Below are 116475 nucleotides of genomic sequence, written 5' to 3' on the forward strand. Positions count from 1 at the left end.
AGTCAGTTGCAAGAAGGCCCTGGTATCTAAAGCCCCGTTTTTACTTATGGCATTCCAAGAAACCCTGACCTTGTTGAGGGTTCTGCCCATGTAATTATTACTATTATTTTGTTGATTGAGATATAATTCACATACCATCATCACAATTTTAGAACATTTTCTTTGCCCCTCAAAGAAACCCCATACCAATTAGCATTCCTCTCCCCATTCCCTTTTCCATACCCCAACTCTAACCACCACTAACCCTCTTTCTTTCTCTATAGATTTCCCTGTTATGGACACTTTATATAAGTGGAATCATAAAATATGTAGTCTTTTGTTTTTGGCTTCTTTCACTTAGCATATTATTTTCAAGGTTTGTCTTTGTTATCACATATATCAGAACTTCATTTCTTTTTAATAACTGAAAAATATTCCATTGTATGGCTATAATATATTTTGTTTATTCACTCATTAGTGGATGGACATTTGGGTTGTTTCCACTTTGGGCTCTTATGAATAATGCTGCTATGAACATTCATACACAAGTTTTTGTATGGACAAAATGTTTTATTTCTCTTGGGTATATATACCTAGGATTGGAATTGCTGGATCCTATGGTGTACTTGGTGTAACATCCTTTTCATACTTTCTTTTAGTTCTTTAAACATAGTTTGCTTTAGTTACTTCAATACATTTAAAATAGTCTAAAGTCTGTCTAGGAAATCCATTGCCTGGGCTTCCTCAAGGACTGCTTCTATTAACTGCTTTTTACTCTATGTATGAGCCATCCTTTTTTTGTATGCCTCATTTTTTTGTGTGTTGAAAACTAGACATTTTAAATAATATAATGTGGCAACTCCGGAAATTAGATCCCTCCCTCCACAGGATTTGTTATTTGTTTACGACTTTTCTGAGCTAATTCTGTAAAGTCTATATTCTTTGTTATGTGTGGCCACTGGAGTCTCTGCTCAGTTAGCTCAGTGGTCAGGTAGTCATTGGTAGTCAGGTAGTCATCCCAAAATGCCTGGAAGCAATACGTTTCCCAGCCTTTGCCATGAAGCTCTATGTGCATGTTGGGGCATACTTTTGATACCCAGCCAGGGCTTCACTTCCTGCTTATACAGAGCCTCAAGGTCAGCCAGAGGTGAGAACTTATAGCCTTCTCAGGTCTTTCCTTGGGATTGCACAGCCCTGGACATGTACACGGCCCTACACACGTGCATGAATTTTTAGATTCCCAGGAATATAGATATTCTTCAAAGCTCCCTTGTACATCTATTTCTCCAACTTTTCTTTTTTAATTTATTTATTTATTATTTTAATTTATTTTTTGGCTGCATTGGGTCTTTGTTGCTGCACGCAGGCTTTCTCTAGTTGCGGCGAGCGGGGGCTACTCTTCATTATGGTGAGCGGGCTTCTCATTGCAGTGGCTTCTCTTGTTGCAGAGCACAGTATCTAACCAAGCAGGCTCAGTAGCTGTGGCTCGCGGGGTCTAGAGCGCAGGCTCAGTAGCTGTGACGCATGGGCTTAGTTGCTCTGCAGCATGTGGGATCTTCCCGGACCAGGGCTTGAACGCATGTCCCCTGCACTGGCAGACGGATTCTTAACCACTGCGCCACCAGGGAAGCCCTCCAACTTTTCTTTTTTAAGTTTTTGAACAGTTTGCCCCAACTCTTGTTGCTGCCTCAGGCAACTGTTATGTTGAACAATCACCACTGATGGCTTTTGACAAATGCTCCCAGGGAAAAGGCTTTTCATACTGGATGAGATCAGAGTCAGGTCAAGTAGAGAGAAGCCTTTTGAGGGCTTATATAGCACAGGGAACTCTCAGACAGGGCAAATAATGACAGTTATCTGGGCATGCAGCTTTACAGGAGCTTCGACCCCATCTACCTGCTCCAGCTGGCCACTAGGCTGTTGATTTTTTTTTTTTTTTTTTAGTTTCTGCTTTATAACAAAGTGAATCAGTTATACATATACATCTGTTCCCATATCCCTTCCCTCTTATGTCTCCCTCCCTCCCACCCTCCCTATCCCACCCCTCCAGGTGGTCACAAAGCACCGGATAGGCTGCTGATTTTCATTGAGATGGTGAGACTGTTGGTTTTGAAGGCTACCATGGTAATGAGGAAAGAGGGTTGGCAATGGGGCAGGATAAAATGCCACAAACTCATTGTTCTTAATGAAATTCAGCCATTTTTCATGAATAAATGCTCCCTGGATTATTTCAAGCATTTGACTAATTTCCAGAGTTATAAGAAAATTTACCTTGACCATTTTTTATAGCATTCTCATTGGTTTTATGGAGGAGAGAATTTTCAGAGGTCCTAACTCTGCCATTTCTGCTCAGGTCACCATTCGGTTACTTTTATAATTACGACTTAGCAGCAAGCCCACAACTGGTATGGCAGATAGTGCAAGCTGAGCTGCAGCAATTGGTAATTGTTTAAATTTACTACATTTACATTATGTAAGTTGGTAGTTGAAACTATGTATTATAATATAAAGATTGGTTTACAACTAAAATGTATTATAATTTAAATAATTGTTTTTATAAATTGCTTCATATAAAAACTCATGCAGTATTGTAGAATTATATAGAGCTACTATTTCCATTTAAATTTTCTGAGTCATGTTTAGAATGTAATTATTATCTAATACTTTAAAAAATCAACATTAATATTTTGTGTTATGATCCTCAATGTGAATATATTTCTGAATTTAAAAAATGATTTTAAGACTTAATAAAATAGAGAGGTAATAACACCTATATCTGTTTAAATAATTATGAATTGTAGGATGTAATACTAAAGATGCTTGGTGTAAAAAGTTGAAAGAAAAAGAATAAAAAGCCACCATACAAGCCCTGTGTGTATTCTATGTATTTTTGTCTAAATATAAACTACTTCAGCTATTCTAAAGCTCAAAGTGAAATAATTAATAGCTAATGTATTTTGACTATTATCTTGATGTATTTTAATGACAGTAATGCTTTTCAAATTAATTTTTATACTTTAAATAACATTACAATTTAAGTGTTGGATTAACTACATATATTGATAGTATAGTATATTGAAGTTAATAAAATAACATTACATATGAGAGAAAAGGCATAATAAATCAGGAGAAATTGAAAAGATTTCTTAAAAGAATAAGAAAAATACTACTATATTTCCCAATTCTGTTCACTCTTCAATGTCTTTGTTTCTTTCATACCGTTTTCTTCTCAAATCTTCAATACCTCCTCTCTCATCCTCAATCCCAGCTGGTGACCTTGCTTTCTACTTCATTAATAAAACAGAAACATTAAGAAGAGAACTGCTATTTAAAAGAACATTTATGAAGCTATCACCCATATAATGACCACCCTGGGCAAGAAATAGAACCCCTTGGTAACCCCAACTCCCTCGCTTCTCCTGCCTCCCTGCCCCCCACCCCACTGATGCCATTCTTCCACCCATCCTAGAGGTAACTCCTATTCTGACCACTGTGATCATCATTTCTTTGCTTTTTATATATGTTTATCTTACATATAAGCATTTCTAAACAAGACAGTTTTGTTTTACAGATGTTTGAACTTTATATACTTGCAATTGTCTGTATTATTTTGCGACTATCTTTTTTACTTCACATTGTTTGTGAGATTCATCCATGTTGTTGCAGATAGCTGCAGTTGGTACACTTTTATTGTTGTATAGTATATCATCATATGAATATATCACAACTTGTCCATTCTAACTTGATGGACATTCTGGCTCTTTCTAGTTTTTGGCTGTCACAAAACAGTGCTACCATGAATATTCTTATACATGTCTCCTAGTATACATAAGCACTTGAATTCTGTCTGATTGATTACAGGATTGGTAGATCAGTGGTTTCCTGGGGCCAGTGTAACTGTGGGTTTTAGTTTGTATACAGAAGGTGAGATAGTGAATTTACCATCTGACATTAGGGATGGGAGTGGGCAGTGAGGACAACGGTGGGGAGGGGCAAGGTGAGGCTGCTATGATTCTTCCTTTCCCTCCACCCTGACCTACCTTTCACCATAGCACAGTCTTGACACCCTAAGGACCTTCTTAATGAATGAGAAGTAAAATGCATACTGGTTAAGAGTGTGGAATAGCTGAAGTTAGAAAACTTGAATACAATTCTCTCCAACTTTTTCCAGCTGTGTGTGTGACCTCGAGCACAACTTAGTTAACTTAGGTCTCAGTTTTCTCATCTGTAAAATGGGAATAACATTAATTATTTAAAGTGAGTTGTTGTGGGATTTGATGTATTGGGACCAGTAATATGCCCAGCACAGCCCCTGGTTAATGTGCTATTTTTACCTCTAACTTGGACTAAACAGAATATAATGAACTCATCAAAAAGTATTTTTGAGATCTTTGACTTTTAAGAACTTGTCTTTGGGGCCTCCCTGGTGGCGCAGTGGTTGAGAGTCCGCCTGCCGATGCAGGGGATACGGGTTCGTGCCCCGATCTGGGAGGATCCCATATGCCGCGGAGCGGCTGGGCCCGTGAGCCATGGCCGCTGGGCCTGCGCGTCCGGAGCCTGTGCTCCGCAACGGGAGAGGCCACGACAGTGAGAGGCCCGCATACCGCAAAAAGAAAAAAAAAAAAAAGAACTTGTCTTTGATTACTTTGAAGAGTGCAGATTGACTGAAAAGTCATTGTTTGCTGTCTGCACTAATTGAAAATGATTCCTCCTTTTTTCAAGGCTCGTCTGGCTAGGTGTGATAACATGGGTGGACGTGCACCTATGGGCCATAGCTTGTAGGAGTCAGAGTAATGTTCAGTTGGTTGAATATGGATTCTTTGCACTATTGTTTCAGTTATCAATTGCTACATAACAAACAACCCCAAAGGGTAGTGACAGAATGACCATTTATTTGCTCACCATGTTGAGGCTCAGAAATTTAGGCAGGGCTCAGAGGCTGCTTCTACTCCACATGGTGTCAGCTGGGGCAGCTCAACTGAGGCTGGAGGACACAAGATGGCCCCACTCACATGCCTGGGATCTTGGTTCTGATTCTTGGGTGGCATGTCTTGGTTTTCTTTCATGTAGCTTCTCTTTCCAGTAGGATAGCTCCCCAAAGGGCAACAATGGAAATTACTACTGCCTTTTTAGGTCTAGTCTCAGAAATTGTACGTGACTTCTGCCGCATTCTATTTGTCAAATCCAGTCACAGAGCCAGCCTAGATTCAAGGACAAAGAAAATAGACTCTTGTTGGGTGGGAGGAGCAGCAAATTCAGAAATGCGCCTGCAGGACAGGAGGGATTATCATGGTCATCTTTTATTTATTTATTTTTATGTTTTTGCGGTACATGGGCCTCTCACTGTTGTGGCCTCTCCCGTTGTGGAGCACAGGCTCCAGACGTACAGGTTCAATGGCCATGGCTCACAGGCCCAGCCTCTCCACGGCATGTGGGATCCTCCCAGACCGGAGGCCCTGCATCTGTAGGTGGACTCTCAACCACTTCGCCACCAGGGGAGCCCTATCATGGTCATCTTTGAAAACAATGTACCATAGATAGCTTCTGAGCCTTTGGACTCAGAATGCAATGGTCTTCATTAGAGCCGGATATGGCTATGTCTGCATTTACTAGCCCCAAGTTACAAAGAAGCAGAATATCATCGTTTGCTTTGGGCAAGGGTGTGTGGGAAAGAAGAAAGAACCAACAAAAGAGACTGAGAAGGTGCCTCCCAGGAGGAAAGAAGAGAACAAAGGAGGCCTGGAAGCTAAGTGAATAAACATTTTCGGGAGGAGGGGGCGATCAACTCTAAGACAAACGGTGCTAAGGGGTTGAGTAAAATGAGTATTGTTTTTCTGGGAAGAACTATAAGAAACTGATAAAAAGTAGTCATCCTCAGGAAGAGGTGCTTGTGGAAGGGAAGGGAAGGCTTCCAGTTTTCATAACCTACCTGGCTGTGTTTGAACTTTCTAACTGTGTATATGAGTTACTTTTTTTTTCCGATACGAATTATCTGGGAGGTGACATTATGGACATTAAAAAAATCTTTTTATAAAGTCCCCTTATCACCAACAACTTTCCTCACCTTCCAACTAAAGTTAGAACTTAATGTTCCTTGAGTTCTTTGCTACTTTTTCTCTTGGGTGTCATATATAATCTAAAATGAGGCAGGCAGAAATCTCTGACTTGGAAGTTCAATAATGTTTTCAGCTTTTAAATAAGGTTTTCAGGTCTCTGAAATAAAGTGAACACAGTGAAATCATCCACAGATGAATTGAGGGAAAGGGCTAATTGGGCTCTTCGAATGTATAGCTCTTGGAGCTACAGTTATCCTCAGGGTGAAGTTCTTTTGCAGAGAGGGTGACTTTGCACCTCTGCTCAGCATCCCACTGAAGTGAAATGTGGTTTGAGCCCTCAGTGTCATATCCAGTTTCATTAGCATTAGGTTCCAATTCTCAGGGTGCTATTCTGTGAGAGCTCTGTAGACATTGGAAAGTGCTGCAGATGTGACTCTTGACCCCTCTGGGCCCCGGGTACTCTGCTGTTTCTCCCCTTCCCCCCCATGCCCATCAGTGGAAGGTCCCAGGACAAGACCTGTTCCTGCACAAAAGACTCTCACCAGCCTGTGACTTCCCCTTTTTCTATCCGCAGCTCCTGACCTCCAAATGTTCTGCTCCTTGGCTTCTGCCTCCCGTTCAGCACTGCCTCAGCTAGGCCTGCCTGCCACGCTGAGAATCCTCCCCCAGCCTCCACGCCAGTACTTCACCACCCACTCCGCAGCCCCGCTGACAGGGCTGCAGCCTAATCCAGCCCGGGATCCGCAGGCCCTGCAACCCCTCGTCACCCTTCCACTCAGATCAGCCGAGGTGACCAGCTCTGATCAAGATACACATCCATACACAAATTTACACATTGACATACACAAATACACACCATACAAACATATACACAAATACTAGCACACATGCATAGCACATGTATACATAGACACATACAGGCATGCACATACAGGGGCACACACACACAAAAATACACACACAGGCAAACACAGAGACGTGCGCTTCATTTGGCACTGTCCTCAGGCCCAGCACACATACATTCCTAAAAATACACATATATATACAGATAAACACACACAAACATATACACACATACATATATATGCACACCTGGAGGGGCCACTGTCAGGCCCAGTGAGGGCACCAGCTAGCCACAGAGGTTGTGTGAGGGTTTGATGTTATTGAGACATTAGAGGATTCTAAATTGCTCTCCTTAGCATCAGAGAGGTCAAGTGGTCATTTTAAAGGACATCTGGTTCATTTTGCCAGCTCCCATATAGTTCTACCACCCTCACTGCATGGACTTTTTCATCTTCCCTGTTTCCATTTCTGGAAAGGTTACTTTGTCCCAGGTACCTTGCCAAGTATTTTACCTATATCACCTCGTTTTATTCTCACAGTAACCCAATGATAGCAGCCATAAACACCATGCTATACAGCCTCTCTCCTTAACACAACACAGGCGGCCTTCCCTCCTTTTGGTTTCTAAAACACTTTCATATGCACTACTTTAAGTTGACTTTGAGTCTAGCAATAACACTGTGCAGTACAAAAGCTTGACATTGTCATTCCCATTTTGCAGCTGAGACTCATATAGATAGGTTAAGGAACTTTCTGAAGATTGTAAAAACTAATATATATAAGCTAGATCCTAATTCTCCATCTGTTCCGGTCGTTTTGTATATTTATTCCTTTGCTTATTTAGCATACATTTATGATCCCTACCCACTTCCAGAGACTGTACCAGGTACTATGAAAACAAAAACTGAATAAGACACAGTCTTGACTTCGAAATAGCTGGCATTCTAGAGGGGAAGAAAAACCAGTAGAGGGATATATCATGATGTCAGATGCCGGATGCTGGGATAGATACTTGGGCAAACTGGGTAGAATAACTGGTTCAACTAAGGGAGCCAGCATCGAAAGGAGGCCACGTGTCACAGACAACTCAAAGGCCATGCTTTGTCCATGCTTCTGGAACATCTGCTTTGTGTGTTCAGCAGATGATAGTGAGGCTAGTTGGCCTTTGAAAAATGAAGTCAGTCACATTCACCTACCTTTCCCTTCTGCAAGGTGTGAAAGGGAGTAGTAATTAATCAAAGTACACTTTCTAAGCCAATGCAATATAAATTCATCAATTATATAGGGACCAAAAGGATTCCTGTTTATCGAAAATAGCTAAATTATTATAGGTGAGAAACTACATAATCAAAATGTGCCCCCTTCAAACTGCTTATGTCGTTTCCTAGCTATCGAAGAAAGTGAGTTACAGATGAGAAAATTCCAAATTAAACAAGATTAAATGTTACCTTTTGCATAGGGTTCTTATGGTTTTTCTTTTTGGTTTTTACTTTTAATTATTAGATGTCCTTTAATATTCTCTATCTCTCCATTTCTCTCTCGCTGTATCTGTCTGTCTCTCTCTCTCTGTCTTCTCTCCTTTATTACGGAAAATTTCAAACATACCCAAGATTGGAGAGAATGATATAACCCATACCTGTCATCTAGTTTCAAGAATTCTCAACATTTCACTAATCCTGTTTCATCTATTTTTTCACACAGCCAAACTTCTTTTTCTGGAGTATTTTAAAGCAACTATGGTCTTATTTTTGAGAAGAGCTTGAAGAGGTGTGAAATTAGAATGAGAAAATCTATGTCCTTCCAAACCTCATGGGTCTTTAGTCCTAATTAAATTGCCAGCATGATTTTTTAAAAACTGTTTTAGCGAAATCTATTTTATGGCATTAGCTCAGCTAGCAACACACGGCTCAACTGGACAAGGGGTCTTTTGGCCCTCCTCCCTTTGAAAGGGTTCTGCCAGAACAAACAGAATGGAAAAGTTTGTTGTTGTTGTTGTTTTTGACTGAACACTTCAGATAAGAACAAAGCGCAATGCAGAAATAGATACATAGGAGTTGTGGCTGAATACAAAGGATACCACTGTTATCACTGTTAGGGAATTTCAGGATATTTGGGTTTTAAGATAACACATTTGTCCTTTCTGTCATTGGAACTATGATTTCATTTATTTCCTTGTCCCCTATTTTCAGGAGAGCTGCCTCTCAGCTGATGGACTTAAGATATCCTGGAAGTCTCTGTGATGATTACAAGGTGAAAAGTTCTAAGTACCTTACTGGAGTATAGCAGTTAGGCAACATCTTCATCAGCATTAGAAATGGGCAACGGTTTCAAATTCAGACATACCTAAAGGTAAAAGCTTCAATGTTACTTAAGATAGCAAAATAATAAAAACAACTTAAATGTTGAATAAAAGGGGAATAGTAAAGTAGATAAGAGCACATCTATATAAATGGAATCTTGTAAAAGTATGGTTTGTTGGAAATTGCTTATATTATCACATTACATGATAAAAGCAGTATATGAAATTATATGCCCAGGATGGGCTCAAATACATGAAAAATTCACGGAAACAAAATTGGAAGGTAATATGCCAAAAGATTAACAGTGGTTGCCTCTGGGTGGTAGCGTTATGAGTGATTCTTGTTTCTTTTTATACTTTTCTGTCTTTTTCAAATTTTCTACAGTGAGCATGTAATTACTTGTATAATCAGAAAAACATTTTTTTCTGAATAAAAGGGACAAGCAAGTCTCAAAATCTCAGTGCCTAGAAGCAGATCAGCAATCTGTTTTGAATGTTTCCAAGGCAGTGAACCAGGCAAAAGTAAGAAGGATGATTTCAGAGTCCCCAGGGGGGAGACTTGTGTAGTTAGTTCCTTGGAAACCAGAAGTTTTAGCCACTCAAAACACATGTAAGTGTTTTTGGTGTGAATCAAAACCTTCCATTAGACATAATTGCAACAGCAGCTGTTACACAACCTGTATAAACTATTTTTGGTGTGAACCAAAATTTTAACAACATAGAAACTCTGTTAACCATTTCATGGTCACCTAGGTGTAAACCTCATCCACCATTGGCCAGGTTTACCTGCCCTAATAGACGGGAAATTCCTGATATTGTGGTGGAGCGTGCAGAGAACGCTCAGCTAAGAATTAAGACAACTCTTCTGAATGCTTCTTTTTCTTCTTCACAGTATTCTCTCAAAAGATAACAAGGCCATTTGAAATGGCTTTAATATTTACTGGATTTCTTAAAACATTATAATTAGTTAATACCCATTGCAATAAGAATAAAAAAGTATATAAAGACATAATTTCCTTATTTTTTCTAGTTCCTTCCACTTGGAAAAACGACATTAATCTGAGGTGTATCCTTATGCACTTTTCTCTATGCTCATATAGTATGTACACACACACAAACAGAGACTTACTTCTCCCCTTAATTTCTTTACAAACATGGAGTGATATTTTACATCCAAATGAATCTTTAAGGCAGGGAAAGTACTCTGTATGATATACTGCAAAGTTGGTTACGTGTGAGAGTACAGAACCAAGAGTGAACCCTAATGTAAACCATGGATTTTGGGTGATGATGACGTATCAACATAGGTTAATCAACTACAACGAATGCACCACCCCGGTGGGGATGTTGATAATGGGGGAGATTGTGCATATGTGGGAAGAAGGCAGTATATGAAAAAAGTTTTTACCTTCTTCTGAATTTGCTGTGAAGTTAAAACCGCTCTAAAAAATAAAGTCTCAAAATTTTTTTTAAAAAAATGAATCTGATCATAGACTCGCTTTGTTTGTCTTTAAAATACAGATTACTGGGCCCCACCCTAAGCTTATTGAATGTGAGCTTTCAAAGAAGTTTAATGAGTTCTATAATCAGAAGAGTTTGATAAATGCTGCTCTATATATTATTCTGCAACTTGCTTTTATCTCTTAACAATACACTATGGTTACCCTTTCAGGTTAATGGCTATACATCAAAGTCATTATCTTTTGGTAGGTGTAGGGACAGATTAACAGATTCAATTACAAAATGAAACTAAATTATTTGTTTTGCAAAAGACACTGTAAGCAAAGTTAAAAGGCAAAAGACAGACTAGGAGAAAATATCTGCAACACATGTAACAGAGGGTTAATATTCCTAATATATGAAGAGGTCTTACAAACTGAGAAGTAAAGAAGTTTGAAAAGAAGGGCACTGTTGTGGTAGGAAGTGGACTCTGAGATGGTGTTAGTAAGCAGGATGTTAATTAAGTAACCTTTGGATCAACACCTGTGGAAGGGAGGAGAAGGAAGCAGGAGTGAGCAGAGTGAGTAGAGCTGTGTTGCAGGCCCAAAGATAGTCTCAACTAGAATGGCCCTTCAGAAGTATTCCTCGACACCTGCTTTCAAAGCCATCATGAGTGGGGCTGCAGTGTGGCCGTCATTCATTTTCAGCTTACACCCACGTGCCATAGCAATCCATCCATGAACCAAGTTCAGGCTTTTTCCTTTTTTGTCAGCTGGTCACAAGGGATATTCCCATATGCCATAAGTGTGAACGTAGGAAGAGATGCTAGTGAAATAGTGGTGGATGACATGGGAGTCTGGGCCACCTGCTCATATAGCTACTTGACTCCTCTTGTCCTACTTGTGCTGGATTTATCACTTCCTTATAAGAGCTTCCTGTTAGACCCATTTGCCCTCAGGATTTGGTGGGTCAGACAGAACCCAGCTCATGATGAGCAGCTGTGGCTACATACTCTCCTGGTGTCCCATGATCAGCTTGCTCTGTTTCTACCAGGACCCAGCAGCACATTGGGAGTTGTTTTTCAAAGGCATATACTTCTCTGAAGATGGCATGGCCTTTCTCCAAAACTCCAGGAGTCTGCACTGTGATTATCCCATGAGATTTGCCAACAATCCCACATAGCAGCTTTTCCCACCATTCTGACCTTTAATACCGTAGGGTACTCTGGTCACAGGGCCAAGTAAAAGGACTGCTTGCACTGTAGTGTAGACTGCTGCAGAGTACTTCCTGCTTTGACCTCCACTCAAAGTTGCCTGTCTTCACATCATCCAGCATATGTGACAGAGCAGTATTCCCAAGTGAGAAATATACTGCCTGCAGAACCTGAAGAGGCCAAGCAGATAGTGTACTTTTCTTCTTTGTGGTGAGAGGTGCAAAGTGTCATAATTTGTCCTTTACCTTGGATGGGATTACTCAGTGTGCCCCTAACCTTAGTGGACACCTAAGAAGTGTATTGATGTGACAAGCCCCTGAATCCTCATAGCATTTATCTCCCGTGTTGTGACTATCACCAAGGCCACCAATGTGCAAGCCACTTTTTGCTCATCCAGACTGATTAACATGATTTCTTTATGGAACAGTGTGATGTTCTGTGGGGTATCCAGATCCCTTCAGGCTATATTACGACGGAGGGCAAGAGAGTCAACGTAGCCCTGTAACAAAATCACAAATGTACATTGTGGTCTGTCCCATGTGAATCTGAGCATTTTTGATCCTCTTTTCTGAATAGTGTAGAAAAGAACACATTCAGAAAATTAATGGCAGCATACCATGTGACTGAGGCTGTGCTAATCTGCTCTAGCAAATATCCTACATCTAGCACAGTGGCAGAGGTTAGGACCACAACTTGGTTGAATTTACAATAGCCTGTCATTTTCCAAGACCTATCCCTTTTTCCCTAAGGGTCAGATCAGGGAATTAAATATAGATGTGACAGAGTCTAACACCTCCGCATGCTTAGATCTTTAAGAATGACACTAGGGCCTCCCTGGTGGTGCAGTGGTTGAGAGTCCGCCTGCCGATGCAGGGGATACGGGTTCGTGCCCCGGTCTGGGAGGATCCCATATGCCGCGGAGCGGCTGGGCCCGTGAGCCATGGCCGCTGGGCCTGCGCGTCCGGAGCCTGTGCTCCGCAACGGGAGAGGCCACAACAGTGAGAGGCCCGCATACCGCAAAAAGAAAAAAAAAAAAAAAAAAAAGAATGACACTAACTTCCACACTTCCATGCCAAACACAACATTATTTTTCCCACTGTTCCATTATGGAAAATATTTCAAACTTACCAAAAGTTTAAAGTATGATACAGTTAACACTCACGTAGACACCAACTAGATTCTAAATTTTACATTTTATTATATTTGCTTTGTTGCATATTTATCTGTTCTTCTATCCATGTATCAAGCCATTTAATTTTTGGATGCATTTCAAAGTAAGCTGCAAACATCAGGACACATCTGCTGAAAAAATTCAGCATGCATAGCATTAGAAATCACTGTTTACAGTTTCTGTTTTAGGTAACATTTTCATACAGCGAAATGTACAAATCTTAAGTGTGCCATTTGATGACTTTGACAAATGCATATAACCCTGTGTATCATACCATTTAAGTACCTCCCATCCGCAACACATACACACACACCTGGGACTAGCCCCACCTGGGTGAGCTAACAAGCTACTCATCTAGTCCTTTGCCCATAGGTTAGACAACTGCCTTCTGCCCTCTGAACCCCACGTACCCAGGGACCACATCTCCTTGACTCACAGCTGACCACTGGCACGGTGGCCAGCTGGCACCGTGAGCTCTCCAGGGAGAGCCAGCTTCGGGTGCTAACGGCACACTCCTGCCTGGTCTGGAGAGCCGGCCCCCCGCCATAGGTGCCCCCTTCCTGCCCCTCCAGGTAGCTGCAGCTTCCCTCTCCTTTCCCCTGGGATGCTCTGGGATTCTTGTCAGGTCGGAGCCAGGAGGCGTGCGGCCCAGGTTTGTCACGATGGGAAAATGGAAATCATGGAATTCACAATCACAGAGCACACGTGCGCTCTGTGCTGACCGAGGTACCAGTCCTGGGGCAGGTCGGCTCAGGCCTCTGATAAGACCCTGGGAAGAGAAAGGAGGAGAAAGATTTCACTTAAAAGCCAACGAAGCCCAGAAAGGACAGTGCCTTTCTGTAGGAAGGGCTTATGCCTGGCACTGAGCTGGAGGAAAGCGGCCATGCTCCCCATAACTGGGAAAAGGGATGGAGCTGCACAGGCCTGGTGAGGGGGAGTCCTGGGGGCGCTGGGAGGGAGAGCAGGAGGCCCATTTAGCACTTTGCTCCTGCCGCCTCCCTCGGGCTGGCAGGTACAGTGGGGGAGTGCCCATTCCTCTCCCAGCAAGAACTCTGTGGAGCCATCACTGTGGGAAGGGAAGTCCTTTAGTCCTCTGTGCTACTTGCCCGCAGGGCTGAGCCCTTGGCCCTGATTTGCCCTCTGGGCTCCTCCCTCAGAGCCCCTTCCCATCCCTGGTCTCTCCTATCCAGGCCCTCAGTCAACCCTGCTGTCCTCCAGCCCCCTCCTTCCACGGTGAGGACTCCACAGTTTAATTATGCTCCAGCACTGTGTTTCCCTGTTCCCCTGGCTATAAAACTGCCTAATTTAGCTCTCTAGATCTATTTAGATCTCTGATTGATATGACATTTGGAGCGTATATCTCCCCCACCTCTGCCCTTTATTTTCTGAAATCTGTTTGCCTTTCTCAAGTCTTCACAACTGGAACTGAAATTAGAGCTGTAAAGCACATCATGCCAGTGGCTGCAATGAAACTAAATCTCTGTTCAAAAATGCTTATTCATATTGTATTCCAAATGTTCTATTTCACGTGCCAAAGCTTTTACCACTAACAACAAGCCATTGGAGAAATAAGTACTAAATGTAAATCGAGTTAGACCAGCCATGGGTCCTATTTGAAATGACTGGTCAGAACAGATAAATTCAGAGTGAAGTGGAAAGGGAATTCCTTCTAATTAGGAAACAGGGTTTTGTATACCCTCTCTATCAATATGTTTTTGTCTCCCATTTTTATCTTCTGTGTAGTAAGGAAGAAAGAAGTAGAGAGAATGGGGCAGCTGAAAAAGCAAATGAAGTTAAAGTAGTTTGCATTTGCATAGTGTAGGTCAGTGGTTCTCAAACTTGAACCTGAATCAAAATCACCTATGGGTCTGGGGCAGGGCCTGAGAATTTTCATGCTAACATGTCCCCAGGTGGTACTAATGCTGTTGGTCTGGGAACCACACTTTGAGAACCACTGTTTTAGGGGCTGTGCTGAGTAGGCTTGAAGGTCAGGAGTCTCTGGTCCTGGGAAGACTTGCCCAGTGGCAGGGACTGCCCCGTGTGCCCTGGAGGAGGTTCTAGCTCAGCGGGCAGAGCTCAGCAACCCGCTCCTGGGGAGCCTACAGTGGCCAAAGAGCACAGGTTACGCCCGGGACCTCCTGTCAAAGGCCTGGTCTCTTCTGGAGTCGTCTAACTCCTGCCAAGTCATGCCTCCCTCTTTCTGGGTGGCAGATGGATCTGTAGCACTGATAAGCCCGAGGGAACGTGGCCTAAGGTGAGCCCCAGGCTGCAGAGCAGGCGTGGTTCTCAAACTGAGCATGCATCAGAGTCTCCTGGGGCAGGGGTGCTTGGGAAAAGCCAGATTGCGGGGCCCACCCGCAGAGCTTCTGAATGTTAGGTCTAGGGTGGTGGTGGCTGAGAATGTGAGTTTCCAGCAAGTTCCCAGGTGATGCTGACTGGTGCCTCTTGGCCAAGAGAATAAAAAGGCTTCTGTGTTCTTATGACTGAGGCAGAGAGGCTGCTGAGAAAGATGCAGACCAGGAGCAGCCTGAGCAGAGACTGGCTATTTACTTGGCACCAGACTAAAAATTCTGAGTGACTAGATTTTTGTTAAGGATTAGTGAGAAAAGCACCGAATTATATACAGCATTTACTCATTCTAAATATATTTGAAACTAATCATTGGGTAATGTTATTTACGTTCAGTTGTTTCAACAAAGGGAAGAGGCTTTGCAGTAGGTCCTTTATGTATGTTACCTCATTTCCTTCTCACAACAAACAAATGGAAAAAGACATCAAAAAAAAAAAAGTCTTCATTTTTCCAGATGAAGAAACTGAGCCTCAAAGAGCTTGAGTGACCTGCCTAAGGTCACACAGCTGATAAGAGCGGGACCTGAGTTGAGGTTTGGCTCCAAAGCCCTTTCCGCTATACCCTGCTCACGAATGCATCCTTATTGAAAGAGCAGAGGAAGGAGGGAGAGTGTTTTCAGGGAAATCATGATAGAAACAAAATATCTGCCATGGAGAGTAAGTAACGAGGATGGAGGCTGAAGGGATAGATCAGGACTAGATTGTGAAGGGCCTTGAAAGTCACCCAAGGAATTTGTACTTTATCATAGTCAATGAGGAGCTGTTGCAAACATTGTAGCAGGGGTGGGATGCTAAATTGGGTGTAGCCTAAGAGCCCCAGTGAGGGGGAGTCCTGGGGGTAAGAGCAGAGGGCGTGGAATCACAGAGCCCTGGAGCTGGAATGTGACAGATGAGCAAACTGGGGCCCAAAGCAGGGAAGTAGCTTGCTGGAAGGATGCTGTGGGGCACCGCCCAGCTCCACCCCTACCCTTTCGTGCTGGAGCCCTCATTCCCCAGCTGAAGGGCCTGTTGGTGATTGACAGCACACAGCCCAGCCCCTCACCGGGAATGACCCTCAGCTGAAGAGAGCCACCGTGCCCAAGGCTGTGCATCCATCCCAGGTGGCAGCCTGCATCTATTGACTGGTCAACGCAGGGACATAAAGCCCTGGCTCCTTTACCACAACTTAGGACCTCTCTGAGGGGTCATGTTGGCTCCAGAGCTCCCCATGTTGTGTCTGCATCACAGTTCAACTTCCTCCTCTGCCTGCTCCTGCTTTCTTCACTCCCCACAGGTACTGAGCCTGACGTTGCTCCCCAAGAATCCTCCTGCCTGCGAAGCTCTGTGTCACACTCTGTTTCCCTGGGAACACAGCCCGTGATGCTTCCCCAAGGTCACAGGCCAATTCAGTGGATTCGGGACAGGAGCCCATGTCTTCTGACTTTCGACATTTCTACCACACCTGGCTGACCTCCCACACTGATTCCTCTTAGGCTCTCTCTGTATAACATCCATCCAGGGATTTGGGACAAGTGACCTTAGAGACTGGGTCAAAGGGTGCTAGGAGAAATGCCCCTCATGCGCCAGGAGTGCCCTGCACGGTAATGAGTACATGTGTGCGTGGAACAGTTAGAGCTGTTACAGGTTCATCCGCCAGGAGGAAATGCGAGGCACCTTCCTGGCCCCTCCAGGCTCCTCCACTTGCCTGGGACAGTGGCTAGGGGAAGTCAGCCTGGACCAGGCTGAAATAAAAGAGATCACGTCAGTGGCTCAGGGCTTGGAACCCAAGGACCTGGACCAGGTGAGGCTGGCCTTGAGGACTAAAGCTCTGCCCCAAGACACAGAGAGGCGTGCTAGGGGTTTTCAGAGGGCCCACCACACCCTGCTAACGCATTTCCTGCTCTTCATTTTGCAGCAAGACCCAGGGGTTCACAACTGGCACCTATGCTGTGCCCACCGTCAGGATCTGCTCACTGGAGTCCTCCCCCACCATGTGTCGGCTGCCACTGCAGCCTGTTTGGTGGTGGAGTATGTGGAACCTCGCATTATGGCCTGTTTACAGCCCGGTGGAGCCACAGTGATGGAATTTGTATGGATTCCTTTGCTGCTTCTGTTTATCGCTGTACAGTGGCAGCGAGGCCCAAAGGAGACCAAACCCTCGACTTTCAACAGTTCCCTGGGCCCCTCCGGATCACCCCTCTGTCTTGGGGAGCTGGAGAGGGGCTGAGAGGAGGCCTCTGACCCCAGTTAACAATCAGGAGGCCAAGTACTTGGGAAGACACAAAACTTTTGTTTAAACATCAAATCCCCCAAGTAGTAAACAGGCCAATACTTAGTTCAGTGTTCACAATGCCCCACAGCAAATGAGACAGATGGACCACAGACCTTAGAAGAAGGCCAGGAAACGGGCATTTTTAGAAGTTCCAAGACTTGAGCCAAATAAGAGTGAGGGCCAAACAAGGCTTTCACAAGTGTCGTGCTGGGCTGAGAGGGAGAAATGGCAGTGGGTCACCGTGCGAGGAAGATTATGGATGCTTGGTCCATCCATAATCCAACCAGAAGGGTGCTGGTTAAAACCTCACCAGAATGGACATTTATTTATTTATTTTTAACATCATTATTGGAGTATAATTGCTTTACAATTGTGTGTTAGTTTCTGCTGTATAACAAAGTGAATCAGCTATACATATACATATATCCCCATATCTCTTCCCTCTGGTGTCTCCCTCCCACCCTCCCTATCCCAGCCCTCTAGGTGGTCACAAAGCACTGAGCTGATCTCCCTGTGCTATGCGGCTGCTTCCCACTAGCTAGCTATTTTACGTTTGGTAGTGTATATATGTCCATGCCACTCTCTCACTTTGTCCCAGCTTACCCTTCCCCCTCCCTGTGTCCTCAAGTCCATTCTCTAGTAGGTCTGTGTCTTTATTCCCATCTTATCCCTAGGTCCTTCACGACCTTTTTTTTCCCCTTAGATTCCATATATATGTGTTAGCATATGGTATTTGTCTTTCTCTTTCTGACTTACTTCACTCTATGACAGACTCTAGGTCCATCCACCTCCCTACAAATAACTCAATTTTGTTTCTTTTTATGGCTGAGTAATATTCCATTGTATATAGGTGCCACATCTTCTTTATCCATTCATCCGATGATGGACACTTAGGTTGCTTCCATGTCCTGGCTATTGTAAATAGGGCTTCAGTGAACATTGTGATATGTGACTCTTTTTGAATTATGGTTTTCTCAGGGTATATGCCCAGTAGTGGGATTGCTGGGTCATATGGTCGCTCTATTTTTAGTTTCTTAAGGAACGTCCATACTGTTCTCCATAGTGGCTGTACCAATTCACATTCCCACCAGCAGTGCAAGAGGGTTCCCTTTTCTCCACACCCTCTCCAGCATTTACTGTTTGTAGATTTTTTGATGAAGGCCACAGAATGGACATTTATTGTCCCTGGTCATTTATCCTTCCCCTAGGATGCCATGTCCTATTTATGGTTTCCATAACTGCACTTCAGGCTCCTTGGGCTTCTCCACCAACTTCTCCACCAGTCTCTCCACCGACCTTGCACTCATTGTGATAATTGCACCCACGTGACTTTGATGGTTACACTCATCCATAGGGTCTCTGTCTTTTCAGAGCTCTACAGTGTCCACTGACATAGTGAGCCTACTGTCATGGCCTCTCCTCTGGACAGGCCGAACCTACAGAGGAGAACCACCACTGAATTTCTTAGTGGTGCTGGTAGCCCTCTCAGCAGCATGCTTCTCAGAGCCGTGGTAAATGGTGTATCCTGTGCCTTTCTGTTTGTGTTTTGCAGTCTTTTCAGTATGTCCACTCTAATATGCTCACTTCTGAATCTTTTCATCCCTTATTCCACTATTTCCATAGCAATGCTGGCATTTCGACCTCACTTAGCGTGGATCATCATGTTTTCTATACCTCTAGGAGCTGTCCTAGTAGTGCGTTTGCACCAACTCTTGTGGTCCTTGCCAGGGTATTAAATCCTATTTTCCATGGAGTGTTCCTACATTGATAAACTCTCCTCTTCCAACTTTATAGTCTAGCTCCCTTGATGAAGCGATCTCAGAATCCAATTTTATGCGTACTTTTCTAGGTCCTGCCGATCTATGCAGGCTAGGCCATGCAGCTCCTGGGGGCATAGTTACTTTCCTCCCTTCTCAAGCCTAGCATGTTCATGCTGTGCCTTAAACCTTGTTATAGGCCTAGTGGCCAAGAGGGGAAGTGAAGGTACATTTTGTCTTGTGGTGGAGAAGCTCTGCATCATCTCCAAGTAAGGGGCAGGGAGACTATTAGTAGGGAAGTCAGGCCAATTCTACAGGCTCAGAGGGTTCAGCGAAATCTGGGGATTCAAGATTTTGGTGGCATCCATCTAGATATCCCCAAACTGTATGTCAGGGTCCTATTCTTTCCCAGGAAGCATCCTGACTTTGACACAGCAAACCTGTCTCCGTTGAGAATTTAATCTTCTTTGGCGCTCAATAACCACCAAATTCTATTGGTCTTATAGCTACTCTTTCACCCTGTTTCTCAAATACTTGATATATCACACCAGATCATATGCTCCCCTTCTACCAGTATACCATCCCAATTCACCACCTGGTGAAAGTCTTAACAATAATAGGACTGCCACATTGTGGCAGGGGGCTATCTGTGATCCACCTACCCCTCTGTGATGTGGTCCTCCTTGTCAACTGGGCAGTGAGTGATCTAGCTCCCAAATCCCATCTACGTGTTGACTTTCCTGGATAACACTCAGTTTCGTGTGTCGTAATTTGAGTTCCCCAGGAAGCCAACTCTATGACAGAATGTAGCATGCAAGATGCCTATTAAGTGATGTCTTTTGGAATAACACCTGTGGAAGGAGCAGTCCTGGGCAGAGGGGAAAGTTGAGATGCACTGTAAGCCTAACAGCAGCCTCTGCCAACCCCACAGAGAGATCTGGAGTTACAATGACCCTTCCAAATTATCCCAAGTTGAGCTGAGATGGTCAAGCCTCTATAGCCTTTCTTTGGTCAGTCACTGTGTGCTGCCCCAGAAAACTTTGTGACCTTGAGTGAGGCAACTCTCTGTACCTGTGGCAATCCCTGAAGGGGCTAACAGAGGCAGCTTTCCAACAGTGCTCTCTGCACCTCAGGCAAAAAGCCCTTTATTGAAATGGGAGATGGGCTGGCACATCATGGCATCCAACACAGGCACCAACTCTTTAAGAATTGTCAATTAAAAGTAAAGAATTAAGCATTTATCCTGCCCTTCCTATGTGAATTGTATTTCAGAGTAACCAAATAGCCATGGTTGATGAGGAGAAATTCTGTACAAAGGGATTCAGTTAATAAATTACACGAAATGATGAGATTAGTTTATCATTGTTTTGCAGCCCTAATAAAATATTTTTTTTTCAGGCAATGAGCATCAATTGATGAAACTACAAAGTAAAAGATCAATGGGAAACTTTACAATGGAACGTTCAAGCTGCCTCTGCTTGAACCCACTGATCAATCTGAACACCACTGACTGTTAGACAGTCTGTACTTTCTGATGTGTTGCAATAGGAAGTACACAGCACCATCTCTGAGCATTCCTGTTTTAAAAAACTTTGTACTGGAATCTACTGAAGGCTTTAGAGCCAACTTCTGGTTTATAGTTATGTCAACTTTATTCCTCTAATGAGAGGAGCAACCTAAGTAACAACAAAAATAAGTAAACAGACAAATGATTATGTAGGACATTCAACAGTACAAGGGACTTGGTTTCTTCAACAACTCAATAGAATGAAGGAAAAAAAAGAGGGGAGACTGTTTTAGATTAAAGTAGATTTAAGACACATAACCAAGTACAATGTGTGTCTCTTGTTTGGATCTAGATTTAAACAAACCAAATGTAAAAAGACATTTTTTTAGATAATTGAGGAAATCAGACTATGGCTGGGTATTAGAGAACATCAAAGAACTGTTATGAATTTTGTTTAGTGCAAAAGTGGCATTGTGGCTGTATATCTTAGAAATGTCCATATCTTTAGAGGACAATGAAGTATATAGGATAAAATGACATGCTGTTTGAAATTTGCTCTAAAATACAGAAATAAAAAAATACAAGAATATATAAAGCAGATACAGAAAAGCCCTGATAGTTTTTTTTTTAATTTTTTTAATTGAAATATAGTTGATTTACAATGTTGTGTTAGTTTCAGGTGTACAGCAAAGTGATTCAGTTTTTGAATTTGAGTAATAAGTACCTGGGAATTCATTTTATCATTCTTTGTACTTTTGGGTATTTAAAAAATTTTTAAGATGCCAAAAAAAAAGACAAATTCAAAGGACCCAATGGGGGAAATAATGCTCAAAGGATATAAATATACAATAAACATTTGAGAAGATATTCAACTACACTGAAAGAGAAAAGCAAATTAGAACAATAAGGAGATAAATTTTTTTTTTTTTTTTTTTTTTTTTTTTTTTTTTGCGGTACGCGGGCCTCTCACTGCTGTGGCCTCTCCCCTTGCGGGGCACAGGCTCCGGACGCGCAGGCTCAGCGGCCATGGCTCACGGGCCTAGCTGCTCCACGGCATGTGGGATCTTCCCGGACCGGGGCACGAACCCGTGTCCCCTGCATGGGCAGGCGGACTCTCAACCACTGTGCCACTAGGGAAGTGCCACTACATGGCTTTGATCTTTCAACTTTCTGTCAATCTTTTGAATAAAAAATACTATTTCGGGCTCCCCTGGTGGCGCAGTGGTTGAGAGTCCGCCTGCCCATGCAGGGGACACGGGTTCGTGCCCCGGTCCGGGAAGATCCCACATGCCGTGGAGCAGCTAGGCCCGTGAGCCATGGCCGCTGAGCCTGCGCGTCCGGAGCCTGTGCCCCGCAAGGGGAGAGGCCACAGCAGTGAGAGGCCCGCGTACCGCAAAAAAAAAAAAAAGGCCATGTAGTGCTATGAAAGTGGCAAAATCGCTAACTGCTTCTGGGAGGGCAAGTTGCCTCCATCTTACAGTATTCGTTAAGAGTAAATCACACACATGCTATTAGACACAACAATATTCTGTAGAAATAATTGCACCAGAAATTCATGATCTGTACATGAGGATGTCTGAGGCAGCACTTTTTTCTTTGGCCAAAAATAAATAAATGGAAAACAACATGAACTATCACAGAGGAATGGTCAAATAATGGTTCACCTGTACCAGGGAACATTATTTTTTTTAAAAAAATAAAAATCTCTTCTCTGTAATCAAAGTGTATGTTTAATAGTACAAAAACTAGAAAATACAAACAAGAAAAAAAAGGGAAAAAATTCATAATTCCAGACCTGGAGATATCATCTTGAAATATATCATTTCAGGTGTTTCTCATTGTAGGGTGTGTGTGTGTGTGTGTGTGTGTGTGTGTGTGTGTGTGTATGCATATGTATGTATAAATGTACTTGTTTTTCCAATAAAAGAAGGTATCACGTTACACAATATGTGGTGACCTCCTGTTTCCTTAACTCCCTCATGAATATTTTCCACATGAATAAATTTTCATCTACAAATACGGCCTTTAAGAACTGCATAGTATTCCATTTTATGGATACTGCATAACCTAACCCATTCCCTACTTTGGGGTATTTAAGTGCATTCCAATTTCTCCTTTTATAAACAGCCTCCCTGCGCGCTTGCAAAGCTTTGAAGTTGATTTGCCAATTGCCTTCTGGAAAGTTCTGGCTGTTTCTGGAGGCATTTGAGGCAAAATAGTCCGAATGCTTTCCCATCACGCGAGCCTGCTATCTCCCCAGATAGCAAAACTATAGTCTTTAGAACTTGTAAGACTTGTCTTATCCTGCCCGTTAGTCATACCGCCTAACTGGGACTCTGTTCCAGAAATCCCTGCACCCTCTCCCTCCCCTCGCCTCATTCCCGCCCCTCCCCACGCGTCCGCCCCCTCCCCCCGCGCTTTCCCGCTCGGCGGCCTGGCCTATGGCAAACGCCAAGAATTAATTAGGGGCGGGGATCAAGGAGCGGCTGTCAGGAGGTCGCCATATTTCTGTACGGCCCCGCGGCCGGCCCAGCAGTCGGCGGGTCGGGAGAGGTGCTGACAGGGCGGGGCCACCGCGCGGCGCTGCCGGCCTCACCCCTCCCGTCCCGGACAGGTGGCTGGAGCGCGCCCCGCCTCCGCCAGCTGCGGGTGGGAGCAAGCGAGGGCCAGTCCCGGACGGCCGCCGCCAGCTGCGAGCGGGAGCTAGCGAGGGCCAGTCCGGGACGGCCGGGCAAGGAGTCCGGCGGCGGCAAACGAGTATCGTGGCGGCCAAAAAAATGCTTCTGTACCGAGGGGCCCCCGCGGGCCCTGGCGCGCCGGGCAGCGCGCTGGCCCGGCCGGGCGGCGGCCCGCAGGCCTTTGGGATCCGCCTGAGCACGGTAGGTCGGGGGCCCGAGGGGGCGGACGCGCGCGCGGGTCCCGGGGCTGCGGGGGGCGCGCGGGGAGGGCCCGGCGGGCCGAGGCCTCACGCGGGACGGGACCTTCTCTCGCCCCCAGATGAGCCCCCGCTACCTGCAGAGCAACTCCAGCAGCCACACGCGACCCTTCAGTGCCATCGCGGAGCTGCTAGGTGAGTGGTGAGGGCGGGCCTGGCCGCGACCGCCCGAGGCAGCGGTGCCAACGTGGTGCCGCGGACGCGAGAGGAATGTGCGGAGCCGCGCGGGGCGGGCCGGGGCTGGGGTGGGGGCGTCGGGACCGGCCCCGGCTCCGCAGGCGGAGGAGGGGGTCGGCTCTGTCGCCAGGGACGAGGTTCCGCGGATTAAGCTGAAGAAACAAGGTGTGTCCTAAGAGTTAGGACTCCCGTGTGGTTTTTCTCTCTGGCTCGTGATGTTCCGGGCACTTTAGGATAACTTAGTTAATAATCAAAAGGAGATGCATAAAAATATCGGGCCCTGAGGCAGCTGGGCTCCACGGGGGCCGGCGACAGACGGAGGACGCCAAGCTAGCAAAGGGGCATGAAGAAAGGTCTGGAAGACGGAGTTATTTAACTTTTGGGACCAGAGAGTCTGGGAATGATGGGACATCTCTTAAGAGATGACACGAGTGCATTTGGCTCCCTGCGACTGCGGAGGGCTGGGTCCGCGGTCCACGAGCGCCCTCACACCGCTGGAATGAATACTGAGCACTTAACCTCTCGCTCCACCGATGTTTGCTTTTAAAGCGTTTTCAGTTGATCCCTTGAAGCCAAGTACACCAGCTTTTGCAGCAGTGTGCTAAATACTGTGTGGAAAGCAAAGAAGAAAAACATTCCTGGACAAAATGCAGCACATTGCAAATGTTACAAAAGCTGGAATTAGGGAGAGATGTTTATGGGGCAAGGTAGCACAGAACAAAATCTTGAAAATGGTTTCAAAGCTCCCCAGATGAGCCCCAGTTACAACTTAAGCAATCGCTGTGGCCATGCAGTGTGGATTGCCTTGGGCGAGAAGTCAGTGGGCAGCAGGAGGAGATGGTCAGGAGAGTTATTTGGAAGGGTGATGGGGAGCTTTGATGATTAGTTTGACCATAACACAGAATGCTCACAATATGTATGTTCATTAGAAGGTGAAGGGGGGAAAGTGACATTGGCACGTTTTGAATCCTAGAGAACAGGGACTATATTTTTAAGGTTTTGCACCATGCCTTGAGGGAAACTCATAGTGGAATGAGATCTAAGTGCATGTAACTTACAAAAAAGAAAAAAAGAGAGGAAAAAGTAACAATTTGCTTAGTGGGAAATGAGAGACAGAAATGTGTTGTTCCCTCACAGTGGCACTGTGCAAAACCACATGCACTTATGCTGTACTGTGTACTGAACTTTATGGGTGATTTAAAAAGTTCCATTTGTAATTTTGAATATGTATGATTTTTGCCTTAAGTATTAACTTAACCTAATTCTAGCCTAAGCTGACCCGTATAAGTGCAAGTATACATGTGTATTATATATCAATACATACGCACACATCCCTGCACACATACATACAAACACACAGATTTTAAAACCAAATCACAGCTATTTGTGGTCATATAGGGAAAAGGGAGAGCAAAGTGTTAGCAGGTAATCCAAAGCTTTCATTTTAGGTTTTCCTTCATGGTTTTCTCCTCCACTTATGCATTAATTTTCTGGTGAACCATTCATTCGATAAATATTTATTGAGCACTCACTGTGGGCAAGGCCACTGTGGTGGGTACAAAAATGAATACAACATAGGTTCATCTTCTAGTAGGGGAGACAAAACATGTACAGAAGGTTTATTATTTGTATAACTGCAAGATAGAAAGTGATATATCAGCAAAGATAGACACATTGGGTGCTGTGGGAGTTCAGAGGAAGGAGGGATGACTTCCAGCTTACCAGGAAGAGGAGGTTTAGGAAAGGTTTTGGAGAAGAGGTGACATTTGAGCTGAGATTTGAAGGATTGGGACATGTGGATATGGGTGTGGGGAGGGGAGGGCATTCCAGGCAAAAGGAACAACTGCATGAACAAAGGCATGAAGAATACTGAGTAGTTGAGTTTAATTGGAGCATGGAGTTCATGAATAGTCAAAGCTATAGGTCCTTAGAGAGTTTACATAGAGCTTTCATAAATACATTTTTAACTATACCTTTTGGGGTAGACGGCATCATCATCATCATTATTATTATCAGCCTGCAGATAAAAATACAGAGGCTCAGAGAATTTAATTGACTTTTCCAAGATTATGTGTTTAGTAAGTGGCAGATCCAGGACTCAAACACAGACATTTTTACTCCAAGTACCAAGCGGGGAATAAAGTTAGGAAGGTGGGCTGGGACCGAAATGTGACTGGGAGGCTTGGGTATTTGAGCTTTTAATCTGAAGTTTTCTGAGCAAGGGAATGTCATGATCAAAGCTGTGCTTCAGGAAAGTTAATCTTGCAGCGTTGTATAAGATGAATTGGAGAAAAGAGAGACGTGGCTTTGAAAGACGAGGTAGGAGGTTATCAAAATAATCCAGATGAGAGGGAATAAACTCTGTAAACTAAGAAAGTGTCGATGGCAATAGTAATATTCAATAGCAAGGTGTAAGAGAGCCTAAGGATGTATAGGGTAAGAGAGAGGGAGGACAAAAAATGACTGAAATTTCAAACTTGTGGTCATTTGAATGCTGACACTGTGTGTGTGTGTGTGTGTGTGAGAGAGAGAGAGAGAGAGAGACAGAGACAGAGACAGAGACAGAGAGAGACAGAGAAAACAGAGGAAGAAGAATAGCCTTGTATCAGAAGTTGATGACCTTAATTATAGACAAGAACAGTTTTTGATACTTGCAGGATGTCGGTAGGGCTGCAGCTTGGCCCTGACAACCTTACAGGATCCTCAAAGGCCATTCCCCTGCAACAGGAGGACATGGGAGGAAGCGCTGCGTCAAAGCCATCTCCCACTCGCCATCCTGTCTCTCCAAGGATTCTGTCATGGGACACTTTCTCATTGCTTCCCGGGTTATGATGAGCTATGAAGCTTCAGTTACAATGCTCTTTTAGAAGATCAGGGGTCAGATGGTTAGGGGATAAGATAGAGTCCCTGGGGTCTGGTTTCTCATGTTCTTGCCTAAGTGGTGGGTGAGGGAAGTTAGAGGTAGAGTCCTCCCACTGAGGGTAGCATGGGCCAGGTTACGAGAGATAAGACTACTGGGATCTGGTAGCACATGAGGTTGTGTGGGCCAGCTTAGGGAATAAAGACATCCCAGGATCTGGTAGTGTAGCTCTTGTTACCAAGTCCAAGCTCAGACTGCTCGCCGCACAACAGGCCAGTGAATCAGGAGACGAGGTGTTGAGACAAGGAATATGACTTTATTCGGAAAGCCGGCAGATGGAGAAGATGGTGGACTAGGGTGTCAAAAGAACCATCTTATTGGGGTTTGGATGCCAATATCTTTTATAGAACAGAAGGGGGAGGAGATGAGGAGGTAAAGTAAAAAGACCATAGGTTTTGCAAATATCCTCTGGAATGGCCAGTCTCAGGCAAGGGATGTGTTCATTTCTTCTTTCTTGCAGCCATCCACAGGTGGACTGGGTCAGGATGCTTCCCTGAACAAAGGCACTTTGGTTTAACATTCAGGCAGAGAGGCAGGATTCCCCAGGCAGGCCATTGTGTATAGACAGTATCCTTTTAGTGAACAAAAGCAGAGGAAAGCAAAGGTTAAAGTAAAAGAAACAGATCCAACATGTAGTCAGATTTGGGTCTTCCCTGTTACCCTCTCACCTAAGTGGTGGGCCAAGTGAGAGGAATAGGGGTTCTCTCACTGCCCTACCTGTTCACGGGCTAGATGGGCTGGGCCATGGGAGAAGACCGATTCCCTAGGATTTGATAGCATGGGCTACGTGTTGATAAATTTTTGGAAGGTTAAGCAGCAAGAGGTAAGATTAAAGCCAGCCACCAGATTGGTGCCTTATTATTATAAGTTCATTTATTGAGGCCAATCTGTTATTATTATAATTTCATTTGTTGAGGCCAAGTGAAAGGCCACTTAAAACTGAAAGTAAGTGCAAAGCTGTGCTTACTGTGTTGCTGGCCTGTCTGCTGATCTCTCCTTCCCTGCTGCTTCAGCTGACCCTGGCCTCTGGCATGCCACCCCCGTACTCCACCCATTTCCAGCCAAGGAGATAAAAGGTCTAGTTTCTCCTGGCCATTACCTTGTAACTCCTGAAATGCCTGTATTAAAACTCTTTGGTATGTTTCTGTAAAAAAGTACCTGGTGAAATTTACAGTAAAAAGGGAAAAAATAAAAGTGATTTTTTGGTGAGAGGCCTGCAGGCTGGTTCATTGAATGTAGTTTTATAAATGCAGGATTGGAATTGATATGTATTATATGTTTGAATTGTGAATGTTCATAAAGTGTTAGAAAAAAATTCCTCTATGTCCCAAGTTTTCAAAGTAGAAATGATGTCCTGTTGGTTGACAAGTTAAAGGTATCAGTCTCAATGGCCTTGGCTTTCTTCCAGTAGGAGTGATTGATAGGTTCTAAAACAATTCAGGGCCTGCTTGCCAAGTAGTTTCTTGGAACAATGTAGGCAGCTTCACAATGCTGAATCCTTCTGTCAGTTAAAGAAAAAAACCTGCTGCCTCTTATTACAAAGTAAAGCACTGTATTTCTGATAAAGCCACTATCGCATGTCAGACTTAAAATTCCTGCCAAAAGTTGACCCACTCGATTTACCACGTGCCACAAGGCTTGGCACCACCTAGTCCTTAAAGATTGACTATATCAGACCTTTTAACCCCCTTCTGGGGCTATCGGTGATGCCTTTCTGCTGTTAAGACTTTTTGGGTTACAATCAGTGACAGCTTTATCAGTGACTCTGGCAACACCATTGTGGCCCTTGAAATTAATCTGTCTTGTTTTATTTGATGGACATTCCACACATTTAAGTGGTTGTAACTGATACTGTTAATCGTGTTATAAAAACTGATATTTTGAATATGTGTGATACTTCTCTTGCTTGTAAGGGAGGTTCCCAGTAGAGAAATGCCATGATCTGAACATTGGTAGTGGGACGAGTATACAACCAGAACCCTACCTGGATCTCTCAGCCCAGCCACATCAGTATCAGTATCAGTAAATCAGTGTAGGATCCCAGGGAAAGGGAAACAGGTGGAAGGGAAGGTCTTTGTCTTGATTAAACAGCTAGTAAAGACAGGAGTGCTTAAGGAACCTATCCAACAGATTGCACAAACTGCCCTCCCACTTGGGCCAGTGAGCCCTAATGAGACTTTTGTACCACATGTGTTAGTGACTGACAATTACGTAAACTGGCACCTGTGGCAAAAAGATGTGGCTATTAGACAATGGCACCCCCTGGGGTTGTAGACATGGCACATATGTTAGAATATGGCTATATTGGATGTCTTTGGAGTCTTAAATAATTAACCCATTGTGAAGACCTAACTCAGAAAGAATCGTGAAACTTTCTGTATTTATATTTCCTACTTTAATTCTATGTTCTCCATTTAATGAGGGTTAAACAGCCTCACCTTCAAGACTATTACAGAGTGCCTAAGCAGAATCACTCCTCTAAGCATGCTTACTACGATCATTGGGATTTAGGCAGACAGTTAGTGTTTTGGTTTTGAACCTGTAACTCTTTCAGTGCCTCTTAGGCTATAAACAAGGATGATGATAATATCTGTGTTCTTCAGTGGAGGAGGTGATGTAAAAAAGAAGTAAAAAATAAAATCTTCACAATAAACTCTAACGCGTGTGGTATGTACCTATTTGTACCAAAGTTGCAGATTCAACTCTTCTCCATAATCACCCTTTACTGTATACCTTTGTGAGCAGTAAAGTGGCTAAAAAGACAAGAAGTGATAAGATGAAAATGGAGCAAAATGCTTGAAGTATATGGAGGAGTTATTTTTCCCACAGTCTCTGAAGTTTGAAGAGAGAAAGCAGATTGCACATCAGTCATCATATGAAATCTAGAAATCAGCTTCATAAACCCATCTGCCATCATACCTATCTTTCCCTATACCATTAATGCTCCCTGCTCCCTTCTGGGACATTCACATGAAGGGAATAAAGGACAGTTTCTATGCCTTAGGGGCACTGAACTAGAGATTTTAATAGAATATTAGAAAAAGAGATCTAATATCACAGATTTCTACCTTTTGCAGATAATGCTGTAGATCCAGATGTATCCGCCAGGACGGTCTTTATAGATGTTGAGGAGGTCAAGAATAAATCTTGTTTGACCTTTACTGATGATGGATGTGGGATGACACCTCATAAACTACACCGAATGCTCAGGTAAAGATGTCTTCATTCTTTTTCTCTTGTCTTGAGTTCATGAACTCTATTTAAGGCTTAACAATTTTCCTTTCCCTTTATTCATTCAACAAATATTTATTGAGCAGCTGTTATGTGCTAGGACACAGGTTATGAAATAGTCACTCTTCTTGCCCTCACAGAACTTAGAGTCTAGCTGGCAATTCAGACAGTCAAGCAATAATCATAACAAAAAATGATAGGTATAATGATAGAAAAGTATAGGATACAATGAGATGACTCATCAGGGGAGCCCAATCTGATCCAGGAGGTCAGGCAAAGCCTCTTAGATGAAGTGATATTTAAGCTGAGATCTAAGGGGTGAGTAGTAGAATTCAATGAGGTAAAGAAGCAGGGGGGCAAGGGATGAGAGTCCAGGCAAAAAGAACAGCATGGGTAAAAACCTGGAGGTCTTCACTGGTCTAAGACCTTTGCAAACTTATATTAACTTAAATTCACTCTTAGGTCAGGAGTATTGGCGTTGGAACAATTTATGGATTGAACCATGAACATGCCTGGGTATAATCAAGGCCCACGAAAGATAAATAGAGGACATCATACACATAATCTTTGAAAGTTTTGCAGTAGAATTACAGGGTTAGGAAATTCTCTTTTCTAACTGCTGAAGCTGGTGATAACAGATTTCTCTTGCCACTGTCAGTTCATTTAATTACTTTAAAAGGTTTGTAGTTAAGAATGTAAGTTTGTACTTTATCATCGTCACATATCACTCAGTAAAAGATGAGTGTTTCCTCAACTCCTTCCTTCTCTCTTCCTTTTTTTAGCAGATGAGGTTGATTACTCTCCATGAGGCTTCCTGAACTAGCATGTGAAGCATGAGTACCAGTGGAGGGGTTCTGTGGAGGAGGGAATGGGCTCTGAACTATAAAAATGGAAAAAATTCATTTGGTTGTAGTTCTCTTTGAAGGTATTCTAATTGTATAACCCTGTTTGTAGGGAAATCCCTTTGATCCATCAAAGAAAAGAAGTGAAATTTGGACATAACCAATTATAAATTTGGTTATGTTTTACCACTCAGCAATCTGTGGACCTTATGTCTCAGATCCTTATAATTTGAAGAATATCTGAGGAAAACTTCTAGAAGTGAGATAAGAATGCGGTCAATATGTTGATGAAGGTATGGAGTTGGCCCTATTTTTAAACTTATAGCCTCACTTTTATCTCCTAAAATTAATATTTTATATAAAGAAAAAGAGGATTTGGGGACCAAAATATTTATGTGTCTAATTCTGTATGTACTAGTTTTTTTTCTAAAATCACTTATTCTCTTATTGGTTCCTTCCCCCCACACCTTATCCCGGTGACATGGGTGTCAAATAGTGGGCCTGACAAATCTTACTACCTTCTATTTTGTCTGTGGAACTACATCTGTGAGACTTGGTGCTTACAATTACAAGGCAAGAGGAAGGAGGAGGATGGTTTCGAAATAATTGCAGCAACTTTTGTTCCAGATTCTTTCAACAAATTTTTACTGAGCACTTTTGTGAGAGTCACTGGAGATAAAGTGGTGAACCAGACAGACATGATCCTTATTGCCAAGGGGCTGGCAGTTTAATGAGAAAGATATAAAATAATTGACTAGTAATACAACTACATAGGTTATTCCACTAGTGGTAAGTGCTATGAAGGAAGAGTATAGTTTCTATGAGGGTATATAGTGGAGGGATCTAATCTAGTCTGTGGAATCAAAAAAGGCTACCATGCAGCTCGGTGCTTTGTGACCACCTAGCGGGGTGGGATAGGGAGGGTGGGAGGGAGACACAAGAGGGAGGAGATATGGGGATATAGATATATGTATAGCTGATCCACTTCATTATAAAGCAGAAACTAACACACCACTGTAAAGCAATTATACTCCAATAAAGATGTTTAAAAAAAAAAAGGCTATCATGAACAAATGACATTTGAGTTCAGATATGAAGGATGTTTTGTTCCCAAAAATCAGGCAGGAACTACAGTAGCCATAGGATTTTTTGGCATTATCATGCCAAATATGTTTCCCATTAATTTAAGCTGGCAGTTGTTCCTCATATTTGAAAATTAATTTCAGAGAGTTTTTTAAATTTTTGTTGAAGTATAGTTGATTTATAATGTGTTAATTTCTGCTGTACAGCAAAGTGACTCAGTTATACATATATATATATATATATATATATATATATATATTCTTTTTCATATTCTTTTCCATGATGGTTTATCACAGGGTATTGATATAGTTCCCTGTGCTATACAGTAGGACCTTGTTGTCCATCCATTCTATATATAATAGTTGGCATCTGCTAATCCCAAACTCCCAATACTTCCCTACCCCTCTCCCCCTTGGCAGCCACAAGTCTGTTCAATTTTAGAGAATTTTTTAAGTGAGTCCTGGATTATGTATATTTATATGTGTTGGATTTTATTTCTGATCATATCTTAAAATAAACTTGAATCTGTTAGAAGGTCCCATTTATTTAAAAAAGATTATTTAGTCCAATTCTAACTTCCCCAGGGATTCCACTTACCACAATTTGTTTTAAAATAGTTGAACTTTAGAGGAAACTTTGAAAATTATTATTAAGTATATTAATTTTTCTGTTTGTGGTTTGGAGGCATATTATTTTTGTATTTGGAAAAAAATAAGAGGTAACTATGCACAATTATTAAGCCTACAGAAATTCTATTTGACCTGTAACATTTGTTATAATCTTATTCACATTTTCCAACTTTTTATGCTACTCTTATATTTTCAGGCTAATAAGATAGTTATGTAACTGAAACAACAGTTTCTCCCATAAATGCAGAATCCCATGAAAATCAAGTTAAAAAGAAAAAGCCTATCATTAAATTCCTTTAAGGTCCACAATTAATTCTCTTTAGCTTATGGGGATAGTGTGTGAACCAACTAGTCTATATATTCAGCTGCCTTTTTCAGCAAGTTGGAAAACCTCTCTTAAAGGTCAAGGATTAAAAGCAGCCACAGATCCATGGATTGAAGGTATTTGCTACCTCTGATCAGAACTGCATTTCCTAGTAGATCTGTTCTTCTAAAACAACAGCCAGAGAATAACAGTGTGCTTAGCATTCTTTCATTATTTTATACAACATACTACATCACCAGTGTATTTAGGGAACAGCAGTACCTGCCCTTGTATGTCCATGAATTTGCTAAGGTTTTTTTTTCATTGATCAGAGTCCCAATTTAAATTTACCCCTCTAGATTCTAGAATCTTGACATTTTAAGGAACTTGGGAGCAAGCTGCTATTTTCCTGGATTCCACTCAAAGAGCCCCCTTGGTGTGTAAACACCGTTGTCTATTACACGAGAGGATAGAATAGGACTTAATGAAGAGAAACCACCTGTCTAACCAAACTATATAAGATACATTCCTACAATTCTGTTATTTATTGTTAAGGGTTTTATATTAGGTAGTTATTTGATTGGTATCTGGCATCTATTCTGCGATTTTCAGTTAAATAGAATACCTAATATGGGAATGCAAGTGGAATAAAAGAACACACGGGAAGAGTTAAGGGTAACATAACAACACCAACATACTGAGCTTCCAGCTCCTCTCATCTCATTATTCTCATCCTTTTCCATTTCTGGTTCTGGCCCTGCCCCACTACTTATCTTCTCAACCTTATATAGTCATTTAGTCTCCCCAAACCATAACACAATGAAAGTTTATACTTACAAAGGAAGAAAGACATGCTAGATGGCAGAACAGGCAGGAAAGGTGAGGAAATTAAGGGAGTAATATAGTCTCCCTATTTTCACCACTTCCCCTTGAGCACCTAATTGAAGCTTTGGTGGCATTAGAGTAGGTTTAAGTCCAAATAACCTTATAGATCCATTTCACATGGTAGGTAACATTACTGTTTATGAAGAGCCCTGAGTTTTAGATATGATATTAGATCTCAAGTAGAGGTAGAGGATAGCACATGACAATTCTCAGAATGACTTCTAGAGTTAGTTTAAAATTAAAATTTGAATACTACTTTATAAGTTATAATATATTGTACATACAGTGTATCATTTAACCCTCCTAACGACCCTATCATTTTTAGGTAATTCTTCCACAGGAGGAAAAGGAATGCCTGAATCTTACCAACTTCTTTAAGTTTACTTCCTGGAATGCTAAGACCCATAGACTGCAGAAGCTCAATGCTCTTTTGGTATCTTCAAAGGACCTAGTGTCCTAGAAATTACCTTTTTATGTGGTTGGATTTATCTGTTGGATACACAAAGCTCCTATAAAGTGTCTACTCTAGAGGGACACAATGATGTTATCGTTTAACACTTTGAAATAGAAAATTAAAAGGTGGTACCCCTTCCTCAGGAAGTGAACACAAACCCCGGCCTCCAGGAAGTAGAAATCAGGCACCTCAACCCAATTAAAAGAATAAGAGCCAAGGCCAAGCTGCTCAGCCATGGCAGGTAGAACATCTATTTTATTGATGTTGGAGAAGCATCTAATCTGTAATATACGAAATCCTTCCTTAGACTGTAAACCATGAGGGCAAGAACCATGTCTCTTTTACTAACAGTTGTGTCTCCAGTGCTTAGCATGATGCACAGCACATAGTAGGTACTCAGTAAATATTTATTGAATGAATGGTAGTGTACAACATTGTAAACTTAGTCCATCTAGAGAGAACTAATCCTTAAAAAATTAGTTGCATTTGTAATGAGAGAAGATACATGAAGATAATAATCATTTTCTAGATTTCATATCTTTAATTTTTTTTGGTTCGGTCATTTTGTTATGTGTTTGAACGGAAAATATAAGAAAGAGAAAGGATCTGGCTCCCAGATTAAGCTGATCATAAGGGGCTACAGAGATTGTTGAGGTAGCTCGGTGAAAGGCCCTTAATAAAACAAGGGAGACTTTATACTGCAGCTGTTTGCTGATATTCACAGGCAGAACTACCTATTTTTATCCCTTGGCTACATTCCAATGAACTGTCCCAGCAGATGGAGCAGAGGGTAAGAACTGGAAGTGTTATCCTTTGAGTGAATAGTTGAAATTGTCAAGATATATAACCTCTGACTTACAGATCTCTAGAGAGTGATATGACCAGGTTAGGGATGCCTAGCCTAGTACCTCTGACTAGTGCTAGTGCCAGTTATCTGGTACTCCTGTTACCCTCTCTAGGGTGTACTCTGAGATAACCACCCTTTTCATCTTCCCCTAACTTTACTATTAGCAATCACAGCTATTTTATCTAGACAAGAAAGGCAGCTGCCCCATGGCCTTCTCCAGCTCTCTCTGTGAGTGAAAAGAGGCCGCCTTTACATTTATAAAGTGTGACTCTAATGTAGCAGAAGCGTTTATGTACACACAGACCACACAGGAAAATCAGTCCCATTACCCTGTAGTTATTTCCTATGTTTTTAACTTAATAATTTTGCCCAGAAATACCAAAAGGAAGAAAAAAGGAAGGACTTTCTCACTGTTGTGGCCTCTCCCATTGCGGAGCACAGGCTCCGGCTGCGCAGGCTCAGCGGCCATGGCTCACGGGCCCAGCCGCTCCGCGGCATGTGGGATCTTCCCAGACCGGGGCACGAACCCATGTCCCCTGCATCGGCAGGCGGACTCTCAACCACTGCGCCACCAGGGAAGCCCGGAAGGACTTTTTATAAGTGTCTTCATTTGAAAGCCAGACATTCTGCCTACCTGTCTTAGGATGCTTTTTACCTTTCTGATTTCTTTTTTCTTGTGTAATTACAGCTTTGGCTTTACAGACAAAGTAATAAAGAAGAGCCAGTGTCCCATCGGGGTCTTTGGTAATGGTTTCAAGTCAGGCTCCATGCGACTAGGAAAGGATGCTCTTGTCTTCACCAAGAATGGGGGTACTCTCACTGTTGGACTCCTATCACAGACCTATCTGGAATGTGTCCAGGCCCAAGCAGTTATTGTACCAATTGTTCCATTCAACCAGCAAAACAATATCCTTTCTGGAAATGGAAAATGTTAGTTAAAAATTAGTCTAATCTGACTATTCTGATAGAAACCTCTTTCTACAGGTCGAATCCAGCTATCAAAAGTTTTCATATTTAAAGAGGTATTCAGGTGTCTTAAATTTAACTGGAATTTCACCCTATTAAATATTTTTTAAATAAATGGATCATTGACAGAATCTTAGAATTATATTGCGGTTTTCACTGTTAGGCGATTTGATCTATATACTATCTCCCCACTCCCACCACTCCTGTGGTAAAGTTCCCTAGGGCCTTCTCTTTTTTTTTTCCCCCTAAGGGTAGTTACATTTGCGTCACTCTCCTAGAAACATACCATTTATCAGCTTATCTGACAGCTGAATAGCTCACTTTTCTATACCTGGACAAGCTATTATTTCTGTTAGACACCAGGTGTCTTTACGCAGGCAGTATAGCAATAAAGTTTGAACTCACTGCTTCCAAAGAGTTGAAAAATTCAGCCTTTGAACTATTTCTTAAGTATAGGACTGTCTTAATTTACATTATATCTTTGAAGCTATATTCTTCAGGCATAACTGATTTTGGCTTTTGTCTCTACAACCTTTCTGCGTTTCCCCCCTTTCCTTTCTTCTGTAGCAGTAATGCCCATGCTTTATATCTATATGTCTATATTTTGTCTAAACGGGCAACCCAAAAGGCCGATCTTCCTGACTGATAGCATCCTCTTAAGATATTAATTTTTCTTTGACTATACTTGGTTTTACAAAAAATGATTATAACGGAGGATTCCTTGCCCAGCCTAGAAGCCATCTTGAACTATTCAATTTTCAACAGTGAAAATGACCTGCTGTCCCAGTTTGATGCCATCCCAGGCAAAAAAGGCACTCGTGTTCTCATTTGGAACATCCGCAGGTATAGTATTCCAAGAGTGATAGATTCTAATAAGCAAAAGCACTATGATGAAGCATATTTTAATAAATCGCTCTAGAAGCAGAGTAGATAAATTTTGATACATGTTTGTATATCATTGCACACCTATCCTTAACCTTCTTAGAAGCACAGCTCTGTTTGAGACAGTGCTTCTTATTGGTAAAACGTGGAGCTTGATAAGATGGAGACCTACATACATATCCTGAAGCTATTACTGTCAAGACAGTTCAACATTATTCTAAAATCTTCAGAATCCATTATAAATATCTATTTTATATTCACGGACACTGTTTTGAGATAGGTCAATGATAGTTATTTTACCTATTTGCAGTGAAAATGAAGTAAGAGAAAGAGAAATTAGGGTAACAAAGCACAATACAATCTTTAAATAATAAGGACCTCTGTATTACTGTTTTCAGAGTAGCTGGATTAGAAGTGGAAAAATCTTCAAAGCAGATATATTTGAACTATAATGAAGCTGGCTTCAGGTCATGTATTTAGAGCTAATAAAATAACCTAGAAATACTTTGGGATATGTCATTTGTTTAACTTTTTCATGTTAAATGGAGCACAGTGTCCACTGAAACCTAAAAACCTTTAATATAAAATAGAGGTGTTACTCTTATGTTTAATAGAACAGAGTATCAGATATATTCATTCTTCTTTTTTCTCCATAGGTCAAGTATTTTGCCTCATTTCTTAGTTGGGTAAAACTTAGATAAAAACCATGCTGCTTTATATAGAAAGTACTTTGCATTAAAAAGAAAAAAAGTAAGGTAATTTACATCTTCCTGTGTCCTACTGCGAAAACCTCAAGTAATATAATTTATATTATAAAGGATCATTTTCATGAGCCATTTCCAGTGATTTAAACACAATAAGCAGACTTTTTCTTTGTATATTGTTTCTCAGTTATATGGTACTAGGTGTTATATAAATAAAGGATTCTGTGGTCCAATAACTTTGGAAAAAGCTGGCTTAAACAAAGATTACCATGTTGCTTTATTGTAGGACTTCTCGGAGGCTTTAATATGCTAATGTTATTTCAAAATACATTGAAAACGTTTAAGAGAGCAATGTAGAATGCAGTGTTTCCCAATTTCAAAAAAAATGTTTCTCCAGACCTCCTTTCCTTGGATGGTGAATGGTGAGCACCAGAGAGGACAGGGAATCTCCTCAGAGTACTTGCGTTAGAGTGGGGTGGGGTAGCAAGAGTCAGGATTATCCTGCAAAATACAGGATATACTATTATAGTGACATGAGCTTTATACAGGATACGTATCATAGTGGCTCTGGTTCAGCCCTGAAGAAGGAGCTACATTTTCAACACAGCAGCTCTGAGCTTCTGAAACCTCCAGTATGAGGGAGGTGTCCCTAGAGCTTGAGGTGGCTCTGGGAGCGAGGAATTGTTTCTCAATTTTATTTGATTATACAGGCTTTATTTATCTCTTTATTTCTTATTTAAGAGTATCTTGGGGGACTGCTGTCCCACAGAACAAATTTGGGGGACCATTGTTCGGATACGTATTTTTTCTCTGTAACCCATCATTTGTTTTGCATTTTTTCCAGTAACAAAGATAGGTCTTGCCTTTTTTCCCTGGCCGTTGTTAGTGATGTAGCCCAGGGTCTTGGAATGGACCATATTTAGGTGACCCAAAGGGACTTTGAGAAGAAATGGTCCTAAGGAAAACAGTATGAGTACTATTATATTTAAATGGTAATTCTAGAAGACTAACAAGTGTATGCTGTTTCTGTCACAACCTTTTTTTTTTTTCCTTCTAAGAAATAGAATTAGATCTGGGGAAATCTTAGTAGTCCTTATACTACTGCTAAAGTTAGAAAGAGTAGGTTTTGATTCATCTATCTATTCATTTGGGGGAAATGATGTTGAATGACCTACCCAACAATACCCAGAAAGTTGGGATCTGTTTCCAGATCCTGCCTCGAGGATAGCTGGCATCCATTTGATTTATCAGATCACAGACATTCCCACCTTCCTTTTTTTTTTTCTTTCCTTCTGTGCTTTGTATCACATCTCTATGAAACTTAGTAGATTTGTTTAGGCTGGAAAGGCCCTTAAATATTGTGTGATCTTCAAAGCAAGTAATGTGTAGTTCCTTTGAATTGGTACTCAGGGAAAGAAATAGGTATCTGAGTTTTGGCTCATGTTGTTTCTTTTCTCTTGGGTTCCTAGTGCATTTTTGTCCTTGGAGCCAGTTTTTGTTAGATTGGTACTTGTCTCTTTTACCCAGAAATAAAGATGGAAAGTCTGAGTTGGACTTTGATACAGATCAGTATGATATCCTGGTATCAGACTTTGGCACAGAAGAAAAAGAGACTGGTGGCACTACCTCTGAGCTGCCAGAAACAGAGTATTCTTTACGGGTGAGTAAGAGTGGTTTTTCTTCAACAATGAGAGGTAAGATACCCTGTAACATGAAAATATTATAAAACAAGATCTCACTTTAGTTATATAAAGATGACAACCTTTTGACCCTATGCTAGGATTCCTTTTCACTGTCTCCACTGAAACAATGTAGCTAATATAGTCAGTAGCACTTAGTGTGGTAGTTGATTTAGAATAACGAGGTATAGAAACTGAGTCAAATATTTGCCCAGATTAGATCTCAGTTGCTAGCAGAGTCAGTAGATGGTAGCAACAGGGATGTCAGTAGAATTGGCAATATTGTGTAATAATTTTCCCTTCACTGTTCCATAGGCATTTTGTGGCATTCTATATATGAAGCCACGAATGAAAATTTTTCTGCGTCAAAAGAAGGTGACTACCCAGATGATTGCCAAGAGCCTGGCCAATGTAGGATATGATATATATAAACCTACCTTCACAGTATCCTTACAACTACATGAAGCTGACCTCTTTGTTTCAGGATTAGATTTCCAAGTGGGCACAGAAAAACAGAAACCTTTCCTTTTCCAATTCAAAAATGTGTGTTATAGTACAAACCCTATTTTAGGTGTCTAAGGAGGTATTTGTTGAATGCCAATCTGTGTGCCAATTTTATCAGAAATCAACTGGAAATTATTAAAATAATACAGCATCCTGAGACTTTAGAGATTCTGGTTCAGTAGATTCTGAAATCTCTTTTTTTAATAAGAAATATTTATTTATTTAAATGAATAGCCAGGTTTTAGAATCTCTGCTATAAGGACTGATCCACACCGTTTGGTTTGTACTGGAATTTTGTTATATATATATATATATATATATATATATATATATATATATATATATATATATATATATATATATATATTACATTGATTGAAATAAGCAAAATGTTGACTACAACTTGTTCATCTTTTGGACATACTATGATTTTTGCTGTAACAAGTCCAGACTTACGTTGATAAAAGTTAGGAGATTGGACATCAAAAGTTGATTTTCTAGGGTGAGATAAATCTTCAACAGATTTGACATGGATTTCTTGGTACTTCTCATATTGGCAGCCACTCAGAGAAGTACTTACTCATTTTCACTTCTACCCTCCACCCCACCCCATTGCCCTGGGAATGGATTTCAGACACTTGAGGAAATCTTAAGATGAGCTTTGGAAATTAGGTCCATCTTTGTTGATGGATTTTGGGGTTAAAAAAGTCTTTGAAAGGGTGAGAGTTCATAAGCAGTTATGAAGAATTGCTCTTGTAATTTATTTTCTAGTAATAAGCTCAGCTCTTTGCCCAAGAAACATGTTCACACTCTGTTTGCTTTATCAAAGTCAGTATCTAGCTTACTTTGTCTTTATTCCCCTGACCAAAAATTAGAAAATGCCGTTCCCTTTTTTAAATAGCCATATGGTTGTTACTCATAAGCAGATTGATTTTCTCCTTTTGAAGAACACAACCCTTGTCTACTGTGAAAGGTTTTTTTAAAGCCCTAAACAAACCCAGCTTAACAAAGCCAGAGCTAACGTTGTTAGCATCTGTAGGTAAATTAGTTATAATATCACTATGTAGCTAGGATCTTTGTGCCATAGGTTTAACAGAGCCAGTCTAAAGAAGTGACTTTCAACTACTGTCTCAGGATATACCACATTTCTACCTCCAGCTTCTTTCTTCTGTGGGTTTCTATCAGGGTACCTCCTATGCATGCATTCTGTATGTACCTGAGCTCTTCTCAACCTCCCTTCCCATTAAACTGGTTACCTTTCCCTATTAGAATTTGGGCTAAACGAATTCAGTATAGGCATGAGTAAAATGAAACTTCTAATAAAATTTCCCCTAAAGTCACTGAGGGAAAAGACTACTGATGCTGACTTATTTATTCCTCAGTTCAGTTAGCAAAGGCTCCTTCTCTCCTCTTGTCCTTTCTCCTTATTCTAATTTGGGGAATCTCCTACCCCAGTGTACTTCCACCCCATAATTTAGAATTTAAAAGTACACAACAGAAAGAATTTTACTGTCTTTATCTTTAAAATGTTAATTTTATGGTGTAGAATTTTGGTTTTTTGTTTGGGGCAGTTTTGCCCTGTTTTGTTTTTTCATTGGAATAGGGTCTTATTTGAGATTTGATTTGAGCTTCTGGAGTCCAGAACAGTATATGTTCTGAACCAAACATTACTGTTAATGTACCCACTCATATCATGTCTTCATATCATACCTGACCCACTTGTCACATGGATTTGATGCAAGTAGCTTGTTACTTAGAGGGGGTAATGGAGATCAGTTTTTGAAAAAGTAACAAAAATAAGTTTTCATTTAACTCATTTGGACATGAAGATTTCTTAGTATTTGTTTTAATGAAAATCTCAGTTTCTCTATCTCCTTTATCTTTCTCACTCTATTACCTTGGTTTTTAAATCAAATAGGAGCTGCTAAAAACTCATAAATTATTCATGTTTTATGTATAATCCTTAGTTCTCTTTATTTCATTTATCCAAGCTTGTTAACTTCTTCCCATGAAATATATTACAACAGGGCTATTTATTGCCCTTTACCTTTAAAAGTGGTTTGGTTCTTCATGGTTTTGCTTTCATTGTGTTTTGTATGATTAGCCGGACTTACCTTATTGCATGTAACTGTGTGAATTTGTGTTGTACCATGTATCTTACCTAGCAGCAAATTAAGCAATTAGCAAGGGTTAAGAAACATTCTGTGATTTATGAATTTTTAGATCACTGATGGTATTTTGATATATTTTCTTATAGTCTTTTCAATGTATACATTTATAGTATATATTTTTAGATGATACTTGTTTTTCTGAACATTTCCTAATGTTCCCAAATACTTTTCAAAGACATAATTTTAAGAGCTGCATAACAGACCATGTGGATACACCAACATTTATTTAGTCATTCCCTTATTGTCAAACATCTAAATTATTTATGTTTTTTTTAGCCATTATAAATCACTGATAAATTTCTGTAACTCATAAACCTTTATGGTCTTCTCTGACTGTTTCTGTAGGATAAATTCTTGAAAGAGAATTACTTGTTCAAAGGTTAAGAATATTTTTAAAGCTCTTGCTACTGATTTTTTAAATGCCTTCTAGAAAGGTTATACCAGTTTACATACAATGGTGTTTGATGTTTTTTGCTGTAATATAGTGCAAAATTTTGTGTGCTAAAGTTCCTGGTGTTTGTCTCCTTAATGATTTTTTTCTCAGAATAAGCAGGTGAAAATAACTTTTGGGTTCTCTTGCAAGAATAATAACCAGTTTGGAGTAATGATGTATCATAACAACCGCCTCATAAAGTCTTTTGAGAAGGTGGGATGCCAGGTGAAGGTGAGTAGTTAATGCTTCTCTGTCATAGAAGGCTGAAAAGAGTAGGAAGAGGATTTAAATTTTGCAAAAGGGATAGACTAATGAATGGCTTTTTACTCATCTTGAGATAGTTGTTAAATCTGATCCTGGAATTCTGTGTTACCAGTGAGCTGTCTTGTGTTCAAAAGCTCTTTCTACTTCTCATTCTTCATAGATGTCAATCAACCCAGGAGTTTTACTGAATGCATTTTCTAGGTAGCTGTTAATAAGAGGTAGAATTAGAGCACCAGCAACTCTGCCATGCATATAACTTGATTAATGTTTGAGGTAGCTCTTTCCATTTTCTTGGGGAGACAGTAAGGCATCGTGGAAGATGTATAAAATGTAGTGGTTTATGACCAGGATTTGAGGCCTGGCTTTTCCACCTAAAAGCCATGTAATCTTGGCTACATTGTTTAATTTCTCTGAGGCTCAATTTCCTTACCTGTAAAATGGAAACAACAATAGTAATTTTACTTGCTCTGCCTACCTTACAATTTGCAGGGTTGAGAGATTTAAATGGGATAAATTATGCAAAAGTACTCTATAACTGAACTATACAAATATTACCATCATCTTAAAATTTTGATGACAACTTAAAGTAGTAATATCCACAAGTATCCCATTCATTCCTATTTTACAGATAAGATTGCTAAAGCACAAAGAATGATAAACTGCTTTATATTACACAGTAGGACAAAGTTACATATGACCCAGGAGAGCTAGTTTTCAGCCCATATTGCTTTTCATTGTTATATCATCTTTATACAACTTGTTTGTTTGCCAGTCTAATTACACTTCGACTCAGTTCCTTCCATTAAAGTATACAAAAATGATTTTAAATCCAAAAATCTCTTGTATCAACTTGTAATTAATAATACTGCAAGTCTGACTCTCTTTAGCAGTTGTTTGGTGGCATACATATATAAAAATGGTTTATTTTAATGGAGTGTGATTTATATAGCATCCTTAAATTTTTGGAGTTTGGTTTTAGTTCCTTAGAACAGAAGTATATAACCTGGACTTTTTTTTTTAGCATTGTCATTCTTTGTTCAAGTGAAATCTTCTGGCAGTCCCATAATATAAAACAGATGAAAGTGTAGGTAGTGTGGGTGAAGTAGAGATGGCTATTAATCTCTGGAAAATCCTAGGAAATCTATGGATCACAGTTTGAAAAATCTCTGCCCTGTAATTTGCCAGAGGTTCCAGTTCATTGTAATACTTGCAGTCTATTGGAGTACATTCTCAGTGTTTCTCTAGATATTCCTGGCCTCTCCTTGCCCGTGAACGTTATGTAACCTTTCTATTATTGTTTAGAATCAAAAGGAAGTGCCTCCAGGCAGTCAACAGTAATGTAAGTGTTGAAATTAATATTTTTCTTGTAAGCCAACTCATGGAGAAGGTGTGGGAGTAATTGGAGTCATTGAGTGCAATTTCTTAAAACCTGCCTACAACAAACAAGACTTTGAGTACACCAAGGAGTACCGGTGAGTCACTCCCAACTTGAGGTGTTTCTGATGGTTTGTTCAGATATGATTCTATTCTCTGAAACCTCTAAAATCATCTCTAAAAACCAGCCACATAAGTTAACTGAGAATCCTTTTAAATCTATTTTCCAAGATTCGAGATAAAAGGATTTGATTTTTAAATTAAAAGCTTACTGATACCTGATGTATGGAGCCCAATTGAAATAAACCTTAACTTTAAAAATTAGGGAAAGAGCATAGGGGTTATTTAGTAAAATACTTTGGTGAAACAAAGAGCTTTGGAATTGATCTTAATGAAAAGAGATGAGTGGATCTGAAGTTATTGAATATGTTGTGGGGAAAGCAGCAGTTTGAAGTTTGTTCCGAAAGATTTCCTTGAAGCCAGTGAACAGATTGAGAGGAAAGTATTGGAGCAGCAGGAAAAACATGTGTTTTCCCGGAAGCATCTAGATTTAATAGGTAAGACCAATAAAGAATCAGAAAGGAACTTGACATTGAGGCTGAACCAGCAAGGATATTTTTAGGAGACAAAGAAGGGAGTTGCTAAAGCCAGGATATAATAGTTTGTTTTAAAACTTGTGGGGAGGGGTGGATCATACATTCCTTCTTTCATCAAGTATTGTGAGATATCTCCTATGTGCCAGGTATTAGGGACATAAGAATGAAAGTTAAGAATCCTTGATGCCTATGAACAAATAGGACGAGATATATGTAAATAAGAAACTTAAATACCTATAGAATAGTTGCTTTAATAGGGGATGTATGCCAAATGGGAAGAAGCTTTAAATATGCCTAAAGGGATTCACAGAGCAGAATATGTTTGAGCTTAAACTTCAAGGAAAAATTGGAGTTTGCTAGGTGGATGAAGAGGGGGAGGAAATTCTAAGCACAGGGAAGTATTTGAAAGGGCAAAGGGTGTTCTGGGAGGATGGAGAAAGAAGGCATGAGGACATTTGGTGTCATTTTTCTAGAAATCTAAGTAGCAAATCTTTTCTTAGAGTGGGGGAAAAGTATTTCCCCAAATCTCTTTTGTTTTGTGTCCAAAACTGTAATAAAATTAGTTAAATGTTGTGCCTTAGTTTATATGAAACCATAAGAATTTTAGGTTTAGTATTTGACAGAGAACTATTTGGATGACAACCCCAGATTAATTTCAAGGTAATTGGTTCTTGGTCACTCGGGCTACTCAATGATTATAATAACTACCTGCCCTTAGTTTAAGTAAAATGCTCTTTTAAATATGAGTCTGGCACATAATGGAGATCTTTGACTAGGACTTGACTCACAAGAGTGAAAGTGTAGAAATGACATCAGTTTGACAAAAGTCTCAGAGCCAAGTCATTCTGTTTCTCTTGAGTGAAAGGAATAGAGAATTTCTGGTAATTAACCAAATAGTTAAGATTTGTGAAATCCAAATGTTAGATATTAAAAATTATGTAACATCCTCTTAAGCCGTCTCCGCCACCCCCCAATCTAGCTTTTAAAGTTTAGAGGTATTAGACGCTTGGTTTGTGATGTTTTGTTTCAGTATGATGGGTTTGAGGTAATGGCAGGGGAGACCAAATGGAGATATTCTATAGAGAGTATGTTTATTCAGCTAAACATATGGGACTTCTGGCTTAAGTAGCTTAATATCTGCTACACATTTTATTAAAAACAGAAAACTAGTATACTATCCTGCATACAGAGTCTTCTGAGGGTAATAAATTTGCATAACTCATCCCAATTCTGGCAGCATTTCCCTTTTTACTCAATTTATTTTATGTTAAATGAAAAAGGTCTTTAGTTAAAATATAAGGGAATTTGAGAGGGCGATTAGAGAAGGTTGTCTGCTATCACAAACTCATCCTAAGAGTATTATACATTTCAAAACCGCTATAAGAGATACCAGCCATCATACTGCTGGAATGTCTACAAATAAATCATTTGTAATATCACTTTTAATAGTTGTAGATATCAGATTTCAGCTACAACTATCAGGGCTCAAACTTATAACATTTTTAGAGTGAATTTCAGCTAAAGAAATGCAGTCAACGCATACTAAGTGAACACCTCACTGGTACATGACACAGTGGCTAGATTTTGTGGAGTTTTCCAGAGAAATTTGAGACATGGTTGCTGTCTTTGAGGAGCTCACAGTGTAATTGTAATGACGGATTGTCACAGACACGAAACAGTTTAGAGAGCAATAAACTTGCTGTTTGATCAATCAAAACTAAGTGGTATGGTATAGGAAACATTCCCTGATAGAACAGATAGGGAAGGTTTTAGGTAGAAGGTATGACTTGAGATTTGCCTAAAGGATACAGGTTTAGAAAAGGGAGGGAAGGGAATTCCAGGATGGAATTATAGCGTGAGCTAAGTGACAGCAACTCAGAGTGGGAAGAATATGGGGAGTGGGGATAAGGGGATGTAAGTAGAGTGAAGGGGAATGAAGTCAGATGGATAGAGTATGGCCCTGTCCTAGGGCAGGGGTTGGCAAATTTTTCTGTGAAGGGGCAGGAAATAAATATTTTAAGCTTTGTAGGCCGTATGGTCTCTGTCACTACTACTCAATTCTGCTGTAGTAGGAAAGCAGCCATAGACAATAAAGGAATGAACGGTGTCTGTGTCCAATACAATTTTGTTTACCAAAACAGGCAGTGGCCCGGATTTGCCCCACAGGCTGTAGTTTGCTGACCCCTGTCCTGGAGCCACAGTTCCCAAACTGTGTGCCAAGGTGCACATAATGAACTCACAGAGGAGCCACAGGATGTTTAAAATTTTCGAGGGGAATACAGTGATATTGACTCTTGCCTAAGCAATAGAAATTGTTTTCTGTTGCTGTCGTAACAAATTACCACAAACTTAGTGCCTTAAGACAACACTGGAATATTGTCTTAGAGTTCTGTAGGTTAGAAGTCCATCATAGATCTCACTGGGCTAAGATCAAGGTGTTGGCAAGGCTGCATTTATTTCTGGAGGCTCTAAGGGAGAATCCATTTCCTTGACTTTTCCAACTTTTAGAGGCTGCCAGTATTCCTTGGCCCATGGCCCTCTTCCTCCATCCATATTCAAAGCCATCAGTGGTGGGCTGCGTCATCACATCATAACACTCTGATGACCTTGCTTCTGTCATCGCTCTCCTTCTCTGATTCTGACTCTTCTGCCTCACTCTTCCACTTTTAAGGACCCTTAATGATTATGTTGGTAATTCAAGGTAATCTCCCTATCTTAAGGTCAGCTGATGAGTAACCTTAATTCCATCTGCAACCTGATTTCCCCCTTGACATGTAATCTAATATATTCACAGGTTTCAGGGATTAGGACATAGACATATTTGGAGGACCATTTTTCTGCTACTACAGTCTGCCCTCTGGCCCCTTAAGATCCACTTACATCACACATGCTGAATACATTTACCCCATCCCAACATCCCCAAAAGTCTCGACTCTTACATCAGCTCAGTCTAAACTCTTAATGTAATCAGCTCAAAATTCCCAAATCTCCTCATCTAAATCAGGTATGGATGATACTCTGAGTCTGATGCATTTTGGGGTAAAATTCCTCTCCATCTGCAGATGTGTGTCTTTTTGTTTTCTCGTATTTACTCCCAAAATATAATGGTGGGACAGGCATAGGATAACAGTTATAGATGTTCCAGTTCAAACAGGGAGAAAAAATGAAGGAAAAAGGAATCACAGATTCCAAACAATTTCCAGGCTAACTCCATTAAATTTCAAGGCCTGGGGCTTCCCTGGTGGCACAGTGGTTGAGAGTCCGCCTGCCGATGCAGGGGACACGGGTTCGTGCCCCGGACCGGGAAGATCCCACATGGGGCGGAGCGGCTGGGCCCGTGAGCCATGGCCGCTGAGCCTGCGCATCCGGAGCCTGTGCTCTGCAACAGGAGAGGCCACAACAGTGAGAGGCCCTCGTACCGCAAAAAAAAAAAAAAAAAAAAAAACTTCAAGGCCTGGGAATACTCTTCTGGGGCTTTCAGCTCCACCCTCTGGATTTAAGGCTTTGTTCTCTGTCCTCATGGCTCCACCCACAGACTCATTTTTCCTTTTTCTTGAAGGGTAGCATGTATTAGTAGCTGAGTAGTTTCATCAGCCTGTTTCTTAACTCTAGAGTTTTGGGGGTCTAACTGCCTTCTTTCATTTATACTCTCTATGTCCCTTTCAGTCCAATCTAGCAGTTTTGTCCTTGTATACCATTCTCAAGAACCTTATGGGTCTCAAGTATATATCATGGATATTCACTCCATCAGACAAGAGACTCTTGACATGTCTTTCCTAGATAATCCTATTTCTGTTCTTGGCTTCTGCTGAGATGGTGGTGGAGATCTGATTCACGTGTTTAATCTTTTCAGAGAGCTTTTTGTGTGACTGAATACTTTGACCTTTTGATCTTCCTGAGATATTAGCAAAAGGTTGTCCAGCCACTGCCTTGGCTTTTTCTCTAGAGCATCTTTCTAAATTTTAGCATCTTTTGCAGTCTGGATAAACTGAGAATTTCCAAAATCATTAAGTCCTGGTTCCTTTTTGTTCAACAGTTCTTCCCTCAATTTATTTCTTTCCTCTCACATTTTATATAAGCAGCAAGCAGCCACCAGGCCACACTCTCAACAGCCTGCTTGGAAGTCTCCTCAGCTAAATGTCCAATTTTATCATTTACAAGTTCTGCTTTCCACATAACTGTGGGACACAATTCTGCTAAGCTTTCTGCCAGTATGTAACGGGGATCACCTTCCCTCAAGTTTTCCAATAACATGTTCCTCATTTCCTTCTGAGCCTTCACCAGCAACAATTTTAACATCCATAATTCTACTAACAGTCTGTTCACAATGATTTAGATATACTCTGAGGAAATTTGTGTTTTCTCGACCATGCTCTGCCCTTCTGAACCCTCACCAGTGGGGTGTTTAACATCCATATTTGTACTAACAGTCTATTCAAGGCAATCCAGGCAATTTCTGTAATGCTCCTCCAATTCTTCCACCCTCTGCCCACTGCCCAATTCTAAAGCCACTTCCACATTTTTAGGTATTTGTTATGGTAGCACCCCACTTTCAGGTACAAAAATGTTTACATTCCTCTTGATTATATCATATCTTTGTGAATCTGGGTTTTTTGTGATTGCTGTGATAAAAAGAAAGTAATACCAAAAATCAGTGTTGAATAAGAAATGAGGGAAGTTGTGTCCAGTTTGACTCCAAGGTTTGAGTAGTTGTACAATACCCAACAGGCATACCCATTCCATTATAAGTAATTGTGGCTATTTAAGATTGAAACAGAAATATTTTTAAAATATATACATATATTTTTTCAAATGGACACTAAATTTTAGTACATAAATACTTATTAAGTTGTTTGGACATAACCGTTTAATAGTAATTGGAACCAGTACATATTTCTTTAGACCTAAGTGTGCCATGAAAAACTTGGGACACTAAAGGTACCATGAACTGAGATAGTTTGAGAACTTCTGTCTTAGAGGGACATTGGATAGAGTAGTTGATGCTTTAGGCAATGAGAATTCGTTGTGTATTCTTGAGTAGAGGGGTGACTTGAAACAATTCTATCTTAAGAATATAGTACATTACACTTATATACTGCTTTATGGCTTATAAAGTGCTCTACATGAATTATATCAGTTGATAAATCTGGAAACGGTGCAGGATAGATTGAAAGAAGGATTATATGCTATTTGAGTAATCTAGGTGTGGGGTGAAGGTGTGAAATAAGAGTAGCTGTGAGAAAGGAAGTATGTGACAGATACTGAAAAAAAGATAAAAAAATTTGGTGATAAATTAATAATGGGATAAGGGAAATAAAAGAGAGGAAAGAAAGATCACTTCAAAGCCTCAAATTTAGCAGACTGGCATATTGACAGGATCGTTGATAGAATAATGAGATTGGGGAAAGGAACAGTTTTGTGTAGTGGCAATAGTGGAAACTAGATTGTACGGGATTAAGACAGGAGAATGAAGAGGAGATAGTGGGTATAGACCACATACCAGGATTGGGGAAGTAAAAGGAAAGAGATTACTGGAACAGTGAAGTCAAGCCAGGTTTTTGCAAGAAGGAATAGGGTTTCAAAATACATGAGAATGGTGTCTTGATTGAGGTGGTGGTTACATGACTGTATGCATTTGTTAAAACCGATAGAACTACATGTTAAAAAGATAAATTTTACTCTATGTAAATGTCACCTCAATATTTTTTGCCCAAGTACATGAGAACAGAGGTTTATTTTTATTTTTTAAATTGAGATATAATTCACATGCCATAAATGTCACCATTTAAAAATGTATACTTCAGTGATTTTAGTATATTCACAAAGTTGTACAACCATCACCACTATCTAATTCCAAAACATTTTCTTCACCTCAAAAAGAAACACCTTGTCCATTAGAAGTCACTCCCCATTCCCCCTCCTCTCCAACCCCTGGTAACCACATAATCTACTTCCTTTATTTTTCATTTTTTTTTGCGGTAAAATACACATAACATAAAATTTACCATCTTAACCATTTTTAAGTGTACAGTTCGGTGGTATTAAGTACATTCATATTGTTATGTAACCATCACCACCATCCAACTCCAGAACTCTTTTTATCTAGCAAAACTGAAATTCTATACCTATTAAACAATAACTCCTCATTCCCACCTCCTCCTAGCCCCTGGCAACCACCATTCTACTTTCTGTCTCTATGAATTTGACTACTCTAAGTACCTCATATAAGTGAAATTATACAGTATTTGTCTTTTTGTGACTGGCTTATTTCACTTAATGTAATGTCCTCAAGTTTCATCTATGATGTACATATGTCAGAATATCCTTCCTTTTTTAAGGCTGAATAATATTCTATTGTATGTATATACTACAGTTTGCTTATCCATTCATTTATCAGTGAACACTTGGATTGCTTCACCATTTTAGCTCTTGTGATTTATAGTCTATATTTTGTCTGATATTTATATAGCTACCCTTGCTCTCTTTTGGTTACTATTTACATGGAATATCCTTTTCCATCCTTTCACTTTCACCCTATTTGTGTCTTTGTATCTAAAGTTAGTCTCCTGTAGACAGCATATATTTAGGTCATTTTTTTAATTTTACCCATCTCTCTGTGTCTTTTGGAGAGTTTAATCCATTTACATTTAAAGCAATTACTGATAAGAAAGGACTACTGTCATTTTGCTATTTGTTTTCTATATGCCTTATAGATATTTTGTCCTTCATTTCCTTTATTACTATCTTCTTTTATGTTTATCTGATTTTTTTGTAGTGAAACATTTAAATTCTTCTCATTTCCTTTTGTGTATATTTTATAGCTATTTCCCTTGTGGTTACCATGGGATTACATTATCCTGTGATCAGGAGCGGCAAACAGAGATCAGAGCACAGATCCCCAATATTTGGAGGACAAGGTCTTTTTTGCCTACCCTGGCTCCTGCAAGCTGGTCTTGAAATGTGTGCACAGCTGCCTGTCACAGGGCTGGGGTAGGAGATGGGTAGCTAAGAGCTGAAATTTGCCAATCTATCATCCAAGCATTCCCCTGGAAATTACAAGTCTTCAGTAGACTCCAGAGTTCCAAATCGTTACATTAGACAGATTCTGCCAGTGTAATCGTTGTCTAGATGGGAAGGCAGATTCCTGGTGCTTCCTACTCCACCACCTTTCCAGAATCCCATGTAATCTTTTTTAAAAAGTAGATTTAAAGTAAAATTTTAAGAGAAAACAAGAAATAGTTTTTCATCTGTGACTTTAGGGAAGGATATAAACATAGAGGTAGGAACATTGGTAGGTTGGAGGGGAATAAGAGTTTATAGGGGAACTCATATATGATTTAATCTTCTCTGTGTAGTCAGAATCTAATTTATTATGAGTAAGGTGGGATTAAGGAAGAATTCCTCTTAAGGAGAGAAGAGGTCTACAAAACCTTTGGGGAATTATCTGGGGAGTCAAGAGATCTAAAAACTAAATTTGTAGTGTTTCAGGTGTGTACAGCTCTACATTAAGTTGTAATCCTGGGTTGTAGAATTAAATAGGAATTAGTCACTAGAAATTGGCAGTTTTTAAAAGTAAAATTCAGGTTTTCTACACATTATATTGTTTAACCCTGGGTCTGCTGTTGTTCATTTGGGAAGAGAGATAAAGGAGAAAGGGCAAGAGCCATAACTGGGGCATAGCCTCCACTAACAGCTATAGAGTAGAAGGTTGAAGGGGACTTTGTTGCCTGTTGCTATAACTGCTGTGATCAGCATTTAGATAAAGAAGAACTATATAGACATTTTTAAGTTAGTGTTTGATTTGTAATAGATAGGGTGCAGTATTTGATCCTCTGCCTTTCAACTTGGTCCTCAATTGTTTACCTGTAGTCATCTGACAATTGAATAACTCCCCAACAACTTATCTGCAATTTAGTCTCCTATCATTGTCTCTAATATCAGCTCCCCTTGCCATGATTCTAAAATTTGGAGAACACAGTACTTTTTAGGACTTGTGACCATCTTACCTTTTCAACTGACTTTGTCATTTTGACATGTAATTTACAAAGGCAGTACATTCCCATCCTAGTTTCTGAAAGTGTAGATGTTCAGACCTATGCTGAATATTCTAAATTGCTGGTTTCTCTTAAATGGAAGCATCTTAAAGATTGCAAAATTATTCAACAAATTCTCAACATTGACATATTTCTTTCTTTTTCTTTCAGGTTGACAATAAATGCCCTTGCCCAGAAGCTCAATGCTTATTGGAAGGAAAAGACCTCCCAAGAGAATTTTGAGACCTCAGCCATAGTCAGGCCAATACCGTGAGTAGTCAATTTAGAATATAAAAATATTAGGGGTAATGTCTATGGAGCAAATGGAAGGAATGGGATAAGATGGTGCTTTTCACATAAGGAAGTTTAATTAACTGAAAATAGGAAATCACAGGTACTAATTTCATCATTCTCTAGACCTCTTCATTCTGGTTTGACACTTCTGTGATTTGGATCATAAATATGAAGAGTTTAGTACTGTCAGTTTATCCTGCAGGCATCATGATATAGTAGAAGATGATGACCATTTAAATCAGCCACTCCTGGATTGAAAATCTAGATCTTTTTCTTCTTTTTTTTTTAATAAACAACTTGAAACTTTTATTGTATCAATATAATATCTAATGTATTACAATTGCTTTCAGGTCATAAATTCTATAAAAATTATGATTACTGGGCTTCCCTGGTGGTGCAGTGGTTGAGAATCTGCCTGCTAGTGCAGGGGACACAGGTTCGAGCCCTGGTCTGGGGGGATACCACATGCCGCGGAGCAGCTGGGCCCGTGAGCCACAACTGCTGAGCCTGCACGTCTGGAGCCTGTGCTCCGCAACAAGAGAGGCCGCCATAGTGAGAGGCCCGTGCACCGTGATGAGGAGTGGCCCCTGCTTGCCACAACTAGAGAAAGCCCTCACACAGAAACGAAGACCCAACACAGCCAAAATAAATAAATTAATTAATAAACTCCTACCCCAACATCTAAAAAAAAAATTATGATTACTTAAAACCCTAAATAAATCACTAGTGTATTCTCTACTTTCAAATAATTAGGCAAAAATCATGAAATTAAATCATGGATAAATGTCTCTTAGTTTTTGTTTGTTTTTAGATTTTATTGAAGTATAGTTGATTTAAAATGTTGTGTTAATCTCTTCTGTACAGCAAAGTGACTGAGTTATACATATGTATATTCTTTTTCATATTCTTTTCCATTATGGTTTGTCACAAGACATTGAATATAGTTCCCTGTGCTATACAGTAGGACCTTGTTGTTTATCCATCCTATATATAGTAGTTTGCCTCTGGTAATCCCAAACTCCCATTCTTTCCCTCCCCTACCCACTCCCCCTTGGCAACCACAAGTCTATTAGATCTGCTTCTTAATAGTTGGTTGAGCTTAGGTTAAGTAAGTCACTTGACCTCTCTGAGTATATTAAGTTAGATGACATAACCTTTTTTGCACAGTACCTGGCATATAGTAGGCATTTAGGCATTCAGAAATATTAGCCAATTTCCCTTCTCTTTATTACTAGCGAACATTGTTGGAACGGTACCAAAAAATTTGAGACTAGAAGTAGAGAACCCAGCATGTCAGAAACAGATGTAGAATTTATTGAATCTAAGACAGGAAATTACACACAGAATGGTGGATCAGGATGAAATGCCTTAGTAGGCCAGGAAAGGAGCATAATATACAGGATAGGATGTGTAACAACATGTATACAGTCAATTATACCATCAAGACAAAGATTAGAGGTTCATTTTGGGGTAGGCACCCATGTTTTTTTAAAAATGGAAATAATCAAATGTTTGATATAAAATTTTGTTTTAAATGCAACATGATTGCTGTATGAATATCACTATATCTTATTCTAAAGATCTCTACTCCTGTCCAACATCCATGGTTTTCAAAGAAATGCAAATTGAGATGCCTTTTTTTGCCTTTTAAATAAGCAGTGATTAATGCAATGAAACAGATGTTCATATATTGCTGGAGTGTGTTTATGTATGTTATACAACCTTTTCTGTAGGCAGAATGATGGTTATCTATTGAGTACTTACATGCTGGACACTGGTCTAAGTTCTTTACATGTATTTGTTTAATCATCACAACAACCCTATGAGATAGACAGATGATATTATTACTTCTTTACAAATGTAGGCACTGATACGCTGAGAGCTTAAGTAAGTTGTTCAAGATTGGAAAAGTAGAAAGTGGTAGATCCACTTATGTTCAAATATAGGCAGTCAGGCCCCCAAACCCAGGTCCTCAACCACGACACTCTTCTGGAAGGATGCAATGAGAATATGGCATAGCCCCTTCAACTACCTATTTATTGCAAGCACAAGCTAAAAGTCTCTCCTATCTGCCTGGATGGGAGGATCTACCATGGTCTGCACGTAACCTGAGGCAGAGAGTTACCATCTCTAATGCTTGTCCCCAAGAGAGTAATATTGGCACGCTCCTGCATGAGATTCTTCTGTGTGTGTGCATGTAAAACCAAAGCTAATATGACCTTTCCTCTCCCCTTCCACTACGGCTGAAACTCCTTTCTCTGGCTCTAAATAAAACAGTGACTGTACAGAAATATTTAGACACCAGAGGTCAGGCTTGAGCTTAGAGTTTAGAGGTTGCAAGGCTGGAGCAGCCTGTAGCTAGGAGATAGGAAGCTATATATCCAAGAATGTGTATGAATTCTCTTTGTTAAAACAGTTTTGAACAAGAAGAGGGCATTGTATTTGAGTGGTAGACTTATGGGCACCTTTTACTTTTTTTTATATCTTTCTGTATTTTCTATATGAGCTTATATTGCTTTTATAACTAGGAAAAAAGCACCATTTAAAAAGATAAGAAAAATATTGAACTAAGACATAAAAGAATCATACCACTCTACTGAAATGTCTAGTATAAGAGCAGTGTAAATGTAACATACACAAAATCTTATAGTCTAAATTACATGTTTTTCAAATTGGCCCTAGGTGTCCCTCTACCCTCTTTCTGTCTTTTCTCCAGCCTTCCTCCTTCCCACTCTGGTCTGCCTTTCACATATTAGATGCTGACTACTTCTATTATATAATGATCATCTCCTCTTACAGAGAAACAAATTTATTCTAAGGTGTAGGTGACTGGGTTACACTTCCTAGAAGAGATGGGAATGGGCATGTGTTTTAAGAGTAGAACTCTGGAAGAATTTTCTCTTCATAACTTAACCCAGTTGTTGAACTGGAGCCACCATTTCTAGTTATGAAATTTAATCAGATTTATGTTACTTTTTAAGGTTAACTTTGGGAATATCAACCTAATATTGATTTTGATTTAAGTATGAACAAAGACTTCTTGAAAGGAAAAAAAAGGAGGACTAGGGAGCCTGCAGGGAAATGGGGGAGTCATTTTAATGACGGTGCTTCAATGACTCTCACAAATGCATTTCAAATCTATCACGGGATTGGATAGAAGCAAATAAAATGATTGTATCAGTCTTATTTTTTAGTAATATTGTAATATATATAAAACTTTTTGCTGATTAATAAATTTTAAAGTTATCCTTTTGTTTGCTTAAGGATAAGATTCCAAGGTGAGTACTATTGACCTCTGTAATATGGTAGCTCACCATGTTAAAACTTGCTACTATTTTTCATATCCATATCTGGTCTAGTCCTATCTTTATTTTATCTGTGAAGTTTAATATATATACATTTTGGACACCTGGACAATAACATTTCTAACACATTTCATATATAAAATCATGCTCTTTCACTTTTACGGTATGCTTTTCTAATGTAAGACAGAGTATAGAGCTAGGATATACCCAGTCATACTTCTGTTTTCCTTCATTCAGGAAGATTCCTGACCAGACATGGGTACAGTGTGATGAGTGTCTTAAATGGAGGAAGCTTCCTGGCAAGGTTGATCCATCTACATTACCTGCAAGATGGTTTTGTTACTATAATTCACATCCAAAGTACAGGTAAGGTTAAGACTCAGTATTATGTCAGAGAACTCCTGATTTGTCTCTGTATCCTAAAACACTTTTCATCTCAAGTCCACACTCTTCACCCTGGCATTCAAGCCCCTATGCTAACAGGTCCCACTCTACCTATTCATTGTATCTCAACACAAACCTTCTGCTTTAGCAGGCCTGTGGCTTCACTCTTCCCCACACATGCCATACGTATTCCCATCTCCATGACTTGATACTGTCATTCCACTTGCTTACAGTGAATTTCTGTATTCCATCTGCCTATCTAAATCATATCCATCTGGTAAGCTTAAGTATTTTGTGTGATACTTCTCCAGTTGACAGTAGTTTGCAGTTATTTTACTCTGGCTTCCTGTGGTATTTAATTCTTCACATTTGTTCACGTACTGTTTGAATTTTTTGGATGTTTTTCATATATATATACTTGGGCTCTTCAAGAGATTATAAATTATTTGAGAACAAGGGATTTATGTTTCAGGTTGAGTTGACAGATTTCTTCATATGCTTCCTATACTTGCATCTGTTGTAGTACCTATCGTACATTCAATGCAGGTTGTTTACATGTTTGTCTTTCTAATATACCATGTGTTTCTTGAAGCAGCTAACATCTAGATAGTGCCTGTCATATCCATGGGTATTCATTTCAATTTAACAAATATTTTTATATCAACATAGGTTGATAATAATAACTCAGTTTGCTTCAATTCAGCTGTGACTTTCTTAACTTTTTTCTGCAGAATAAATGCTGATAGAAAAAAGGTACTAAACCAGAGTATGCTTTTTAGAAAAAAATGTTTAAAATGGAGGAAATGAAATAAACGAAGTCCAGGTCTGTAATGAGCAAGCATTTCCCCGTAGTCTCCAGATGTGCCTAAGTATCTCTTAGGGTTGTGTGATTAAAATGAAGGACTGAGGGCTTCCCTGGTGGCGTAGTGGTTGAGAGTCCGCCTGCTGATGCAGGGGACACGGGTTTGTGCCCCAGTCCGGGAAGATCCCACATGCCGTGGAGCAACTAGGCCCGTGAGCCAGGGCCGCTGAGCCTGCGCGTCCGGAGCCTGTGCTCTGTAACGGGAGAGGCCACAACAGTGAGAGGCCCGCGTACCGTGAAAAAAAAAAAAAAAAAAAAGTAGGACTGAGCGCTTAGAAGTCTCATTTTTGAATCCTATATATATGCTATCAGTCTATACTTAGTCCAAGAGATATAGCCTTCCAGGACACTCTGTGCCCTAATAAAATGGGTATAACATAGGGTTTCCAATTATTATTAATTTTTGTTTATTTCTAGGATTGCATTTGTCCATTGACTACATTTTCTAGTACTCCTTTCAGCTTTTACTCCTAAAATTCTCTTCCTCGTGCTTTACATCTAGTCTTTTCATTTATAGAATTCTCTTTTTCTCCTCTTTGCTAGTGTCTGTTCTGTTCCTTTTACAATGTCAGCTCCTAGTCGCTTCTTGCTGCTCTCTATCATAGCCTCTGATTTTCCTCTTCAGGCATCATCACATAGTCTAGGGATGCTCCTGCTTCTAGATGGCACCTTGGGAATTACTTTCTTAGTACATGAAGCAAAAGACCTCGGTTCTAGTCTCAGCAATATTCTCTTTGTATGGAACCTCAAGCAAGTCTCTCTTGTGCTTGAACTTCACTGTGTAGAACTAGAGATTATGCTTTAGTACTTTGAGTGTCTTGGGAGAATGGTGATGTATACACCAAAAATAATGATATGATATGCCTTGAAAAGAGAATTGCTACATGTTATCCTGCACACAGGTTTTGTAATGTGGGTGGAATATGAACTCTGTAATGTTAGAGGGTGGTTAACCTGCCTTGTCATAGTCGTGAGGAAAGTAAAGGGTAACAGTGAAGGGCACATTTTGTTTCTGAAAGATGATTTCTTCTCTGTACTGCAGGAGGTGCTCTGTTCCAGAGGAACAAGAACTCATTGATGAAGACTTGTACTTGAGCAAAGCTAAGAAACAGTTGAGTATACCCGAGGTGGTACTCTATATCATACGGTAGAGGAGCCTGACCCTTCCTAATAGGACAGGGGGATTTTGAGAAGAGAGATGATTTTTTTTAATGATTTCCCTATTCACCTCTCTGGTCTTCCAGTTCTTTATTCTTTCTAATCATCTCCTGAATGTCTCAACTAGTGATTGACTTTAACCTCTCTCCCTCTTCCCCCCACCTTTTGATAGGGCATTTGAAATCTCTCTTCAGTAGCAGAGTTCAGGAAGGAACACTTAGTTACTCAACAAGGCTCACACTATTTCTAGTTTAGAAGGAACATTATAACCTAAGTCTATAATTGGTAATCCATTTCAGACTGAGAAATTTCATGAGTGGACTAAATAGCCCTTTTATCTTCTCCTAGAGATCAAACTGTTGAGAAGAAGAAGGTACCAGTGAAAAGTGAGAGCCACCAGGTGAGAGACAGTCCACCCTCTTGCTTTTCTTACACAAAATTTTCCCCAACAGAGGATATAGGTTGAAGGAAGCAGCACTCTTGAAAGCTGCATAGAAATAACAAACCAGTTGTTCTGGTGGTCTTTTTTTTCACTGGATCTTTTGATTTTGCTTTGATCTACTGTTACTGATGTTCAGATCACCAAAAATAGAAAAGCCAAATCATTTATTGCCCAGATTTGGATTCAGTACTGATTCTGGACAGTGTGAATGTCACATTCGGTGTCACAGAATATTCAGGGCTATGTTCCATCCTCATACAGGCTGCTCCTGTTGAGTGTCTGGTTTTCCTCAGTCTCCTTTCTTCCAGGATTCAGGGGTGACTCCTTTCTCCTTCCTCTTGGGAAGAAGGGGTGGTTCTTTGTGCCCCTCCCTATCCCTGCTTTCAGGCTGGCTGGCTTTATAAAGACTCTGCTGTTTTGAATTTTCAGGAGCACTGTCTCTCGGACATGGTTGCCCAGCTCCGGACGCTGAAGGGTGCAATAAGGTTGGCCGTCCTTTCAGGGACACTCCTTTCCTGACAGCCACCATAGCACCCATATATCTTCCCCACCCAACCTTGCCTTTCTGCATGATTTTCCTCTTGACCCTTTTTCCCAGAGATATCTGCTAGTAGCATGTTAGATTCACCTTCCACCCACTCAGTCAGGGTAGGTCAGACTGGTGAGGATAGAGGCAATTAAATACTAATTCTTCCTCTGATATCCTTCCAAGACCCAGGTGTATTAATAAACAGGTTGCATACCCTCATGTCTTGGCTTAATAGTCTGATCTAGAGATTGCGAGATTTCCTGGACCGCCCTGTCCTCATTCAGTTTACCTCCCCTTTATACTCCTTCACCTTCATCATTCATACTATCTTCATAAGCTGGCTCTCCCACAAGATCCCAGATGCATGTCTCTGTGTGTGTGCAATACGAATATATATTAGTCTCTCGCATGCATTTCTCCAAGACCAGCACAGGCCCTTGCTGCAGTGCTTACTCCCTCCATCCCTTCCCTCATCACAGAGCTCAGAGGAGTGAAAACCCAGCCTTAAACTGGGTCACAAGAGAGAATTAGACAGTGACTAGGGGGCCTGGGTTTGTGTTGCGGGTGGGATGACTCTAGGAGCCAATAAGTGAGTTGGGGAGGTCTGTTCGTGTCCAGTTGATAAGGTTATAACTGAACGTGCCTGGGGTCAGTGTTCTAGTGTACATTACTGCGCGCTGTTTGTTTTGTGTAGGAAACAGTTCGTTTTTATTTGGCCAAGTGTTCTTTCCTAGCATCAGAAGGATTGACTCATCCTTTGGTATTTAGTTTGAAATTGGGATTTTTTATGAGTTGTTTCTTTCTTTGCTAGGTATTCACTAATCCACTCAAGATCCCTTCTATTCAAGATATGGATGACTTGAACAATAAGACGATTGAATATGAGGGAATTGATAGCCCTAGCCGGCTTTCATCTGTTGGAGAAGAAAGCAGAGCACCTTCTCTTCAACTTAAGCCTCTGGATTCCAGTGTTTTTCAGTTTTCCAGGTGGGTAAAAAAACATAGATTCTCTTCAGTAATAAGCCTCAGGGTTTGTTTTCCGGTAAAATAAATTGGTATGGTTATAATGTTTATGTTTTTCCTAAGGCCTGGCATGGAGTTCAGAAGGAGAAACACCATTTTGGGTTGATAGAATTGTATGTTGCATGTATCCCCCATTTTTCAGCATTATAACTGTCATGTCAAGTCTGTCGATCTTTTTCTTTTTTTACTTTTTTGATGTGATCATCATCTGACAAATGCTCTTTTATGGATTATGTATTCACATTATGTTGGGAATTGTGTAAGTGAAATAATGGACATGAAAACCCTTTGAAAAGCGTAATGTACTATACAAATGTAAGGTAACATTACATAGATAAGCATTGTTTCTTTCCTTAAGTTTAGGACTATTGAAATCCTGTGCAGCCCTGTAGGCCTAGCACATGTTAGCCACATATAAAAATAAGTATTAGAAGTTTGTGCCATTAGGTAAGCCTTCTAGTTCATTGTTTCCTAGGGTAAATTTTTAGTATAAGTTTAGTCTTGGGATTTACTTGTTCATCTTCTAGCACCTTATCAATATTATTTTGTTAGTCTTTACAACAGAAATTTTCTTAAACATCAGGAATATTTGAAGCACTAAAAGGTATGACTGCCCCTATGCTGCCATGAGACTGGAACTCAGGACTGCTATTTATGACTTGCTTTGTCCTCGCCACTGTGCTTCTCACTTTGGGCAGGGCCAAGCCATAGGGAAGGTACAGAGTTGTTCTCTAACAGTAGAACCTTCTATAGTCCTCAATAATATGACTGTTAAATAGTTGGTTGTGAAGTTTTCATTAACCCTTTTCAGTTTGGATATTTTCCTAACATACTGTAGGAAAAAAGCAGTGGAATATATAATAGGGTAAAAATGATTCCTGCCCCCGCCCCTGCCAATGTTACTGATTCCTTTCCTTCTTTCTTGCTTCTTAGGTGGGTCTTTTCAGCTTCTTATACCTAGACAAACATCTCTTTATGTGTGCAAGTCCCCTGTTCAGTGATTCTTCCACAATTAAGCCCTGTAGATACTGAAGGAACCCCGTGTCACCCCGAGCATGAACAAAAAGCCTCAAGAAGAAGTAAACTGTTAGGAGAAAAACTAGGAGAACTCTAAAGGAATTAAGTGAGAATCTGTATGAAAGCATCAAGAATAGTGCCTTGGAAGAGAGTAGGTACTCAGTAACTAGTGGTTGAATCGAGTCATATTGAAGGAGCTATTTCTGAGATAGAACTATGCAGCAAGAGAGTAAGAAATAATCTATACAGCAAGAGAGTAAGAAATATAGCCTAGTCAGTCTCAGGGATTTGAGTCTAATTCTACTGTTTCCATCCACAGTTTTCCAACTCCCCTTTTCGTTTGGGAGGGGTGTACAGTAAAGTGCTGTGTTTTTTCGAAGTACATTGTTACCTCTCTACCTCGATCTCCTTGAGATGGTCATGTATCAGAATTGCCACTGGAGTATCAGGGTGTCATTGCTCTTGAAGGCTGTCCTTTCCCTGCTGTGACCACTTTTCCTTTCTCTTCAGTGTTTCTTTTGGTACTGTCTAGTGAATTTTGGTAACCTGGAGGAGATAACAAATGCTAACCTATGTATGTGTGTATTTTATGAGTGCAGTATGGCAGTACATCCATTGGGTGGCATACTTCATCAGTCTTAATTAGGATTTCTATATGAGTCTTTATAGAACTGCTGTATCCAGAGTTGGGTTTTGGCTCTGGAGGACAGGCAGAGTACTTTGACTATTTACGTGTAATTTTAATTCGAGAATAGTGTTCTTTCAAGAGATATGTGATAATCGATGCTGCTAATGTCATATGTTTTATGTAAGGTCAGTAAATGATATGTCATTTCAAGCTACACATATAGGGGGATTCAAATTTTATAGAGGAAAATTAAGGTGCCCAAGAGTTTAATAAAATATACAAGGTTTTCTGTTAAAACCATGTTAAGGGAATAATAAGTTTAGTCAGGGGTTGCAAAAGTCTCCTTCGTTATCCAAACCTGAAGCTGATAAGGGTCCTTGGGTCATGTAGTACAGCTCTTTAACTCTAGATAAAATAAAGCCTACATTATCCAAGCATGTTTTAAAAATTTCTAGTGGAGTAGGTTATAAGACCTAGAAGGTGTTCCAGAGGTGTCATTGGAAACAGCTCTGTGAGTCTCACGAATCTAGCAAGGGGAGGGGAAGACCTACAATAAAGAGTAAGTTTAGCTAGTATGTAAGCAAGCATAACCTTTGAGGGGAAGACAGCTTATATCTGTTAAAGGAAATAGTCCCCTTTCTGTTCATTCATTATACATACCTTTGAGTGCTTACTATATGAAAGCAGTGTTCTAAGGCAGTGATGGAATCAAAGATGAAGGAGCTTATGGTACTCAGAGTTATATATGTAAGCCTCCCTGGTACATGCTAGGTTTCATATGAGTGGTATAAACTAAGGTCTAAAGTAACCATAAGCATACAGAGAAAGGTGAGAATTAGTGGCTGTAATTTATTTAGATATTTAGAGAACCTTTGAGTAAGCTACATGTCAAAGGCTAATTATTTCATGTTTTACAAGGATAACCAAAAAAAAAAATCCAAATTACATCGTAATGGTGGAAGGAGAGGAGGAAGACATTCTAATATAGTTAAAGGAATATTTGACACAACAAACATGAGGTAGAAATAGAAAAACAGTTTTGCAAATGAATAAGATTGATTCAAGAGCCAGTATTAATGTTTTAAAATATGATCTTTGAGAAAGACTTCCAGAATGGCAAAATGAGTAGTGTGATGAACTCTTTCACCAACAAGTACCCATTTAACTGGAAAAAATTATTAAACAAAACAAAGCAATCATTCCTAGTTCCTAGAAATTGTCCTAGGGGCATACAGCAAGTACAGAAACATTCATTCAAGAAAATTTATTAAATCTCAGAAAGAACAGCAAGAATCTTTGGCATTTGCCTGCTCTCATTCCCCTACAAGCTATGTAACTACTCAAGAAGCTCTAATCCAGGTAGGTGTGGTCAAGAAGTTGGGGGCTCCCTCTCTTCCTAGCTCCTAGTCTAGAGCTATGGTTTCACCTGGGGGGTTAGGCCTCTGACATTTCTCATATCCCCCAGGTCTGTCTTGCAGGAGCTCTATTCCAAGCAGAATCAAGAGGACTGGGTCTCTCTTCCCCCACCCAACCCCCACTCAAAGGGTGGAAGCACTCACCTAGGGACAGCATGCTGACAATCCTGGACTCCTATTGCTCCAGCCCTAGCTTACTTATAGGGCAGAGCTTCGTGCCGGAAGGAGCAAGCCAAAAACCATCCCAGCACCCATTTGTAAAGAAAAGGTTTTCCTCTTAGAGAGTTGACCACTCACTGTCCCTGCCATCAGCTCTTGCACAGTGGCACAGAGGTTCTGCTTAGGGAGAACTGACTTTGTGTGGAACAGATCATGAAGAATTCCATTCCTAAGGGCATTGTCACAAACAATGGAAATCTTAGTGGCAAACAATTACGAGGGCACTCATAGCTCCTTGATGCAAGTTACAACAAGCAAAATGGCTGCATAATCATAAGTTCGGTAACAGAGAGAACCAAGCAAAAAAGATAGCCAAGAAGAGCACTCCTGGGATCATAGTCAACCCTGGCGGTTAGGAAGGCTGTGCATAAGCACAAGACCACACTCATTCAGGACACAAGGTGGACTTGAATGCAGTCCCCAAGCCTCACACAGATCAAACAACAGAGAGCAGGAGCCTCACTGATACTAGGGACTTAAGCACAACTTCTAATCAACCACTGGATGAACAGTAAGCTACTCTGACCCAGGGGTCAGAGGTGATTGGAGAGGGAAAATCCAAGCTACTACTACCTGGCTGAATGTGGGGTAGAAACATGAATTCCTTGAACTGTGATAGCAGCCTCCAAGCCACACATATATCCAGTGGTAAAGGGTAAAAATCTAACTGGCTAAGAGGGCTTAATTATAACCTTTGGTCTATGCTGACTCAGGGTAACTCCTGGATTGTCAGGTAAAAGATAAAAATCAAGAATAAATCTGAGCAGAATACTCAGCATACTACAGGGGAAACAAATTTCATAGAGTCACTTCAGCCAAGTCACTGAAAAAACAACCCAGCAAACAGTGGCAACAACCACTCAGGGAAGTGGGAGTTGCTATACTGTTATTATCTAAAATATCAATTGTCAACAAAAAAATTATGAGACATGCAAAGAAACAGGAAAGTGTGACCTATACATAGGGGTAGGGGGAAAGCAGGTAATAGAAACTGCTCCTAAAGAGACCCAGATGTTGGATTTAGCAAACAAAGATTTCAAAGCAGCCATTATAAATATGTTCAGAGAACTAAAGGAGACCATGTTTCATCAAGTGCAGAAAATTAATAAAGGGACAGAATTTATTTTTTGAAAGAACCAAATGGAAATTCTTGAGGTGAAACGTGCAATAACTAATGTGAACATTTCATTAAAGGGACTCAGCAGCACATTAGGGTTGGCAGGAGAATCGGCAAACTTGAAGATACAGCAATTATAGATTATGCTGTCTGAAGAATAGAGAGAAAAAAGAATGAAGAAAAATGAAAACAGCCTCAGAAAAATGTAGGACACCATTAAGTGCACCAACATATGCAAATTAGGAGTACAAGAAGAAGAGGAGAGGGAGGAAAAGAGGTATAAAAATATTCAAAGAAATAATGGCTGAAAATTTTCCAAATTTGATGAAAAATGTTAACTTACACATCCAGGAAGCTCAAGTAACTCAAAATAGGATAAATGCAAAGGGATTTACAGCTATGCAGTGAAAATATTGAAAGCCAAAGGCAAAGAGAATATCTTGAAAGCAGGAAGAGAAAATATTCATCATGTAAAACAGAACCCCAGTAAGATTAACATCTGGCTTCTCATCAGAAACAGTGGAAACCAGGAGGCAGTGGGATGACATATTCATAGTACTTAAAGAAAGACTTTTAACCGGGAATCATAAATCCAGTAAAACTCTTTTTTAGAAAATGAAGGTGAAATAAGTACATTCTTATGTAAACAAAAGCTGATGGAATGTGTTTCTAGCAAAGCTGCATACAAGAAATACTAAAAAGAGTTCTTCACCTTGAAAGCAAGTGACACCAAATAGTAATTCAAATTTGCATGAAAAAACAGAGTACTGGCAGTGGTAACTGTAATTAATTGTAAAAGACAATACAGTGACATATTTCTTCCTCCTTCTATTCTTAACTGATTTAAAGAATAATTGCATAAACAATGTGTATATATTTGTATATAATTTTATATATGAATATAATTTTATTGTTGGGCTTGTCTATAGATGTAAAATATTTGCCAATAACAGCATAAAAGAGGTGGGTGGGAGCAAAGCTGTATTAGAGTAAGGAAATAACACCAGATGGTCACTTAGATCCACAGTAAGAAGTGAAGAAAATTAAAAATGGAAAAAGAAGGTTGATTTATAAATATTATAAATATGTCCTTGCTCCACTTTCTTCTCTTAGCTTCCTCAAAAGGCATAACATTACATAAAGTAATAATTGTAGTAATGTATTGTTAGATTCATAAATGTTAAACTAGAAAATATCCACATAACATGAAAAGAGGAAAAGTAGAGGAAGAAAGAAGCAAAGAAGGCATGACACATACAGAAAACAGAGAGCTAAATAGTGGACGTCAATTCTGACATAACAGTAAAAACATTAAATGTGACCAGATTAAACAGTCCAATCAAAAGACGGAGATTATCCAATTGGATTTTTTTAACATACACAAACTTAATATCTATACACTTTAATTCAGAGATACAAATAGGTTGAAAATAAAAAGATGAAAAAAGACATACCATATAAATAGAACCATAAGAGAGCTAGAGTGGCTATACTAATATCAGAAAGAATAATAGACTTTAAACAGAATATGTTACTAGATATATAGAGGGACATTTCATATTGATAAAGTCCATTAGGAAGATATAAAAATTATACCCATATATGGACCTAACAACAGAACCCCCAAAATGCATGAAGCAAAAGCAGACAGAACTGAAGGGAGAAACAGATAATTTAACAATAATAGTTGGAAACTTTAATATCCCACTTTCACCATAATTCGAAAAGAGACATGTACCACAATGTTCATTGCAGCACTATTTACAATAGCCAGGACATGGAAGCAACCTAAGTGTCCATCGACAGATGAATGGATAAAGAAGATGCGGCCCATATATACAATGGAATATTACTCAGCCATAAAAGAAACAAAATTGAGTTATTTGTAGTGAGGTGGATGGGCCTAGAGTCTGTCATACAGAGTGAAGTAAGTCAGAAAGAGAAAAACAAATACCATATGCTAACACATATGTATGGAATCTAAAAAAAAAAGGTTCTGATGAACTGAGGGGTAGGACAGGAATAAAGACGCAGATGTAGAAAATGGACTTGAGGACATGGGGAAAGGGGAAGGGGAAGCTGGGACCAAGTGAGAGCAGCATTGACATATATACACTACCAGATGTAAAATAGATAGCTAGTGGGAAGCAACCACATAGCACAGGGAGATCAGCTCGGTGCTTTGTGACCACCTTAGAGGGGTGGGATAGGGAGGGTGGGAAGGAGACGCAAGAGGGAGGAGATATGGGGATATATGTATACGTATAGCTGATTCACTTTGTTATACAGCAGAAATTAACACACCATTGTAAAGCAATTATACTCCAATAAAGATGTAAAAAAATATATCTCACTTTCAGTAATGGGTAGAAGATCAACAAGGAAGTAAAACAGTTGAAGAATGCTATAAACCAACTGGACCTGACAGATATGTGCAGAACACTTCACCCCCAAACAGCATAATACATATTCTTCTCAAGTGCATATGGAATATTCTCCAGGATAGACCATATGTTAGACCATAAAACAAGCCTCAGCAAATTGAAAAGAATTGACACCATACAAAGGATGTTCTCCAACCACAGTGGAATTAAATTAGAAATCAAGAACAGAAGGAAATTTGGGAAATTCACAAATATGTAGAAATTAAATAACACTCCAAAATAACAAATGAGTAAAAGAAGAAGTCACAAGGGAAATTAGAAAATATCTTAAGATGAAAATAAAATATACAAAAACTTATGGATTGAAGCTAATGAAGTATTCAGAGGGAAAATTATATTTGTAAATGCTTATATTAAAATTGAAGAAATACCTCAAATTGGTAACAAACTTCCGCCTTAAGAAACTACAAAAATGAGAGCAAGCTAAACCCAAATCAAGGAGAAAGAAGGAAATAAAGATCAGAATGGAAATGAAATAGAGAATAGAAAAAATCAATAGGGAAAATCAGTGAAACCAAAAGTTGGCTCTTTGAAAGGAACAACAAAAATTAAAACAATTAATAAAATAATTCTATTTATAGTAGGTTCAAAAATAGAATCTTTGGGAACAAATTTAACAAATTAAAGCTAGACTTGTACACTGAAAACTACAAAATATTGTTAAATGAGATTAAAGAAGACCTAAACAAATGGAAAGACATTTCATGTTTGTGTATCAGCAGATTTAATGTTGTTAAGATGGCAGTACTCCCCAAATTGAGTACTCAGTGCAATCCCTATCAAAATATCAGCTGACTTCTCTGCAGACAGCCAATGGAGGAATATGACTGAAAGAAAAAAGAAAATGAGAAGAAAGTATGTAGTTGGAAAATAATTCCTGCTATGTAAACCCTAAGTTAATCTCTACTGAATCAGTGAATACAGGTCTGGAATAAGGTTTGATTCCTAGAGAGAAGAACCTGGAGTATTTACAGAACCAGTAAGTAAAATCCGCTCATTGTCTCTCATTAACATAATAGTTCCTTTTTTGATTGCCTCTTATTTGCAAAATTTTTTCCCTCATCTCCATGTAGCAAGTTAGTTAAACTACCTTCTGTTAAGGAGTTTATACTTTAGTGGGAAACCTGCAACACACACACACACACACACACACACACACACACAGTAGAAAGTAATATATATTATAGAGAGAGTGTTAAAGTGCCATAGGAATTCAGAAGTGGCATTTGAACTGGACTTAAGACCTGCAGTGGTGAGGAGGAGAAGTGTATTCCTTTCAAAAGAAGCAGCCTGAGAATTTGTGGGGCATTCTGTTTGGCTGGTATCTTTGAAGGGAAGTAGTGAGAAATAAAGCTAGGGCCAAATTATATCCCAGCTCTGCCACTCACTAGCTGCATGACCTTCGGAAAGTTAATCTCTCTAGGCCTGAGCATCCTCTTTTTAAAATGAAGATAAAAATACCGCCTCCCTCAGGGTTATTGGGAGAATTGGGTGAGACCATACACATTAAGAGCTGTCTGGCACAGAGTGAAGTGCTCAGTAAATGGTTCCTGTGTTTTGGAAGGGAAAAGCTTGAATACCAAGCTAAGACATCTGAGCTTTTATGTTGTGGGGAACAATAACTAAAGATTGCAAATAGGGAGGTAACATAATCAGAGCAATGCCTTAGGAAGATTAACTTGGCAGTGGGTGATCTGGAGGTGTGACAAGGGGAGACTGGAGGAGGCCATTGCAAGCGTCCAAGAGAGGTAATGAGAACTTGAACTTGGGTATTGATAGTGGTAGAACTATATGAAATTACTGAGAGTTTGATGGTGTCATAACAAAAATAGGAAACGTGGGAGAGGGAGCAGGTTTGAAGGTGAAGGTGAAAGGTTAGTTTTATACATACCGAGTGAGATACCAGTGAGACCTCCAGAAAGAAATGTGTAACAGGCAGTTTGAAATTCAGTACTGGAGATCAAGGCTGGGAAAATGACTTGGAAGATATCTTCCAGAAGTTAGAGCCAAAAGACTGTATGAGATTACCAAAGAAGAGAAATGTAGGGGCACTTCCCTGGTGGTCCAGCAGTTAAGACTCCACGCTCCCAATGCAGGGGGCCCAGGTTCGATCCCTGGTCGGGGAACTAGGTCCCACATGCATGCCTCAACTAAGAGTTCGCATGCCACAACGAAGACCCGGCACAGCCAAATGAATGAATGATTAAATAATTAAATAGTTAAATAATTAAATAAATAAAAAGAAAAATGCAGGGAGAGAAGAGAGGGTAATTAAAGACAGAATCCTTAGGGGTGGGAAAATGAAGAGAAGGCAGATAATTTGACTTTAATTGCCTTTCATAAAACGTCATTTTTGCTATCTAGTATCATGTACCCTTCTTTTATACCTGCAAACTGCTTGTTTTACTATCATCCTCATCACCACCGCTAAATGGACCGCCTAGAGCGGCCCTACGCATGTTTAAAGATGGATACATTCGTTCTTACATAGCCCCTAAGTCCTTTTGCTTTCCCCCTAAGGCCGACACAACAAGATCTATTAAGATGACAGACTAGTTTTATTTCTGGGTGAACACTAGTTTTGAAGAACATTCAGGGCATTCTAAGAAGCTAAGGTTTGAGATGTCTTAACAGATGTTCTCAGAAATTGCAGAGAAATACAAGCAGCCTTGAGATATGGTGGCCAGTAATGTGCCTGGCTCTTTCTCATTGGAAAAAAAAAATTTAATTAATTTATTTATTTATTTTTGGCTGCGTTGGGTCTTCGTTGCTGTGCACGGGCTTTCTCTAGTCGTGGCGAGCGGGGGCTACTCTTCACTGTGGTGCGCTGGCTTCTCATTGCGGTGGCTTCTCTTGTTGCGGAGCGCGGGCTCTAGGTGAGTGGGCTTCAGTAGTTGTGGCTCGTGGGCTCAGTAGTTGTGGCTCGCGGGCTCTACAGCGCAGGCTCAGTAGCTGTGGTGCACGGGCTTAGTTGCTCTGCGGCACATGGGATCTTCCTGGACCAGGGCTTGAACCCGTGTCCCCTGCATTGGCGGGTGGATTCTCAACCACTGCGCCACTTGGGAAGCCCTCTCACTGAGAACTTGAAAGTTAATTTTCACCTTGAAATTTCTTGGTTTTCTGGAGAGAGAGCACAAGAGTTATAAGGATAAAAATGGGGGTCCCGTGGTGCTGCATGATATAAACTTGCGTATTGATTTCGTTGGCATCAGTTTTCTTGTTAATTCCTTCAACCGTTAGTATAATATAGCAGCCACAAATGGAAGGTGATTTGAGGTCACTGTCCTGGGCTTTCCTGAAGAACTGAGGGAGTGCCTGTTTGCCCCGACAAAGGGGAATTATTTTGCCCTAAGTGGGGAATGACTTGGATTGGCCAATTCAGTTTCTTTGTTTCTGACTAGGGCCCTGTGTTTTAATTAACTTTTACAAATGGATAATGGGCAATAGCCACAATCCAGTTGGCTGGCAAAGGCATTGTGTGTTGTTCCATAGCAGTATAAAAAATGTGCATAAGTCATTGATACTGGAAGGTCTTTGTGACACTTTAACGAGCTGGCTCAGTCTCCTCTGCTTATTCCACTAGGCTTTTTATGACCTTTTTTTCCATTCTTGTGTTAGGGGATTTTGAATGTGTATTTTTTTGTTTTTCTTCCTTTACTTGCCTTTCGGAAGCTTCTAAGTCAGGCTAGCTTCAATCCTATTTTCAGAAATCTTACCAAGGTCAGCCTGGTCCTGTTACGTCCAGATGCTGACTCTTCGTACCTTTCTATTTACTCTCTCTCGTAAGACACACTGCTGTCTCAGCAAATTGCATAAGTGAAGGGTTTGGGGTTTGCAGGTAAAGATGTATTCCTAATCTGAAATGATCTGTGAATAACAGCTAGAGTCAGTTTTAATATGGGAAATTTGAAGAGGGGCTCCATAGGATAAGAATATACTTAGCTTGTATTGTGACAGCTTAAAATTTAATTTCCTCTTCTTGCAGTAAGTACAAATGGATCCTAGGTGAGGAACCTGTGGAGAAACGAAGAAGGCTCCAGAATGAGATGACAACACCTCCTCTAGATTATTCCATGCCTGGCCCTTACAGGAGGGTAGAGGCAGCAGTTGCCTACCCAGAAGGGGAGAACAGCCATGATAAATCGAGTTCTGAGAGAAGCACACCACCATACCTTTCCCCAGAATACCCAGAAGCAGTCAAGAATACCAGTCAGAGTAGGGAAGTCTCAGTTCTGTATGCAGGGGCCCAAGACCAACACCAGGGCTCCCTGCTCCCTGAAGAATTAGAAGATCAGATGCCAAGATTGGTGGCAGAAGAATCTAACAGAGGCAGCACACACCTAAACAAGGAGGAAGTAAGCAAGGGACCTTTTGTAGCTGTCGTCGGTGTTGCAAAAGGTGTTAGAGATTCAGGAGCTCCCATTCAGCTGATTCCTTTTAACAGAGAGGAGCTTGCTGAGAGGAGGAAAGTGGTTGAATCCTGGAACCCAGTGCCTTACTCTTCTGTGGCCTCTGCTGCAACTCCTGCTGCAGCTGTTGTGGAGAAAGGAAGAGGCTCTGAGGAGAGCGGAGGTCGTCATACACCAAAGATGAAGAACCAAAGAGAGCTAGAGGAACTGAAGAGAACCACGGAAAAGTTGGAACGTGTTTTGGCAGAAAGGAATATGTTCCAGCAAAAGGTTAGAGTAACACGTTACCACTAGGAATGAGAGGCCATTGTAACCAAGGAAGCAGAGAGATGGAACTCCAATGATCTCATGTTCTGTGGCCTTTAAACAGAATAAGCCACTGAATGATCCTGTGGTAAATCTCAGATTGAGTGAACCCTAATGGGCTTCCCTCCTATATTTGGGGTTTGAAAAGGTCCATAAGTAGAATATGTTTAGAGAAATCACAGGGTGAATACATTCAGGAAAATTTGGGGCACTCTCTTTAGCTTTCACTAGTATGTGGGGTCATTGAATTTCTGTTTCTTGGACTGCAGGTGGAGGAGCTGGAACAGGAGAGGAATCACTGGCATTCTGAATTCAAGAAAGTCCAACATGAATTGGTGACCTATAGTACCCAGGAGACGGAAGGCTTGTACTGGAGCAAGAAACACATGGGCTATCGCCAAGCTGAGTTCCAGATTCTGAAAGCTGAGCTGGAAAGAACCAAAGAGGAAAAGCAGGAACTAAAAGAGAAACTGAAGGAGACAGAGACACACCTGGAAGTGCTGCAGAAGGCTCAGGTCTCCTACCGGACCCCAGAGGGAGATGACCTAGAAAGGTTAATTACTAGGGTTTAGTAATCAGCTTGTGAGTGCTAATGGGAAGCCTCCCTTAGGGCCCCTCCGCCCCCCCGCCCCCATTATTGGTCATAGATGAGGGAAGAAGCCTTAATTAATTCCTAGGCCACCAAGGATTGAGCAATCGCTTCTTAGAGAGCTGCAGCCAACCTCCCGGTGCTTGGTGGCATTGTGCTTTCTTCTTTCTTTCTAGCTAATGGAAATGTAATTGTTGAGAAATGTAGGCCCGTTTTGAAGGAGCTTCATTTTGTTCTGTTGGCTAACGACTTCATGTCATCTCTCCTCCTGTCCCTCACTCCATCATACAGGGCTTTGGCAAAGCTTACGCGGCTGCGTATCCACGTCAGCTATCTCCTTACCTCTGTCCTCCCTCACTTGGAGCTTCGTGAGATCGGGTTTGACTCAGAACAAGTGGATGGGATCCTGTATACGGTGCTGGAGGCAAATCACATACTGGATTGAGCACCAGATACTCTATATCCCCTTCTCTACCCTCTTCTTTCCTCCCTCCCTCTCAACACCTCTCTCTCTCTCTCTCTCCCTCTCTGTCTCTCTCTCTCTCACTCTCACTCTCACTCTCTCTCTCACACCCTTATGCCTTACATGGAGAATCTTTGAGTAAATCCTGGCTCTTAATCAGTCTGCTTCTTATTCAGTCTTGGTGTGGAGAAAGAGGCTAGTTAAATAGGCTTTCAAGAGTTCCAGGAATGGAAAAGCAGTAGTCACCAAACCAGGTGACCGGAAAGCTTGAACTTTCATGACTCAGATACTTGGCCTATTTCATATCCTTTCTGAAATGATGTGCATTCATTTAGGTTAAATCAGTCAGCAAATATTGGGTCCAGTGTACCAGGTGTTTGGGTTCAAGTGAAGAAGTATAACTCATGGCTTCAGCCTTCAAGGATCTAACGATCTAGCTGGAAACACAAGACACACACCAGGTTAACTGACTTGTACAGTGAGTGGTACAAACATGATAGAGAAGTTCTGGGGGAGGAAGGTCAAGGAAGGCATCACATCAGAAATGGGAGCTAAACTAAAGTTTGTTTAAAGAATGGGCATAACAACACAGTTAACAACAGTTGTTCTTTACATGGTAGGACTATGGTTGATATTTTTTTCTTCTTCCTATCTTCCTGCCTTTCCAAATTTTCTATAATAAACCTGTTATTCTTCTTACATTGGAAAAATAAATCGTTTTTTTAAAAAATGAGTAGGCTTGGATTTAGATATCAAATGAAAGACTGTGTGAAGATATAAGGTAATTTTTATATTTATAATTTATGTTGTATTTAGCATTACCTCTGGAAGAATAACATGAAAGAAAGCATGGAAAAAGCTGGAATGTAAAAAATGTGTCTGGTAGGAGTGATGGGTTAATGTAAAGGGAACTAAGGTTAAATTATGACCCACCTACCCACCCCCCTCTGTGGTATTTGCATTTTAATAAGGAATTCTTGAAAAAGAAATCTTCAAGGCTCAAATTTTTAAAATGTGTATCAGCACAGCTGTCGGATTTAAGGTAGTGGTGAGGGGAGGTATTTTAGAGCAGCGAGATCTATTTGATATCCCTCAGAATACACCTCCTACCTACTCTTCAGGCTAGTGCTGATGAGGGGTAGATCTCACATTATCAGAAATAGTAAAACTTACACTCTTTTAAAAGTAGACATTTTATTTATTCACTTCTTTATTGTATTTATATAGTGCATACTCTCCGGAGAGTTCAAAGTACTCTTCAAAAGACTTTGACCGGGGCTTCCCTGGTGGCACAGTGATTGGGAGTCCACCTGCCGATGCAGGGGACGCGGGTTTGTGCCCTGGTCCGGGAGGATCCCACGTGCCGTGGAGCGGCTGGGCCCATGAGCCATGGCCGCTGAGCCTGCGCGTCCGGAGCCTGTGCTCCACAGCGGGAGAGGCCACAGCAGTGAGAGGCCCGCGTATGGCAAAAAAAAAAAAAAAAAAAAAAAAAAGACTTTGACCAATCAACACATAAAAATATACCAGCAGTGAGAAGTAGGAAGTAATGGAGAAAAGGGAGGAGGTGGGATCAAGCAGTCGCAAAAGGATTAGCTAGTCCGGAGGGATGTTTTGGGTGGTCGTTTTATGTCTCCTCTGCAGAGTTACTTCAGTAGACTCTCCCAAACTTACTTGAACTTTTTAAAAAGGAGGCCCATCATAGATATTCCAGTGGGACTGCAAGGGAGTAAGGGGGAGGCTAGAGCCACACTTCACCAGTAGAATGAGTGCTGAGAGATAGCCCCGCCCCCTTCCCTCACCTCTCTGCTGGCTCTTGCGTGCCATGTGATGAACTCTCACGTCAGACAGGCCATGATATGGAAGGCCCTGGTTGTCTAAATGTGAGTTTACTGAGAGAAGGCGGGTAGCACATTCAGCCATTCTCTCTGGGATACTTGTTCTCCAGATGAGGGCTATGAAACGGTGGGACTTTGCACCAATAGGGACAACGTGGAGGGGAGGGTGGTGCAGGGGGAAATTCAGAGCATTGGAGATTCAGCCTGAGAGAGATGATGTGGGCGGGGCGGGTGCTGGGTCAGCGGTGGAGCAGAGTAGGAAGGAGGTCAGGCAGTTGGGCTTCAAAATGAACAAAGGGGAAACAGTTTAACTCACCTCTACTTGTGCTTACTCTCAGCCCATTTCCTAGTCTGTGGCCTCAAGCCCAAAGTGCTCCTTCCAGAGAGAGTTATTAGCTGTGCGAGTTCATTCCCTGCAGTACCAGAGCTACCTCTCTGTTACCTGTTTACAGTGAAACCTTACCAGCGTGAGGTCCCTTTAAGCAAAGTTAAATGCAGCAGTGGAGCGATTGAAAAGTGTCACCCAGCCTTAGCAGAGGTTATGACGTAGCGTGGAGACAAAAGAAAGAAAAAGTGGGTGCCTTGTCCTGGCTATCCTGTTAGGTTAACATAATCATAATTCTCCTTCAGTTTTTCATTTCCACAGTCAACACTTAGGTCCTTACTACCTCATGCCTTCCTAATTGAAATATTCCTAGCTGGCCTCCCTTGTCTCCAATTCTCGTTCATTCAGTCTACTCGCTGTCACTAAATTGCTTTTAATGACCTCATCAAGTTAGGCCTCTGCTCAACGACTTGCAAGCACTTTCAGTTGCCCACCAAGTGCAGTACGAATTCCCATCTGGCTTCAACCCTGCTCTCTAGACTCTTCCAACATTCCAAACACGAACCATGTTCTATCCGAACTGAACTAGTTTTCAGTTTCTGAACCTGCCTTGAGATTTTCTCCTTTTCCATCTTTGCCGTGTTCCATCCCCTTTGCCTGGAATATTTTCCTTCATTATCCTTCCTTTGGCTCTAAAATCACCTTTTTTCCTGAAGATTCCTCCGATTAACCTAGCCAGGTACGACATTTTCTTTGAACTTGCAAGTTTTGTGTCACTTAGGCTCTTATCACAAGTGTCCTTATCCTGTGCTCCCCATTAGAAAGCTCCATGTTCAAATAAATTCAACTGCCTACTTGACATTTGCACTTCTGTGTCTCACATTTCAAATAAAATGTTAAAAATAAACAGTGACACACACAACCTGGAACTGTTCCTTCCCCCAATTTTACTCATTTTAGAAAATGGCACCTGCACCCACCCAGTTGCTTATGCTAGAAAGCTGGAAGTCATCCTTAATTTCCTCCTCTAGTCCCACACATCCAGTCTGTCAGAAAGTCGGTCAATTCTGTCTTCAAAGTGTATCTTGACTCCACTCATTTTTACCACATCTACCTTAGTCCAAACTACCATCATCTCCCATAGATAATTGCAACTCCTAACTGGTTCCTTGCTTCCACTCTTGTTCCCACGTGATTTTTTTTTAAGAAGTATAAATCAGAGCATGTGACTCCCTGCTTAATGCCCTTCCATTACTTCTCATTGCACTTAGAATAAAGTCCACAATCCTTACTATGTCCTACAAGAGCCCTGCCTGCTTCTTCTACTTAGTCTCCTGCAACTCTTCTTCATATCTCACTTTTCCCCTTGCTCACTGTGCTTTTCCCACAGAAATAGTTCAGGCTCTTACTTAAATAGAGCCTTTCCCCATACTGTTTCCTCTCTTGGAATACTGTGTGTCCAGTCTTGGCATGGTGGACTCTTCCTCATCCTTCAGGCCTTAGCGTGTCAACTTTTTCAGACAGGCCTTCCCCAGCAGCCATTTTTCTCTATCTACCCAATTCTATCACTTTTTCCTGTTTTGTTGAATCCATAGCACTTCTCGCAATTTGCAGTCACATATTTGGCCGTTTAATTTCATGTATTCAACAGATATTTATTGGGTACCTACTGTGTGCTATGTGATATACGGTGGAGAACACAACACGCAGTTTCTGTCTTCCTCACTTCCATGAGGGGAAGGGCCACGCCTGTTTTTTCCAATCACTGTACCCCAGAGCTTATCATGGTACCTGGTATATAGTAGATGATCAGTGGTGGTTACTGAACAAGTTAATGATGGAAACTGTGTTTTGTTCATATCTGCACCTCCCTCAAGAGCCTGAAACAGTGCCTCGTTTGTAGAAGGGGTTGGATAAATACAGTATGAGTGAGGTAGATAACAATCCTGGACATTAAATTCTGAAAATGAAAGCCTGAGACAATAAGTGCTACAGGTTATGGGAGGCCTAATGTTTCTCTCTAGCTGATCTTTGATTTGGATAATTAGAAAGGCTATCAAGGAGAAAGGGAATATGGGTGACAAATATTTGAGTATTATCACAAGGAGGCTCCCTAGATTTCAATTTTAAAATACTGAAAATTACAGAATGTAATCAGTAGAAGTTTATAGAGACCAGATCGTGGGAATGAGAACTCAAAGGAAAAAAAATTCTGAGGAATCTTCTGCTCATTTTCCAAAGAGCAGTGGTAGTTTATTTCAAGGGAAGAAAGAGGAGCCATCCTCTTTCAAAGGACAGACAGAACATACCTCAAGGAAATACAGTCATACCTCGTTACCTTGTTTTATTGCACTTTGCAGACGTTGCGATTTTTTTTTCTTGCAAATTGAAGGTTTGTGGCAACCCTGTGTGGAGCAAGTCTATCAGTGTCATTTTTCCAACAGCATTTGCTCACATCATGTCTCTGTGTCACACTGTGGTAGTTCTCATGACATTTCAAACTTTTTCACTATTATTGTATTTGTTACGGTGATGTGTGATCAACAATCTTTGCTGTTCCTCACTGAAGGCTAAGATGATGGTTAGCATTTCTTATTAATAAAGTATTTTTAATTAAGTATTTTTAATTAAGGTATGTACATTGTTTTGTTAGACATAATGCTATTGCACACTTATTAGACTACAGTATAGTGGAAACATAAGTTTATATGCCCTGGGAAACCAAAAAATTCCTGTGACTCTCTTTATTGAGATATTTACTTTATTGCGGTGATCTGGAATTGAACCTGAAATATCTATGAGGTATACCTGTAAGTCCCCCGCACAAGTTAGCAAATCAGTACAACTACAGTCAACCCACCAAATCTGTGAGTTCTGCATCCACGAATTCAACCAGCCATAGGTTAAAAATAGATTTTTTTAAAAATCCAGAAATTTCCAACAAGCAAAACTTCAATTCGCCTCATTCAGGCAACTGTTTGCATAGCATTTACATTGTATTTACAACTATTTACATAGCATTTACATTGAATTAGGTATTATAAACTGGAGATGATTTAAAGTATACGGGAGAATGTGTATAGATTTTATGCAAATTGAACACCATTTTATCTAAGGGACTTGAGCATCCTTGGATCTTGGTGTCCGATGGGGATCCTGGAACCCATCCACCACAGATACAAAGGGACAACTGTATGTACATGCTTGTTGGATGAACACATGGGCACCTACCAGAGACTTTGAGGCCCCAGGGGACAGGAAGATTTGCTTGCCCAAGTCCAGTGACTGCAAATAATCTGGGGTAACAATTTAGAGAGAGGGGCTTAATTGGCAGGCTCTCAGTTCCCAGAGTAATCTCCAGATATAACATGTTTCAGAGTTCTGTACTATGCATTAAAACCTCTTTCTGTAGTACTGTGTTAGGAGTAAAGTACTGGGGTATGCTCAGGAAAGCTAGGGGTGAGCTCAAGCTAAGTCAAGTGTAATTTCCCCAAAAGAATAACTTGTGCTTGGTGACAAGGACATCCCTAACTCACAAACTATCTTAGGCAGAGAGGATATTCAGGAACCATACTTTCTGATTCCAAAGTCAGGACACATGGTTGGATAATAAACTACACAACTGGAAAGAATTGACTTAGATACTCTTGGGTATGTTAAAGCTTTAGTCATTAAGTGAAACATAAAGAGCATTCATTTTCTAATGGAAAAAAAAGTCTGCAAGAGAAATGCGTTTTGTTACTTGCTTCTGTACCTAAACCCAAAGTTTTGCTGTGAATCTCCAGAAATCCCCAACCCACTTTTAGATAGTAGTTCAAATGTTTGGGTGTCACATTCCATACATTTGCCCATTGAGTCCTCAGGGACAGGCAAGATGACTTTAGGCAGAGGCTCAGGAAAGTGTTCACAAAGGACTGATCTTCCAGATGGGCTATGGAAACCTGTAAGGATTGGAAAGGTGGAGATGTGTGGGGAGGGTTTTCCAGGTGTAGGGAATAGTATAAGCAGAGTCACGAGACTGGGTGTGGGGTGAATAAGGGAACGCCCAAGAAGGTTTGAGAAATAGTGAATTAGTCGATTTGGAGCATAAGGAACAGAATGGACCAAGGGCTTGGAATGCCAGCAAGAGCGGGGGGCTGCTCTAAATCTGTTTAACAATGGAGCCTTCGTAGGATATGAATTAGGAAAGTGGCTAATGAAATCTCCCCACTTGTTGAGTTTGGGAAATTAAGCCTAGTTTGCAGTTCCCCTGGACTAAGCTTTTCTCTAGCAGTGGGACGTGATGGGTTATGATTCTGTTCCACCTCAGATTTTTACAAATCTGGATGAAGGTCAAAGAGCCATCACCACCTCTTTCCTCTCCAACTTCTCAAGTCTGTTTTGCCCCTGGCTTTTGTTAATGGAATCTGATGAGTAGAAGCCTATTCAAAATCTTCAAGGTATTCATTCAGACTTTGGGGAAGAATCTTAAGAAGTTTTGTCCTGGGAAGGAATATCCCCTTGCTAATGCAGATTCTGATCTGTGGTAGAAAATATACTTTGTCTGCCTCCTTTCCCCAAAGACACACACATTTTAGTGTGACTTTGGCACGACTTTTTAGGTCAACTATGCTTAGAATACACTTAACCATTTGTTGAGGACATACTATATGCCATGACCACACTGAGAGGCAGGTATAATCCCCATTTTACAGATGAGGAAACTAAAGCGTAAAGAATTGAAGTGATTCTCCAAAGACTACACAGCTAGAGAGTGTGGCTAACGAGCCTCCAGGCTCTTTTCCCACTATACCATACTATCTTGAAAACGATCAGTCTCCTCTTCTACCTCTTGATAAGAAAATGCTACAGCCAGCCCACACTAATAGGAATTTCCAAGAAAGAAAGTTCCACAATCCCACACAATGTTTAACTGCCCTCATGATCAGGAAATCGTTCACTCTGTAACGAATATCCCTCTAAACAACGTGGAAATTCATTTCCTCTTGACTGGGTTTTTCACTCAGGGCTGTCGCTTGGCAGCTTTCCTGATATCAAAACAGCCACCGAGATCCTATTCTTACACTCCAGGAGGTCTTGGACTTGTTGGCCTCTGCCTTTGAGTGTTCTCACTGGCTCCTTTGCACCACCCCCTCCAGACAGTGCTGAGTTGGGCAAATCTCTTTGGGAGTGAGAAAGTGACACTTGAGAACATATTGGTTTATTATTACACATGGAAGGGTAAAATTAACCACACGAGGTGCCTCTGGAATTGCCAGGGGGAAGATGGCACCACCTTTCTCATCTTGTCTGCCTTTCTCTTGAGTCCTACCTCATCTCCATTCTTAAAGCTGTTGAACCATTTAGTTGAAGGGTGTGTGTGTTACTCAGAGAAGTCCCCTGGTCCCCCAAATTCCAGTGTCCGTAGTCTCTGAATTATTGTTCTTTTTTTTTTTTTAACTCATTAGACTCATCTTCTCATTCTGGCTCCTTCAAGGGCTAAACTGAGAAACTAGTGCAAATTCTGGCGTTAATGGTCAATCTGTGGCTGAATGTATGTTTCTTCCCAGAAAATATACTTGCTTTTTAATCAGGGCGTTCAGTGCCTTTAAAACCAAGGGAGCAGAGTCTTCACAATGTCATCAGATATCCTTTGTGCGGCTGCTGGTCCATCTTCTTGCATCCAGTTGGGTAATTCCAGAAACAAATTCAAGTCAAGAGCATCTTCCCTTTGTACTTTTGGTGTGACTGGCCTTTCTCCTGAGCAATGCAAACAGAACTTTGTCCAATATCACAGACTCTGAAAGTGCTATTGGAGAAAAGGGATTAACCACTGAAACGCTGGGTTGCCTGCCACGCTACTCACACTCATTTGGCATCTAGTTTCACATCCCGTTACACTCCCTAATATGTGTTTGAAAGCACGTGAGTTTTCTCAGTGTTTTCTCCACAAGGCTATGTCTGCGAAGAGAAACTTCTTCAAAGCCCTCCTGGGAAGTGACTTGTGAAGCGGTGAAAGGGTGCTGTTCTGGAGGAATGGGACTTCCAGGATGACACAGAACAGCAGCACCTGAGGATTTGCCCTTGTATGGTGACTTCCTGCTTCGTCAAACCCTAAGAGACTCCTGCTTCTCTTGTGGAGAAGTGAGGCCTAGAGCAGGGAACTGTAGGCAAGTTTTAACTAGGAAACCCTGAGCTACAATTCTCAGGAAGGTGGTGGGTTGTATGAGGTGGAGGGGTAGTCAGATGACAGCTTCTGTAGTGCTGTGCCTGATAACAGCCTGTTAATATTTTATCAGTGATCACATCACAGCATGTGGGGAGCCACCACTTAGGACCAAAGAGAGAGATAACCTGCTGGACTTCCTGTTTGAGGTCTCCCCCGCTCCTTCCCGTTGAGATAAGAGAACTTCTCATCAAAGCTGGGAGCCGCTCGCCCGGGCAGCGAGACCAGGCTAGGCGAAGGCCAGGCTTCAGCCAGTTGAGGAGGAGCCCATGGGCTTCCCAGCCCGGGGCCTCCATGTCCCAGAGTGGGCAGCTGCAGGCACGAAAGAATACCCCGTCCGTGAGCCTAGGGCTGAGTGGGAGAGAACAGTTGACCCTGCGAGGCCTCAGTTGGCTTCCTTTAGCCCTGGGCCCCTCCTCTCTCCTCTCTCCCTTCTCCCACGTCTGTGTTTGTCCTCTGTTCCAGAGCCAAAAGGCCTCAGGTTACCTGGATGGGTTCTGCCTCTGCTGCCCCCAGCAGTTTCCGGGAGCCCTGCCCAGGAGAAGGAGATGAGGGGGGAGGGGCTGAGCCCCAGTGTCACTCTTGCCGTTAGAGCCACTTAGGGTGTCCCAGGAGCTCCTAGGTTCGCTGTGCAGTGTAGCCCTGCTTCCTCCTTAGCACTGCCCTCTCCCCTATTTCTCTATTTCCCATGGTCCTTCAGCTGGAGGAAGCAGTTTCTTTTGATCATCCTTCCCCCAGAAGCTCAAGCAGTGCCAGACCCTCATTTTCTATGGGCTGGAATTTGAGGGGATTCGCAAACCGTTTTTAACTAGCCCCTGACGCACCCCATCTTACGGCACTTTTTCCTTATACCTCACAGGACAGACCATATCGCGCCTGGTACCACAGGTAGGTGTGCATGTCTTATGTCTCCCTTAGATCGACTGCCACCTCCTACGAGGCACACATTTTACCTTGTTCACCCTTGTCACCCTCAAAGCCTTCAGCACATTGCCTGCCACCAGGTGAGAGCGCAGTTAGTGTGGGCCGGCTGGTAGCTCGCCGGCTAGAGTGCTAGCTGAATGGCTGTTTGACTGGCTGAATGCAGGTCTCTCAGAAAGCTGGAGTTTATCTTTCCACCAAGAAGCCAGTTTCGGCCTCCTCCTCCCCTATTAATGATCACATAGCAGTGGGTCACTAGGGCCCCCAGGGGGAGAAAATATGAGTCACGCCATTATCAGAGGAATGAGGGAGGGCAGAAACATCTCTCCTTGTGCAAGGGTCAGAACCATGAGGCCAGGGAATAAACACAATGGCCTTCACTATCCCCTGGATCTGTGGCTAATCTAAATTACTTTATGATGGAAGGTAATGGGGTGAGCCGAAAGCTGTTCAACTTGGACCCAGACTCTGGGAAACTATCCAGAGCAAGGCTTTTTTTGCTCAACCAGCCAAAGAGAACAGTTGATCTTATCAAGTCTCCCTTAGTTTTTCTACTTGAGGATGAACTTCTAACTCCTTCCCTAGAATCCTCCCAGATTAAAAGGAAGGAGGACCTCTCAGCCAGGCTCAACCTAAGAGGAAGGGAAGCTCTGTGCCCTATTTTCCTCAAAAGCCCCTGCACTGCGGTGACAGACGGGGGCAGGGGGGCAGCAGCAATCTGAAGAGCAAGGGGCCCTCTTACACCTTCTGAGACAAAATCCCAGACCCGTGTTGCTGTGCGAAGAGTTTCCAAGCTTACGTTCAGACTCTGACACTCTGTGGCTTCAGGGAATTTACTCACCTCTCCGGGCCTCCGTTTTGTCTCCTGTAAAAGACCTGCTTCACTGGGGGTATTTGGAGGATGCAGTGAAATCGTGGATCTGAACGTGCTTTGGCTGCCAGGTGGTGGGTCATCAGAGCCCGTATCAGACTGCTGCCCACTCAGCACAGCAGAGTCAGGAAGGCAAATCCATTTTCCAGCCTCCGCGGCCCCCAGTCAAGGACTCCAGGTTTCCTGGTACCAGAGCAGAGGCATGACCTCTTATTAAACTTCTGTCCAAAGAGCCCTTTCTCTCCACCCTCACTCCTACCTGCCACTATTCCCTCTAAATGGGCTTGGATGCTGCGGTCCTAGCGTCTGCAACAAAAAAAGGCCCACCTCAGGAATGCAAGTGTAGTGCCTCTTATAACAGGCTCCTGTGCGTTGAGGCCCGCTAGGTCTGGGGACTGAGGAAGCTGAGACTTGTAGGGCTCCAATCTTGTCAGTGTAGCCACAGTTAACATGTTTAAGAATCAAGCTTGGTTAATTCCCAGTGAGGTTAGAACAGGGCCAAATCACTGGCCTCCCAAACTCCTACACCTCCAGAGGTAGAGGAATTGGAGCTAAGGTGTCATGTCTTATTCAAATGTAAGCCTGGCATCCCTGGGATGGGACAGCTAGCTGGGCCCAGGCTGGCCCAGTGGCCAGCACAGCAGGAGGGGCAGTTCCAAGTGGTTCACTCGGTGAATTGGGTCTGTTCTCCCAGATTCCCCTCACGGGAGACCCGGAGAGTGTATGTGTCCCAGTGTTACCTTGCTGGCCACACACGTTGTTTTCCTCAGACAACTTGGGACCTCTGGCAGACTCTTCGTTTTGGCTGTGAATATTGTTGGATCGGCAATGTCCTGTTTTGGGAGTCAGCAGACTGGGGCACTAACACCAGCAGTGTGGCCCTGGGAAAATCTCTTTACTGATGTGGGCCTTAGTTTCCCCATCCGCCAAATGGAGATTTTTCTGATCTATTTCACCTTCCTCATAATGGTGGCTCAGAGGTGAACAGAATAAACACATAGCCGTTTAACAAATAAATGAAACAACTGTTGTGAGACGGGAGGGTCCCTGGACGTTATGAAAAGGTTAATGTTTCCCTGGGGAGAGGGAGGGTGTCCTGCTTTCTTTCTTTTTATTTTTTTAAATTTTAATTTTAATTTTTTTTATTTACTTATGTTTGGCTTCACTGGGTCTTTGTTGCTGCACGTGGGCTTTCTCTAGTTGTGGCGAGCGGGGGCTACTCTTCGTTGTGGTGCGCAGGCTTCTCATTGCGGTGGCTTCTCCTGTTGTGGAGCATGGGATCTAGGTGCGCGGGCTCAGTAATTGTGGTTCGCGGGCTCTAGAGCTCAGGCTCAGTAGTTGTGGCTCCCGGGCTTAGTCACTCTGCAGCATGTGGGATCTTCCCGGACCAGGGATTGAACCCGTGTCCCCTGCGTTGGCAGGTGGATTCTTACCCACTGCACCACCTGGGAAGCCCCGTGTCCTGCTTTCTTAACATCTCCAGTAAAGTCTAGAATTTTCTATCCACCCAGGGGGGAGAAAGGCCAATTTCCATTCTACCCTCCCCTTTGCCCAATTCCCTCAGTCACACCTGCCCTGTCTGAATTAATTTGTATTAAGAAAACAGTTACTCAATCAACAAGTGTTTATTGATCACCTACTGTGTACCCAGCACTCTTACAGATAGTCTGGGAAATATAGACAAGTCTAAGATATGGCCCCTACCCTCCAAGAGTTTACAATGTACTTGTGAAATCAGTTACATGCACATGGAAAGATAAGTATCCATCAAAAAATGTGAATGATAAGCATCAAAGAGTGAATTTTACACTGAGGATTGGAGGACGGAGGGGTAGGACAGGGACGGAGTGGTCAGTGGAGGCTCAGTGAAGGAGGGGTGCCGAGCAACTTCTCCAACATGAGGAAGACTTGGCTAAGGGGAGAGGGCCTTCCCGCTTAGGGGAGGAGCTTAAATATGGGCAAGAAGGTAGAACTGTGAAAGGCATGTCCCAGACAGTCACTGGGCCCCTCCTGCTGGCACTGAGGTTTGGGGAGGTGTACTGGAGTTTGTCAGAATCTGGTCATGGTCAAGCTTTCGGTTTGTTCGTGACTCCCACCCCGACCCGCACCCCAGGGGAAATGGGGCATTTTTAGACCTTGGAGCTGGAACCGGCTGCCTGGGAATCATTCTCGACTCTTCCATCTCAACTGAAATCCCAGGCAGCAGCTCAGCTATCACTCAGATGAGGGCCACGGCACCTTGGGCCTGATTATCCCATGCTGGAGCCCTTGGATGCCTTCTAGCAGCTCTACCATATCTGGTAAAGGATGGTGGAGAGAATATGAAGGTGGCTGACAGGGGGCCTATCTGGGGCTGTGGTCTTTCAGAGGCTCTGCAGTGCTCTGTGGGCAGACCCCGGGGGCCTGATCTCAGCCTTTGGGCTGATTCTCCGTTAGGCCTGAAGACTCTCTGGGGGCTGCCTCTCTGGCCCAATAGAAATACCCACTGAGGTTCCCACACATTTCCACCCGGCTTCTTAGATACCCAAGTTCTTATTCTCTCTTGGGCAGCATCAAAGAGTGGTGCCTTCCTGAGTCCCCAGCTTCTCCCATGCTGTCATCCCCCAGCCAAGGGCCATCTCTACAAAAACCAGTTTCTTGCTCCTAAAGAAACCATTGTGTAGGCCCTTTAACCTCGTTGTTAGCCAGGTCAAAGGGAGGCAGGGGCTTCAGTGAACGTTGGAGCTAGAGCTTCTGAGGGAGTTCCTCAGTAGAGTCAGAGTCTGCTGCCGCCTTGAGCATTCCACCACAGTTTCTTTCCTTGTGCTTTCCTCTAGCTGGGGGCTAGAGCCCTGGGCCATGATTCTGCTGTTTTTTGTTTTTTGTTTTTTTTTGGTCCTCGGCTTCTTCTCTGAGGCTGCCCTCCCCCTCTCATTCTACACCCAGTTGCTACACCCTCCCCCTCTCATTCTACACCCAGCTGCTCTCTGTTCCCTCCATACTGTGGGATGGCTTTATTTCAGTTCATACACAAACCATTCTAGACACTGTGGAGTCATAACAAGAGTGGGATGGACGAGGCTCCAGGGCCCATTACTGGCCAATCGGTTTCTTTGCAGGGAGGCTTGAGAAGGAGGTTAGCGCCATGCCCATGGAAGCCGCCACTTCTTCCCACCCACCCCCATCCCCCAGCAATGAGCTAAGAGCCAACCTCAGCAAGAGGAAGGGTCTTTGATCACAGAGAGGGTCAGTCAGTGGCATGTGATTAGTGGGTTTGGGGACGGATTCCCAGGTAAAGCAGAAGGTAAAGGGGAGACTCTGGGGCCTGGCCTCGGTGGGGAGGGGAGTGGAGTTGAGGGTTGGGGACTCAGGGTGGGAGATGGGGAGCCAGGATGAAGGAAACAGAAAGTCTGGCTTGACAAGCATCTTGACAGTTCAGCCTGCACGCTGTCACACCAGCTCCTGTTCCTGCCTTTGCTCGATCCAGTGGCCAAAGTCGGTCTATCCTCAGCAGCACCTTCTGACATGATGCAGTGGCAACGCCCCTCACCTGTGGCCCTGAGGGAGGCTGTCTACTGGTTTTCACAGACCCAGCCACCCCCGAGCTCTGGCCCCTGGTCCTTCACACATACCCTGTCAGGCTGTAGGAGTTAAACTCACTCTTGCCTTTGGGTGGTTGACCAGGCCTTGGAGAGCTCCTAGTGGCCAGGGGCTGGGCCTGGTAGGCATCGTAGTAGTTGGACCGATTTCCCTGGGGCGAGCAGGAAAAGCAGAGGATGACTCCAGCTACCAGGGAGAACAGGGAGGAAATAATGCCCAAGTAAAGAGCCTCTCCGATCTCATATTTCATGCTGTCAGGCACCAGTGGGGAGTAGAAGTCCCGCAAGATCCCGTGAAGATTCCAGGCAACAGGGATGAAGCCCAGGAGGCCTCCAAGGATGAAGAAGACTCCGCCCACCACCGCCACTCTGTCTTTGGCTCGGGACTCTTGGCAGAAGACTGTGCATCTCATGCCCACCACAGAGACAATGCAGGCCAAGGAGGAGATTGCACTGGATGTCACCATCATGGCCTGGGCAGCCTGGATGTCAGCAGGCAGGCCCAGCATGGTGCTGTAGATGTCACACTGGGTGATGCCTGTGCTGTGTGTGGCACACTCCATCCAGAGGCCCTTGGAGAAGCCGACTGCGGTCACGATGCTGGCACCAACGTAAGAGCTTGTTCGCCAGCTGGGGAGTAGCATGGCAACCAGGGTGCCCAACAGCCCCAGCAGGCCCAGGATGTAGCCCACAAGTTGGAGGCCAAGAGAGGCCATGGCAGACCTCTCAGTAGATGCGTCTTCAGGGCCTGCTCCCTCGTCTTCTGGCTGTAGCTCTTCCTCCTTAGATCCCGGCCTCTAATCCCTCATTTCAGAGTGTCTGTGCCAGGCCGACTTCTCTCCTCCTTACAAGTGTCTGTGGGTGGCCACGAGCAGGCTCAAGAAGGCATCTAGAAGACCTAAAAAAATCCATAAACCAGATTAAATATTGACCAGAAGCTTATGAGAAACCAGAAAATGCTGGATGCCTTTTGACCTTTGTTATCTTTAGAAATAACACATGAGAAAGAAAAAAAAAAAAAAAAAACTTTGAAAGTGGAGCCAAAATGTCATCGGCTCCTGCGTAGGTACATGCTTTAGATTGGCAGCCAGACAAAGCCAGGGGCCAGACAGGTGGCTGCTTTCCGAGAAGGTGGTGATGCCATTGTCGGTTGTGGTGACCGTGTTAACTCCAGGTCAGGCTGTAGGCTGGCTCCGTCTCCAAGGCCTGCTGTTTAACGCATTACCTGGCAACAGTGCCACAGGGCCCCTCAATTGCACACCGGTGCCAAACTCCAGGAGACTGGAATAGGAAAAACAGGCCCTAAGGTATAGCCTTGGACTCTAGGTTCTTAGAGGCCTCTTGAATCTCCAGCAGCCTAGAGAGCAATGGTCTAGCCCTGGGTCATCCTGCCCATGGTGAAAGTTGACTCCAGGGCAGGTTGAGGCAGGCAACAAAGCATCTGTCTACACTCTCAGAATTCAAGTCCTCCCAGCCCTGCCCAAATCCCCCTCCACAGGCTAGCCTGAGGCCTCCCATGTGTATAACACACCCAGACATTTCCTGTCTGCTCCCCTAATAGTTGCGCCACCATCCCTAGGCCTCTCGGGTGATGTGGGAGGATTCAGGATTCAGGAAAGGTTGTTCCAGGGCCCGGAGGGAGCCCTGACATTCCCTAGGCTATTTGTTAGGGGCACTGAGACAAAGGAAAAGGTAGCTGCTCTAGAATAAGGGGACATGGTAAGAGGCAGGCATGTGAGTCAATCCTTTAGAATGTCAGAGCTGTTCAGGATTTTGCAATGAGCACCCCCCTCTCACCGCCCCCGACTCTTACCAAGGTGCAAGACACTAAGAGTCAAGGGCACATCCTTCTCTCCATCCACTACAAGACCCTCCAACCCACTAGTTTTTCAACCCACCACAAGCTGGCTATTCCATTTTAGCCTTCTTCAAGATTTCTCTTTCTGTAATCATCTCTTAAATGTGAGTATTCCTCAGAAATCCATCCTTTGCTCAATGTACACTCTGTCACTGAGCAAACTATCCACCCCCTTGACATAACCTCCTACCCACCCACTGGCACTCCCAAATCTGCATAGACCTTCCTCCTGAGCTTCGAGACTTCCAGAGCAGTCACCTATTTAAAATGTCCACCTGGGGGCTTCCCTGGCGGCGCAGTGGTTGAGAATCCACCTGCCGATGCAAGAGACACGGGTTCGAACCCTGGTCCGGGAAGATCCCACATGCCGCGGAGCAACTAAGCCCGTGCACCACGACTACTGAGCCTGTGCTCTAGAGCCCGCAAGCCACAACTACTGAGCCCGCATGCTGCAACTACTGAAGCCCACACGCCTAGAGCCCGTGATCCGCAACAAGAGAAGCCACAGCAATGAGAAGCCCGTGCACCACAACGAAGAGCAGACCCGCTCGCCACAACTAGAGAAAGCCCACACACAGCAACAAAGACCCAACACAGCCAAAAATAAATAGATAAATAAAATGCATTTTAAAAAATAACATAAAATGTGCACCTGGAAATTTCACAGACATCTCAAATTGGACATGTTCAAAAGAAGACTCATCACCTCTCCCATTGTACCCCTCCCCAAACAGTTCTTCCGTGGGTTCCCTGTGGTCACTGAGTGATACCTCTATTTATCTCCTTGCACCAGACCCAAATCCTGGAAGTGATTCTTGACACCTCTCTCACACTTACCGCTCACCTTCTACTGTCACAGTCTCTCCAATTCTTGAAGATACCTCAAATCGATGGCATCCTTCTCTCCATCCCCACTGCTACTTCCACAGTCCAGGGCTTCATCATCCTCTCTCCTCTGGACTATTGCAACAGTTTCTTAACTGGTCTTATTTCCAGTCTTGCCCCCTCCAATTCGTGCTCCATGCTGTTGTTAAGGTGATCTTTCAGCACTAATCTAATCAACTCTCTGCTCTACATACAACATTCCAGTTGGCTCCCCATCGGCTAAAGGATAAAGTCCAAACATGTCTGGACTCTATGACCTGTCAAACTTCATCTCTTGCCATTGCCCTCCGCATGTTCTATGCTCTTGCTGAACTAAGTTACTTTGAGTTCCTCAATCATGTCCTGTTGCCTTTTGCTTCCAAACCTGACCACAGGTTGCTCCTACTATGCAGAATGCCTGGCATTCTTTTCTCTCTGTTTAGCACCTTCTCATCCTTTAGGGCTCAAATGTCTTTTACTCTAGCCTGGGTCAAGTTCCCATCCTCTGTGTTCTTATGGTATCTTGTCTTTACTTACCTCCATCATAGTAATGCTACTACTACTAATACTACTAATAAAATAGCAACACTGACATAGTGTAGCCTATGTGACCATTATAAGCACTTTATACATGTTAATTCAATCATCACAACAACGTCTTGTGGTAGGTAGTAATCCCTATTGTATAAATAAGGAAACTGAGATACAGATAGTACTTATTTCACTATGTTGCACTCTCCTCTTTATATCCTTATTCTTCCCCACTAGTCTGTGAGCTGCTTGAGGGCAAGGACTGTATCTTATTCACCTCTGTATCTCCAGTGCCTTGCACAGTGCATTACCCACCCATTACACACCCAAAGCCAGTGTTCAAAAATGTCCTATTAATGAGTAAATAAAAGTGATAAAGAGGTTTCAGGGACTATAAAATATAGACTTTCTGAATGAGTCAATGACACTTCAGTGTAAGGGACCAGGACTGTGCAGTATTGGGAAAGAAGATTGAGAGAGAGGATCAGAGGAAAAGAAGGGAAATGAAGAGGGAGTGGGGAACACAGGAGAGAAAGAGAGATTGGGAAAGAGAGAGAGAGAGGGAGAGAGAGAGACAAGAGTTTCGTCACTTTATAGGTTTGTGCATATGTTGACTATCTTGTCTCTTCAACCAAATTCTAAACAATCTGAGGGAAGAAGTCATATATGAAACCTCTGTTGTGCCTCCACAGCATTAGGCACATGGTTGATAGTCAATACTACTCATCAGTGATGGATATGAAAATGCCAATGCCAATGTGGATGCCAAGTGGTGCAGAGCAGGGGCAAGAAAACATTTGACGGGAGGTATGGAGGGAAATCTACTTGAATCTCATCTCTGTCACTCATCAGTGGGGACACTGCAAGTCTTTTCCAGCCATTGGTTTTCTTACTGCTAAAACGGGCACAATTCTACCTGATCATGATTGTGCATCTCTGTGGGGCCTTCAGAGCTGCTTGGAAGTCCTTCTCCTTGTCCCTGGTGAGCATCTGCTGGTGACCACTTCAAATGCCTACCACTCTCTTTGAGCTTCCTACTCTACCTATGCGGCTATCACCCTCTCCTCATCATTCTCTTTGCAGCCAAGGTTCTTAAACAAGCCATTTAATACTGATGTCTCTACTTCTTCCCCCTCCCATCACTGCTCAACCCTCTGAAGGCAGGCTGCTGCCGTTAGCCCTCCACTGAAAATGTTCTCACTAAGGTTACCAACAATTTCCTTGCCCCAAATCCAGTGGTCCTATGTCTGTCATCTCACCTTGTCCCTCTCCTTCATAAAACTGTCTTCTCGTTTTCTGTAACATCCCTCCCAGTTTTCCCTGCTCCTGAAAATGATTCCTCTAGGGTCTCCTCTATAACTTCCTCCTTTTCTACCCACTCTATAAATCTGACTATTCCCCCACCCCAGGGTTTCAGCTAGAGTTCTCTTCTTATTCTTTACATCCTCCATGGGTGACCTCATCCACTCCATCTCTATGCCAATGACTCCTGAATCTATATAACTGGAACAGATCTCTCTTCTGAACTCAAGATGTGTGTATGCAACTGCCTTTGGAATGAGCCCATCTGAATGGTTTAATGGCACCTCAGACTCAACAGTTTGCAAAGTTGAAATCATATTCGCTCTTCTCTCTCCACTCCCAAACTATCTCTCACACAGTGTTCCCTATCTCAATGGGAATATCACTCATCCAGCAACCCAAGCCAGCCATCCTTGTTTCCTAACCTCTACTTGACCTATAACCAGTTAAGAAGTCCTATCAGATCTACCTTCAAAATACATCCTGAATGCATCCACTTCTTTCCATCTGCACTGCCTAGACTTTGGTTCAAACCCTGTATTATCTCTGTCCAGTTGGAAATCTCATAGGCACCTCAAATTGGTCTCTCTAATTCTACTTCTGCCCCGCCCCTGCAATCAATTATCCATCCAGCAGACAAGGATCTTTCTAAAATGGAAATCGAATCATTAGTATCACCCCATCTCTCTGCCATGCTTAAAAAATTTCAGGACCTCTTCATTGCTTTCATGTTGAAGTTCAAACTCTCTAGCCCTGGAAACCAGGAAAGCCCTCCAATGTCTGACTCCTGCTTTTTGTTCCAGGCTCATCTCGCACCAATAACCTCCACCCTCATGTTTTATGCTCCAATGTGCATGCACGCGTGTGCGTGTGCATGCACGCACGCACACACACACACACACACACACACACACAAGCTAACCATACCTGAACATGTGTCCTTATCTGAAGTTGCCATTCTCTGTGTCTCCAAACCCTTAAGCTCTTCAACCATCCAACATTTGCGTGGTTAATTGCTAGTCATCCTTCAGGACTCGTCCTCTCCTTGAAACCTTCCATTAACCACTCTTCCCACCCAAGCTGGCTTAAATACTTTCCCTTTGTACTCCCTATCCATATCTGAGCTTTCAGTGAGGGTTGGTGAGCTGCCTTGAGGACTTGGGATGGTGACGGAATGAGCCCAGCTTAGGTTTCCCATGGGAGTCGACAGTGGCCCAAGAGGAGAGCCTCTCCCCAGAGCCAGTCCTGACTCGGTAGGAGGAAGTAGGAAAGTGGTTTGGGGCAGGGGGAAGGCAGAATTTTTTAAATGCCATCACTGAGCCTTGGAATCTCTAAAGAGTCTGATGTAGCAGAGCTGAGCAGGAGGAAGAACAAGTCTTTGGAGATTATTCAACTGGGAGAAATGGCCCAATGGGGTCAGCTTTCAGCCAGGGTCAGGAAGGCAGGGGTGGACGAAATAGCTAGTGGTTGAGTGATGAGCCAGTCTAGATTCTGCTTTGATTTGTGTGATGAGCAGTAGAGGGTTTAGAGAACCAGTCCTGGCCTGAGAACCAAGACTAACTTCTCATTTCGGTTCTGCTGGGAACCTGTTGTGGAAGTCCCCTCACTTCTCCAGGCCCTAGTTTTGATGAGAAAAATGTCTCCAAAGTTTTGAGTCTCAACTAAGGTAATGGGGACAATAAGCCACTTTGATAAATATAGAAGACTGAACAGTTGTTATTAGAAGCAGGCAGCTTTGAAAGAAACTCCTCTCTCTGAGGGGTCCTCCTAGAAGTCAAGCCCTGGTGTCTCTGGAGGGACAGAGAACTCTAGGCCTGGCCAGCTGAACTTGTCTTCTGGGCATGAGGCCAACACACTCCATGGCCCAGGGTTTGGGCAAGAAGGCTTCATTTAGGATTCTTACTTAATCTTCCTTAGGGGAGGGATTGGAACTGCAGGAGAGGATTAGGAGGGTCAAGACTGACAGCAGCTCCTGAATTAACCCTTCCTTGCCCTGCCATTCCGCACTTCTTGCTCCAAGAGTCTTGTGCATGGTACACTTTCTTTGAGGGTACTTTTCATATGACTCTGTGGGATCAGATAAGTGGGGTTCTCAGGCGCAAGGAAGGATCTGATGTGCTGCTCTGTGGGTGACAGAGGCCTCCACAGCCCTCTTCTGTCAGCCAGTCTCATTGCTCCATCCCTTGGTCTCACAGACATCTGAGACACTTGCTTTCCTCTCCACACCTCACCCCCAGCTCCCAAGGGCTCTAGTAGGTGGCAAAGCCATTCCTTTGAAGCCCTACTTTCTGGAAAGCTTGTCCTTGGAGAAGTTCACCTCTCCTTCTGCATCAGTTGGTTGATGACAGCTCAGGGAACTACAACTGGATTGAGAGATATTCTAATTGCTTTAAAAAGAAGTTTCTTTTTGTCCTGATCATCAAAGTAAAGCACTCTCACATTAGAATGCTGGAAAACACAGAAAGGCAGAACTTAGAAAGCAGACATCACCTACAACCTCTCCAGCTATTAGTGCTGGTAATGTTTATGGTTCCAACTCCATTTTCAAAAAGGCCACTTGAAGAGAATAATGTCTCAGTCCAAAAAAAGCAATTTCTTTTTTCTTTATTGAGATGCAATGGACATATAAAATTGTATTCATTTTAGGTGTACAACATAATGATTTGATATATGTATATACTGCAAACTGATCACCACAATAAGTTTAGTTAACATCCATCACCACACAGAGCTACAAATTTTTTTTTTTCTTTTTTCTTCTGATGAGAACTTCCATCATCTACTCTCTTAGCAACTTTCAAATATACAGTACAGCACTGTTAACTATAGTCACCATGCTGGACCTTATATCCCCGAGATTTATTTATCTTATAACTGCAAGTTTGCACCTTTTGACCCCCTTCACCCATCTTACCCACCAATCCCCATCCCCACTTCTGATAACCATCAATCTGTTCTCTGTATATATGAGCTCATTTTTTTTTTTTTAGATTCCACATATAAGTGAGATCCTACAGCATTTGTCTTTCTCTGTCAGACTTATTTCACTTAGCATAATGCCCTCAAGGTCCATCCACGTTGTCACAAATAGCAGGATTTTCTTCAAAGAAGGAATTTCTACTGACAGACTTGGAGACCAGTGGGAGAGAGTTATTTAAGGGCTTAAGGGGGAGACTTTATGACTTCACTCAGAAATCCATCTTCTGCTGATTCCCTGAGACTTCATGCCAAGGAAGGAACTGGAACTGGCTGTGAGGGAGCACCCTTCCTGTTCTCCTCAGCTCTCCCACCACCACAGTTAAGCAGAGGGGTAAACTGTAGCTCCTTTCCTCCCATCCCTTTGTCTCAGTCTTTTTGCCCTCAGGAGCTCCATCCAGAAATTATCATCTGACTTGGAGAGTACTTTCTCTGGCCCTGCAGTTTCAAAGACTGGAAACTTCATGGTAGCCTTGAGGAAACAAATACTACCAACCCAAGTGCCTCCAGAATTTTCCCTCCAGTACCCTCCCCTCAGAAACCCAAGGTGGCCCAGCCTGGCTTCACCATGGGCCAAATCGATAACAACTAGGAAGCAAGAGCCCACCTAGGTGAATTTAAAAACAAATCAGAATTGAGACACTTACGAAGCAGTTCTTTTGTAGAGCCTTGGAGGAGATGTATGGCCCTGGAGAGGAAGGAATGAATCCTGAGGGAGGGAAGTAAGGTGCAAGGGGCCCCAGGCTGAGGTGATAAAGGATTTCTAATTGTTAGCTGCAGCTTTGCAAAATCCATGTGCAAATCTCAGCCTTGGGTCAGAGACTTATTACAGGTCAGAATTAAACCCCTGGAGGCTGTGGAAGATTGAGGTACTTTAAAAAAAAAAAAAAAAAAAAAACTTTGGTGAGTTTTGTGTTTTTCCTGTCAAAAACTCCAGCTGAGCTTTTGTGAAGTGACCTCTGTGAGCCCAGGAGAGATCTTGGGGGGAGAGGGGTTTGGCCCAAGGAGGAATTCGGAACATTCCAGCTTCGGGGTGGGGAGAGGAGGGGGCTCTGTTAACCCCCATTAAGTGTTCCTGGCTAGCGGCCCTGAGGCCCAGCAGGAAGTAAGCCTCACAAACACGGCCCTGGTGAGCTAGTACCTCAGCAGCCTTGCACTGCCTACAGCCCTGCAGACTCGTCCAGCCAGCTTCTTCTCCAGCGAACCCCCAGCCCTACCCCACCCCTAAGATTGAGTCCAAGGGCAGACATGTGTACTGTAGGGTCAGACTCTGGTGGCTTCAAAGCGCAGGACCTGGTCCCTACAAGGTGGGACTGAGGCAGCCATGATAATGGTGGGCCTTCCCTTTGTACCACACACAGCAGTACCACATAGACCACAGTCTATGTCATTTGAGTCTCTCCAAAGTTCTGTGGAGTGGATTGCGGCAACTGGGTTTCCTCTCCAAATGGAAAAAAAAAGAAAAAAAAAAAAAGCTTTCCTGGGTTTTTTTTTTTTCTGATTAGAAACATACTAGATGTGATTGCAAAGAATTCAGAAAATTATAAAGTATAAAGAGGAAAATGGAGGTCCCCGTAATGCCACAAGCAAGAAGTATAGTTTTAATCACTGTTAACATTTTGATGTACTGTAGAAGACATGAATAGAACTTTTTTTTTATAAAATGGAATCACATTATTCCCTACCATTTTCTAACCTTCTATCATTTCTAAATAATATAATGATAGGACATTGACAGGGTCCTGTTTTCATGTCAATAAAAAAACAGATCTGCATCATTCTCTTATGGATGTGCTGGATTCTATCATAGGGAAATATAATTTAACCATTAACTATTAGACATTTTTGTGATTTCCATTGTTTTCACTATTATAACCTAGCATCTTTGCACATAACACTGACAAATTCCTAGGATTAGAATTGCTACGTCAAGGATTGTGAATGCTTTAAAGGCTAATACAACATATTACAGAAGTAGGGCAGCCATTACTATTTCCAGATGAGAAAGCCTGGGCCCCCTGAGATGAAATGAATGACTCACCCAGCGTTTCAAGTTGAGCAGGAATAGTTAGACCTGGAATCTAGGCCTCTAGATGTCTGGTTCAGTAAGCTCGCCAGTGTACCACACTGACTCCCTCCCAAGAATTCCTCATTACAAATGATAAGGCCAGTGGCCACTATTCATTGAACACTTTCTAGGTGTCAGGCACTGTGCTTGAGTGTTTCATGTACATCGTGTGACTGAGCTACTGCAGAGCAGAATCAATGAAGCAAATCAGAAATCATCCTCCTTCCCAAGGTGGCCTATAACAGTCTTGCAGGTGTGAGTGGGGTACTGATCCCCGGGCAGTGCTCCTGAGCCAGGGTCTCTCCAGGGGGCTACCCCGTGGCTGGCTGGGACAAGCTAAAAGGGCAGCCGTGCCTGAGCTCGGGCCTGGGGAGTCTGTGGGCCTGAAAGCAAGCAACACCGAAGGGGTGGAAAGAACAGCGGGCTAATCCTCTACCCTGCTGTGTGACCTGGGGCAAGTCTTCCTATCTTCTTTCTCCAGGCTTCACCCAGCTGACTTCCCAAGCCTGGGCTAACGTAGAGGAACATATTTTGATAAGTAGAAAATGCTGGTTGAAGCGAGATAGAATTTGTAGTGGAGGGGGCGCCTTATCAGCTCACAGTGATTCTGTGTAATTGAGGAGAGGAAAAGGCAGAATCTTAGGGGAAGGTGCCAGGGCGGATGAGGGCAGGATGTGGTTACCAGATTGGCAATCACTGAAGGACTAGGTTCTAACGCCACGTTGCCCCAGGTCAGCACTGTCCGTTCCTGGTGGAATCATGCCAAAGACTGTGACTCCTCAGCGTTAAGCCTAGGAGGCTATTTAGTAATCTGCTAGGACTCCTGCTGAGATCCAGCGAGCCTCGATAGGTGGGGGAATGGAGAAGAGTGTGAAAGAAGATAAGAAAGAAGAGAGTCTGAGAAAAGCAGTATGTGGTGAAGGAGAAGAGTCAGTGGTTGAGAGAATGAAGGGAGGAAAATGAGATCTGGGAAGAGATGGCTTAGGGAAGATAGCAGAACAGGTAGGAGTGGGGTCTTCGAGGAGGAAAGTCTAAGAGAGATCTGTATAAAGCAAGGTCTTGAGGGAGAGGGAGGCGATGGTGCTATGAAAAGAGGTGTCTAGAAGGAGGAATAAGAAAGATTCTAGGGGCAAAGGGGCAGCGATGAGAGGAGTGTGGGAGGAGTCAGGGCTCAGGGCAGAGAGGATTAGACCCAGTCCAACCCCACTATTCCACCAAACCAAGAAGTTCTCATCAAGGTCACGAATGACCCTGACTCATCAGATCCAATGGCCACATCTCAGTGTTTAACTTCCTCGACTTCTATGCAGAATTCAACATCCGCAATGAATTTGCCCTTCTTGAAATGTTTTCTTATCTTGGCCTCTGTGATACAGCTCTCCCCTGATATTCCTCCTGTCTCTCTGGCTACTACTTCATTGACTTCTACTCTTCTGCTAGATCTTTAAATATGAGTGTTTCTCAGGAGCCTGACCTAGGACTCCTTCCCTATGCAAGACTCACTCTGCATTTCCATTCTTGGAAGTCTCATTTATCTCTTATGGTTGCAATTACCCTCTATAGTCTGATGAGCTCCAAATCATCACTTTCAGCCAAGACTTCTCTGAAATCCAGACCCCTACATACTGACATCTCCATTTGAATATCTCAAAAGCAACTCAAACTCAACATGTCCAAAATTGTATCCTTGATTCCCTTTGAACTAAAACCAATCCTCTAACCAACAAGGACCTACTGTATGGCACAGGGAGCTCTGCTCAATGTTATGTGGCAGCCTGGCTGGGAGGGGAGTCTGGGGCAGAATGGATACATATATATGTATGACTGAGTTGCTTTGCTGTGCACCTGAAACTATCACAACATTGTTAATCAGCTACACTCCAATATAAAATAAAAAGATTAAAAAAGAAAAAAAAAAAGAAAACCAATCCTCCCTCCATCTTCTCCATTTGAGAAAGCCAGCTGTTTAAGCCAGAAACCCCAGAGTTAGACTTAATTTCACTCCTTTCTCTTTCTCTGACCCTCTACACCCCATCACATCTGATCTGTAAATCCTTCCAGTCCTATCTCCAATGTATGGCTCTTTCATCCGTCTTCTGGTTTCCCGTATAAAAATGATATGTCCATTACCATCCATTACCATCACCTCTCTCTCAAAATTTGTGGTCTCGGGACCACTTTATACTTTTAAAAACTATTTAGGAAACAACCCAATGTCCTTCAGCTACTGAATGGATAAGTAAACTATGGCACATCTGTACAATGGAATACTATTCAGCAATGAAAAGGAATGTACTATTGATACAGGAAACCACATGGATGAGGCTCAAATGTATTATGCTGAGTGAAAGAAACCAGAGTCAAAAGACTTCTTACTGTGTGATTCCACTTATATGACATTCTTGAAATCACGAAGCTATAGGGATGGAGAATAGATTAGAGGTTGCCTGAGATTGGGGATGGGGGGAAGGGGTTGACTAAAATGATGTGGCATAGGGAATTATTTTGGGTGTTGGAACTGTAAACATTGTTGTATAACTCTGCACTCATATACCCAAAAGAGTGAATTTTATGTATCTTTTCACATTTTGTCACACAGAATATAAAACGACATGTATGTCAATTTAAAAATAAAAAAATAAAAAGTACTAGTTAAAAAATTATTAAAGACTCCAAAAAGACTCCTTTTTATGGGTTCTCTCTATCATTATTTAACATATTAGAAATTAAAATGGATAAAGTCTTTAAACTATTTTTTAATTTAAAATCAGAATGATAAACCCACTGCATGTTAAAATAACATATATGGGCATCCCTGGTGGCTCAGCAGTTAAGAATTCGCCTGCCAATGCAGGGGACACGGGTTTGAGCCCTGGTCCGGGAAGATCCCACATGCCACGGAGCAACTAAGCACAACTACTGAGCCCATGTACCACAACTACTGAAGCCCACGCGCCTAGAGCCTGTGCTCTGCAACAAAAGCCACCGCAATGAGCAGGCTGCTCACTGCAATGAAGAGTAGCCCCCGCTCACTGCAACTAGAGAAAGCCTGCACGCAGCAATGAAGACCCAACACAGCCAAAAATAAATGAATATTTTTTTAAATAACATATATTTATGAAAAATTACTATTTTCCAGAACAAAAAAATTAGCAAGAAAACCGGCATTGTATTACATTTTTGCAAATCTCTTTAATATCTGGCGGAATAAAAAGCAACTGGATTCTCATACCTGCTCTTGCATTCAGTCTGCTGCAATACGTTGTTTTGGTTAAAAGCATTGATATATGAAGAAAATCTAGCTTAACAAAGATATGTAGTTAGAAAAGGGGGTTACTTAATAGCTTTTTAGGCAGAATTCTAAGGATGATCCCCCAAATGACCCTCACCTGTGTATAAATTTCCTCTCCTTTGAGAGTGGGTTGTTTACGATGTTTATCACTCCCATGATTATGTTAGTTATTTGGCAAGGGGAGATTCTCCAGGTGGGCTAATCTAATCATATGAGTCATTTCAAAGCAGATTGCTTTCTCTGGCTAGTGACAGAAAAGGAGGTCAGAGAGACTGGAAGCATGAGAAGTACTTGACATGCCATTGATGGTTTGAACATGGAAGGGACCACATGAGAAAAAAGATGGGCAGCCTCTAGGAGCAGAGACTGGCCTTTGGATGACAGCCAGCAAGGCAACAGGGACCTCAGACCTACAACCTGAAGGAACTAAATTTTTCTAACATTCTGAATGAGCTTGGAAGCAGATCTTTTCCCCCCCCAGGGCCTCCAGATAACAGCCCAGCCCAGCCAACAACTTGACTAAGCAGAGAACTCAGGTGAAACCCCCTGGACTGTGAAATAATAAATAGGTGTCATATTAAGTTGTTAAGTTTGTGGTAATTTGTTATGGCAGCAATAGAAAACTTGTACACTGTGGATATTCTTCTTTGATACTACACCTAAACTTCACAAGTGGTAATTTCTTAATGTTTATTGGCAATGTTGAATCTCAAACCACATCAGTGAACCTTTTGTACTCGGTTACATTAAAATCCATTGGCTTAACTTGCACTTTGAATGGATCTATTATCCATGCTTTTGTAACATCATGCATTAGTCATTTGGAAAATATTGGTCCACCCAGTTATGCAGATCTTCCAATTGTTGACTCATTTCATGATTATACAATATAAAACCCACATTCATTAATATCACTACTAATCTTATCAGAAATGTCCTTAGGGTATTGAGAAGTTCTCAAGCTTACAGTAATAGATACAGGTTTTCCAAAATTCTACTTCTTACTTGAAAGCTTAGGGTTTATCACTGACTACAGATACTATCAATTGTTTGCCTTGCGATGACAGGCTCACTTGATTCATTTTCAACAAAATGCTGGCCAATACCCAAGTCTGAATAACCATAGTTTTTCTGTCAGTTGTTCTTTCAAGTTAAAAAAAAAAAGTTCCATGAAAAACTGGCTAGTTTAGCTTGCAATTCAATCAAACAAGTGCTTTTCCTCATGCCAACATCATACTTCAGTATGCAGTAGAAGTGCTTTATATATCCTTCCTATTTGTCACACAGACCATTAAAAACAGCATGTACTCAAAGGGTTGAGATTTATTAAAAATGAATCATCTTTACTGTTCAATCAAGACATTCTGAAGTGAAACTGATATTTCTTCTACCATGAATACATCGATGATGAAGAATAACGTGAATATAGTTTGGTGCCACCACTTGATCCATGCTTAGGTGCTTTGACTCACTGTTGCTTTTGCTCCATCAGTGCAGATGTCAACACAGTGAAAACTGCAAATAATGTCTCAGTATTATGTCTCAGTATTATCAGGTAGCTTTGACTGAACACCCTGATGGAATCTGAGGGACCCCGATGGGTCTTTGGATCATACTTTTAGGGCTGCTGGTCTAGGCCAAGGCTGGAAGGAGAGGGAAAGGAGGGTGGAGATGAAACTTTAAACATGCTTAGAAATGTTCTGTCAAATAGAGCAGACAGCTGGGAATAATGAGGAGAGAATTTCTGGATTCAAGATAATTTCTAGCTTCCCCCTGTCCGAGGACCTCTGCTATGCTGCTCCTTACTAATAACCTGCCTTGCTCCCGAGCTGTCCCAGCCAAGTCAACAGTTACCCTCTAAAACTCCCCCATCCTGCGATCTTGGATACTCTGTCTTACAATACTGACAGAGAAACCCACCCTGGCCCATGCACCTGTCACGGCTATTTGTCACCCTACCCTAGAGCCCCAAGGCTCTGCTAGACTGAATCTATTAGTCTTCTCAGACCAATTATCCTGTGTCAAGTGGCATTCCATTCGCATGGAATGAGTGCCTGCTGTGTACCCAGTCCTGTGCCGGGTGCTGATGGGAGGGAGGAGAGATGACAAAGCCACGGGCCCTCCCCTGATCACCTCAATAGGATGCCTTGCTTCACATCTGAGAAGGGAACTCAGATGATAAGGCCACGGAAGTAGGCAGATATTAAGATTTCTTGGAGGCTTCCTGGAGTCAGTGTGGGTTCAAGGAGGACCTGGAAGGGAGAGGTAGAATTTGAGACATGGGGGAGACAGAAGGCATTCCAGACCTAGGCAGGGGTAGAGATGATCATGTGCATGGCCAATGTAGTAAGAACCCTGCTGGAAGTGAGAGGGGAAGCTGGGTGGAGTCAGAAGTGAGGCTGAAGTTATAGGGAACACTGTGAATGCCTGGCTTATTCTGTCAGTCATGGGTTGCCAATGCAGATGTGTGAGCGGGATGGAAGCTGTGCTTTAGGAAGCTGAATCTGGCCAAGTATGCAGAAAACACCTGAAAGTGTGTGGGACAAAAAGAATTAATACCAATTTACCTACAGTATTTCATTCCATCCTCACTCAGGCCCTGTGAGATGGGTACTATTGTTTTCATCTCCAGGAAATTGAGGCTCAGAGAGGTTGGTTAACTTACCCAATGCCACCTGGATGGTAAACTATACAGGAGGGATTCCAACCCAGGCCTGCTTCCAAAGTCTATGCTCTGAATAACCACAGTGGTAGAGGGGAAAAACAGAATAATTACAATAATGATAACAGCCAACATATATTAAGTCCTAAATATGTGTCAGGCTGAACAACCTATGTACTCTTTCCTTCAATCTTCACTACAGCCCTGTGAGGTAGGTGCCATTACTATCTCATTTCACAGATGGGGAAATTGAGAAATGAGAGGCTAAGTTATTTGCCCCAGGTCACACAGCTAAGTGCTAGAGCTGGAACACACTCCCAAGTCCATCTAACTCTAAAGCCCATCTTTTCCACTTTAAGGTCTACTGCAAAAATATAGACGTTAGGGCTTCCCTGGTGGCGCAGTGGTTGAGAGTCCGCCTGCCGATGCAGGGGACGCGGGTTCGTGCCCCGGTCCGGGAAGATCCCACATGCCACGGAGCAGCTGGGCCCGTGAGCCATGGCCGCTGAGTCTGCATGTCCAGAGCCTGTGCTCCGTAACGGGAGAGTCCACAGCGGTGAGAGGCCCACGTACCACAAAAAAAAAAAAAAAAATATATATATATATATATATATATATATATATATATATATATATATATATATATATATATATATATATATAGATGTTAGATGACAAGATGACAAGCACCTGAGCTAGAGTGGTAGCCAAACCATTCTGTAGCAATGACTAGTGCAGGCTGAGTCCAGAGCTGTTTGTCCCTATTTTGTAGTCGAGAGGTGGTGCCATGGACAGATCAGGCCCAGTCCCAGGGCACTTGTGATGGCTATGGTGGAGATGTGCTCAGCTTGTGGCACCAGTCACCCACTTTCATTGGCCCCCTCTGCCACCTGCCTAACTCTATAGCAGCACACGGGCCTTGAAGTGGGGCACCCAGGGCAATTGCTAAATGGACTACACTCTCCACACAGCTGGATTCTAAAATCTCAGAGAGTGCTGAAACAAAACAGACTTGAAGCCCAGTCTCAGATCTGTTCCTCACCAGCTATTTGGTAAGTCACTTAATCTTCCAGTGCTTCAGTTTCCTGCGTGCCTTTGTATGGGAGGAATCATAGTACCTACCTCATAGGGTTTCCACAAGGAGTAAATGGAATAATAAAGCAATAAAGCGCTTAGCACAGCGCCTGGCACATCGTAAGGGGTCAATACATGTTAACTATTTTTGTTGCGGTGCTGGTTATTCTTACTAGTTTGTCAGGATCCACCTCCCAAGAAGACATCTGGCGCTAGTTACCGGTATCTGTTGTTTATTTAGGCAGGACCTGCAGGATGCCAAGACTAAAAAGAAAAGAGAAGAGAATGCACTACTGAGAACTCAGCATCGCTGCATCTTCCCCACGCCTCAGGCCAGGCTGGGAAAGGAAGCTGGCTCAGAGAAGAGGCTGGAGAGTCTGGCCAGAGGAGCCCGGGATGGGGCTGGATGGCCCTGATGGAGGAGGGAGTGACCTTCCCAGGTGCCCTCCCTCCCTCCCACGCCTCCTGCCTCCTCAGCGCTGTGTTTTTCTAGGCCCCTGCCGTCCAAATGAGGAGCAAATGGGGAGCTGCGAGGGGCTCTGTCCAGAGGGCCCAGCACCACCTGGGCCACAGCCCTGGCTCAAATGGCGGCCAAGAGGCAAAAAGCGCAGGGGGAGAGCTGACCCGGCAACAAACTGTTCTCCAGAGGGGATGCCCTGTCCCAGGCACCCAAGGGGCTGGGCCCAAGACTTGGCACATTTGGGACATTTGGACTTGAGGGCAGAAGGCCCAGGCACCATTTGCTAGTTTTGCTCTGGGGACAGGCTTTGGTAGGAAGAGAATTGTCCCCTTTCCTCCTCTCTTAGAGCAGGCCTTGCCTAGCTTCTTGTGTCCACTTGGCCCCCATTCTGGTTTCTAGGCCTCCTGCCCTTAACCCCAGGGACCCTGGCTCAAGAAGCAGATGCTGGAGAGAACGAGTAAGATCTCCTTTCCTGAGGTGAGAGCAGAACCTGTTCTGGGCCTTGCAACCTGGCATTTTAGGTCCTCCTCCGGTTTCCTGCTGGCCTAGGCTCTCTCTCTCCTCTGCTCGGCCCCCAGTGGCAGGGGCTACAGCTCAGTGCTTAGGAGCACAGAGACTACCCGAGTTCAAATCCCAGCTTTGTCACTTGTAGTTCTGTGACCTTGGGCAAGTACCTTAATCTCACCTATAAATGAGGCTAGAAATAGTATCTTCTTCACAGGGTTGTTTGTGAGACTTGAATGAATCCATGCAAAATGCTTAGAACAGTGCCTCGTACATAAATGTTTAACAAATGTTCTGTCCTCTTACTATCCACTCCTGTGCCAGGATTACATTTCCCCTTCTCTCTGCCCACATAAGCCCAGCCCCACTCGATCGCCCCTCTTCCATGAGTTCTCCCTGGCATCACCTGTTCTCCTGACCTCTGTTACACTCCCCAGTGAGACTAGACCCATTTTGAGAGCAAGGACTCTGACATGAGCAGCACTAGTTAAATGAGTCCCAGAATAACATGTAGTCCCTTGAGTGCAGTCAAATTTTATGACTGGGACCCACAGTAAGAAACGTATTTTACAGCGTAATCCAGGACATGCATTTGTGCACCTTTCGATCTAGATCTAGATATTTGGCTAAAGCAAAAGCTTCACAGAACAGCATGTACCCTTGCCCCATGTGATTCACTCTTCTATCTGCTAGTCATTCATTTTGTCAAATGCTGTCTGCAACCCACTAAATCGATTTTAAGCTCTGCCACTGGTTGTGACCCACAGTGTGCCTCATGACAAGTCGCATACAGGGTGGGATTGAGACCTTCAGCGTCTCTAAACCGTGAAAAGATTACAGGTGCAAGGCATGGCCTGTTTATAGAGTGGAGGTCTCTAAAGGGGAGCTGCAGTGGAGGATGGGCACTGGATGTATAAGGCTGGAGAGGCAGGCTGCGCTTGGGCAGCAAAGGGCTTCGACTGCCACACAAAAGAGATTGGACATTTCCCATAGGCAATTGGGAATCACTGGAAGTGTTTGAGCCCAGGAAGAGCATACTCAGTCCTGTGTTATAGAAAGATCACTGGAGTGAGGAGGATGGATCAGAAAGGCCAAGTCAAGGATGGGGGAGCCTATCTGGAAGCTGCTTCGAGCATCCAGGTGAGAGAGGACGGATGAGGCCATAACTGAAGAAACAACCAGGAGAGTGGGGAGCACAGAGAGGACAAGCGTGAGAAATGGTGAAGACTACAACCAATGGGGCTTGGAAGCTGAGGCTTTTAGCTTGGGTGACTGGGCCAATATGATGCTGTTTATCGAGGCAGGTACAGAGGAAGTTTGTGGGAAACAAAACCAGTTGGTTTTGGAATGAGTTTGAGACACCTATCAGGAAAACTTCAGGCTGGAAATATGAGTCAATTTTTCATTTGTTGAATAAACATTAATGGGACTGACATAGAGAAACTAACACTTTTATTTTGCCAAGTAGGGACATTAAAGAAAGAAATTAATATCCATCGTTGCCATCATTTCAAGAAAGAGAGAATATTTTGCCACCAAAAAATTAGGAAAGGCATAATGTCAGAATAAAGGACAATCTTTTATAATTGAATACATTGAGATTTTTGAAAAGCTCTACTTTTGATGTTTTTCCCATTTTGCTGTGGCCTACTGAAAACATTACTGTGTATCAGCCTCATTTGTGGTCTCTAATTGAGAACCACAGATGTGAGGACTGAGCAGAGGAAGAGAGGTCAGCAAAAGATACCCAGGGTGATGGTTCCAGAAGTAGTAGGGAAACCAGGAGAGAGTGACCAAAAGAGAAAGGAGAGCCTCAGAAATGAGGATTTGGCCAACAGGGCCTTTGGTCACCCAGAGTTCAAAGAGATCATTGAACTTGGCAATTAGGAGGTCAGTGAGGACCTTTGGTAGTGCACTTTCCCTAGGAGGATGGGGTTGAGGCCAAACTGGAGTAGGTTGAGATATAAATGGGAAGTTGGGAAAAGTATAGACTCTACTTTCAACAAATCTGAAGGTGAATGAAAGAAAAGAGAGAGGGAAGGAGGGAGGGGAAGAGAGAGAAAGAGATGGAGAGAGAGAGAGAGAGAGAGAGCAAGTTAAGGGAGCAAGAGAACACATCTAGGGAAGGAGGGACCTTGTTCTGGGGGATGACAGAGACAGGCACTTTATAATCAGGAGGGAAAGAGCTGGAATAAAGAAGCTGAAGTTTCCTGAAGAGAAGGGCCTGGAGGAAGGCCCCAGAGAAGGAGGGTGGATAAGGCCACGGCCCCGGGTGAACAGATTAGCCTTTAACGAGAGGGGCACATCGTCCCCTGAGAAGGGCGGGCTGGAGGGGAAGGAAGTTGGGGAGGCAGGCCAGGTTTGGGTGGGGGGCAGGGCATTGAGGTAATTCACGCTTGAAAGCCTCTGTTTTCTCAGGGAAGTGGGAGCAGAGGTTGTTCTGTGGGGAGAGGGTGGGGCGGGAATGTGGTAGGAGCTGAAGGAAGTTTGGAACGTGGCCCAGGGAACGTGGAGACTGGAGCTGGGGAGTCGACAAGGGAACATGCTTCAGGGTGGTGGAGGGGTACCAGGCCCGGCTGAGGTTGACCAAGTCTTCCCGCATGCAGGTCTTGTCTCCCTCCCTAGGCTGTCAGAACCTTGAGGCAGTGTCTGCTCCTCTTTCTAGTCCATTCTCTTGCTTGGCAATGCCCAGCAGCATCTGGCCCAGAGGAGGTACCCAGCCCTCTCGATGCTCTGGCAAAGCCATCACCGACAAAACCCAGAGGCACTGTAGGGCTGTTAGGGGAAACAGAGGTAGGATCGTAATTGCCCTAACAGGAAGTGCTTCATTTTGGTGCTCCCAGACCTTTCCTGCCCCCTTGCTGCCCACCTCACTCCTGTTGCGTGCTGAGGGCAATGGAGAACAGCCAGGCTCCCATTTTTGCCCAGCAACCCTTGTAGGCCTTAAATCCTTCAGGCTGGGGAGAGGCCCCCAAGAGGGGCCAGTGGTTTCACCTCCCACAAGCTAAATGAGACTGAGGTAGTTCTTAGGAGGTAATTAAGACAGAGCAGCTGTGTAGGGAGAAGAAAGATCCATGAACACAGGCCTGAAGGCTACCTGGGCTCCGGGAAAGGATGTGAGAGCTGGCGTGAGGGGGGACCTCCGAGGATTGCTGCTCAGGGGAATGAAGGGGCTGGACAGCCTCGATCATGAAAGATTGTGGCTGAATAAACACAAGTTCACGGTTGGCTGGGAATGAGCCCTGAGCTCTGGAGGAATAGCTACCTCTTCTCCCATTCTCTCCCCGCTCCTGCCCGTTTTCAGAGTCCATGGCCACCTAGAGATAAAAAAGATCCCCGGGTGTGACAATAGGTCTGCATCTTTCTCCTTCACATACCATCTTCTTCCAGCCCAGTCTCTTCCACCTGGCTCCCTCTCAGGCGCTCATCTGAGCCATTGTATTGACACAATACAAGCACATTTTCATCTTCTGGAGGTAAATTTAGCAAGAACCCTCAGAGACTAACAGAAACTCGGGCTCCCCAGCAGCCCTGCTCACCATCTCCTGCCCCACCCTCTAGATTTTCCACTCCAGGATCCAGGATCCACGATCCAGCCTGCACTTGCACAATTCAGGGACAGAGAGCTTAGCCCAGCCCAAGGCTCCACTCATTTCGCCACATATAATAAAGCTCTGTTTATTGAGGGCCGGTACAGTGCCAGGTCTCTGGTTTAGGTGTTGGCTGGACCGTTGCAAAGTTTTCCTTTGATTGAGCCAAAATGTGTCTCCCTGTAGCTTCTACCCATGGGCCTCAGCCTTACCTTTGAAGTCACAAAGAACAAGTGTAATCTCATTGCAGTCTAATCCTCAGATATTTGAAAATGGCTGTCATTTTCCCAGGAGTTTTCTCTCTTCTGTGGATAAGCATCTCTTTCTTTCTTTCTTTTTATTTTTATGTGTCTTTACTTTTTATTACCCAAGGAGTATCAGGGCTTGCAGAACTTTTAGAAACACTCAGAAAAGCCTAAAGAAGGAAGTAAAAATCTACCATAATCTCACTCCCCGGAATGACCACTGTAACTTTCTCCTTCCTTCTAACCAGTCTCTCTCTTTTTTTTTTTTTTCCTGTATATGCTACACCTTTTTTTTTTTTTTTTTCTTACCAAAACAGGATCATCCTCTAAGTTATATTGTACAGGTTTCTTTTTTTTCACTCTTCAGTTTATTAACTTTTTCTCAATCCTCTATCAAGCCAATTTTAATATAAAATTGTATAACCATTCAATGATTTATTTAACCAGCTTTCTAAAGTGAGACATTTGGCTTGTTTCCGATTTTCCTTTGCTGCAAAGAACACAGTGGGGCTGGAATTGGAAGTGGGATGAAGGTAAGGGGTAGGTGAACAGAGAAAAGAAGAGCCCTTGAATCAAATTATTCATACTATTCTAGCATCTGATTTTTTTTTTTTTTTTACATTCTGTGTCGATAATTATACCTCCCAGAACATGATTGTGAGTGCCTGCTTAGTACTCGGTTACAAGGACTTCCTCTAATTAACGTAACTGGTTTCCTATTATTGGACATTGAGGCGGTCTCTAATTTTTGACGATTACACACCCGGCTGTGACGAATATCCAAGAAGCTAAATAAATCTGCGCCGGTGCTTGACACTGAGGTCAGGAGGCATTATTTTCGGACCTCTAAAGCATAAAGAACCTGCCAGTAGTTGTAACTGCAAACTTTTTGGCAAAGACCCAGAAGACTGGCTGAGGCCAAGACCATGGCTCAGCAGCTGGGCTTGCCCAGGGTCAGTACCTATTTATCCAGCCCCTGTCGCAGAGTGTTCAGGCTGACGGTGCCCTTTGGGACCACTGGGCTCGCATCCTTCTCTCACACGTGAGGGAGCCAAGGCCCCGGGGCCAGGGATGGTCAGCAGCTTTGCACCCTGGCGCCCCGACTGGAAGCTGAGCTCTGAGATCCGGATTCTGATCTGGAAACCCTGGAAATGCCGCCCGCGCTCCTTTCCTGGACCACTGACTGCTGAGGCTGGAGAGGGGATTCAGGCACTTTTGCAAATGAACTGACCAGTAAACGGGAGGGCGTGGAAAGAAGACTTGACATTCACCCCCCGCAGGCATCTGGACCCGTCCTACCCACAACCTCCTTTTTTTCCTTAACCCCGGTGATATGCTTAATGGCAGTCACCCCGTATCAGGTCCACCTGGCAACTCCATTTGGGGTCTGAGCTGAAATAACATGAGTCCCTCGCTCGCCTTAGCCGGATCAGCTGTGCCTTCTCACTGGGAACCAGCTTTGCTAAAGGCCCGTCTACCCTGCCCTCTGCGCCTGAGAACTTTCTGTGGTTTCTAACGAGCTTTCCTCCCCGCCCCTCAGGCCTTGCTACTGCCCGGGGAATTTGCACAAACGGTGTGCGATCTGCCCCTTTTGTGTTTTCCTTTCTGACTTGGAGGTAAAGAGAACCCCTCGCCCCCCACTGACTCTCTGTTTATTCAACTGGGAGAGATTTCACACCCAGCGACACAGTTCTCCCTCCCTGAGCCCCTTTTCCGAAATCTTCATTCCCCTCCCCTCCGGTACCCGTCAGGGAGCCCATCCTTGCACGGCCCTGAATAATTTATGAGTCCAGGCAGGCCTTATAAAAGGGTCTCCCAGGAAAAGCCAAAAGAGTGCGGGAGATTCTGAGAAATAGGAGGACCCCACAGCCTGCCTGGCCGTGACACCCTAAGGATGGACCCTGCTGCTCGCGCCCCAGCCCCAGCCCTGGTCCCAGCCTCAGCTCCAGCCCCGGCCTCAGCACAAGGCCCCCTGGCGCTCCCTGGCCTGGGAAACTCATTGCCCCTTCTCTCCTCTGGACAAGTAGACAGAAGTGAACGGTAAGTGGAACTTGGCCCTTGGCGATTTGAACTCAGTCTTAGTGGGGTTCCTGGGAGAGGAAAGGAAATGAGATGTCCAGGGCACCCCTGTTCTCTGTGCCCCCTCCCCATCTCAGGTGCCAACATCTCAACTGGCTCTTCACGTCACTAATCCTTCCGGCTGGCAGGAGGGGACTTGGGGACAGTGAGCATTGCCAAAGCTGAAAGCCAAGCAGCCAGGCCCTCATGGGCCAAGTTGCCCAGTCCACCGAGGGGCAAAGGGGGAGATTGCCATGAAACGTGGGTTGAACATGACTTAGGCTGCAGAGAGGGGAAAGAGGTCCAAAGTCCCCAGAGGCCTGTGACTGAAGAACCGTCTCTTTCCTGACCACCCCATAAGATTCCCATTTGCTCTTTTCCTACCTTTGGCAGGAAAAGGTAGTGGGGAAGCAGTGGACCCAGAAGTATTTTTGGCCCCTTTCCCCAGTCCAGGAGCAGGGGCAAGATAGTTTTCACCCACCCCTCATTCGTTCCTCCAAACATTTACCGTTCACCAAACATTTACGGAAACACCTACCGTGTACCAGGCATTACGCTAGGTGTTGGGGATTCAGATATGATTGAACATAAATCTGCCCTTAAGAAGCTCTAAGGTGAGTAAACAGATAATCACTGAACAGTGTGATAACATTGTGGAAGCAGAGAGGAGGGGCATCTGTCCTGACCTGGACTCAGGGTCCTTAAGAAATGCTTCCTGAAGGAGATGGAGTCCGAGCCACGTTTCTGGCGGGCCTCCTTTATTATCTCAGGGAGCCTCGTCTCTTCTCCCTCCACCAGCTGATCTCTCCCCTTTGTCCTAGAGGAGCTTGTCTTTGGAGACCCTGGCTGTCCTCTACAAATGACCTCCAAAGGCAGGTGAGGAAACCTGTGGATTTGGTGAGTTTGAGCCCCTGTCCCGCGTGTTCGTGCACACACACATGACCACGTGCAGGCACGCTGACCCGGTCCCTTCCCAGAGAGCCCCCGACCTCTGTCCAGGGCTGCAGACCCCGGAAAGCACCTTCCCAGCCTTGCCCACTTTGGATTCCCACAACAGCTCTGGGAGGAAGGCGGAGCTGAGGTTTCTGGGGTAATTTAGAAGATGAAGAGCCTGAAGTCCAGAGTGCTGGAGGGATGAAGGCAGGCTCCACAGCACGTCCGCGGTGCAGCTGACACTAGCGTCCCGGTCTCCTGGCACCCAAGCCCGGTGCTCTCGCCCACCTCCACTCTGCCCCTGCGTCTTGGCTGCTCCAGTAGAACTCTGTCCCTTGGACGGTCTCCAAACGGGTGTTAGAACAGGGGCAGGAAAGCAAACAACCCCCCGGACTCTGTCTACTTGTTCAACTAGAACCAGGACAGACCCCCTTACTGGGGGGGGGGGACTGGACCCCAGAGATGTCTGAGGTCTCTTCTAGACCACCTTACTTACAGGTTGCTGATCCCTGATATGGAAGAGGCAGTTATCTGGCCATGCACTTTGAGCCACATGCTAGCTTTTGCTTTGGACAGGCTGCCGGTGGGGCAACAGGTGCCGAGGTCACCAAGATTGACTCTGAGTTCCATCACCCTGTCAGGTAAGCTTCTGGCACCAGGCTTGGAACTTGACATAGATCCATTCGCCCTTTAAATCCTCACAACAGCCCTGTGAGGCAGGAGGAGGGAGGCACTGCTACGATCCCTATTTCATAGATCAGGAAACTGAAGCCCAGAGAGGTTAAGGGACTTGGCCAAGGTTGCCTTCCCTGGGGTCATTGTCAATGACCCCTAAGCCCCTAGGGAGGGGTCAGTGAAGAAAGCCTTAGTAGGAGATGGAGGACACAGGGCTAGAGAATGCTTGGCTGGAGGCCTTCGGAGGTGGGCGGTGGGATCAGTGTCAGGACTGATACATGCCGGGGCTGGGGCTCCCCACAGCTATGAGCTATGGACCTTCCTGTCTGGAGCCATTTTGTAACAATCCAGAAGGTTCTGTTACAAAGCACCCTTTCTTCTTTTCCCTCTCATCCCATTACTGCAGGTAGAAGGGGTTTACGGGCTGGCTTCCTTCTTGGCCCTACTGACCCCTCTGCACATATGCGTCCTAAGTGGGGGCCGTGTTTCTTCTCTGTCCACAGGCTCTTCTGGCCTAAATCCCGTTCCTTTGACTACCTGTACAGTGTTGGGGAGATTTTACTGCAGAACTTCCCTGCCCAGGCAACCATCAACCTCTATGAGGACTCAGCCAGCGAGGAGGAGGAGGACAAAGAAGAGGAGGAGGAAGCAGAGGAAAAAGGGCCAGAAGGGTGTGTGAAGGCGCCAGGGCCAGTGCCGCACAGGGCCTCAGCTTCCTCTCCCTCCCTGCTCCTGACCTGTCCCATCTGAGCCAGTCAGAGTCTAATTGGGGTCCGGTATGCCTGGCAAGGCTTCAGGGCATCGATTAGCCAGGAATCTCCAGGCACAGCTCTCTGGATTGAAAGTTGGGTCCTCAAGTCACCGGCTCACCCTGGCTATACCCAACAAGCCTGCGAGCCCAGGCCTCTGGCATCTCACTGGGCTGCTGTTGTGTTGCCAGTGAGAGGGTCCTAGGAAGTCTAGGGGAAGGAAGACTTGCTTTCTGAAGCCCCCAGGGAGCAGATGAGGACCGAGCATGGCCACGCAGAGGGGAACTGTCACTCTTCAGGGCTTTTTGACTCCCCAGCCTTCTACGTGGCCACATACTCCTGTCTCCCCATGGAAAGCCTGACTTCTGGCTTCACCTCCACCGATACGATACCAACACCAGTTGCAAGCACAGCTGGGGTGCCTTTCTGATGGAACTTTCAGGAAAGGAAGGGGACATCTAAAAACTCAACTTGTTTTGGGGACCTCCCTGCTTTTGGCCCTTATCTACTGGGGTCTATGTGTTGGCATGAGATGAATCAGGAGAAAAATAAACTAGATGATGTTTACCTTTTTTCCTGGAACTGGACTGATTTCTTAACTGAACTCTGCCCGCGTTGTGAACCCATGGGGAGAGGGTCAGACACCAGCTCAAGGCCACTTCATTGCTCTACCTGAGGTCAGTTGACAGATCCTTCTTCATGGGAATGTACAGCGGGAGGCCCAACATGGGGCCAGGCCCTCTTCGTCAACTTGTGCAATCAGGCTTGATTAAACCTCAAAGACAGCTTGGAAAGGGAACAAAAAGGCCCCCAGAGGGCAGCTTAAAAGTCGGAAGCAGGGCTGGGGCTGGGAGAAGAGGTGAGAGGTGCAGCCTTGGTTATGAGCCTGTGCATGTGGGGAGGGGCCTTGGGAGGCTACTAAGTCCTATCAATTTTACCTTCTCAAGTCCCTTTGTATCTGCCACAGCTCAGGACCTCAGGCCCACCCCTGCCCCAATCAGTCTTCATTTTCCCTCTGCAGTTCATCCTCTACACTGGCCACCAGATCAGACCATGTTGTGCCCCCTGCTTAAAGCCCTATCATGGCTTTTCATTGCCTCACCAACAGTTGGACTTTTTTTTTTTTTTTTTTAAATCACAGGTCCTCTTGAGAATCCATAGCTTCTCTACTCAGACGTTCACAAATCAAGTCCTCAACTTGATATTCTAGGCCGTTCAATTGCCTGGTTCTTCCCTATCTCTTCAGACTCGTATCTCAACACTCGAAGCTCATGCTGCCTGTCTCTGAATGTGTCATGCTTTCTAATCCCTCTGTGGCTTTAATCCTCTGTCTAGAATGCTTTTCCACTTTTGTATCTAATAAGCTCCCATGCATCCAACAGGACTAGCTCAGACACGTCTCCTGTGAGAAGCCTCCCCAGACCCCCAAGCCCAGGCTGGGTGCCCCCATCATTCAGTACCTCATCTACCATAGCATCTACCTCTCTTTCTGTGCAGTCAGATGGGGCTGTGTTTGATATCCCCACATGACTTCTTTGCACAGCACACTGCCTGGCACAAGGGAGGTGCCCAGGAAATGTTGAAGAAAAAAGATTCTCAGGCCTTCCTAAAGCAGTTCTTGGTAGAACGAGCTCTGTCCCCCCACTTGCTGAGCTACGGACAGAACAGGGTAGCATTATCTGATTCAGGAGCGAAACGCTGGCCATCTCTCCTTCTCTCCTCTCTCAGCTTAAGACAGGCTGCTTCAGTTCTGAGCCCTCACTGGGACCTCCCTGAACTGGACACAGCCTTAAACAGGCCACCAAACTCACACACTGGTGCCACCTATTGGTCAGAATTTAACCTTGTTCCTTAATTAAGGCTGCCAGGCAGTTGACCTTTGATCACTTTAATTCCTTTAGGCCATTCTGTTTCTGCTTGTAGGTAAAGTGGAATTTACCATGTGCTAGCTGTATGACCTTGGGCAAGTTACTTATCCACTCTGAACCTGTCTCCTCATCTGTAAAATGGAGAAAGTCATGATACTTCCTCTCAGGGTTGTTGTAAGGATTCAGTGAGATAATATATGCAAAGTAATTAGCATAACTCCTGGCACATAGTAAAAGCAAATAATAAGTGGTAGTATTCATAGTAATCATAGTTGTAGTAGTGGTTATTATTAATTTTATAACAGAAATGAATTAGTAGGCTAGAGTCAGCTAATGACTGTTTTGTTCAACTAACGACTGATTTATCGGTCATCTCCACCTGAGCTCCTTGGCACCATTTGAAGGTTTACCAGTCACAGCATCTTTGTAGTGTTTGTCCCCCATTAAACAAACAAAAAAAGAAACAGAGGCCAAATGTGGCTTCAACTTATTTTTTGTGCTTCAGCAGGAACACCCTTCTTTTGAATTGAATGCAGAAAGCCAATGTACCAACCAAATAAAGATGGAGCTGCCCTGGCCGAGCCACAGTGGGAGACACAGAATTCCTACCTTGGGGGGTGGGATGAATTGGGAGATTGGGATTGACATATATGCACTAATATGTATAAAATAGATAACTAATAAGAACCTGCTGTATAAAAAATAAATTTAAAAAATAAAACAGAATTCCTACCTTGGTGTCCTCTCTCTGTAAACGAACTCTCTCCACCTCCTTTCTGTGGGGCACCTTCAGAGATCCCTAGATTGTGAGGAAGACTATTTGGAAACCACTATCCTAAGGGTTAAACCAAGATTGATTTGAAGTCAAAGGGGGATTAGTATTTTAACATGTCCACATGTCCAGTGTTCCATTTAAAATCCTTGTTTTGGGTCCTAAGCTCCCAGCATTTCATTTCATTTGAGCATTTCATATCTCCGAAATTGCTCGAGCCCTTGTACCATAGGTAGTAGAGGTTTAAAATCCTTGGAATCCCAATATCCTTGGTTTTAGGGTATTATATAGCAGAGAATTACAAATCCCCAAATCCCCAGTGGCTTAAACACCCTAAAACCCTTGGAGCAGTAATTCTTAACTCAGAATGAGCTCCTCTGAGTTCCCCCCTCCTCCCCTGTACTGGGCATGTGCCTTTGGTCAGTGGCAGCCATTTTGTCTCATTTTCCTCCCAGTCCCCTGCCCTGAAATGGCGTCCAATCCTCTTCCCCAGATATGGTTGCTAAGTGATTGGAATTCACCGTTCTGACTAATCAGAGCCCAGTGTGAGTTACCTTGTTATGGGTGTATCCAGTCCTTGTAGCAACTTCAGATCCAGTGCACAAACTCAGGGGGAAAAAAAATCTTTGCAAAACTGAGTCCTTCCTCTGGCTCCACCCTAGCTGGCCCATCCTAGTGCCCCATACTTCCGCATCCCAGCACTGCTGCCTCCCGTTTCCCCTACCCCATAGCAATGGAAAGAGGGCAAATCGGTTGAGTGTGAGACTTCATTTGAGCTGGGCCTTGAAGGATGGGCCCAGGCAGAGATGGAGAGAGAAAGCTTTCCAGAAAGAGGCAGCAGTATAGATTCCTTCACTAAACAAATATTTATTGAGCA

General features: G+C 42.9%; 2 protein-coding genes across 3 annotated transcripts; one reads left to right on the plus strand and one right to left on the minus strand.

The window, feature by feature from the left end:
• Positions 1-23349: 23349 nt before the first annotated feature.
• MORC4 (MORC family CW-type zinc finger 4) lies at positions 23350-73502 on the plus strand. Of its 2 annotated transcripts, none has more exons than XM_060087155.1 (17): positions 23350-23744; positions 23863-23935; positions 29975-30107; positions 35861-36078; positions 36834-36981; positions 39252-39384; positions 39719-39847; positions 42623-42742; positions 44147-44247; positions 52950-53048; positions 56615-56743; positions 58666-58734; positions 59130-59181; positions 60564-60739; positions 71601-72294; positions 72600-72883; positions 73211-73502. In XM_060087155.1, the coding sequence occupies exons 1-17, from the start codon at positions 23643-23645 to the stop codon at positions 73362-73364; spliced, it is 2814 nt and encodes a 937-aa protein (XP_059943138.1). In that variant the 5' UTR covers positions 23350-23642; the 3' UTR covers positions 73365-73502. The 2 variants fall into 2 exon arrangements, with proteins under 2 accessions (XP_059943138.1, XP_059943139.1); XM_060087156.1 differs by having other exon boundaries at positions 72600-72845.
• A 13638-nt stretch (positions 73503-87140) lies between these two features.
• On the minus strand, positions 87141-87833 carry CLDN2 (claudin 2). The gene has a single exon (XM_060087864.1). It carries the CDS (start codon positions 87831-87833, stop codon positions 87141-87143), a length of 693 nt encoding a protein of 230 aa, XP_059943847.1.
• Between the last annotated feature and the right edge of the window lie 28642 nt (positions 87834-116475).

This window comes from Mesoplodon densirostris, chromosome X (assembly GCF_025265405.1).
Source record: "Mesoplodon densirostris isolate mMesDen1 chromosome X, mMesDen1 primary haplotype, whole genome shotgun sequence".
NCBI classification, from domain to species: domain Eukaryota; kingdom Metazoa; phylum Chordata; class Mammalia; order Artiodactyla; family Ziphiidae; genus Mesoplodon; species Mesoplodon densirostris.

Coding starts and splice junctions, on each gene's coding strand:
- CLDN2 (XM_060087864.1), bottom strand. CDS start 87,833: ATGGCCTCTCTTGGCCTCCAACTTGTGGGCTACATCCTGGGCCTGCTG.
- MORC4 (XM_060087155.1), top strand. CDS start 23,643: ATGCTTCTGTACCGAGGGGCCCCCGCGGGCCCTGGCGCGCCGGGCAGC. Junction 56,744..58,665: donor AATTCACATCCAAAGTACAG/GTAAGGTTAAGA, acceptor TCTGTACTGCAG/GAGGTGCTCTGTTCCAGAGG. Junction 60,740..71,600: donor AGTGTTTTTCAGTTTTCCAG/GTGGGTAAAAAA, acceptor CTCTTCTTGCAG/TAAGTACAAATGGATCCTAG.